Source organism: Equus caballus, chromosome 4 (genome assembly GCF_041296265.1).
Source record: "Equus caballus isolate H_3958 breed thoroughbred chromosome 4, TB-T2T, whole genome shotgun sequence".
Taxonomy (NCBI): Eukaryota; Metazoa; Chordata; class Mammalia; order Perissodactyla; family Equidae; genus Equus; species Equus caballus.
In genome coordinates, this window is record NC_091687.1 from 85,397,571 (window position 1) to 85,541,749 (window position 144,179).

The following is a 144,179-nucleotide window of genomic DNA, read 5'->3' on the forward strand; positions in this document are numbered from 1 at the left end:
CTGGGAGCATTGTAGATAACAATATATACTTACTAACTTGATTGTTTATCCTTACCAATACAGATGAGCATGAAGATTATGTTCTAATCAACAACAATTAAATAATATTAAACATACTCAACTTTCAGTATAATTCTGTTTATTAAATACATTTTTGGTGTTTAGATTTTGGGTAAACTCATCAATTAGTGCTCAACATGTTTTTTTCTACGTTCTTCAACGATAGTGTGAAGAACATAAGAAAAATTTTGTTCTTTTTAAATTAATTACTTTTCCAAACATGATCATCCCTGATCTCTGTTTGTCTATAAAGATTACTAAGAAGTCTTTATGAACTGTTTCCCTAAGAATGAGAGCCACTTTAAATGAAGAAAAAGAAGATACATTGAAAAATATACACTGTTTAAATGTTAGTCCAGATATGATTAAAGGTATGTTGAATGTTAATAATTTACATGGTCTTTCCCACTACATCCACCTGTCCCTGTAGCAAAAGTTCTAAGCAATCATCCAAAGTGACTTATCTGCATCCCTCGCTGACAGAACGGCATATATGAAGGCAGTCACGAGTCAACTAGCCTGGTGTATTCAGAAAATCATAAAGAATTTAATGCTACTACCTCATATAATTTAAGTAAGGAGAATGGCAAGGTGGGAAGAGGAAGGGCAGTAGTTGAGTACTGAAAGAGGCCAGGGCTTGAGTAGTTGAAAAAGATTTTAAGCAGAGGACATACATGGTTGTGCTTACATTTACAGACATCACCTCGGTGGTTAGGTGGAGGAATATATGGGAAAAAGGAAAGACTGAAAACAGAGTACTTAATTAAGTGGTTATCAACAGAGGATATTTAAGAGATAATGAAGACCTGAAATGAGGTAATGGCAATAGGATGGAGAAAGATAAAATATTTGAAAAATAAGAGGAAGAAATTACAAAATGATGGTGACCCACTAAATGGATAACGTGGATTAGAGAAAGGCATGAGTTTAGAATGATGCCCAGAATTCTGGTTTAGAAACTTTCTGGGATGAATGGTTCCACAAACACACCTAGGGAATGCAGGAATAAATTAAATAAATAATAAGTAAGTAAGTAAATAAATAAATAACTAAAATATTTAGAAGTAAAAGGAGTTCAGTTCTGGATAAGGTGATTTTTATTTACCTGTGGAATAATCACATAGCTATGCTTAACCATCTCTCCATTCTGAAGTCTTTTTTTTAACTCTTATTCCCTAAATGGAGCCAAATTCTTCCTCCCTTATACCAGCTGTATTATTCTGGATACTTCTATTTGTATCCATTAACAATTATCACAATATATTTTAATTACATTCATATATCAATATTTCCTTCTATATTAACTATTGGATGTTAGATATTATGTCTAACAGCAGGTAGTTTTATAAATCACTCAGCCAGGGGTTAAAGTAATGATACAAAATAATAGCAAAATAATTCCTTTCTGATTTGTCTCCTACTATGTACCTGGCTCCGACTAGAGTCCTCTATCTTAAAAAAAAAATGGGTTTCTTGAAACATCTTATAAAATGTACCTTTTCTCCATTTCCATATAGCCCAGTACACTCCCAGCATATTTTGCCAGTCACTCTGTTTTCCACCAAGTATCCCATTCATCTTCACAGCTGCTACATAGCTACATTTTCTGGGGTACTCAGAAAAATCCACGAGAAAGACTTGTCTGTTTCTTTCTTCACAGACATCTCTTACATTTTCCCTTCATGCTATCTCATAGGTACAGCTTCTCCCGGGATTAAAACTACTTGAATGCAGACAGCATATCAAACTACAGCACACTCCAGCTTTGGGATATCTTGGTATATGAGTTTGATTTTATTTGTTTGTTCACAAATGAAGTCCTAACCTAGACAAGCTGTGGAATGGGTAAAAGTTGTATTATGCATTCTTATCCCTCAAGCTCAAGTTATGGGAGATTTTTAAAATATAATTTCTCAAGAGAGAGTCATTTCAATTGTTATCTAACTAGGACCATACCTTTAACAGCTGCTTCCCATTTCCTAAGCCTGTGTGGACATAGGCAAAACTAGCAGGACCCACTCTTTACAGAGTAGCAAGGATATAAGAAGGCTTTGACCATGTATCTACAGACTCAGAGAATTTCTCCAGGGTCCATTACTTCTCATAGGCATTGAACACTTTCATGCTTATTATACACCTTAGTTTATAATCCCAGTTGGATTCTCTCTCTCTGCTAATTCCATTTATATTGATGACTTGATCTGCCAGCAATTAGTTTCTATTTCACTGCAAAATGCTGCCTCTCTTTCAAACGACCCATGATTTCACATTTGATAACAGCTCATGGACCAGTCCCATCAGAATGACTACTTCCAGTTGACTTTTAAAAAGGTTATCATCCTATGGACCTTTCCCAATCACTGGTCATTCCTCCTTTTACTTCCTGCCATACTCTGATTTTCCACCTTCAGAGGTTACAGGTGTCTTTCTGGCTTTTATCATCCATCGGTTCCAAAAGAGAATATGCAGGTGTATTTTAAGATTTTTTTTTCATTCATTATTGTCCTCTCAGTACCATTACACGCTTAACACTGACTGAATGCTCAACAAAACCTAAATGAGCAGAGTGGTTCACAATTAAGTCGGCCCAACTCCTGAGCCAATCTGGACTAGACTCCAAAAGTGGGTCCTCTTCCTTGCCATGTGCCTCAAGGGCTCTACCTTTTACCTTTGTTTTAGATGCTTTCTTCACTTTTTCTGTATCTCTGGACACAGATTTTCAAGTTCTAAATCGTCCTCCGCATGGTAGGAAATTGGTGACCTATTGCTGAATTGATCTCCCTTGACTGGATTTCTGCTGTCTAACCCAATGTGAATGTCTGCTTACATTCTCTCCAAGTAAAAATGATCAGAAATCATAGTTCATCAAACTGCTAGAACCAGTTACTTATCAATGAACTTTCCTTTAACATATCAAATCCGGGCACATCTTTCTGCCTATTACATGATGCCAGAATCTGGAGATTATGTCTCACCTGCCATCCAAAGCCTTCTACTGCCAGGTACTTGAACACCTTCTATTCTCCTGTCTCACCACAGAAAAGTTATCCTTGCTTGAACTTTTGTTATCTCTCCCCGGCACATGTCCTGCCTCAATTTATACCAAATCCTACTGTTAACCCTTTAATGCTGAAAATCAGATTTCCAGATAAAAGTCTTATGGCTAAGTAGCAGTAATCCCAGGGAAAAATTACAGACATTTTGGGAGATATTTTTTGTTTTATTTTGCTTTGAATACAATGAGTCAGAGTTCAACCTTTCTTTAACTTTTCTATCTACCCAGCTCCTATAAGGTTAGTTAGCTCATACAGAAACACACATACACACACACACACACACAAACATGCACCCAACATTTGCACACATTTTACTTCAAAGTGGAGACAAGAAATCAGTTTGATTAAGTCAATGGATCCAGACATTGAAAAACCCTTTGTCAAGTTTCATTGTCAAAGAATGATCTAGCTCCTCAGGTAGTAGGTGATTCATAGAAGAAAGATATTATGGTACATGAGCTCTGAAATCTGAACAAAACCCAAACATCATTGGTAAGCCTTATGAAATATTTCTCAGCAAACAATGGAAGGAGGATACAAACACACATGTGCACCGCCCATCGCCCCCCCCCCCCCCAACCATAGCAGGTGGATTTAGAGATTCCAATCCATTCCTTTCCATTTTTTGTTTTATTGCTTTGGTTCTCTGCTTGGATATTATTTTCCATAAACCAAACTTAAACATGTTATCACATAGGCATTCATTTTTTAATAAAGTGTGAATTTGAGTAAATCATGTAACAATGGACTCTTTATTTCTTTGTAAAATTAGGTAGTGATATGTCACTGCTTAACCGTAGGGAAAAGGAAACTCCCAGAGAGACTCTATGAGGGGAAGTTGGGCAAGAAAACTGAGGTTGCTGGAGAAGTGGTCAAGTTTATATCATGTACCTAACAAACAACTCAGTGACCTCCATTCATGTAAGCTATCGGTTACTTCTACGTTTATTCTTATTTTTGTTGGGGTTATAACTTCAGAAACTATAGGGGGAGATTGGATAAGGTTGATGTGTAGTAGGGACCGAGAGCATTGCTGCACTAAAATCATTTCTTGTTTGTTTTATAACTATATCACAAAAACCAGATGGAGTCATGTTGCTGCCAGAAGGGCAAGAGAGGTGGAAGAGAAGCGTGAGCTCTCCTGGCATCCAAGGCTGTTGAGAGCAGCTGCAGAGTAGGCGAAACAAAGCCACATTCTACGGCCTTGAGCCCCACAAAAAGCAAACCATCCCCTAAAACTCTAACACTGTTGGGCGGAGAAAAGTGCCAAAGTGCAAAGGATGTACCGAGGAGCAGCAGAAACCAAGCCAATAAAAGGCTACATCTAAACAAAGTTATGGTCTGGGGAAGGTAAAAGCCGCCACAACCAAAAACCACGCGCTTCTTTCTCAACAACTGGGAAGTCAAAACCACCTGCGTGGCCCCGCCCCGCATGCATCACGTGACTGCCACGTGAGCTACGCTCTCCTAAGAGCAGCGGCTGGGTCTCCCTGTGGTGAGGCTTCAGAGCCCGGGGTGGGCCCCCCACACCAATGCCACGCGTACTGCGCTCCGCTTCACTTTTGGCTTTGAGAGGAGAGATGGCGGCAGGCGTTGGAGGCAGACTGCTGACACGGCCGCTGCAGCTGGAGCTGGAGAGGAGCAAGGTGGGTGCCAGGCCTAGCGCAGGCCAAGTACAACCCTTACCAGCTGACTCTAGGTACCTCTCCTGTGGCCATTCGAGGTAGCCCATATCCCAAGTCTCTGTGGCCTTGCATTAAGCTCTGAGGAAACTTAATTGTTTTCTGGCAAGCGTGGCTTGTCTCAGATTTTGGCGTCCAAATCTTTGGTCATCGTACAGGCCCTGTGTCCCCGCATCCTACCAGTCCTGTTTCACGCATGAGGGTCTTTTGACTGTTACAGTGGATTAAAATTAAGTTTGTTTAATTGGAGCTTGAGGTGAATGGAGATACCTGGGACGTCTGTGAACAGGGATTATGAGCTTTTCGGTTTCAGTGGAATCCTGCTTTAGAGAGTGGTGAGGTTTGAAGGCTCATGAGTCTGGGATCTCTGTCAGCGTTTATTGAGTGGTTGCTCCGTGCCAGGCGCTGCCATGGGCTCCAGAGACTTTTGAACGTTTACAACAATGCCTTTTCCCAGTTGAGTAAAGGGGCCTAGGGAGAAAACAGAAAAGACCTAGGGGTCTTCTCTTTCCATGTAGAGAACATCCAAAATTATTTTAATTTGATAGCATCACGCAATGACTGACTAATGTATGCTCGTGGGAAAAAAGCGTGTTGTTTTGAATTTTAATACTAAGTCTGTTTGTGGAAAGCTTACAAGAAAGAGGATGGTTACATATTTTTAAATGAATTGTAGCTGTGGGGCAAACGGATGCTGTTATGTTTTTAGATGTTAAACTTTCTTTACCGTTGGACCTGTTTATGGCAGTAAAAGAAACCTGTTTTTGGTTTGGAATGTTGTTCTAGATCAAGTTAATACTAAGTGAAAAGGTTTTAGAAATATTACTAAGACATTCAGAGTCAGTTATCTAACATCTAATACTAAACAAGCTGCAACATACAGGACTGTAGCCAGATAAATAAATAAACATCAGTCATGTTAATTTAATCTATTTTTGTTTTTGGCTGTCATATTAGTTAGCAATAGCTATTTAAATATGACAAACCACATGAATCAGCCATGAGGCAGTCTGATCAATACCTTGGTTACTGGTCTCAATTATTATGAAAAGAAATATGTTTTATGTCACAAGGATGCCTTGAGTATGCCAATCAAGCTTTGAGTTAGTAGATAAATGTGTTTTCCAGCAGTGGTTGCTAGATGGATGCATTATCAATTCAAGGACCATTCTAGAATAGAAACTATGGAAAATATTACCATAAGCAATTAAATATTTTACTTCGCAATATATGGCCTGTTACTATGGAAACTGACAAGCAGGCCTGGAAGCAATTAATTTTTTAGAAACACATTCTCCAGTCTTGTGGTTCACTATATTCAACAATCATAGAACTGCCCTAATATTTAGTCACTCATTCAAATTGATTTTTTAAAAAATTGCTATTTCCTAATATACCTGTTTAACCTAGTGTTGATATGCTGAATATATAATGTAATGCAGAACCCAGATGAGCTAGACAGTGGTAAAACAAACTCTTCATTGTCATCATTATGAGTTAACAGAACTTAAGTAAGTTAAGGGAAAATTAAGCCTTATAGCCACAGAGAGATGCCCCTCAGTATTACAGATTACTTCAAGATTGAACTTGGAACAAGACACAGGAAAATTGACCTTTCCCTTCTAGTAAATTATTTGTTAATATTACTAATCAATAACAGCAATTTGAACAGTGGTACAATCATTCAAATAGTATGTCTGTGATTTCATATGAGCTTCCTAACAACCTTGTCAAATAGTTATGAGATATGATGATAAGCTTAATTTTATGAGTAATAAAATATATTAAAATAACTTAAGACATTTACCCCAAAGTGCAACAGTGTTCAACTACTGTAAGTAGTAAAGTCAATATATGTACCATTTCTAAGGCTTATGTTTTGTCTGCTATGAACCCAATGGTAAAAGTGCATATAAAGGGGGCTTGTCTCTTTGGGGAAAAGACATAGAAGCTATGTTGTGTGACACACAATTAAACCCAGAGGATTAGATGAAGCCTAATTAAAAAGTGTCACTGAGATAAATTAAATCTGCTTCCTCCTTCCCCACACCCAATTTAGGTGTATTTATACAAGAGTGAAGGAAACACATTTACTGAACACATTCTATGTATGTCTGGCGTGGTTCTTGATGTTTTTATCTATCTATTTTAATTTGGAAAAAAAGCCTTTAAGGTAGATTTAATTTTAAGTAAATGCAAAATATAAAATATGTACAAGTGGTTTTTACTATTTTCAGATAATTGGTACTAGAAAGGGGTAAACTAAAAACGGGAATGAAATGCCGTAGTAATTAGCAATATTAAGCTTGCATTGGGACTTTAGATTAAACACTGAACAATTTAAAATAGCACATACAATAAAGTGTAGATTATAACTGTAACTTTTATATTTATGAAAATTTATTTATGTATCATAAAATATATGGAATAAAATAGGTTTTATTTCTATATTTAATTTTGGAGATGATCGTTATGAAAAAATATTTCATACTAAGATAAGATGAATTTAATATCATACTTGACTTGCAGAATAAGACCATAAAGAGAACTTATTTGCAAACATATACTTGGGAAAATTTTCAGTTTTCTCAAAGTCTTTCCTTAATCCTATGATTTTTAAGTAATTCTCTTTTGAAGCAGATTATCATCATTTTTGAGATGTTTTCTTTTATAAACTTATCATATCTAATGCTGAAACATCCTTTGTTTAATGCCTTTGGATTTAATTTGAGTAGTTCTCAGCTTTATTTTAATCAAATTTGTGTCCTCTACTTTTGATTCATTAGAAAATTTTCTTTGCAAGTTATTTCAATGGATGTTTTTATTGCAAATCACTCAACAATTAACTGAGTTCTTACTACAAGCCATGTGTCTGGCACTGTTCTAGGTTTAAAGATGAAAAACACAGAGTCCTTTAATTATGTGGAACATATATTTTAGTTGGAGGAAACAAATAAGAATTACATGAGTTAATTAACTGATGTATAAGACAAACTCAAATAATGATAATTACTATGCAATAGTGTTATGGTAATATGACAGAAATTGATTAGGAGTTGATGAGGTTGCTGCTTTACTTGGAGGGTTCAGGAAAGATCTGTTGAGCTTAACACTAAAGTGATGCGAGGGAGTCATGAGGATATTGAGAAGAGCATTCTAAATAGAGAGACTAGCATGTATAAAAGCATTGGATGGGAACACAGGCACTGAGTTTGATGAGAAGGTTAAGGACAGTGTAGGTGTGTTTGATGAGCAGGTTAAGGACAGTGTAAGTACAGAAGGGGAGGATTGAGAGATTAGTGCCTGTTTAGGTAGATATGATTAGCCATACTAATGAGTTTGGGTTGTATGCTGATTGAAATAAAAAAAAGTTTTGGAGGGATTTTATAGGGAAAAGACGAGATCTATTTTTAAAAGGATCACTTTGGCTGATATGTAGGAGAAAAGAATGGTAGCGGGGAACGTAATTAGAAGATTGTATTCGGTGAGGAGTGAGATTATAGCAGAATGGTTAAGTGTTGTAGCAGGACATGCAACCTGATTTTGCTCTATTCAGGACATATTTGGAAAGTAGAGCCAATGAGATATAATAATAGATAGATTATACAGACTGAAAGAGAAGAGTCAGGGAATATTCCTAGGTTTCTGGGAAGAGAAACTCACCACCTGATACATCCATTTACTGAGGTAAGATGATTTGGTTTTGGATTAAGGGCAGGGACTAGTATTTCTTTTTGGCAAAGTTAACTTGGATGCATGTATTAGACCTCCAAGCAGAGAAGGTTTATAGATAGTTGGATATAAATGAAGGCTGGAAGTGTGAATATGAAATCAGTCACCAGCATATATGGCATTTAAAAACATGTAGACAAAGGGAATAAATGATAAGAAGTGATCTTCAGTGGCTCCTAAAATCATTGGGTGAAAGGTTGATAGAAAAGCGTTACAATGAATGGTTAAGATTGGAGCCTGCTGATCAATTTTAACTGCTTAAAGAGACAGACGTAATGTATCTCTTGATTGGAAATGCACAGCAACTGAAAGTAAATGGCACCACCTATGAAATATTCCTGTCTAAAAATTTACTATGAATTGCATCATATCTCTAGGTCTAATTAAGTTTACAGAAAGCATTGAGGTTGAGAACCTGCTGGCATCATGAAGATGCAATTAGCCAAAGAGAGGGTGTTGGAAATTCTGTAAGACTAAGGACTGATAGCCTCAAGAAGTGAACTGGGGTAAAAAGGGAGAGGGATCTGTTCTAGATTAAAAGAAATTTAAAAACCATGTAAAAAAGTTCAATCTCTGGAATTTATTAGGATGATGATTTAAACAAAGCAAATGTAAAAAGACAATTATTGAAATGGGGCAATCAAGGAGATTTTAACACTGATTCAATATAAGGAAAATAGATCATTGTTTTATGGCTATGTTTTTAAAGAAACCCTTTGGATTATGTAAGGGATAAATGATATATGCCTGGTTAAAAATGGTCCAACTTGAGGTGGGTGGCTAATAGGCGTTATAAATGAACCAAGATTCATCCTATATTGGTCACTACGCAGCTGGGTTATAAAAAAATGAGGTTGATGAATCTTTTATGTATGTTTGAAAATTTCCGTGGTAAACATTTTTATACATAAACAAACAAAACAGTAAATACATACAATGTTAAAAACACAAAGTCATGGAAAAAACTAAGGAAAGCACGTACATAGAAGAGAGGGTTGAGAAGAAAACCTTGGAGGAGCTCCAACATTTAAGAGCTGGATAGAAGAGGATGGCCGGCAAAGAAGACTGAGAAGGACTGTTTAGGATTTGGAGGAAAGCCAGATAAATGCCATGCCATGGTATCTGGAGGAATATATATATGTGTGTGTGTGTTTGTGTTTGTGTATATTTTTTGTAACGAGATGAAGGGAATGTGAAATACTGCTGAGAGTTGTGTTAAGATGAGAACTGAAAGCTCACCATTAGATCAAGCAAGATGTTGGTAACGTGTTATTTTTAAGACCAATTTCAGTGTGTTGTAGAAATAAGAACATGAATGTAGTGGTTTGGAAGAGAATGAGAGATGAGAAAGGGGAGGCAATAATATGGGCAACTTTTTAAGAGATTGAACTGAGAAATGGGGGCGTGACACGTGATCAAGAATTTTTGTTTTTTTAAATTTGGATAATATCAGAGCATGTTTGGATACCCACAAAATAATGCAATAGAATAGAAGGAGACTGCTGATACAGTAAAGATCGGGAGGATTACAGGAAAGATTTTCTTTAGGTGGAAAGGATGGGATTCTGCATATAGATAAAGCCATGATCCATAATAGGATAGAAATACTTCTATGTTCACACTGTCAAAAGGAAGACAGCACAGGTAGTTACAGCTTTGGTGATGGAAACAAGAAAATCACTTGCAATTTTTTGTCCATGAAGTATGACTGAGTCATAGACTACCTTTTCAGGAGAAAAGATGGGAAATTGCTATATCGGAAAATGGAAAATCAGTTTATGTGTAACACAGTGCGATTGCCTGTCAGTGTTTAGTGTCTATTTGAGATTGGTGGCTACATATTTGAAGCAAACCACTCAGTATGGTGGTTTGATTTTCTCCAGAAATGCTCAGTTGCTTGGTTATAAACATGGGGCAAGCCTGCAGTTTGGATCAAACAGGTTGCCAGCTAACCCAACAATAGAAGAGAGGCAAGGAAGTTAGGGATGTTTGTAAGGATGTGGTTACCATGTGGTGATGGATTGGCAGGCCGAGAGAGGTTAGACAGCTGTTGGCGTGGGTGTGCTGGAGTAAGTGAACTGGAAGGATAAGAGATGGTGGTCAGGAAACGGGATGTCAAAAAGTGCAGTTTGAGCAACAGTGCTGCTATTGATGAAGATAAACTCAACATCTTAAAGAGGTGAATGGGTGATTGAAATTAGATTGAGGAAAATTTGTTTGAGCTAAGGAAACCAAGAAACTAAAAGACTAGTGTTCTGAATTTATCATTTACATGACTATTAATGTAACCAAAAAGTGACAAAAGTGATGGTTAAAGAGAAGATATGTTGGTTGAAGACAGCAACATGTTTTCAGAGACCTGAGCTTTTTAAAGGAGGATGGAGGTAAAAAGAAAGAAGAAGTCTTAAAGTAGAAAAAATGAGGGAGGAAGAATGTCATATAACATAAAAAACTAGATCCTGGGGTAGTTGGAGAGGAAAAAAGCGCTTTCTCTCAGCCTGCATTTGAGTGGACTGCAGGGAAACATTGTGATGTGCTCAGTGTACAGCCGGTGCTTACTTGGAATAAGAAGATAAAGGGAAAACAAAGTGTAGAGATTTTTGAGGATATGGGGTGGGAGTTTGATGAGGACAGACTTTGAATTCCAGAGGGCTTGTTGAAAGAGATTAGTAAAGTGGGAAGGCTGGGGCCTGGGATCAGATGAAGAGATATATTGAACAATATGGGCATAACCATCCCTGGAAATTTGAGTCACCTGGGATGATTGCACTTCTGATGGCGAATGAACTGAGATCGAAAGAAAGGTATTATGGGATTGGGTCCAGAATTTTCTGAGAGAGAGAAATAGCTAAATATAGTTGACATAGCTTTTGATAAAATAATTTGAAAGAGGAAATGACAAAATAGAAGTTCTTGGGCAGCTGTTCAGTTTTGCAGTTGTTTCTTTTCAGATTGAAAAAGAGAATAAAATTTGATTTCTGTGTTCTTCATGGCGTTAACCTACTGGTCTCAGCAGAGCATTTTGTTTATCTGAAACATGTAATTCCTCATTGTCTATTTGTTGCTTTATTTCTTCCTTTTTTATTCACTTTTCTTTATTGTGTTTCACAACACTGAACCTTGCTTACCTACTGCTTTTCCTCATTCGCCCTATTGTCATTAAGGTTTTATCACAGCAGACACTGTGATAAACACTGATGTCTGTGTTGTTGAAAAAATAGGGTCAAGTAAAGCATCCCTCCAATGCTCACGGGAGCTGTGTGATATTCAGAGTACAGAAGGACAAAAGTGTCAAGATGGTGGACCAGTGTAGGTGGTAGGCGGATGTTTTCCAAGCTTTGATTTGGTACTAATTCCATATGAAGGGGTCCAGATAAATTTGTATTTTAGATATAAAAGATAATAGCTATATATATCTGCACGGTTTCTTATAGACCACACAATTCCAAAAAAAGTCTTTAGATCACTTACAATAGCATTTACTGTATAATAGGATAAAAATGAAATTTGGATCCAAAAGTACATAGTTATTAAATATGGCTAAATATTTAGCTCTAAAGTTTAAAACATACAAAATAACAAGTCAAATGCTTTTATTCATAATAGCGATGCAATAAGTGCTGTAATGAGTTTTTACCCCAATGGATATTTCTCATTCAGAGAGCATAAAATCAAAGCATAATTAAAAGAAAGTAAAAAAAATGAGGTTCAAGTATACACATTCTTGATGGCCTTATATAATTTGTCAGAAAAACCAAGACTATGCAAAGGAAAGATTACCTACATGAACACTGCAATGGAACTTGTTTATATATTACTTATATATGAAAAGTAGGTCTTATAAATCCATTTGTAATATATCTATTTTAACTTTGGATAAAAACTAAACTTGTAAAGATGATTTCAATGACTAAAAGAGACACAATACCAGAATTTTATGTAATTGCTTCCTTACTTTAGAATAAGCCTTTATAGTAAGTAAAACAATTAATTTACTACGTATGAGATCAAATTCATTAAGACGCGCCATTTGTCAAACATGGATTTTTGAGTTGTTTTTCTATCCATATGCTTGTATATGGGATAACTATTTGTGTTATAAAATGGATGGAGGTTAGAGGTTTATTTTACACTTATAAAAAGGATTATGTCTTCTATTCAAAGATAAACTGTTTATATTGGTCAAAACTATAATCCAGACTTCTTGCATCATTTTCCACACAGAGCAGCAGTCAAAATCAGCCAAGTTCAGTATCACATTGGTGAGGAAAAGTTGCCAATATATATTCTGGCTTTGGTAAATATAATATTCATACATCAATCTACCACGTTAAGAATTCAAATAAAATATATTATGGATAAAAACAATTACATCAATCTAAACTAAAAAGTTGATATGATTTTTAGTCTCTATAAAATTGAGAGAAATATGCTTTCTGTGAGCTATATATATCTTTGGTCGTAGAATAATAATAAAAATGATTTCTTCCATTTTTATTGTTTACAGAAGCAATGTAAAATACCAAAATTTATTTAAATATTATCACAATAATCCAATTTCTTTTTTAATAGTCCTTGTAAGATAGCTAATGCCTTTTCCATTTTACTTTAAGTTTACTTAGAAATACTTTAGTAAACCTAACTCAGTTTTAAATGTGGTGCTTCAGTAGATATCTTAAAATAATTCCCTGGTATCTTTTAAACCACACATTGAAATTCTATAGCAAATAATTTTAAATATTTAAAAATACAGTGTGGTATTTTAAAAGTTTAGATTTTCTTACATATTAATATGGCAATGCAGACGTATATCAATTTCAGAGTAAAATCAATCACGTTACGTTTTTGCTTTAAGATTGTAAGCGGCCTATAGAATCTAAGATGCCCTAAAATTTAATTTCCCCAAAATCTTATGAAAGTTATAAAGAATCAAATTATTTAAAGCTTATCTGCTTTTAGTATTTTTATATTTAATCTCTTTTTTGGGAATGTATATTTTTCCTCTATAGACCAAAAAGTGCTTATTTATTCATATTGCAGTTCAAATGCAAAAGCAAGTCACATATTTGACATATTTATTCATAAAACTTCAAATTCTTGACAGCAGAAAATATCAATGAATACATGAAGTCACAGACTGCCTCATTTTTCTACTATTTTATTTAAGTGAATTATTTGGGTCATTTCTTATTTCTTAACAGTTCCCATAGCAACTTATATTCAGAATGTTTGCACAAATACTTCCTGGATGAATTATTTAATTCAGTAAACCAGTTTTGCTGGATTACCTTAAGAAACCCATTTCCAGTTTGGGAGAAGTCATATATAGGTCAGATGGACTCTTAATACTCTAAGGGGAGCTACATACAAATAAAAAAAAATCAATTAAACTATCTAAACACTGCTTGCTCCACCCACTGAATTAAGTAGGAATTAGAAGCATTCTGCTTTTTGACCTAGGGTGTCTGGACAAGGTGTGACCTGTGTCCAACCCACGTGTCCTGGATAGCCTGAAATTTTGACCTTAGAGTGGAACTAAAATTAAAATATTCGAGTTCACAAACTAGCTGGATTTGCAACCATTCTTGTTAGATTATAGAATCTTGAAACCAGCAAAACTGTGGCTGATTTTATTGTCAACTGCCTTACATGAATTTGACCCTTAACATATATCAGTTCTGGGCTTATTCTATTGAAGCTCCATATGCATTTTTCTTAACTTGTCATTACAAAGGAGTTGCACATTAGTGATTGGCACCTTTGCAAAATCTTCTCAAGCAGAAGGGCACATCACTTCTTTCTAACAGTTTCTTTCTGAAATCAAGTCTCTCCCTCTCTCAGTTTTAATAGAAGCAATGGATCTCATTTATCCTGTAATAGAGCTCTTCTTCCCCCCCTTAAAGGCTGACTTTAAATGCATTTTTCTCCTTGAATCCTTCCCTAGTATCTTATTAACACTTTAACCAATTTGTGTTTATGCTTTTTAAATAGATTGATTATATCCTTCTATGTTTATTTCTACTCTGAAGCTAGTGTCCACGTCATAATCACATTTTATTGTGTGCATATTAGGAATTAAAATATTTTCATTAATCTTCTTACTCTCAATCACACTAAACCACATACTTTTAAACTCTTATGTTATTACCCTCCATTTAACCAATAATTCTGGAAAAAAAAATATTTGAGAGTCAGTGATATGGAATTTTAGAAACTTACACAAGTAGTGAGGGAGTTATTTTAGGGTGATGATTGGGGAGACATTTCCGTGCAATAAATTTACATAAGTGGCCTCCTGTGGTTACTCACTCATAAATACAGTGTAGGCACTATCAGCTTATGGCATTAGGCTCTGTCTCAGGGTGTCCTTTAACTTAGCTTTCTTATCAGCTTCCTTAGGGCTTTCTCACAATATTTATCCCCTTTTCACTATTGCCTTTTATTAATATTTTTATAGCATGACATTTAGGCATGAAAGTCATTCATACTTTCAGCACCTTGGTTGCAAAAAGAAATAAGGGGTATCAAAGCATTATTACAAATGAAAATGCATTCTTAGTGACGACTTATAATAAATGTGAAATCAGACTGCCCAACACATGACCATCTTGCTGAAGGCCGTCTTCTAAGCAGAGTGTAACTTAAATCATGTGGTGAGAGAGGCTGCGTGGTGAGCATGAGGCTATGTTAACTAAAACAGGACTCATGTTTCCAGAAATCTGAAGGGACCATCATTACAATTAAACTGAAGGGAGTCAAGGAATCAGTGATAAAAGAGGTAGCAAGAAAAGGGAAGTAAGCATGAGAGAATTAGTTAGCATGACTGTTACACACCTGCATTGTACTGTTCTGGAACCTTTCAGTTCTCTAAATTCTCTCTCCATAACTGTGTAAATCTTAGTGAAGTTGAAGCCCTTGGCTTTTCTAAGTACTAGTTAAATCAAAAGCAAAATCAGAATACACCTTTATGCTATCACGTTCCCCACTTCCTCGATAAGGCTTCTCTGATCACCTAACTCTGAACCATTGTATATATTTGATAAAAAAACATAACCATAAATTTGGAATACCTCAACAAATTCATTAATTTAAAGTCACGGTTTATATTCTACTATAAACTAATATTTAGTGAGAGATATAGGTGCTACTCTTTGGTAAAACCCACCATCTAATTAAAGAAATAATATATCAGAAGTAAACATTTCAAAATTTTACTCAGGCTTTTCAGAAACCCCCAAGAGAAGGTATGTGGGGGTTGTGTGCGGGGTAATGGTTAACAAAACACTTCTTAGAGTTTGCCTTTGACCTCTTTCATAATTCCTTACAGAAAAGGCTTCCTGAAACTACCCTCATCCCAACTCTAAATTTCCAATTGCAGTCTTCCTGAAATCCTGAGTCCTTGACTCACATGCCCTGCCCCCTCGCATTCTGTATTGTGTGTCATCTTCCTTTCCTATCTGAGCAATACCTTCTCCCACTCCAATCCAGTTATCATTGGTGTAGGAATTTGCATTTTTTCACACCATTAACTTGAGTTAAGTTAATAAAATCTCAGCCGTCAAAGGGGCTGATTTCTGTTTGAAAGAGGGCATAGAGAACAGGATATATGCCTGGAAATAATTATGCATTACTTTTTTCTTTTACACACATCAGTGTAGCAGTGTAAATTGCTATTTTGTGTTCAGAGGTCTAACTCACTTTAATTAATAAAAATTTTATACTAAGATCTCCTGAAGATATAAGCTAAATAAACTTTGGTTTAACAGCTGTAAGTGTGACTTAAAAGATAAAAATTACTACATTAAATGTCTAAATAATGTCAATAACTGTCAAAATAATCTGTAGATTATATTTTTCCTCTGTAGATGTTAACCAAATTTTGTCCTTTTTATAACTTTTATAAAATATCTCAAAGCTGTGGGTTTTATTATAAAATTAACTAGAATTTCTCTTTAATTTTTTATCATATTTGAAAACATAAACTTTGAGCTTCCTTCTGGCACCCCAACATACCCCAAGCTCATACTGTCTTTGTCCTGCCCAAGCTCTGGAATTAACCACTTCTCCAGTGAGCCCTGGCTCCATTTACTGGTAAATGGAATATAAAAAATGAATCTGGGTTCTAGATGTGCCATAGGAGTGACACTGTCTATAGGTCCTGTTAGTAGAGAGAACTAGGAAATGTATGTATACTAACCCGTGCATATACACACATTTATATTTATTTCTGTATCTGTCTATCTGTGTATGCATTAACATTCCCCAATAACATACAATATGAATTCATGTTGATGCCTCTGACTCAAGTCTAGAACCAGAAGTCACACTTTAATGTATAATATTTAATTATATATTATATAGATATATCTAGACATATACATGTTTAAGAGTAGTCCCTGAAAGAACATAAATAAAAGCTATAGTTTAAAATGTGAATATGGAAAAAAGTGTGGTGAGAGAGAGTAGGATGTGTAAAACTTTACCAGTTCCAGTGAAGGAGGGAACGAGGAAACTTGAGAAACAAATACATTTAAAAAAAATCCAATTTTACTTATTTTCCATTTTTAATGAAGATTAGATATAATACCTGAGTAAAACAATATCCACTAATGAAATTTAAAACTTTAAATATTTCACCAATTCTGCATTTCCTCACAAAAATGAATATATAAGAAGCTCAGACATCCACGAAAGTGATTTTATTAACAGTTCAAAGAGACGATGGAGCTGCAGAGCTTCAAAATGTACCTTTTGTAAGTGGGAAAAATTGCATATCATTTCATGAGAATATAATTTTGACAACTAAGAACAGAGAATGCAAATTAATTAAATAGATACATAAATTAATCTCACATGGGAAGATTTACCACATCAATCTATGAAAGAAAAAAAAATCATCTTACAAAAATGAATTCCTTACTTTGACTCAATACTCATTCCTTAAAACAAACAAAAGAAGCATTTAGTAAATAAGAAATTAGAACTTGTTCAACCTCATAAAAGGTATCTAAACTAAGTGTACAGATCTGAATGAGAGGACAAAGTCACGTGAGATGAGAGTGGGACAAAGAAAACTTGTTCAAATTAAATGATAGCAGAAAATATAAAACAAAATAAAAGACATTTTACAAATGGCAGATTTATTTCTTTGGAAAAAATATTTTGGAAAAAGAGATGAAATACCTAAATAGAGCTTAATGATAATACCGTTCTCTCAGACATGAGAAATTGATGAAAACCATAGTGATCCTATACATCAGCAATAACCAATCGGAAGATAGAGTCTGAAAAATATTCCACTTGAAAGCAAAACAAATCTATGAGATGCAGAGAAATTAATCTAAGAAAGAATGTGCAATGTTTTTAGGTAGGAAATTACAAAACATTGTTGAATGCCATAAAGGAGGATCTAAATAAATAATGAAATAAGCAAAGTTTATGGATGTGAGGGCTCAGTATCATAAAATATCAATTGTTCATGAATTAATCTATAAATACAAAGAAATTCCAATTATCATGATACCACAATTTTTTGTGTGTGCAATTGAAAAGCTGACTCTAAATTCATATAGTGTATGTTATGTGAAAGAATATCTGAGACACTTGTACAAAAGGAAAACAAATAGCCACATATCAGTATTTCTTACGTAATTCTAACAATTAAAATAATAATGTATTGATATCTTATGTTTGCCCCACCAAATCTACTCTTAACCTCTCTCCAACTTTCTTAAATTTATCAACTGCATCAGTGCCTTCCTTGGCTCATATCTATCTGTTGAATTTAATCAATGGAAGGATCAGCAATAGATAAGAGGGAGGGAAGAGGCTGAGGTAGGGATATTTATTCTAGTTCCTTTCTTGCCAAATTGCTAGAGGTTGGCTGTGTTGTTCTACCAAAAGGTGACCTGCTCCTACAACTACAGTTACTCCTTCCTGAGCCAGAAGGCTAGCATGCAAATGACTTTGTGGAGCAAGCCCCCACTGTTTCTGCCCTCTGCTAATACACATGTAATTTCTGTGTAGATGAGAGATAAACATTTGTGTTATCCCATGAGATTTGGGGCTGTATGTTATAGCAGTTAATCTGTTAAAATTCACTTCTTGTTTAATTGAATTGTCAGAGCAATTGACATTGTTGATCACTCCTTCATCCTTGAAACAGTTTGTTTCTTGGATTCTGGTAGGGATCACTGCTTCTTTTGTTTCCTCTCATCCTCTTTCTGCCCTTGAAATGCCATAATGTCCCAAGGTTGCAGATCAGGTTTTTTTGTCTTTTTTTTTCCTTTGGTAATTTTATCCAGACCCCTGGCTTTAAAAATCTTCTCTGTACTGATAACACATAAATATTTATTTAAAAGTTCATCCTTTCTCTATCTTCTGACTGTTCAGTTGCCTGGCACATGTATGTTTCTCTGAATGTCCAATATGCGTTTCGAACTTAACATATCCAAGTTAAAGCTTTTGATTCCCACATTATCTCCATGAATTTTTTCATCTCCCAGTCTTTTCTATCTAGGTATATGGGACTACCAATCCATGAATTTCTCAGACTCAAAATATTGTAGTCATTTTTGATTATTCTCTCAAATGCTGCATCCAATACATAAGGAAATCTGTTATACTTTATCTTTGAATTATTCACTAAATTTGACATATTGTCTCAAATGTAATCACTAAAATTCTAATCCACACCATTTTTATCTTTCGTTTGAACTAGTTCAGTACTCTGTCAAACTAGTCTCTATGATTCTTCTCTTTGCAACTCCTCTCAATGGCGAGACTATTTCTTTCAGAGATGACTGTCATTCTACTCAAACTCTCTGCAAGGCTGTCCGACCATAATTAGAAGTACCTCCGTAGTACTTAGCAAGGTCCTTGTAAGACTCCAGTTGACCTGGTCCCAGGATAACTCTGAGACCTCATGTCTGACTTTTCATATTCTTGTTCAAATATTCTGGACTTTTTTCCCCAAAAAATGCCTGTCATGTTTTCTTTTGAAGATTTACACCTGATTTCCCCTCAGCTTAGAAAGCTCACACTCAGATATTCATATGGCTCTTCTTTCACCTTACCTAATTCTCTGCTCAAATATCATCTTCTTACAATTCTATCCAAAAAAGTAGCCCTGCCTTCCTGAAACTCTCTCCTTACACCATTAATTTCCTCTGTAGCATTTTTGGCTACTGACAATCATAGTACATTTGGCTTTTTATTTTATTTTTTTGTCTCTTCCACTTGATTATAAGTTCTATAAACTCAGGTGCTTTTGTGTTTCATTCATTATTCAATACTGGGTCTCTAACACTTAATGCCTGGGGACCTTAGACACTAAAAATAAAACAAGTAAAACAAAAAAATCAACTTCTCTTTGACAAAATAATGGAGAAGGAAAGTTTTCTCAGTTTAATATGTGATACAGAATAGTAATTTGGGCTAATCTTAATTGAAGAGCTACACCAAGTATCTGTTTTGTAATTAAATAATGAAATCCTCTTCTACATTCCTTCTGCTTTACTTGGCAGTGCTATATTTTTTAAGTTCCTCCAAGTTGAAAGTTTTACACATTTAGAAACCATCTTAGTTCATGAGGAGATTCAGGTTATTTGTGGTGACAGCCAGCCTCTCTAATTCCATTCCTTCTATTACCAGACCATGAGTTGAGCATACATTGTCTTTCACCAGAATCAATATCTTATCTATTCAGTTCCTTGAAATAAGCTTTCATTACCCAGGTAGTTCTAGATAGATGACTTGCAACTTTTATTACCTTTAGTATTGCCTGCTAGGATATATTGGGAACTTTGTATAGCGGGTATAGGCATACATCAGACTGGGTCACCTTGAGATTAAAAAATCGATGGGGAAGAAAATAACAGTTGAGTACTTCTGAGTTTAGCACTCATTATCAAAGCAACATAGTATATAACTGGTGACAAAAACAAACAGATGGTAAACTCTCTAAAGCACAGTCCTGAGGTGTCAAGCTGTGAACTGCATTGTGAGAACTCTTTTACTGGGTTTAATTCCTTTATGAGACCCTTTATAGTATGTATGCATCCTTAAAGTTTCTATGGAGTCTTGGTGCTCAGTTCTACATTTGGCTGACAAAGTTACAGAGACTTATATGAGCGTTAAAATAATGAGTCTACATTTAGAAAATCTTCACTAACATAAGAAATCCTGAAGATCAAATTATGTGAATAATGATGTTATCCAGAAAAGGCAATCTAGAGAGGTAGAAGGTAGATTAGTGCTTGGCTAGGCCTGGAGATGAGAACGCTGATTAAATAGAAACATCTGTAAGTTAGAAAGAAGTCATTGAGGAGCTGGCCCTGTGGCCAAGTGGTTAAGTTCGCACGCTCCACTGTAGGTGGCCCAGTGTTTCGTTGGTTCGAATCCTGGGTGCGGACATGGTACTGCTCATCAAGCCACATTGAGGCAGCGTCCCACATGCCACAACTACAAGGACCCACAACGAAGAATATACAACTATGTCCCTGGGGGCTTTGGGGAGAAAAAGGAAAAAAATAAAATCTTTAAAAAAAAAAAAAAGAAAGAAGTCATTGAATTTTACACAAAGAGGGTAAATTTTGTTGTACATATATTATACTTCAATACAGCTGTTTAAAAATTAAGTAAATAAATGGTTCAGAAAAAGAATCATGTGTAAATTAAAAGAAATAATAAAATACATTTTATCAAGATTATAAAATACTCTTCAAAAAATGGAACACTAGGATGGAATGGATATACTTAGAATCTGGTTAGTTCCTTCCCTGTTGAGGAAAAGCTGTTACAGAAGGAAGGGCCAAAGCACTGCCCCAGCATCCTCCCACTCACCCTCAGGTCCAAGGTAGCAAATCAGAAGGAATACCACATCCCAGGAAGAGTTGCCGAAGTTAGTGACGTCCTTAAAGTCTTTGAGGAGTCAGAGGGGATTGTTTCCATGATATCTCGATTCAGCCCACCTGTGTGGCCTTTTCAAACCACAGATAAACTATGGTGGGTAATAGAGGATTAATGTAACTCTAAATAGTGATCCCACATTTGAAACTGTTTCACTGGATGTGTTTCTAGAACAGAACAACATAAATTCTGGTACTCAGATGTCCCTATTAATGTGGAATATGCATTCTCTCTGATCTCCATCAATAAAATATCAAAGTAATGCATTTTATTAAAGGAAGGGAACCAATATTCCTTCACAGTTTTGTATCAGGGCTGTGGTAACTCTCTTTCTCTTACTATGTTATAGTCTCCTGAGGCCTTTGGCATCTCTTATCATTTTATGGGGCATCATGGTGGTTCACCATATTGATGATTATTATGCTAATTTTTCTGCTAATAATACGTTACGTTTATTAATAATGATTACGTTATGATTATGTTATGCTAATTGTACCTGGTGTTCAACAAGTATTTTAGATACCCTAGTAAATTACATGTATCCCATAAGTAGTAAATAAACTCCTAGAAGATTACAGGCCTGGAACATCAATGAGGATTTACTTTCTTAAATAAAGGACAATGTATTGTTCGTCACACATCCTACCACTCCAACAGAACGACAGGACTTAGTGGGTCTTTCGTACTTGGAACTACTGTTCTAGTGCAGTGAAAGATGCCCTGCTTCTTGGACCACATTACTCTTAAGTTCAGTGGTGTCAGAAGTATCCAGGCTAAAGACAGTTGTTGCCTGTATCTCAAAGTCATGTCATCTGCAGCAGAGGACTGTTGCTCTCTGAAAACCAGACCCTTATTTGCTACAAATCCCAGTAGAAATTGAATGACTACTTGTGGAACATCTGTTGACTGTGCAATGAGAGCAGGTCTGCACTGATGAGATAAAACATGTACAATAAAATTTAGTGTATATTTGAAATGGTATATTTGGATTTGAGCCTTGGCAGGTCCAGATGGAACAGTAATTTACATGAAGAAGTATAAATTGTTTCACTTACTCCCTGGAAGCAATGCTTCTCCATTAGCCCATAACTATGGCTTCATGAGGGTTTCCCTAAATGAAGAAACTAACTTTATGTATTGCTGCAAATGAAACTGAACTTCTACCTTATCACACCCTAACTCAAAATGGCCCTGAATACAGTGGTAAGAAGAAATTCTCCTAGTGTGACCAACTGAGCAACATGTAGGTAGATGTGATCTTTTTTTTTTTTTTTTTTAGAATTTTTTTTTTTTAGATTTTATTTTTTTCCTTTTTCTCCCCAAAGCCCCCCAGTACGTAGTTTTATATTCTTTGTTGTGGGTCCTTCTAGTTGTAGCATGTGGGACGCTGCCTCATCGTGGTTTGACGAGCAGTGCCATGTCCGTGCCCAGGATTCGAACCAACGAAACACTGGGCCGCCTGCAGCAGAGCGCACAGACTTAACCACTCAGCCACGGGGCCAGCCCCTAGATGTGATCTTTTATACTTTTAGATACACAGACACTTGAGCAGTCACAAATGTCTAGGCTGGTTGGTCAGGGGCCCGCAAAGAGCAAAATTAGGATGCAGTAAAGAAATAATAAGAACTTTACAGAACAGGCACATGGATGGATCATTGATGTGGCAAAAAGCATGGGAATCTGTCTCTCATTACCTACCTTAGAGCATCCAAACTAGAGGAGGCCCTGTTAACACCAGGAGAGACAAGAGGACTCCTCTTAAGGATACTAGCCAGAATTTGCTTTTAGCCACCCCAGTGCTTGAGCAATGAGCCCATGAAGAGAATAGTACAACAGCAGAGTTTCCCTTTCTCTGCATTAGATCTAGCTACTGTCAGAGCTGAGTGCTCAACCTGCCAATATCAGAGATGAACATGGAGAACTCAGTAGAGCAAAGTCAACTAATGGGACCGATCAACCACCTGGTCCTAGATTGATTACATCAATCTTGTCCAAACTGTTTGGGGACAGTAGTCCATCTTTATTGAAATTGGCATCTATTCCAGGTATGGGTTTACCTTTTCTGCTCCAATGCCTTTGCCAGTAGTATCATCATCCAAGGGCTTATATAATATCAAATTTATACCATGGCAAGCCGTATAACATTTCTTTAAACCAACGTACCCATTTTCTGATGGTGAATACATGAGTGTTATTATTTAAACTGTGCATGTACATATCATACTCATTTGTATGTATAATACCATATTTGTGTATGTATAATGTAAACTACATTTAAATATAAAAATAAGATGGATAAAAGTATATATGTGTGTATGAGTATGTGTACATTCATTCACTCATTTTTTTCATTCATTCATTTTACAAACGTGTTAATCACTTATAAAGTAGTCTGTGGTAAGCCTTTGGAAGCACAAAGATGCATAAACATACTGTGTGCATTTGAGGAATCTCCAGTCTAATAGATATGTATTCCAAAATGAAAACATAGCATAACAGTGCTATTGAATGAGTGTTTAGTAGGTATTTGTGGTTATAAAGTAATGAGTAATGATATCAGGGAGAAGTAAGTCAAGGAAAATGTAGTTTTGGTAGGATTGATTCTCCAAGTGGAGACCAGTATTCAAGAAAAATTAATAACATGCAGAGGCAAGAGGTGTTAGGTGTCAGGATAGGTTCAAAGAATGATATGATTTGCTGTTACTAGAACCACCATAAGATTTGTAAGAGATAAAGCATGAAAGATAATTTAGACTCAGATTTCAATAGGCTGTGTCACAAAGTTTGAATTTTGTCCCTTAGACAACATGGTGCCACTGAAAGCTTTTAAGCTGGCAAGTTATAGGATCCAATCTATATTTTAGAAACATCAGTCCGCCAGCAGTGTTGATAATGCCTTAGAGGGATATGAGATTAAGTTTTGGTGATCACTTGAGAGGCTGTTGACATAGACTTGTTGAAGGAAAGGTTACTTTTAAGAGTTTTAGAAGTTAGGTTTTATAAAAATCCGTACAGAAAGCATGAGCAATAAAATTATACTATTTGTTCATATATTTTAACATTTCCCTCAAATGAATGCAGGCCCCTTGAAATTAGAAATTGTGTCTTACTAATGTTTGTGTTCTGTATGTGATAAGGGCATTGGAAATTAAAGGGGAATTTATAGCAAGTTCGATTAAAAAAGTTTACATTGTGCTGCAGGAATGCTTACTCCAGTCGCGAGATGGTCTCATGGAGCATGTTTCTCCTTCTATTCAAGGAGCCGACCTGGTGAAACGAGGAATAGAATGATCCCAGGTAGAGGGAAGTTATAGAGGTGTTCAAGAATATGATAAATTTGAGAAACTTTAATAAATTTAGCATTTTGAAATGTGAGGCACATTTGGTGTTGAGGGAAAGAAAGGGCACATTTTGGGGAGTATTGATGTTACAATAAGGAGTTTGCACTTTATCCTAAGGGCAATAAAGAACTTTTAAAGAGGGAATGATGTCATCCGTTTGATACTTAAAAAAATTATCCTGGCAGAAATGTGACAGTTTATGTTGAGATGGCAATGGAGCGAGGGAGAGGGACATCAGTTGCAATATTATTATGGTAACCTAGAACAAGGCGTGATGAGTTGACATTCACCTATAAGGAAAGTTTCCCTTCTCCCCATTTACTTATTTATTTATTCCCTTAGTATAAACAAGGATTTTTATTTTAATCTATGGGTTATAATCCATTACTAAACTTATTTATTTTGTTGATTAAATTGTTCTAGAATTGGCAAATGGCACCTCATTCGGGAGGGCTTCTGGTTAAAGCCTGCTGATTTTCTTTTTCCTTGGTAGTTGTTGAAATTTTCCTGGTTCTTATTGTGTCAAGAGATTTCACATTCCATTGTAAACGTTTTTGCTGTTATGTTATATGAATTTGGGTTCTGTTAAAACCCTATGGAGATTATTTAATTTTTGTTTGTTTATTTTACTTTCCTTTAGCAGGTAATCAACCTGTTTAGGGTGACACCACAATAACTAACTCACTTCCACACATGTGCAGCTCAGAGACAAGCCTGAGACTTTGTACACAGATTTAGGAGCTCTCTTTTTCCATCTCCCTTCTCTCCTTAGGTTTCCTCAATTCTGTGGCTCCTAGGACTCCTTTTTCCTGGTTCTCTGGCTGAAAGTATGGCATTTTAACCTTCCCGTGTTGTCACACATTTCCTTTAAATGGGTCTGCTTTGGGGTCCAAGCAGATAGAGAGAGAGAGAGCAGAAATTCCTCATATAGCTTCAGACCATGTGGACATCCCAGTTGCTTTGGTGAAATAGGATTTTCTCTCAGAATTTTAGGTACGTTTTTGGCCTCTGCTGATCTCAGAGTGAAGCTCATTGCTGTAACATGCGTGGAACCAGGAGGGTTAAAAAACAGAAAAGAGAATTACTCCCACAGTCTCCCTTCCTGGACCTCTGTCAAGAGAGAGAGAGATTTCTCTTGAAAACTTTCCATCTCTGCTTGCTGCACAGTTCTGGAATAGTAGCCATCATAGAGTCTAAACCTGAATGTATGAAACGACAACAAAGATATCATCACCGTGTCTGCCATTATTTGGGTTTTGATTTCCCTTCTACTCCACCTGTCATTTTTTGTTTTTCAGAGTCTAAACAGATAGCTGTTTCCTTCTTTCCAGGATTTTTAGTTGTAATCCGTGGAAGATTTAGAACTAGAGTAGTGTTTCCTTTTAGCTAGACCCGAAAATTATCCTTCAATTTTAAAAGTTATTTTGCTAGGTTTAGCATTTTAGGTTGACAGTTGTGAATGCATGCGCACATGTGTGCGAGTGTGTTTGTGTGAGTGTGCATGTGTTTTAGAGTTTTAACATTGTAAGTTATCACTTTCTGCCTTCAGGTTTATGTGGTTTCTGGTGAGAAATCTGTACTTCATACCTTTGTTGCTATCTATATAAGCATCATTTTCTCTGGCTATTTCAAGATTTTGTTTATATTTTGTTTTCAGCAATTTGAATGTTGTATGCCACGATGTTGTTGTTTGTTGGTTTAAAAGAACTTTTATTTTAGAACATTTTTAGGTTTACAGGAAATTGTAAGGATAGTATAGTTTCCATATATCATACACTTATTTTTCCATGATCAATAAATTACGTTAATATGGTACTTATGTTACAATTAATGAACAAATATTAATACATTATCATTAACTAAGGTTCGTACTTTATTTAGATTTCCTTAGTTGTTCTCTTAGAGGAAGCCATCCATCAAACCATGCTACACTTACTTGTCCTGTCTCCTTAGGTTCCTCTTGTGTAGACTCTGATGATCTGAATTTCTGATCTGTATTGTTTTTCCTCTGCCTGAAGGACTTCTTTTACCATTTCTTACAGGTCGGGTCGTCTGGTCATAAATTTGTTCTGTTTTTATCTTGGAAAGTCTTTATATCACCTTCATTATTAAAGGATAATTTCACTGGGCATAGACTTCAGAATTATTATTTTTTTCAGTACTTGAACTATTTTGCCTAACCCTCTTCTTGCTTGTATGGATTCTGATGAGAAGTCTGTTGTTAATCTTATCCTTTTTCCTCTATAGTAAGATGTGTTGTTTGTTTCCTCCTCTGGCTTCTTTCATGATTTTCTGTTTGTCTTTGGTTTTCTGCAGTTTCAGTATGATGTGCCTGAGTGTAGATTTTGTTTTTATCCTGCTTGGTATTCTCTGAGCTTTCTAAGTCTGTGGTTTGACGTCTCTGTCATTAGTTTTGGAAAATCTTGGCCACTATTACTTCATATTCTTCTTCCAGTATTCCAATTTCATTTATTTTATGCCTTTTGAAATTGCCCCATATTTCTTGGGTATTGCGTTCTGGTGTGTGTGTGTGGATGTTTAATTTGTTTTTCTCTTGGCATTTCAGTTTGAGGAGTTTTGATTGACTCATCTTCAAGCTCAGAGATTCTTTGCTTAGCCATATCCAGTCTACTGATAAACTTATCAAAAGCTTTCTTCATTTGTCACTATGTTTTTCATTTCTAGCATTTTATTTTGATTCTTTTTTAGAGTTTCTACCTCTCTGCTTATTTTATCAGTTATATATTGTTTAATTTTTCCCATTGTAGCCCGTAATATATTAATTAGTTATTTTAAATTCTCAACATCTGTGTTATATCTGATTCTGATTTTAATGCTGGCTTTGCATATTTAGACTGTATTTTTACTCTCCTTTTGGCATACCTTGTAATTTTTAATGTAGTGTGAGGTAATGTTAATCTGACTATAAGTTGGCTGTGTTTACTCTTTGCTCTAGGTATAGATACCACAGGCTTCAATTCCTCTAGTGTCTTTGTTTTTGTCTCCTCTTAAGTTTGGGCCTCTCTAAGTAGGTGTGTGGGAAGGGAAGCATTCTATCATATGTTATGATTAAATCTCAGCTTTTTAGCAGGCAAGTGACGTGGAGCTGTGACCTTCACAGGCATTTCCCAATGCAATAGCTTCCCCTTTGCACACACACTTTAGGTGAGACACGAATGTTAGAGGGAGCTGGAGTGGGGTGAACGTCCTTCCAGTTGGATAAGACTGATGAAATTTTTTTCCCTGAGAGCAGGCCTTTGTCCAATGTCATTCATCTCCTCCCACTGCCAGAGCCACATGGGGATCTTTCTTGAATTCTCACCTTCAGAACCTACTGGGGATCCCAGAGGTAAAACTCATGAAAGTTTTACCTAAGTTTACTTCTAAGAACATAGCCCCTGGAGTTTTTCACTTTCACGCTACTAGTACTCACAGCCTCCCATAATTCATCAAAGTTAACATTTAAATATTTTTATCAGTTTATGGCTGTGGTGGATTCATCTCCAGGTAGGCAAATCTTGACTGTGACTCTCTGGATTTGCCTGCTTTTCCAGATGTCAGGGTGACAATTGGCCTTGCATCCTTAGTTCTCTGATGTATCCAAGAAAAGTTATTGATTTTCAGTTCTTTGAGCATTTTCTTGCTGTTAGAATAGAAGTGAGAACTTCTAAGCTCTCCAGATGTCAGGGCTAGAACTGCAAGTCTCAAATGTTATTTTATTGGTATTTATTCTTCTTTATGTTCTCTGAGCTTTTTGGATCTGTGTTTGGTGTCTGTTATTAATTTAAAAGATTCTGAGCCACTATTTCTTAAACTATTGCTCCCACCATATTCTTTGTCTCTTCTTCAGGGGTTTCAATTACACATATGTTAGACCATCTGATACTGTTCCAGAAGCTCCGTTCATTTTTGTTAACTCTTTGTCTCTTTATGTTTCAGTTTGGATATTTTATATTAACCTGTATGAATTTGCTGATTCTACCCTCTGATGTATCAAACTTGCTGGTGAGCCTTTCAAAGGCATTCTTCATCCCTGTTATTTTGCTTTCCATTTCTAGTATTTTATTATTTTTCATAGTTTTTCGTATTTCTGCTGTCACTCATCTGATCTTGCATGTTTTTTACCTTTTCCAGGAGAGCCTTTTGCATACTAATCATGGTTATTTTCAGTACCCTATGAGTTAGATTGAACCTCTTTGTCATATCTGAATCTGGTTCTGTTAAGTTTTTTTTAATTTTGGCAGTGTGTTGTTTTCTCTTGCTTTATATATTTCATACTTTTTTTGTTGTTGTTAAAAGTCACACACTTTACGTAGAACATTGTAGAATGGAGTAACTAGAGTTTATGCCTGGAAATAGACCCATCTTTTCTTCTGCTAGGCTTTTAGTGTATGGTTTAAATGAATCTCCTTAAAAGTTGGGCTGGGCTTAGGTTTGTTGTTGCTGTGGTTACCCTAAGTGCACCACAGACCTCAAATTCTTTTCATAGTGCTTTGTTTTGGGGGTCTGGACTCGTTTGATGGGATTTTTATCTGTGTCTGCTCCTCTTTCAGCTTAGGCCTTCCCTTTTTCCTTTTCCTCAGATATGGTGTGTCTCCACACTCATGCAACTCTCCCAGCATTTTTCCACTGTCACCTTGTTACAAGACACTTGTTAGCCTGGTGGTGGCAAACTAGGGGAGCATTCTCCATTGTTCCTGTGAAGGCTCAGTCTTAGGTAGACACTGCCTCTTTATGTCTCAGAGGTGTAATCTTGCTGATCCTGTACCCTGTCACCTTTAGTTCTGCACCCAGAATATATTCCTGCCTTTCCTGAGGGTATTTTTCTTTTCTGTTACCCCATCTGCAGTGGGTTTCCCCCAGTGTCCTCAGGGGGAGGTGTTTCTTGCCCTTTCTCCCACAGATTAAGGCTTTAGTTCTGTAGTGGAGATAATGACAAGAGTTCAGGTAGTTTCCTGTCTCTCCTATACAGACCCGTGTTCCCCTCCCCCAGGCGTGCATCATGAGACAGACTTTTGTCAGGGCTCTCATCAGTTGTCTTTGTTTTTGTCTTCCTGTTTTCCTCCTGCTTGTCCTCCCCCTTCCCTTCTCTCCCTCCTCTTCTTTCCTCTCCTCCCTTTCCTCCTCCCTCTCTTCCTCTCTCTTCTTCTCCTTCCTCATTTTCTTCCTTTTTTGTGGTTATATAGTGAGGCTAGTGGAGAAGAGCCTGCAAGAGGGTGTAAGCTCTCCCTATTTCTGTGACCAGCCCCAGGGGCTCCACACTCTCTTGCTAGTCCACACTCAGCCTCCACTAACTCATTAACTGTTTTAGCTGATTCGGTGTGCCTCAGGTAAGTAAGTGCTTGTGTCCCATCTTCCCCTGCAGGAGTCTGTCTCATTAGATTTCTGGGCAGTTGGTTGCTCTTGACCTCAGCTCTCTGATAAGTTCAAGCGGAGCCATAAACTTGCAGTTTGTCCAAATTTTTGGTATTATTGTAAACCTAGGAGTAATGTTCTTTCCAGTTTTCTATATCCTGAGTAGAATCCAAAAGTTGATTTCTTTGTTTTTGATTACTTAATCTAATTTATTGAGTTTGAATTGTCTTAAGTAAGAGCATACTGATTATTCACTTTAATGGAATTTTTATATTAAAAAAAAACCCCAAAGCCTTTACAGAATCAAATATTTTTTTGTTGTGAAGCTGAGCTAAAAACATTTTAGCAAAAAGCAGGAGCAGAGAAGAATGAAAAGATAAGACATGAAAGTTTTGTGTTCACATGAGATTTAGAAACAGTTGGATGCCAGACGAGACTGAGGGATAGAGAAAGAATTACCTTTAATCAGAGAGTTTCCCTTTCGGTTGTATTCTAAGTCCCATGATGAATGTTATGGCAGTTTCTCTATTACCAAAATCTAGTTTACAGGTTCACATATCACAGTTTGCCTGTTTTCACTAGACAGTACTTAAATAACTCTCATATTTGTTCTCTCTTAGACTTCCACATGGATCATTTTCCTTTGTCTTTCAAGATGCTTTAGCTACTAAAATTACTTCTATCTGAGTTAAAAGCCAAATTCATAACCTCCTTTACTTTCAATACTGATTAAACTGAATGTACTATCTTCACTTTTCAATTATCAGAACTCCTGTTGCCCCATGGCACTTTCTTTTAGAAAATCTAGTTTCTTTGGCTTTGTTGTAGCAAATGTCTTTAATTCAAGCTGATCCAATATCTTTCTTCTGTATTTATTTTAACCTATATTGCGTTTTTATTGAAACCAGTTTTTCACATGCATTTTTATTAAATAAAAATCCAGATAACTTATTGAATGCTTAATCCGTATTGGCTGATTTAGTAACCCAGGATTGGTACTCGACTTTTATCAATTCTCTAGAATACTTTACCCCTTGCTTTACAGCTATCTTTACTTTTGGTTGACTGATAAATCTATATATACAATTATGACTCGATATCTTGACCAAAAAAACCCCAAATCCACTGGTGTGATGATATGCTCAGAACTCAATTTTTGGATGTTTAATTTTGTTTTGGTTTTACACATGTGACCAGCAACTCCCTCTTCCATTATTTTGGGAGAGGAAAGGTGGTTTACCATGAGGGAACTGATAATATTTTGCTCCTTACATTCCAGAAAATACATAGGCTTTGTGTTTTTTGTTTTTTTTTTAACTTATTTTTTTAATTAAGGTTATGAAAGTTAACATCCTGGTGAAATTACAGTTGTACATCATTATTAGTCATGTTGTAGGTACACCACTTCACCCCTAGTGCCCTCCCCCCACCCCCCTTTCCCCTGGCAACCACCAATCAGTTCTCTTTGTCCATATGTTAACTACCACCTATGAGTGGAGTCATACAGAGTTCATCTTTCTCTGTCTGGCTTATTTCACTCAACATAATACCCTCAAGGTCTATCCATGTTGTTGTGAATGAGACGACTTTGTCCTTTTTTATGGCTGAGTAGTATTCCATTGTATATATATACTGCATCTTCTTTATCCAATCATCAGTTGCTGGGCACTTAGGTTGGTTCCATGACTTGGCTATTGTGAATAATGCTGCGATGAACATAGGGGTGCATGGAACTTTTGGAATTGCTGATTTCAGGTTCTTAGGATAGATACCCAGTAGTGGGATGGCTGGGTCATAAGGTATTTCTATTCTTAACTTTTTGAGGAATCTCCATACTGTTTTCCATAGTGGCTGCACCAGTTTGCATTCCCACCAACAGTGTATGAGGGTTCCCTTTTCTCCACAGCCTCTCCAGCATTTGTCACTCTTGGTTTTGGATATTTTTGCCATTCAAACAGGTGTAAGGTGATATCTTAGTGTAGTTTTGATTTGCATTTCCCTGATGATTAGTGATGATGAGCATCTTTTCATGTGTCTATTGGCCATCCGTATATCTTCTTTGGAGAAATGTCTGTTCATGTCCCCTGCCCATTTTGTAATTGGGTTGTTTGATTTTTTTGTTGTTGAGTTGTGTGAGTTCTTTGTATATTATGGAGATTAACCCCTTGTCGGATAAATAACTTGTGAATATTTTTTCCCAATTAGTGGGCTGTTTTTTTGTTTCAGTTCTGGTTTCCGTTGCCTTGAAGAAGCTCTTTAGTCTGATGAAGTCCCATTTGTTTATTCTTTCTATTGTTTCCCTCTTGTGAGGGGTTATGGTGTCCAAAAAGATTCTTTTGAAGCTGATGTCAAAGAGTGTACTGCTGATATTCTCTTCTAGAAGACTTATTGTTTCAGGCCTAATCTTTAGGTCTTTGATCCATTTTGAGTTTATTTTAGAAAATGGTGAAAAAGAATGGTTGATTTTCATTCTTTTACATGTGACTTTCCAGTTTTCCCAGCACCATTTGTTGAAGAGACTTTCTTTCCTCCATTGTAGGCCCTCAGCTCCTTTGTCAAAGATTAGCTGTCCATAGATGTGTGGTTTTATTTCTGGGCTTTCTATTCTGTTCCATTGATCTGTGCATCTGTTTTTGTACCAGTACCATGCTGTTTTGATGACTGTAGCTTTGTAGTATGTTTTGAAGTCAGGGATTGCGATGCCTCCAGCTTTGTTCTTCTTTCTCAGGATTGCTTTAGCAATTCGGGGTCTTTTGTTGCCCCATATGAATTTTTGGATTCTTTGTTCAACTTCTGTAAAGAATGACATTGGAATTCTGATTGGGATAGCATTGAATCTGTAGATTGCTTTAGGTAGTATGGACATTTTAACTACATTTATTCTTCCAATCCATGTGCATGGAATGTCTTTCCATCTCTTTATGTCGTCGTCGATTTCTTTCAAGAAGGTCTTGTAGTTTTTGTTGTATAGATCTTTCACTTCCTTTGTTAAATTTATTCCAAGGTATTTTATTCTTTTTGTTGCGATCGTGAATGGGATTGAGTTCTTGAGATCTTTTTCTGTTAGTTCATTGTTAGCATATAGAAATGCTACTGATTTATGTATGTTGATTTTATACCCTGCAACTTTGCTGTAGTTGTTGATTGTTTTTAACAGTTTTTCTATGGATTCTTTGGGGGGGGGGGGTTTCTATATATAAGATCATGTCGTCTGCAAACAGCGAGAGCTTTACTTCTTCGTTGCCTATTTGGATTCCTTTTATTTCTTTTTCCTGCCGAATTGCTCTGGCCAGCACCTCCAGTACTATGTTGAATAGGAGTGGGGAAAGTGGGCACCCTGTCTTGTTCCGTCCTCAGAGGAGGGCTTTCAGTAGACTTTGTGTTTTTAATTTCAAGGGCTTCCTTAGCACTAGTGAACCCCAGTTCATAGTGAATTAGATAAACTCTAACAGCTCTTTCCTGACCCGTCAAACATTTCTTTTTATATAAACAAGCAAAATAAGCTTCACTTGATTAATGAAAGGAATAGAGGAAAGGGTCATAACTGAGAGAGGAAAAATTGACAAGAAAAAAAGTTACTTTGAGTTAGGGATTTAAATGCTTTAGATTAAACTTGGCAGCTCAAGGCCACTTGGTTTTACATTCTCATGTTTGAAGCTCCTACTTAGGGCAAGGACTACTTTGCGTAGACTTGAAGGCTTATTCCTGCACTGAAGGTCAGCAGAGACCTTCCAGGGAACACCAACCCCTTGTTCTCCAGCCCAGCAACTCCCAAATAACTTTTGAATTTGAGGACCTCTGGACATATACTGTGGTGCAGAGGACCTCAGGTACCTGTATTCCAGGGAACAGATAAGGTGTCTCTGTACACACTGAACCTAATCCAAAGGAAATAATGTCCCTATAACAAAATTATATAAGGAATCTATGAAATGGACTAGTCAGCAGCATATGATATCTTTCTGATGTAGATAGGAATGAGTAAAATAGCACTATATATATGATTATTTGTTATTGAGGGTCTCACTTTTTTAAATCTCAAAAACAAAAATAACCCAGACAATCAAAAACATCATTGATCCAGGCTGAATTCAGCAGCCTTGATTCTTTATCATTTCATCATTTTAATTGCAAAATGTACTAAATTCTGCTCTAGGTTTTTCATATAAAATAAAAACTTATTACAGAATTTTTAAAAAGATTTTAGAATTTTTTAAAATTTAAAGTATTAATCTTTCTCTGATTAATTATAGCTACATTCTCAAAAACTACCCAGTTTGACATATTCCCTGGAAAATCCATACCATCACATTTTTTCTCCTGTGTTTCATTCAGTCTTTCTTTATTTCAGTTTTCTAATATTTTTAGCAGATGTTGTATAATGTAATGCAACATATCTACTCATCTATCTACCTCATTTTTCTTTATGTAGTACATATTCTCAATATTGTGTTTCTTTAGTAAAATTTCAATTCATTTTTTTCTATTCCATATATGTTTATTACTAGAGAGCAAACATAACTCTTGAAAATATGACAGTTATGTTTCAGTGAGGTCATTCTATATTGTATTGCCTATGGTTTTATTTTCTATTCAGAAGTAAGTAAACATTCAAGATATCTTAAGAATTGTAATTTATATCCTTTAATACTAAACTAAAATATCTATTGTATTTAAATATCTATTTGCATTACTCTTTAAAAGACATACTATATACAAAATCAATGTTTCAGTTGATTTCACTGTAATAAATTTTCTTTGAACAAACGCTTAATGTCCGGCCATTGTGGGGTTTAAAAATACGTATTCCATAGGCAATGATCTCAAGTAGTGTAACAATATATAAATTACCATTATCAATCTAAATAAGCTTATTTTAGATATATGATAAAATTATGTAGCTATGTGTGTATATATATTTAAATATACATGTATATACATTTATATAGTGTATGCATTCTTACAAAGACATCAACCAATTAAAAAACAGAATATGTAAATCTTTTCAAAATGTTGAAAGAGTTTTATATTGCTTTTAAAATTATGACTTAAACTTACCCTAAAATTGTGTGTATGCTCCAGTTCTGAAACAATGCCAGTTATAAATAAATGAAAATATTTCAAAACATGCATTATTGGTCTCTAAAATTAGAACTTCATGAAGATCTTTCCTTAATTCTATTTTTTATTGTTGAGGGACACTTGGATTACAATGACCTATGCCTTACAAAATAGTTTAGACTTATTTTGTCAAGCATTCTCTTACAAATTCCATTTATTTTTTACTCAGCTACATTCTTTTTGTACTTGTTTTGTTATGATTACTTAATGATTGCCTTAATTTTAGGAAAAATTTGTGTTGCTGAGGATTTAAATTTGTGGTGCAAAGTATTTGTCCATTTGTTTGAAAGTTATGAAATCCTGAGTCTACCATATTTTTTCAGCTTACACATGCATTGTACTATCTAAACACAATCCTTTCATTAGTCAGGTAAAGTGAATCAAGTAGAGTAGATGACATGCTGAAGTAAGGGATGTATAGATTTAATTTTTGATTCAATAAGTAATTAACTGTACCATTCTGGCTGAACGTGAAGCAGGACATGCTACAGATTTATTTTCTGTACAAAATCTATTTGATACCCTGCTGGTGGCCTATGTTTCAGGAATATTTATAAAATTCTCCAATTCTTGATCAGTAAGTGACCTTCACCAAGAGAGATTTGCCAGTGTTTTGGAGAAGAATATCATATGAATACAAATCTTTGTAAATATGTCTTTAACATTTAACATTTATGTTATAGATTTAACATAAACCAGAAGCCAGAATAAGTAAAACAAACACAGTGTCTTCTGAGAGAAAACAAAAAAGTAGATCAATCTTTGCCCAGGGACTGTAGTAATTATCTGTCTAAAAGAGGTCCTACTGTACCTTCCTTAGGAAAAAAGTAAGTAATTTAGACCAAACAATGACAAAAATTAATTGTTTTTTAAAAGGAAGAGAATTCCTAAGGTAAGTAATGAAACTGCCAATCTCCATTTTTTGCAGCCGAGCAACAGGACACATTGCCTATTAAGAAGTGAGTTATCCTGACTTTCTAAACCCTGATGTTTTGCATTGTAAGCCTGACACTCACATATCAGCACCCACTTAAAAAAAATCCAAATTATCATATTACATGTCAAAGAAAAGCTAGCCAGCATTTGTTTCTAATGGTGGAGGGATGATTTTGGTATTGATCTCACTTTTATGAGTTCGAAGGAATCCGTCAGTAGGGCTTCATGGGGAAAAGTAATAAGACAAGCCACGCTCAGTGTGAGACGTGCTCATATCTTCCACCCTACAATCTAATTCAAATTAGTCTGGTCATGTTATTTCATTATCTCATTCTAATTTCAATGCCACAGATGTTACCTTATAGTACCTTGAATGAATCTTTTCTTATTTGAAAGGAGTTCCCATATAAAGTTGTGAGCCTGTGTGTGTGTTTCTCTGTTCTCTCAAAGAAGTAAAAGAATTCAGTTTTCTCTGTGACAGAATTATGCATAGATTCCTAAAACTGCTGCCAATAAGATATGCTTCACCGGCAGTTTAAGTGATAAGGTAAGAGACCAGAATATGAACTCTCCCTACATTTGCCACTGAGTGAATGTCTTTATGGCTTTTCTTGGTCTTGCTTTATACTCATACTGTGACTGAATGTTTGTGTCCCCTGCAAATTCATGCATTAAAATCTTAGCGCTCAAAGGTGGTGATATTAGGATGTGAGGCTTTTGGAAGGAGCTAAGTCATTAGTGTGGAACCTTTGTGAGTGGAATTAATACGTTATAAGAGAGGCTCCAGGGAGATCCACAGTTCCTCTCATCACGTGAGGATTCAATGAGATTTCTGCCACCGAGAAGAGGGCCCATGCCAACCATGCTGGCACTATGATCTCAGATTTTCAGCCTTCAGAACTCTGAGCAATAAGTTTCTGTTGTTTCTAAGCTACCCACTCTGTGGCGTTTTGTTAAAGCAGCCCAGTTGGACTAAGACAACCCACTTATGAAAATGCATCCTTTAATATTCACAAGATATGTCAAGTAGAATGTGCCAGAGTACTGAGGACATGCTGAATTCGATCTCTAATAGACATGAATTCCACATAATAGAATCTAATAAAATGGAGTTTTCTCTCTGCTGAAAGCCTAAATAACAGATTGTCTGCCAGCTCTCTTTTACTCTTATGAACAAGGAATTCCTTTTGCATCTGGGGATAAAAACTATTTTGCTTTGGAGTGCAACTCGGTTTGAGGACTGAATCTGAGAGGTTTTTGGAGAGTAATTTTAATTCTGTTCAGCTTCTACATTAGTATATAGATTTGAGTAACCAATCACTATGGAGAGACTGAAAACAAATTCTTATATTTAATTGTGCTTTACCATTACATGTCTTTTGGTATTCATTTGACATACTGTTTAATTCCTGATAAAAAAAACACTTGGAATCTCAGGAAGAATGACTGTTTGGCCACAGGTCAATTATCAGTGACTGGATAGGACCTTGACTAGAGAGAAGCTTGGAGGATCAGAATTTGCCACCCCAAAATGTGTCTTTGGCTTGATTATATTTACGAACAAAAGACTCAGACAGAAACTTTGACCTTCCCCTTAACTGCCTGAAAGAATTTAATTTAATTTTGTTTCAGGAAGGAACTATCAGCATAGATAACTATAGTATAACATGAACTAGGTGTGGTAGACAGGGAGGAACCTAGCAAGGCCCATTTGATCAAAGTCCTCAACACGTCCCATTGCCTCTGCAAGGCATGGCAAACATTTATTTACCAAACATTTGCTTTTCCATCTCCATGTAAATTACTTTCCACTCCTTTGAAGTCCCAAACCACTACCCTCAACATCCTCCTTTGTCTTTAGCTGAAGATGGTAATTTAAGGTGGTGGCTTCGTTCATTTTGGTGAGTTACTCAGTTTTCCTAGGTTTATCCTGTGTATACATGTTATTAAATTTGATTTTCTCCTGTTATTCTGTCTCATGTCAATTTAATGTTAATTTAATGTCAACTAGAAAAACCTAGAAGGTAAAAGAATATTTCTTCCTCCCCTATAGAAGTCATACACTTCCACAGTGGAGCTCTTCTGCTACACTGTGCTATTTCCATTGCATGCAGGAGTGAACATAATCCCTTAAGACATTGCTGAAAGAAACCAGATCTATTTTTAATAATCAGGTAACAGGTCCCCTCTGCTAGACTTAAAACTATTTCCAGCGTGTAACATATTTTCAGAATATTTGAATAAGTATACATAAATTTACGCACCATGCTTGACATCTCCGTGGATCTATCCATTCATTCATTTTGGGGTTTTAACATAACTGTCATATATAACATATGATGAGAAGAAAAAAATTCCAAAGAGACTTTACTGATTTTAATAATGAGACCATGACTCAATTTATCGTCTTTAGTTGACATAAAGAAAATATCCCTCGTTTTTACCATATAAAATACTAAACTATCCAGATATCCTGTAATAAATGATATAGGAGTTTTAAGTTTTTAAAATATTTTATGTGTGTATTTTTTACATGAAGTGATCCAATTTGGGGGGAGGTTTCTTTTAATACTGCGTGGATTGAAAAGAATGATTCGTCTTTTTATTTTATTTAATTGTTTCAGAGATACCACATATAGAGTTTGGCATAAAGTGCATCTTTTGTTATTTAATTATTTTAGCGTAGTTCTTTCTGGAGTAAACAAGTGATTTATAGCCTTCTCTCCTCCCAGAGAAGACTTTGGGGTTAAGAAAAAAGTTATCCCCCCAAACAATTTTATCATTGTTATCTACGTTGTAACAGTGTCTTGGAATTGAAAGAAAGATATTGCCTGTTTAGATATTGAATCTCTTTGGATCTCTCTCTTTCTTTCCATGGAGTAAAAGGTGTTGGTCCAAGTTACCATGACAGTGTCTAAAGGCAGAAAAAGGAAACAGTATTAGCAGTAACAAATCCTGCAGGTATACAGAATAATCTCAAACAAGAAAGGACAATGTATAGAAAATTGGCTCTTCTTCAGAAGGGCCCCTTATTTAGAAGCAGAATAATAGGTCCATTATCCTTAGAAAACGAAGGAAGAGGCTGTCTATACAGTGTTACATAAGAAGAATCTGGACACCTCTATGTTCTCAAATGACTTTAAGAATAGGTTTGTAAGCCCAGTGTATTATTGGGATAAGACAATTCCATGAGCCAAATTCCAGAAGTCTCCTGGGAAAGTTAATTAATTCATTCTGCAATATTTTAAAAACTGGCTTTATTATTAAATAATTCAAAGTTATATAAAATTATAGATTTTAATATTTAGATGTATTTGAACATATATTAACATTTATCAGCTAATGATTTGATACATCTTATGTACCAGGCAATTTGTAAGCAACTGAACTTTTAGGGTTTCAAGAGAGACAAACATAGTCTTTGCGTTCAAATGCCTATAATTCTTGTAGTAGAAACTTTTGTACATAGCTCAACATTATAGTAAAAGATTGAAGGTAGACAATGCTATGGGATAAATATGCACACAATGGCCTGGGAAATACAGATATGTAATAACGTGAGAAGAAGGGAAAACGACTTTAGATCCAGATCTACTGAGAAAATTGTATAACACTTCTGAATAGAAGAGAGTTCAGTAGAGGTTACAAAGGAGGGTGTGACTCAGTGTGTACTTCACACATGTCAGGTTTGCCCTTACACATGTCAGGTGTTGTCCAAGTGCTAGGGGAAATACAAGGCGGGGTAAATGAGATGGGAGAAGTTCTAGTCGTAAAGGAGAGGGTGTTACTTAAACAGGGCATTCAGATCAAACCTCTACGGTAAAATTACTTACAAGGGGAAACCTAATGGAAGCAGAAGAGTGAGCTCTGTGAATGGGTATCTGAGTTGGGGGGAAAGTTGTATCTTCCAGGCAAAGAGAAAAGCAGGACAAGAGCTCTGGGTCTGGAGAGTAACCACTGAATTACAGGAATGGGGAGGAGGTGGGTGTGGCTGGAGCAGAGGGAGTAAAATCATGGAGATGCTAAGACATATGAGCTAAGAGGTAGCAGATGAATTGTGCTGAAAATTCAAGAATATTCCGTAGACTTTCCAGAGTACTCCAAATAGTACAACACTGAGCCAGTGTGGCAAAGTGTTTTGATTAATTTTGCTAATAATCCTTCAAATAGTTAAGATTAGAAAGATAGCTGTTTTTACTATGCATTTTATCTCATGATTATTTCCCTTTTCCTTCCCTTAAATGTGCTTCCTATACCCACAGACATTTGGAACATGGATCATTTGATAAATAATAGAAGGCTTTAGTTCTCTAAATGAATTCTAAGACTTGAAAATTTTTCTACCAGAAGGACTGAGGTCTGTATCTTACCATATTCTTATTTAGATGGTATTTCCAGCTAATTGCTATGAGTGGAAATGACAACTGGAAATTCCATTGAGAAACAGATGGTGCTGTTTTCTTCCTTTTTTCTTTTTTTGCCTTTGGACATTATCGCAGTACCCTAGTCCAGTACTTTTCTCTCCATGGAAAGAAAGAGAGAGCTAGAAAGAGTTTCAATATCTGAAGAGGCAATGTCTTTCTTTCAATTCCAAGGCACTGGTACAACATAGATAACATTAACAAAATTTCCTTTGGGGCAGAGCTTTTTTCCTTAACCTCAAAGTCTTCTCAAGGAGAGGGGGAGAAAACTATAAATCTCTTGGTTACTCCAGAAAAAAAAAGCTAAAGAGTGAAATAGATAACAAGAGATTGTTTTATCATAAACTTCAAAGAAAGTGTTTCTTTAATTTCTTTGGACTTGCTGGATATTTAGATGTCTGTAGCTTGCCCAGAGAAAGGTAAAAATAGCAATGGAGATAACTGGAAAACTGTAATGCTACTATTTTATAGTAACACCGGAAAGAGATTATAAGGGCAAATGCAAATTAAAAATAAGAAGCTTAATTCTCCTGGTTGAAAATAAAAGACTTTCTCCACTCACTTTTCTTAGAGCATTTACTTTAGAAAACTTGTAATTTTAAGTTCTTTTTGTCCTTTAAAATGTGTGTAAATTTGTTAAAAAGCAAAACAACTTCTTGCCAGCTTTAAGACCCAGGAATGTCCTTCTCAAGGACTTGGGAGCAAGCCCTGGTATGTAATCATCAAGGAAGATAATGACCCTATTTCTCATTTTTTTGTGGAAGGGTAGGAGCCAAACTTAGGTAAGCGCCTCCCTCCAACTTGCAAAACTACCTCTTGTTATAAAGATATGAGAAGTTTATTTTTCCTTTGGATAAAGCCAGTTAGCAAAATCAGAAGTCCACCATTCCAATTACCAAGTGAATTTAGAAGGAACCATGCATAATGACAAGTGCTGTCAGATCATCATACCTGAGGTCCAGTGATGTTTATCTGCAGAATATATGTGTAATGGGTTGTATCTGCTTGTCTTATAAATGGGTGACATTTCTTTCTGTCTTTGCAGTGTTTAGCAGATTACATGTGGTACACAACAAAATTGTTTTCTTGCTCTTCTGCCTTTGTGAGAAGTTTTCTGGGTTAGGAGAAGATTTTTTTTTTTTAATTATATTTCCCCAGTGCGTGTAACGTATCTATTTAGTATGCCTCCTCTTGTGAGATTCTAAGCTCCATAAGGACAGGGCTTTTTTTAATTCTGTATCCCCAGTATCTAGAATACTGCCTGACATGTAGAGATACTAAATAATTATTATGAATAAATATAGGAATCAATCAACGGACTAGAATTTATCATCTGATTTTATCACTAAATATTTCTTCCATAAAATATCATTCCTACTTCTGGTGGCTCCAAAGTCTTGATACCATGTTGTAAATTAGTGTCTAAGGCATATAAAGACCCAAACTTCTTTAATCTGAACATGCCCAGTAGTGGGAACCCCAATTACTCAGATATCCTTAAGTCTTACTAAGGACAGTAAGGATGTAGGGATAAAACAGAAATTCCCTTAGTTCCCAAGCTTGTTCGGTGCCCTTTTCATGGTATGAGGGAAGAAGTTAGTAAACCCTGATAGCAGAACTTCTTATGTTCTGGTATCCAAATTGCAATACAGAAGGAGGTTTAGCCACAGTGTCCTTTTGCTAGTCATAAAAGACTTTTTCTGTGGCTTATACGACATAATTAGGGACCTCAAATAGGAGTCTTCTTTTCTTAGAATAGTAACATAAGTATTTGTTTCCTTGTGCAAAAAGACATTCCAAGACTTTTGTGAAAGATGCATACATAGCTGGGTTCAGGAGAACTGGAGACTTGAAATACGTGTTCCATCCAGTTTATCTGATGGAAAAAAGCTTTCTAACAGGTGCTATCCACAGGTTTCTGCACTCAGGGATATTGATCTAATAGAAAGGAAAGTTGCAGAATTTAAATTAGGTATAAAAGATAGATTTTGGAGGATATTATAGTGAGCAGTCCAGCATTAGTAAGATAATATATATGAATCCTTAATAGTTTGCCCTGCAGAATGATTTTTGCATATTTCATACCCAGGAAAACAGTGCCTAGATGTTCTAAAAATAAGCTCCCGACAGATTTCTCCATAAGCTCCATGCTTCTAAGAATTATTTATTATTGCTTCTCTGGTGCAGATTAAGAATGTGGGGAAGAAAAGTAGAAGAATGTGGCTGTTTTAATATACTGATGAGAGCTTTAGTCTCAGGATATCCTTCTGGAAATGAAAATACTTAGCCTTCATTGAGCCTCCAGGCGATTCAGCAGCTCTTTTCTCCTGCTGCTTCACAAACCATTTATACTATAAACCCTATTGGACTTCCTGACATCCCCCTTCCAGGAGTCCACATTCAAATTTGATTGTACCTCTGAGGCGATGGATGCCTCAGGCTTAAATTGCACTTGGGAAAGTGTTCAAAAGCCCCACTGAAGCCATGCAATGTCATTCGTATAGTTATATCTTACAACCCAAACTTCGGATTCCAGAAGTAAAAGGAAGAATTAATGCTAGAGAAAGGACTCCAAATATTACAAAAAGTTCACTCTGCTCTTTTTGTTTTCATGAATTATTATGCCAACATATTAAACATATAATTCCTTTCGGTAAGTAAATGGGCATCTTTGCAAAAAGTTAAAAGAATTATAAGCTTAAATACAAGAAAGAAAAGTTATCCTATTGGAATTGTTTTGTATGGTGAAATTATGCTTAGATTTCTCAGATAATTTTGGTGATGGCACTTCTAGCAGCTAGAGTGCAATTTCATTTAGTATGAAATTTTTTTGCATAATGTTTATAACAGAGGGAGATTTGCTTAACAATCCACAGATTTACGGGAAGACTTTAGAAGAAAAGATCCATTTGCTGGAGGAAAAAATCTGTTGTTGATACTGACTGCCAGCAAGAGACTAATATTGCTGCTAATGTAAAGAGCTTTATTATCACAACTAAACAGACGTGCTATTAACATAAAAAATTCACTCTCTCTTATTTTATGCTATTCGTGTTGTTATGGACTGAAATGTATCCCCCTCCAAATTAATATGGTAAAGCCCTAATCTGCAACAAGACTGTATTTGGAGATAAGGCCTTTAAGAAGTCCTTTAAGGTTAAATGAGGTCATAAGGGTGGGGCCCTGATCCAGTAGGCCCCAGGGCCTTATAAGAAGAGGAAGAGACACCAGAAGTATATGCACATAGAGGAAAGGCCATAGGAGGACACAGTGGGAAGGTGGTTGTCTGTAAGCCAGGAAGAGAGGGCTCACCAGAAACCAACCCTGATGGCAGTTTGCTCTGGGATATCCAGCCTCCAGAACTGTGAGAAACTAAATTTCTGTTGTTTATGCCACCTAGTCAGTGATATTCTGCTGTGACAGCCCCAGCTGACTAATACACATGCTAATGCCAATTCCTTTTAAATATGGAATTCCGGAGAAGGACGAAGTTACTTAACTAAGGCTACTATTGTGCCTTACTATTCTTGAGGTGATAAATATGATGATTTATTATGAGTTCGGGCTATATCCAAACCAGGCTCTAACTATAGGAACAGACTGGGTTGGGCTTAATAAAATAGTTGAATGTTACTAGTAAGTCTTGCTGTTGATCATAGGGCATTTAATTCAATAATTGTCAACTGCAATAATGGACTGAATGATTGCAGATACTTATGGATTAATGTGCCATTGTGGGCTCTGAACCAATAATAAATCTCTGTCAGACAAAATTTTGGAAGCAGACTTAACAATTTTTCATACTCTGAGTTTATAACTGGCCAGTTTTGACAGGGCAGGCTGCAGAAATGGCCAATTTGTTCATATGAATCTCCTTGAGTGCAGCTCAAAACACTTTACATTGATTCCTAGAGAAATAATAGAGTGACTTGATGGGTCTTTGCTCATCTGATTCTTTCAGCTCACTTATTTTGTATTTTTCTCCTGCAAGTTTCCATTAACTTCCTATTGTTCCTCCCCAGCTAATTCACTCTTCCCCAAAGTTAGCAGTTACCCATCTAATCACCTTCTACTTCTATACTTAATTCTCTTTTACTCTTTTAGGTAACTGCTCCTTTTCTGTTCAGCATTTATGTTGCTTTTCTCTCAGTTGGTTCTACTCTTAAATAATCTCATCTCCCCAGTATATCACTTCCCCAATTGTCTCACTGGAACTTACTGTGAATTTCAACTTCTGACTAGTTTCTCTTCTTCTTTTGTATTTCAATTTATTGGTTATATAGAATTTATTTACCTTTTATATTTGTTTATTTTCTAACCTCTCTACTTAGTATATGCTATTAAAACACCTTATCAAAGAAAGTCATACATTCTCCTAAGTATTTTCGGGAATATTATTCTCTCTTAATTTGAAATTAGAAGCATTTTTTTGTAATTGCTAGTTTTGGTATTCCAATTGGTTTCAAATATTGGCCTCCACTTATTAATTTATTATTCACATAAATAGGTAGGTAATAGCAAATGTCAGTTCTGGTCAAAATCATAGTTACGTAGGAGATATACTGGCAACACAAAGAATACATTACATAGAGTAGAGATGAGATGGGAGGGATATTTTTGCTGAAGGCATGAAAGTGGATTGATGGAGACAGGGTCATATTTAATATCATTCCTTTCTTAGAAGAAATTCCTGTATTAACTAAGTGATAAGATTGCACAATAGCAGAATATGTATTTTATTTTTTTGGCATGGTCAGCATGATGTTTAATTTTATGTCTTGACTTGGCTAGACTGTATGTAGTACCCAGTTATTTAATCAAACACTAATCTAGGTGTTGCTGTGAAGGTATCTTGTAAATGTAATTAACATGAACAGTCAGTTGATTTTATGTGTGTATCTTTGGAATTGGGTAATGAGTAGAAGCTGGAAGAAGTTTGTTACACATCATAGAAAAAGTCTAAATTTCCCTGAATAAAAATATGAGTATTAGAAGTAATTCTTTTGAAGACTCAGAAGGAAGTGAAGAAGATAGTCGAGAAAGCTTCTGTTGTATTAGAGAACACATTATATTATCAAGAACAGAATGTTGGTGGAAATATGAAATTAAAGGAAATAAGAAGTAGCAATTGTATATCATGTTTTTGGACACTGGAGGGAAGATGATCCTTGTTATGAAGTGGCAAAAATCCTGGCTGAATTGTATTTTGTTGTGTGTAAAGTAGAACTTGTAAGCATTGCATTTGGGTATTTAGCTCAGGAGATTTCAAGCAAAGTGTGGAAGCTGCAGCCTGATTTCTTCTTGATGCTTATAGTAAAATGTGAGAGGAAATAGATAAATGGAGGAAGGAACAGTTAAGCATAAAAGAACCAGCATTTGATGATTTGAGAAATTCTCAGTCTTTCCAGAGAGTGTACTCTGGAAACAAGGCCAAGGGTGTGGCTGGACAATCTTGTGCTAAACAGATTAGTCCTGCTTCCTGGATCCAATCAGCCGTCTCAGGAGAAGCCAGGAATAGAGATGGGGTTATCCAGGGAGGATCTGTGGAGAACTCTGTTGTGTATTGACATCCATCCCCTTGACATCTACAGAAGACCAACAGGAGTTTTGAGAATGTTGTATCAGCAGACACACTTCCAGCTGGGACTGAAGGGGACAGACACAGGGCAAAATGAAGCGAAGCTGTCAGACATCTGGGATTCTGTAGGTAGGAAATGGACTAAGAACTATTCAGTTACAAACATGCACTACTTTTCAAGAAAAAGAAAGAATGACGTTTGTGTCACAGCTCAGATGCAGACTCAGAGGACAGAGTCAGGGCCCAAGACAGCCCAGAGGTAGGGCCCGCAGGACTTCCACGGGCCCAGAGGGCAGGTCAAGCCACAGAGAATTATACTCAGGCCTTAAAACTTAGTGGAAATTGCCATGCTGGACTGTGAACTTGATTTAGATCAGGGACTCCTTTATTACTTCCCAGAGCCTTCAGAGGGAGCTGGGCCTTGCCAGCGTCTCCATTTCGGACTTCTGGCCTCCAGAACCATGAGAGAATGTATTTCTCTTGTTTTAACCCACCCAGTTTGTGGTAATTTGTTATGACATCCCTAGGAGACTGATCTAGCTGAATGGAACAGTTAACAACTGGGTGTGTATTTAATCGGATTATTCGTAATTTAAACTGCCTCTAATGCTAAGCAAATACTGCTTTTGTGTCTAGGTGTATGTGGACTTCACATATTGACTTGTTCGGTATACTAGGCTCTAAAGTAAGTGAGTTATGCCTAAAAGTCATAACCTGGTTCAAAGTAAAAGTAATAAATGCAACGTTTATATTGAGAAAAGAATTATAATTTTTAATTATATTGTTAAAAAGCAAGTAGTACCTCTGTTATGAATTGAGCATGTATTATTGGTCACGGCAATTTCTTGTCCGTTCGTCTCCCTCCTCCCCCTCCTCCTCCTCCCTTTTCTTCTCTTTCAGTTTCTCTCAATTTGATACCTCTAATATATCAATAAATTATCAAGAATTTCCTTGAAAGTAGTTGAAATGTAGTTAAAGTTTCTTTAAGATATGAGACGAAAAAAAATTAATTATAGTTTTGGACCAAAGAGAACCTTGATTTTAGTTGTCTAGTGCTTACCATTCCATATTGTTCTTAAAACTACATATATTTGGGGGGAAATTTAGAATATGTGCATATAGAATAGAAAATTTTCAGTCTTATTAGGTTTTTTTTTTTTTTTTTGTGAGAAAGATTAGCCCTGAGCTAACATCTACTGCCACTCCTCCTCTTTTTGCTGAGGAAGATTGGCCCTGAGCTAACATCTGTGCCCATCTTCCTCTATTTTTTATGTGGGGTTGCTGCCACAGCATGGCTTGATAAGCAGTATGTATGTCTGCATCTGGGATCTGAACCGGTGAACCCTGGGCCGCTGAAGCAGAGTGCACAGACTTAACTGCTACACCACCAGGCCGGCCCACTCATTAGGATTTTTAACAGCCCATTGGTAAAAATAATTATAGTCATTTGAAGTAAATTCACGATTTATTTAGGAGGTCCTAATAGCTTTAACGATACGTTTACATACCATTTGACAATGTATTATAATGTCAGTCAACCAGAAGAATTGTCTTCATCTGTAAGTTACAAACATATTCACTGTTTAAATGAAGAAAAAATCACCAATTAATTACTTACTATGCACTTTTTAATCCTTATGAAAAATTCATAGGATCAAAGCTCCACTGCAAGTAATTAGAGCACATTATGTGCAATCACTTGCCAAATTCCATGTTTTAAATCAATCATTTTTTGTGTTCATATGTTTGAAGTAATTTCAGAAGTAAATAATCACAGAACCCAGCAAATGAGATAAAATGGTAAAACAAATATAGCAAAGTATATTAAGAAAGCAATGGGATGAAGCAGAATCTCTTCTGTGAGCAACCAGGCATCTTTACGCTAGCTGGAGGTGTTGGGAAAACAGCGTTTTAACAACCACATTTTCAGTTGAGGATTCTGGAAAATTTTCTTTTTTTAAAAAAAATATCAGCTTATATTCATTATCTTCTTTTAAAACAAGTTTGATCTCTTGTTTCACTAAATAGTTGTCCCTAATTCATTGCATCCCACTTTGATTATACCTTCACTTTTTTCCTGCCGTATTTTCATAGGCTATTAGATACGTTTGTTTTCACTATGCATCTTTTGATATGTGACTTTGTAGTATTGCTTTAGACGTGAAGAGTGCATAACACTAAATAGATTGTAAGCTACAGGACAGTCAGCATCTGTGTTTCATTTCAATTCACCTGACATATTCTACACATAGTCAGAATTCAATAAACATTTATTTTTAATGTAAATGCAAGGAGAACATTGATCACAAGTCAATCAGAGAACACAGAGACGTTCTTTTTAAAGGTTAATTGAAGTATAAAATATAGCAATAAGAACTTGTTCAACACAAATGCTAAATCACCCTTTGCGAGAATAATAATCACTGGGAATTGGGATATCAGCTTCACACCTAAGCAGGTTTGAGCTGTAAAGAAACACTTTCCCATACGTGGGACACCCAAGGGTGCTGTGCTCTCACTGAGAGGATTTATGTGGGAAAATTTGCCTTCCTGCAAAGGTCTCCTCCCTTCCTGCAAAGGTCTCCATGAGGAATCTGTTTCTTCACCTGCTCATCGGAAACAATAATAGTATCCTGTGAGAATTTGTAATTAGTGGATTGTTCTTGCTGATTTTGCTTGTTCATTCTCTTGAAAGAAAAAAAATGCAGGCCGAAAACTTAATGTGTTTCAAGGTTGGTATTGCCCTTTGGTGCCTTGGAAGAAGCAAATAAAAAATTTGCTTGGATTTATCATTCTAGATCCATATCCCTTAGAATTCCCAGAGATTTAATTTAGCCAAATACAGGCCAGCTCCCAGATCATGTAAAACATACAGAAGTAGGGCAGGTCAATATAATGACCAATATGTGTTTTATACAGTGCAATAAAAGAAGACAAAAATTAGGAGTTAACAGGATTAGAAAAAACGTTACAATACCATCTTTTTTCATAGGAGAAATGCTCAAATACATAGAAAAGCACAATAATTTTAGGTAATTTAGGAATTTGACTAGATATAGAATCAATATACAAAATCCAATTTGTAGGACAGCATTAACTTAACATAATTATTTAGTATTATACACCATTTATAATAGCAGTAAAAAGTATTTTATAATTCTATCAGTTATTTATTACTACAGAATAAATTGTTTCTGCGTAAAAACACAATTCATATAACAGCAAATAAAATTCAAAAATATAAAAAAGTTATAATAAAATGGGATTTATTCTGAGTATGCAAGACTAGATTCAGTTTTGAAAATCAATTAGTAAAATTCACCATATAAACAGAATAAACAGGAAAAATGACGTAATCCTATTAAAATGACGGAGACAAAGCATTGGACAATATCCAACACCCATTAAATGATAAAAACTCTCAGAAACCAGGAATAGAAGAAACTTCCTTAACTTGATTAAAAAAACATCTGGGAAAAACCTACAGGTCTCATGCTTAATGGTGAGAAACTGGATGATTTCCCACTAAGGATGAAAATAAGCAAGGATGTCCTCTATCACCTCTCCTACTCGACATCATACTGGAAGTCTTAGCTAGTGCAATAAGACAATAAAAAGAAATAAAAGAGGTAAAGATGAAGAAGAAATAAAACTGTCTGTTTGCAGATGACAGTACCCCCAAAATAAACATATTTATGGGTACAGTAAACATAGACATGTAATTATATATATACATACTTATTTGATGTTTTTATTTATCATACATATATGATCCACACATATGATCTTGAGAAACCTATAAACAGGAGGAGTGATCATTTTTTTTTTCAATTTGAAACATCCCATTCCTTCCCGTGATAATTTTAAATTTCTGATATTATTTGGGATTTCTGTTTTTAGCTTCTGGTCCCCATTTTTTTCTAATTCTATAAACATCATATTTAGAGGCGATATCTTTATATTTTGCCAAGCCAAAGGCTTTATCCAACCCACAGAGATTTTATTAGTCATTCATCAGAGAAAAAACTATTACGTCAGCAATTCTGTTTTTTGTTTTTTTAAAATTTTTTTTTTTGAGGAAGATCAGCCCTGAGTTAACTACTGCCAATCTTCCTCTTTTTGCTAAGGAAGACTGGCCCTGAGCTAACATCCATGCCCATCTTCCCCTACTTTATATGTGGGACGCCTACCACAGCATGGCTTGCCAAGCAGTGCCATGTCTGCACCCGGGATCTGAACCAGCAAACCCCGGGCCACCAAAGCTGAATATGTGAACTTAACCGCTGCGCCACCCAGCTGGCCCCTGTTTTTTGTTTTTAAACGCTTTTATTTGTGGGAATAATCCCTTATATGTTCCAATGGCCTGTCATGTGCCAAACACAGTATGTGTATTATCTCTGATATGAATAACAATATTAAACCCTGGAGAAAAGACAATAATTCCCCCTTGTACAGATTCTTTCAATTATCTATTCATTTAAAAAAATATTCTGCGCATATTGTGTGACAAGCACTGATCTTTATCCTTTGCTCCATCAGTGATCATAACACAAGGTTCACAGCCCTGGTGGAGCTTAAATTCCAGTGAGGAGAGAAGAGACAGACAGTGAAGAACATGCGTGACACATATGTTAATTGTATTGCATGTTAGGAGATAGTCATTGTCATGCACTAGAAAAAGGAGAGCAGGCAAAGGGAGTTTGAGAGTGTCAGTGAGGATGGAGATGGGTGCAATAATTTTAGGAAATATACCATTAAAAGAAAAATTCAAAATCAGAACAAACAGATGTTCAAATGCAAAGAGAGTTGAGGATTGTCTTAAAACTTCAATGTAGAGAGTCAGCATCTCACTGACTCTTCCTCTATCCAGGAAAGCTTTCTTTTATCTGACAGATCTATATTTATTGGTTCTAAATTCAGTAGATGATGCAATTAGCTACCTGTGAATTAGAATTTGTGAAAAAGATACACTTTTAGTTTAATATAAAGAGTAAATTATTGAGCCTTTCCATGTATTCTGCTATTCCTAAGAGTGTGCATGCAGAATAAAAAAAAAAAGGAAAGATTTATGTTATTATGAAGATGTTTTACCATTTTAATATGACTTAGGTTCTGATGATGGCGGGACACAGTGCAGTGCCTCCCGAATAGAGGAAAGACAGAACTCTTCATCCCTTACAGCTTCCAACAAGAGAAGACTGCAGAGCAGAGCCACCTGAGGAGTTGCACCTGGGCAAAGGGTACCAACTAGCTGGAAGTGTAGGCAGCTGCTTCTGTATGGCAAGTGGGGTACGGTTAGCTGGATTTGGAGGGCTTCTTGTGGATTGGGTATTTTGAATGAGTACACAGGCCCAAGGAAGAATAGGCTGTCTCTAGTTGTTTGTGGTCGAGCTCTGAAAGTTGTGTATGTATGTTGTAACCCAGAAGTGTTAGAGCCCGATAAGGTAGACGGTTGGGATGTGCATTTAGCAAACTTCCTGTAAAGAGGAATTGAGAGTTTTTTAAATATGGTCTCAAAACTGAGATAAGAGAGCACTTTTGAAATATTTTATTACAATTGTTATATGCAAGGAAAATATATTGTAGTTAGGGAGACATGCATGAAAAAAGAGGGTCACATAAAATACTTCTTGAATCGATAATTTATCTTTCCCCAGTTATTGTTTTATAATCTATGTTATTGACAGATTCTTGAATATTTTCACTGTTTCCTATTATTCTGTCTCACAATCAATTAACAGTAGCAAACACAGAGAATTCCTTCTACTGCACGTATCTGATCGCTTCAGTTCCCTGCCTTCAACCATTTTCTCATTGTTTGAGTCTAGGTCAGAAACCTGGCTAATCACTATCTGGGAAGCTCTGATAAAATACACATTCCTGCGATTAGGCATATCTGGAGTGAGGCATGGGAATCTATATTTTAAAAAACTTGTAGGTAGATATAAGAACACATGCCCCAAAGGATAATGTATAAATTATTCAACTTGACATTTAAGGTCTTACACACTCTGTACCTTACCCACATTTCTATATCATTTCCTGTCAGTTACAGCCGTGCTTGCTAAGTGTTAGTTTGACTAGATTTTTCACCATTCCCTGGACACAACGTTTTCTTAATGAATTTTAGTCCTTCCTGCCATGGAAACACCTTTTTCTCCTGACTGGAAAGACACAACTTACTGGTTAGAGTTCAGACGAACACAAACATATTTTGCGACTAGTTTATAAGGAAATGGATTTATTTCAGGTTATTAAATGGCTTACAGAATTATTTGAAAACTTTTGTAAACCTAAAGGAATTTTCCAGAACAATTCTCAGAGCTATACCTCAAAAATGGCCGCCAGGGAGTTGTTTCCTCTTTTAAAATTAGGAAGTCATCTTCTATAATGGGAAGCTTTTATAACTTCTGGCTCTGCACTGCCATTGTTGCAGTACCTAGGAAGCCACCGCACTCGGCGAGTTGCCACATCAAAACTTGACCTTACTGTTACAAATTCCCAAACCTTGCCATGTCAGCTCTGATCACATAAATGATCACATTAACACAATGGATTCCCTCGAGGCTAGCGCCCACACACTCTCACTAGCCAAATTGGTCCAGGTCAAGTGTTACTTCTTTTTAGAAATTTCCCTAGTTTTCAGAAGAATTAGTCCCGTTCAGTATCTCCACTGAATTCTCTATATAATGCTGTATTGGCATGCATTATAGTTGCCTGCGATTATTTGTTTGTGCATCTGTTTCCATTGCTAATTTCTGATTTCCTTTGAACTGTAGTCCCCAGTCTTTTTGGTCTAAAGCTTGGGTTCCAGTCTTAAAATTATCAAGTACTTCAAAGAGTTTTTTTTTAATGTAGCCATATCCATTTAATTGATTATATATATATATATATCCATAGCCATCCAAATAATTGCTATTTAGCATATTAGAAATTGAAACTGAAAAAAAATTAAGGTATGAAAATTCACAAGCACTCATTACATTAGTCTTCAAAGCAATAATGTCATTGAATGTGATACAGCCTCTAGAGACACGCATGAGAGAGGGTAAAAAGCGCATAAATGTCTTAGTAGTAGGAAAATATCTTTGACCACATTAACCCTATAAAAGATCCCCAGAACTCCCAAGGGTCCCAGAATCATTCTGAGAACCAGTGTCTTAGGACAGTAGTAGTTTAGAGGAATTTGAAGTCTCCCTGCGCTGTCGCAAGCTCAGACCGTGAAATATTATGTAAATGAGATTCATAGTCGTTAGCATTTGGGGAACCAAGTTTGGGGATTAACGTGGAAGCTATGAATTTAAGACTTATTTTCAGGAGAAAATAAACTATTTACATAATTATATTTGTATCTATTCATATATAAGATGGAATTATATGAAATTATCACTTTTAGATCTGAAACATTGAACATTAGGAATATGGTCCAAAGTTTATACTTTCATTAAATGGAAAGGTGAATTTGTAATATAGATACATTTTGAATTATAGTACACTTTGCTTTTACCCAAATTGGATACACCGTGGGTCACATGTTGCATTCAAATCCATTTCTACCATGATAAAAATCTATATATTGTGTTTATTTCTAAATAGAAATTTGTCTTATTTCTGCACCAATATTATAAATAAATTTATGTTTGTTTTGGAGTTTACAGAACAATTATCTCTAGTCACATGTGGCAGAAGTTCTGCCAACATTCAGTCTTGGAAATCATGGTCAGTGAGTTCTAATCCCGATTTTGCCAGTGACTCATTCTGTGGCATTGAACATGTCATTTTACTTTTGTGTCTCAGTTCTGTCATCTGTGAAGTAGAGATAATATTGTTCAGTTGAACACATTGTTCTAGCCTGTATCCTCTGGATGACTTCACAAAAGAAATTCTGCATGTGAATTTGAATATATACCAACAAAATTAGAACAAGTTATCTACCTCAAAAGCATGCAAGAAAGAGCCAGTGAAAATAATTTGAAAATGCACGGTATGCATTTTAAAATTGGAACAAATACTATTCTCCGCATTTGTAAAATTCATCTCCGTGTGGAAATCCATTTCTACATTTGTGAAAGTTGAAGAGAGAATTTTTTTTTACTCTTGTTATAGAAAAAAGTCAAACATCAAAGTACAGCTTGCTTCTTTTCCTTTGGCAAGGTAAATATCACAATAATTTAACTATATCTATTAATCAGCATTGGCACTAGCTGATACTGGACAAATGTGCTCAAACAATGACAGAAAATAGAGAAGAATATATACTTTTTGCTCTTTGTTCAGTTATGAAGTAGCTGACTCTTTGAGCCCCCAAAAATTTCTATGTTGCTAGTTTAAAAAGCAAACTTCCTGAATTCTCCAGAGATAACAGTATCTATTTTACTTGAAAGTAGTAGTCAAGACAGAGAAAAGGAATGAGGAAAAAAAGAGAAAACTTATATAAGGTCTTTACTTTTACTTATAAGAAATTAAACTACTTTCAGTTTGCTTTTGGTCATCCCTGACACTTACATCGCTGGTAAGATTAGTCGTGTTTGCTGCTGTTCCAAGGGTCACGAACAGTGTCTTCCAGGTACAGTTTAGTTAGAGGAAAGTATAACGTAATGATTATGCTCACAGGATCTGGAATCAAAGAGCTTTGGGTTTGATTTCATTTTTTTTCCATTTATAAGCTATATAGTTTTTATTTTAATTTCACAAGTCACTTATTGCAATGAATATATGGTTGTTCTGAACATTAAACAATATGCTTTGTTATAGGTCAGTAAACATTTGCTTTAGAAAATTAGAAGACAATCTATTGTGTGAGAAACATAATAGCATTAACTCTGATTTATATTATAAATGTCAGAGTTGTATTATCTTACAGATACATAAATTCAATTCAATCATATTTTAAAGAAGTTTGGAGGAAAACAGGCAGAAAATTAATAGTGGCATTTACTTCTGGGTGATAGAACTGAATATTTTAAGTATTATTTCTTTAGACTATTCTGCATTTTCTAAATGTTCTATAATTAGTATATCTAACTTCTGCAATGTTTTTTCTTTACCTTGTTGTCAAGTTTTGTTACATTCTTGGGTTTTGGTTTCTTTATCATTAAAAAAAAATGATACTACCTTATTAGATGCTTATAGAAATAATGAAATATAAACATGAGTTGATGAAAAAATATATCACTTTTTTGGATCCATTGAGACCCAAGCCCGCTCCTCTGCAGCTTATTGCATTTCAGATTTGTATCTTTAATTCTTAACTATGAGAACAGAATCAAGTAACTTTAAGACTAGTCTAGCTATTTTAGTGATACTGACATGGTTGATTAGCTAACTTGGTTAGAACATAGTGTAGAGAAGGGTTATGGGTTCACTTCCCACTGTTGTCGGTTCCCATTGTTTCAGATAGGAAGTCATTTATCTTTATTCCTCTGTTTGTAATGAAATTTTCTTATCTGGCTGCTTTAAAGATTTTTTCTTTGTTATGGTTTTCAGCAATTTGATTATGCAGTCATGTGCAACAGAACGATGTTTTGGCCAACAACAGACTGCATATATGAAGGTGGTCCCATAAGATCAGTACCATATAGCCTGGGTGTGTAGTAGGCTATAACATCTCGGTTTATGTATGATGTTATGTTCATTATGTTCACACAAGGATGAAATCGCCTAATGATGCATTTCTCAGGATGTGATGCATGACTGTAATGTGCCTTGGTATGCTTGTTTTTCTCCTTGGGGCTCATTGAGCTTCTTGAATATTTCGTTTCATCATATAGTGATTTTGTGATTCATCTCACAAGAATATGGGTACAAAATTCAGACTGCTCTCTTTCAAAAATACATCAGTTACCCACCCCTTTCCTTCTCAGTTAAGGCTCTCTATTTTATTTTGAAAACATGTTTTTTTTTCTTTTCTGGCATGGATTGAGTAATTAGGTACCGTAAGAGCGTACTACAAGGCTTACATCGTCAGGGTGACACAAATGACTGCTTGAAAGAACGGTCACTCTGGCACAGTTATCTACTTTTCATCCAAAAGATCAGGTTTTCACAGTATGGCTGAATTTATGCTTAATAAAAATGGATCTTAAGTGACCCGCTTCCTTAAAGGCAGTGAATATACTTAAAATGAACCAGTGGGATTTATTGTATGGAGTGCATTCTTTTCTGAAAATTTATCATCAGGAGCACGAAGATGAAGTTGGGGCTCATTCTGTGTGGGGAACACACGTGGTTGCAGTTTGGGGTAGAGGAATCGAGTGAGCGCCAGCCTGAAAAGAGGGGCAGCAGGAAGCTTGAGACTGAGTTTGTTTTCATCTCCCAAGCTGTGTAGCTTTGAGCAAATAATTTAACACCTTGAAATCTCAGTTACTTCACATATAAAATGGGGACAATGATACCTCTGAGGATTGTGATAGGAATTAAATCAGAACAGATTACTCATGTGTAACATAGTACACGATGCACGCAAAAAGTTCAAGGAATTGTCGTTATTATAGCTTTGCTCCATCCTAGGATCAGAATCTCACAGGCCCCTAAATAATATGACAAAGTAGTGAGATAATTTTCTCAGCTAGGAAATTTGAATTTTTCAAAAATGTATACTTACATTCTAACTTTCATAATATGGCAGGTTATATTAAGAAACACCAGAAAACACTGAACTATGGATTAGCTGTCCATTAGGTCTAATTAAGAAACTTTATTTTTTGAATTCTATGTTATTTGCACCCTATTATTTAGACAATAAAGAGTAAAATTATACGGTAAAGACGTTTTGTATGACTTTCAACTGTATGAATTTCTCCTTTCTATGAGGGCTTGTATAATTTAATGCCTTCACATATGCAAGTTAATTATGGTTATTTAGGATCATGGAACTGAATAAAAACAGCAATCAAAAAAATAGAGTAAGGAAAGCTTTGCATATGGAAAATTTTAGGGTATGTAAAGGTTTTTCTGGTCATATGGGACAAACTCTGTTATTTTGATGAAAGAAAATCAGATCTTATTATATTCAAAGTAAAATGAGATTATTAACGCAGTCTAAAACTGTTGTTTTTATTTGATGATCGTGCAGTCTCTAGAGTTTTTAGGAAGATCAAATTTAGTTGAATTTGATGTTCAAGATCTTGTTTAAAGAAGGGCGACTCTTTTGACATATTACCTCAGTGTGCAGCATTTGGACAGCTTACCCTTGTTAGTGCAAAATGCTTCTCTCTGCTGTATACCCAAATTCGTCTTGTTTTACCTCTCTCCATCAGAAATTCTTTCTTCGTGGTTTGGCCAAAATAGTCCCAAACATACTGCAGTGCTTTTATCTTTTCTACTTTTTCTTTTAACCACAACCCACAATGAGAGTATTTATCAAAATTCAATAAAGATTATGTATAATAAATAAATACATATATTTGCTCATGTGCAAACATATGCACGTACCATATACTTTATATGTGAATGTAATTCAGTCTATTCTATTTCTGTTCTATTCCATTTTGCTTTATTTCACTCTATTTCATTTAAAAGAAAGTTTCAGAGAATTCTGTTTGTGAAGGAAAAATGAATATTCCCTAAATCCACGTCTTTTCACACATTTTCCGAAAAGTATACAGATCAACAAATTGAACAAATAAAACCACACATAATTCATCCTAGGAGAGCTAATATTAACACACACCAACACTTTAATTTACATGTAAGTAGACAAATAAATATCCTGAACTAAAAAAGCTAACTTCTGGGTGCAAAATGTTGTTGGGACAGAGATAAATATACCATCAGAAAGAGCAAATCCTATGCTAAGTAGGGACTATTGAAAATAGATCTGAGCCCTGAAATCAAAAAAGAACCTTGGATGCGAGGACAGACTTAGAAATTCATCACTTATGGGGCAAAAGGGAGGGAACTTTGGAGGAATTCCTCTGATGATTAATGTCAATGCAAGGGAAGGAAGCAAGAGGAGAAAAAGTTTTGTAGAGAAAAAGGAGGAGGAGAAGAAAAATCAAAGAAGTAGAAGATATGATGATGTCCCCCCGCAAAATAAAGCTGCCATTATAGAAACTGCACTTCTCTGTAACGACGAGAGAGGGCAAACTTGAACTAAACAATTTAATAAGCAACCCAAACTTGTCATCCCTACTTGGTATTGGTGCTGATTCTGTAAAATATGAGACATCTCCCAATGTATAGAAAGCTGCTTGCAAAACACATAAACCACAACAAGGAGAAAATGGGAAACGAGAATTACAAGATTTTAGTTAATGACTTCCTCTTCTAAAAAGACAAAACCAAGCCAAACCACCAGGAGACATATCAATCTGTGTTAAACATCCATAAACAATCATTTATGTATACCTTAAAAGAAACTGCTTCAAAGAAGACATTCAAAAACTCAGATCATAAATGAATAATAAAGTAAAGTAAGAAATAGAGGATGTGGAGAAGGGAGACCCTCAAAAACTGCTGGTGGGAATGCAGAATGGTGCAGCTACTATGAGAAACAGTATGGAGACTTCTCAAACAATTAAAAATAGGAATATCATATCCAGCTATTCCACTATCCAAAGAACATGAAATCAATAATTCAAAATGGTATATGTACCCCTATGTTCATCAAACCATTATTCATAATAGCCACGATGTGGAAGCAACCCAAGTGCTCATCAGCAGATGAAAGGATAAAGAAGATGTGGTATACATATACAATGGGATACTACTCAGTAATAAAAATGAGAAAATTATGTCCTTTGTGACAGCATGGATGGACCTTGAGGGTATTATGCTAAGTGAAATAAGTCAGAGAAAGACAAATACTGTATGATTTCATTCATATGTGAACAATAGACAAACACATATATAAGGAGAACAGATTGTGGTTACCAGAGAAGGGGGTGGAGGAAAGGGAGAAAGGGGTAAAGGGGTACATATGTATGGCGATGGATAAAAACTGGACTGTTGGTAAACACAACACAGTCTATACAGAAACTGAAATTTAATGATGTACACCTGACATTTACACAATGACGTCAATAAAATAATTTAAAGAAACAAAAAATAAACTAAAAAATGAGTTGTCAGACTCATGAAAGACATTGGAAAAAATACAAAGTCATTTCACAACTGAATTCTAAATTACAGAACACATACACACATATGCAAATAGCCTAGATTCAACTGAAAGCATAGGAAAGGTCATTCAGTAAAGGCAGGAGCACAAACAAGAAATAGAAAATAAAGACTTGTAGGAAAGCACAATTTGGCACAAAACATGTCTCTTTGGCTTGATTATTTTTAAGAACAAAAGATTCAGGAAGAAACTTTGACCTTCCCCCAACTGCCTAAAAGAATTTAAGATAGAAGCCCTGTTTCAGGAAGGAACTATCACCATAGATAACTGTAGTATAATCCAAACTAGGTGTGGTAGACAGGGTGGAAACTAGCAAGGCCTATTTGATCAAAGTCCTTTCCATGCCCCATTATCTCTGGAAGGCATGACAAACATTTGTTTACCAAACATTTGTTTTCCCATCTCCATGTGAATTGATTTCATCCCTTTTGAAGTCCCAAACCACTACCCCCAAATCCTCCTTTGTCTTTAACTGAAGGTGGTATTTAAAGTGGTGGCTTTGGCCATTTTGGCGAGTTACTCAGTTTTCCTGGGTTTATTCTGTGTATGAATGTTATTAAACTTTGACTTTCTCCTATTATTCTGTCTTATGTCCATTTAATTCCAGCCAGAATAACCTAGAAGGGTAGAGGAAATACGGAAGATAGGCAAGGAAAGTCCATATATGTAAATTGAGTCCCTATAAAGAAAAAAAACAAAATAATGAAACAAATTTAATATTGCAAACCATACTCCAAGAGGCCATTCCAGAATTAAAAGACCTACGTTTTCATATTGAAAAGGCCTGCTATATAACTTAGTATATTGGCCTACAGTGGCCACCTTGGAGATTTGCCATGATAAAATTAGTAGATTTTAAAGATAAAGAAAAAAAATACCTGTATCTCCAGGGGAAAAAATGTTACTAAGAATTAAAAAACAAAATTCATAAATATTTCCTGCCTTTTACTCAATCATTAAGGTACCAACTCCTTCAGCTTCACAATTTCTTTTATAAGATAAGCTCTTTAAGTATAAGAACACAAGAAAATTGAAAGCAATAGATGAAAACGTATATACCTGCCAATGGTAACCAGAGATAGCAATGATAGCTATATTAATATCAGACAAAGTAAATTGAAGGTATAAAGTATAAGGAAAGATAAGCAGATATTTCGTAATAACAAAATGGTAAATTAAAGAAGATGATATATTGAGTAAAACCGCTAAATGTACATGAAATGACTTGGTTTGTGAAATTGATCAAGATCTTGAAAAATACATGAAAAGCTGAAAAGAGAATAAAGAGAAAAGCACTAAATGTCCTGTCTCTATAAAATAAGTTAAATCTGTAATAAAATTTCTCACAAAGAAAACTCCAGTCCTAAATAGCTTCACTGTTCAAATTTTGCATATATTTAACAAAAAAATACAAATCATATACAAATACTCTATAGGATAGAAAAAAAATAGAACAGTTCCAAACTCATTTTATATGTCCAGCATAATTTTAATATCAATACTTGAAAAGGGCAGTACCAGAAAAACAAATGAACAACCAACCCGAAAGCAGCCAATATCTCTCACAAATACAGATGCGAAAATAAATTGGATCCATTGGTATATAAAAACAATTATACATTATGATAAAAGAAGGTCTGTTTTTGGGACGCCTCATTTGTTTAACATTAGAAAGCCAGTAGATTTTATCCACAACTTCAAGAGAACAAAGAAGAAAAACATAATCTTTTCAATAGATGAGGAAAAATTTTTTGACTAAATTCAACACATTTTTAAAAACCACATAAACTAAAAAATTTTTCAAAAAACTATAAACAAACTGGAAACAGGACAAAATTTGTTTTCAGTCTCATAAAGTACATCTAGGAAAAACCTGCAATCAATAACGTGGTGAAAAATTGAGTCTTTCCCACTGAATCTAGGAAAATGTAAAAGTTTTCTACTGTTACTTATGTTCAATATTGTATTGGAAATCCTACCCAATGGATTAAGGCAAATTAAAAAGGATAATATATGTAAATATTAGAGAAAAAATTAAAGCTATCATTATACACAAGAATTGCAGAACAATCAAGAGATAAACTGTTAAAAATCATTAAAGAATAGCATGGTTGTGGGGTTGATATAAAAATAAAGCATATGTTTTGTATACTAGCAAAAAAGAATTAAAAATTAAATAGCAATTGTATTTATTTTTTATAACAGCAATAAAATGTATACAATACCTAGATACAAATGTAGCAAAATGTGTGCAGTTTATTCTTTACAGCTTTATTGTGGTATAACCATGAAACAAATTTCATATGTGGTATGCAAATTGATTAGTTTTGACATACTTATATACCATGAAACCCTCATGGAAATAAAAAACTGTTTCCCTATTAAAAATACATTCAAAACATTTTTAGGTAAAATAATATGATTTCTGAAAAATTGCTTTGAAGTTCTTAGAAAAAACAGCATAGCATAGCGATATAAATAAAAGAAGACTGGCAGAATCTTGATAATTACTGATATACTTGATAGATACATGGGTATTCATTATGTCATTTGCTCTCTTCCTGTGTATCATTGAACATTGATAAACAAAGTAAGAGTTTTCTTTTTTTTTGAAAGGAGGAAAGGCAGAGGGAGGAGGTTGACAATGATAGTTCAAACCAAATGATCAAAAAGGCATTCAAAATAAATAATGCATAAGTGAGATTTTTAAGAGTAAATGCCTAGATAGAAATTGACAGCTTTCAAAATTTGTATTCCCTCCATTAGCTATTAAAACTCTCACACATTTCAACTCACAAATTTGAGAAAATCATTTTTTTAAATTGACCATCAAACCTCACCTTGGAGTTAGAATTCCTTCTCCAGCATATCCAGGTTCTGAAACTGCAGGCATCTTTGTCATCAGAAGGTCTTCAAATGATCTAACTAGTCCGTGATATTCCACTGATTGCCATGGGCTTTCTTTGCACAGCTTAACTTTTCTATGTACTATATGTGTCTATGTTATCATGCCAGCTATCTTCTGAATATCATGAAAGAAAACCTGCCAAGATGAAGCTAAAGTTATATTTCCTCTCTTTTCTAGCTGTATTCTTTCCCTCTTCTTGTGTTGTCTTACACATATTTCTATACGTAAGAAGCACAAAGCTATGCAACTGTTTTCCAGTTGAAACAATTTTTTTTCTTTAAAAAGCTACGCATATTTCCTATCGTATATATTGCTAGATGCTAGATCTCTGTTACTGAAATGTGAATGCAGTGACTACTATAGCAATTATCTAAAAAAGTGTCTATTTAAAAATTGCCTCTAATAATAGTCTTTTTGAAATGCTGTATATTTCTTCTATAAAATATTAAATCATGAATATATTAAAATGAAATTTAATGTTTAAATTAATCTAACACTTGGTAACCAGTTAATACATGTATATTAACAAAAGAATGAACTTAATGAGTTTACCTGGTAAATGCTCAAATATAGAGAATTTGTTAATGAATATGTAAATAAAATTAATATTTATGTAGAAAATGTGATAATATGAAAGTGATAAAACTATAAAATGTTAATGAAATATATTTTTATTGAATGTATTTCTTGACAACAATTTTGCAAAATATATACAATTAATAAGGAAAAAATGAACAGAAGAAAACTGAAAAATGGCAAAGAAGATAGAAGTAAAGGAAAAATAAAAAAGACAGGTCAAAGGTAGGATAAATAGCGCATGTGATCTGATCCTGTTGTCCACACTTTGACGCTTCATTTTCTGGTAGACATCTCAGTAAGAAAAATTTGATCAGTTGTAAAGAACCCGTAAGATAAAAAACAGAGGAGGTGTTAAAAAATAGAGCATAATGGCCAACAATGAAAACAGTTACTTTGTACGGGGATGTTTATATACAGCTTTAACAGATAGCTATGAGAGGATTTCTTTTTCTAGAAACAAAAGAAAAATATCATAGTTGGATAAGAGACATTAAGGCAGTGAAGACTTACAGGCCAAGATCAAGTGGAAAACTGAAAGGAAAGACCAACATTCAGCATTTCTGTTTCCTTAGAATCACCTACTACATCCAGAAGAGGAAGCTGAGAGGTTAAGATTTTTCTTTGATTCTTAATTCCCCTAAGAATTAGGAGTACATGAAATGGACTGCAGAAGAAATGGTTGCCTTCATAAAACCCCAGGATTTGGTTTGGATTCCTGACAGTTTACATCAAAGAGAAAGGAGACAGTGAATTAAACCAACTCTCATAGAGATTGAATGAAGCCCAACTTTAAAATAACTCACTGCACAAGGCTGGCCTGGTGGTATAGTGGTTAAGTTCATGCACTGTGCTTCAGTGGCCTGGGGTTTGTGGGTTCAGATCCCAGGCATAGACCTACACACCACTCATCGAGCCATGCTGTGGCAGCATCTCACAAACAAAATATGGGAAGATTGGCATGGATGTTAGCTCAGGACCAATCTTCCTCACCTAAAAAAGAAAGAAAGAAAAAATAACTCAGTTCACAAAAGTGTGTTGAGGTGATATACATTGTCAGAGCATATTCATGGTGCAATCAAATGTAAATCCTCCCTAGAACAGGGGTTCTTTACGTGGGGTCAGTGAATTTGGGTGGCGGTGTGGGTTGAATTGTATCCCCTCAATATCCATATGCTGAAGTTCTAACTGCAGTACTTGAGAATGTGACCTTATTTGGCAATAGGGTCATTGCAGACGTAATTAGTTAAGGTGAAGTGAGGTATGCCCACACTGGAGGAGGTATGCGCCTAATCCGGTATGATTGTTGTCCTCATAAAAAGGTTAAATTTGGACATCCATCTCCAAGCCAAGGAATGCCTGAGGCTACCAGAAGCTAGGAGGGAAGCTTGGAACAGACCCTTCCCTAGCACCTGTAGACGGAGCGTGGCTCTGCTGACATCTTAGGATTTCTGGCTTCCAAAACCATGAGACAATAAATTTATGTTGTTCTAAACCATGTAGTCTGTGGTATTTCATTATGGCAGCTCTACCTAGGAAACTAATAGAGATGGGAAAAAATTGCATATTTGTTTTCACTAATCTCTACCTCAAATGTCAAAGTTTCTTCCATTAAAAATATAGGTGGGGGGCCGGCCCCATGGCCGAGTGGTTAAGTTCGTGTGCTCTGCTTCAGTGGCCCGGGATTTCACCAGTTCGGATCCTGGGCGTGGACATGGCACCACTCATCAAGCCATGCTGATGCAGCATCCCACATGCCACAACTAGGAGGACCCACAACTAAAATTTACAACTATGTGTTGGGGGGTATTTGGGGAGAAAAAGCAGAAAAGAAAAAAAAATGATTGGCAACAGTTGTTAGTTCAGGTGCCAATCTTAAAAAAAGAAAATTGGTATACTCAACAATATTATTAGCCTGAGATTTGCCACCAATAGAAAACACAGATATGTTCATATTATTATTGTTGTTGAAGATATCTCTTGACAATATTGATGCTCATAATTAGTTTATTTAGAGTAGTTTTTAGATATTAGTAGTAATTATTAATATATCGTGCTTTTGTTAATATGTTGATAACTTTCAATGTAAATAATTTGCTTTATAACTCTGTGTAACTTACAATGCAAGATTTTAAAAGATTAATCAGAGAAGGGGTTTAGAGATTCATAAGACTGTCAAGGGTGTCCCTGTCACAAAAAGTATTAAGAATCTTGTTACAAAGGAAATAAGAATATTCAAAGTGATAATAGCTGGGATTTTCTGGATCCAGTAAATGACATCAAACCACAAGATTTTAGGATCACAAGAACACAGGAATCTGATCTGCAAAAGAACACCCTACGCATTTTGATTAAACTTCTGATTAAAAGAAGAAGGGCTATCTTAAAAGCAGCCAGAACAAAGGTATATTATCTTCAAAAGAACAACCAACTTCTCAGTGTATTAGTGGAAGTCTAAAACCAAGCGACCGTTAGAAAGAATAGGAAAAATACATGGTGTTCTCAAGAGGAATAGAGAGAGTTCCCATTTCCGCCAGCCAGAATGGAAATTCTCATGTTCGAAGCATCAGATGGAGCGCTCAGAAAAGTTTGCCCTAAGTAGACCTAGATTTAATGATGCTTTCCTCTACAAAGCAAAGGTTAAAAGAAACAAACCTAAAGAAATAAAACTGTTCATGACTAAACTGTTTCTCAGAACAGATCTCAAAAATATGTATAAGAATTCAAAAATAACCCACACCAAACTAAGTCAAGCCTTAATGTGTAGCATTCCTTCAATAATTGTCATGCATGCAAAGATGCAAGACAGTTTGAACCATAAAAAGAAGAAGAATTAATCAGTAAAAACCACACTAGAAATGACACAAGTTTAGAATTGGTAGAAGGGGATGTTGAAATGGTTGTCAAGACTGTATTCCATATGTTCAAGGATCAAACGCAGAGATCAGCAGATCTTTTCTGTGAAGAACCAGATTTAAAATAATTAAACCTTTGTGGGCCAGTCTCTATCACAGCTATTCCGATTTCTTGTTGGAGCATGAAAGCAACTATAGACAATATGTAAACAAATAAATATGGCTGTGTTCCAACAAAACTTTCTTTAAAAAAGAGGCTGCAGGCTGTGTTCAGTCTATGGACTAGTTTCTTGAACTCTGATGTAGAAAAAAGATTATTTTCAGGAGATTAATGGAAGATGTAAAAAAGACAAACTCTAGAGATGAGAACTATAATGCTTAAGGTATAAAATATGCTGTATGAAATTAATACCAGAGTAAACATTGCAGAAGAAAATATTAGTGAACTTGAAAACACAGCTAGCACAACTATTCAAAATGAATCACACAAAGAAAAAAATACTGGAAAAAAATCACAGTAAGCTGTGTGACAGTTGTAAGCAGTTTAATATATGTGTAATTGAAGTCACCAAAACTTTTTGAGGGGGCAGATAAACATTATTTGATGGACTAATCATTACAAATTCTCCAAATTTGATGAAAACTATAAAGATACAGGTCCAAGAACCTCAAAGAACCCCAAGCAAAAGAAACGTAAACTGGATAAAAGATAAAACTTCAAAGATCTTGAAAGAAAAGATAGGAGAGTGTATTTATGATGGAGGAGTAGAAGAGATGTGTAGATCGAAGGAAAATAGTTAAAATAAATTCCTGGACTTCATAAAACTTATAAATTTCTGTTCATCAAAAGATGCTGTTAAAAAAATGAGAAGTCAAGTCACAGACTGGGAGAAAGAGTTTACAATATATTTGGAAACGTAATCAAATTGAGACAAAAATATTGCTACAAATCAATAATAAAAATAAAAATAGTTCAGTTAAAATGAGAAAAGTACTTGAACGTGGAATTTCTACAAGGACATATGGATGTGAAACAATATAAGATGATGTTTAATATTGTTAGTCATCAGAAAAAGCGAATTAAAACCTCAATGAAATACCACTACACATACCCTACCTTGGTTAAAATTGAAAAGTCAAATAGCAGTAAATATTACAGACGATGCTAAATAAATATATCTGTCATACATTGCAGTTGGTAGTATAAAATACTACTATCGTGTTGACACATAGATAAACAATTTCTTTTAAACAAAGGTAGGTGTTCTTCCTTAAGATAAAAAATTCCACTGACAATTGCTGACCTATGGCTCAATTAAAATAGATTTTCATGAAAGATTTGTATAGTAACGTCCATTCATATTTTATTCATAATGCGATAGGTAGGTAGCTAAACAACCAACCCTACAGGATAATGGATAAACAAATTCTGTTAGATTCATGCAATGGGATGCCGTTCAGCAATAAAAGAATGAACAATTAATGTGTGCAAACATGCAACTCTATTAAGACAATCACCTGAGTGAAACAAGGCAGATATAAAAGAAGATATGTTATTATTACACTTATATAAAAATAAAGAACTTAGAAAACTGATCAATGGTATAAAAATCAAAATAGTGATTACTTCTGGGTGGAGTGGGGAGCATTGTCATAAAAGATTAGTAAGGAAACTTTCTGTGTCTTGGTTGGTGTTTAGAGTACCCAGGTATATACGTTTGTCAAAACTCATCAGACTATTCAATTAAGAACTCTCCACTTTACTGAATATATTTATCTCAATGAAAATTAATATAAAATACCAAGAACAGGCCAATCTCATTCATATGTTTAGAGTTAAAAAAAAAAAACTTAAATGATTTCTTGGTAAATTTTGCCTATCTGTATATAAGGTAAATAATTACTATCAAGTTGACAGTATTCAAGAAATAGAAGGCTTATTTAATATTTGAAAATAAATCTATTTAATTGACTATATTAAATGATAAAAAGGATGACCATTTTAACGTCAAGAAAACTAATCAAATTCAGTACTGTTTGGGGTAAAAGTCTTTAGCAAATCTGGAGTAGAAAGTAAATTTGTTAATCTGGTAAAAGATTCAATTACAAGAAATCATAGTTAATTTTGAAATATTGAAAGCTGAGATAAGGAACAAGATACATGCTATCTACTGTCACCACCTACACTTAACACTGTACCATTCCTAGCTGGTACAATAAGCAACAAAAATATATAATGACAACTAACGAATAGGAAGAGTAGACCTGCCATCATCTCTAGGTGATATGGCTGTGAACTTAACAACTAGAAAAGATTCTTCAGATCAACTAAGTTGGTTAAACAGGTTGCCATATTAAGTTGTATTTGTATATACAAAAAACAATCTCAGATTTTAATTATAAAACATCAGAATTAATAATTATAAAAATAGTTTTAAAAAATTATAATTAAAATAACTATAAAAATAAATCTAATGAAAGATATAAAATGTTTCTGTAAACAAAAGTGTATAATTTGAGAGAAATCAAAGATGAGTAAAGGAGCGAATTATCATGTTCATGAATTAAAAGATTCAAATTTGTAAACATTTCAGTTCTCTCCAATTTGATCAATATTTACAAAGAGTTCTTAATTAAAATTAAAAAGTTTTTAGAAATTTGAACATTAGCAATCAGATTGAAAATGCATATGAAAATGTGAAAGTCCAAATACATCTAAAACAAGTCTGGAGGAATCACCCCACCAGCTGTCAGGACTGTGCCCATTATCAGTTTACTGTCCCTCAGCTCCAGATCCACCCATCCCTGATTTGTGGTACTGGGGTTGGAGTCTGTAAATGTTGCTCCTTTGCCAGCTGGCTTGATGTTAACCTTTGATGATGGTAGGTGCTGAAGAGACACTGCAAGCCCAGAACAGGAGAATGCGCTTCCCTGCCAGGTGGTGGTGGTAGTGGTTTTGTCTTTTTCCTTTTTTCCCACTTGGCAGTGCATGAATGGAGTCCAGGAGGCTCGGCAGCACTCACTGCAGCAGCTCTTGAGGACCAGCGGGGGTCGGTGGTCAACTCACAGCCTACCATTATCTTCCACTGGCTTCTTTTTTTCACACTCATTTAACCTACAAGTTGTAAGTACTTTCTGAATTTTGATATTTCTGGACCACGTGGAATCTTTTTAGCCCCTTTGTTAACAGTTTTTCATAATAAATTTGTCCTGTTTCCTGAAAGCATCTGTATAAAAACAAATCATAAATATACAGTAAATAAGAGTCTTACTGGCTCAAATATAAGCAAATAAATCCATTAAAGAGCATAGAGAATCCCAAGCTAGATACCTGCATATAAGACACCAGTTTAAAGCAGAGGTGACATTTCTGAGCAGTGGAAAATATGGTCTTTTAAATAATTCATGCTGGGGCTATTTGGAAACAAGCATTACATTTGACCTCTACCTTAAAGCTGCTCTCAAAAATCAACTGAAAAAAAAATCAACTTCAAGAGGACTGCTGATCAAAATGTGAAAGCAAATCAATATGACTTCTGGAAGATAACACAGGACAGTATCCCTGAGAGCTCAGTAAATGACTTCTTAAACAGGCCCCAAAATGCACACTCTAAAATCAAGTGTGAAAAAGAACAAATGAAACTAACTGTAAATCAAATTGCAAACAGCGAAACAAAACGAATTTTTCGAGTAAACACAGTACCCTGACTATACATACTTATACAGTTTTTCTAGAACATAGACATGAGTATAAGTTGTCATTAATAATTTAAGCAGAACACAGAAAAATCAACAGTTTTAACCTTGTTCTAATGTTACTTCTAAATCATAACTAGAAATTTTCTTCTAGAAGAATACACACTACTACTCCAGGAGTTTGTAGTATTTTAGTTCAGTCAGTCATCTATTCAACAAATACTTGGCAAGTGCAAACTAGATATGAAGATTATAGCTACTCAGGTAATAAATGGAAATCATGGAAAGACAGTGTATCAATTATCCATTGCCACAATAATGTCCCAATGCAAACTATAAAATTTCAATCACATTCATTCATTTAGTTTATGAGTTTGTGGATTAGCAGGGATCAGACAGACATGGCTAGATGGCTCTGCTTCAAAGCATGGATCTGGATGGGGTTTCTCTGAAGTTGGCTCTCAGATGTCCTCTCTCATATATTCTGCATGTGCTCATTCTGTGGTCCTGGTTGAGGAGCAGAAGCTATCTGGAGAAGGTCTTCTTATGAAGATGTCAAGAGTTGCAAGGGGTACGCCCCGTTGCAAACACATTTTTGCTACCTGATAGCATTCCATTAGCCACAGCAAGTCACAGGGTTGAACTCAAAGTCAAGGTGTGGAGAAGCATACTCCATCCACTTAGTGGGAGGGACATCAAAGTCACAGGCGAAAGGATCTAGGTAAAGGGATGATTAAAGAATTGGAGCTATCTAGGTAGTCTATTACCGGCAGTTTGACCACATAATACTACATATGTACGATTGCATAATTCTAACAGTAACCACAGTATGGCAGCATGACTCCAGTTTCTGTAGAGGCAAACATGTATTGAAGTGTTTATAGGAGTAAAGATTTATTAGTCAATGAGTTAGGGCACTTGTACTTTTTATTTTAAAGATTATAACATAGTTTGACTAAATTCTGTTTATCCTATTAGAACCCATGGATAAATTGTACTGTGTACTAGTTTTCACAGTTATGTTTGAAACTAACTGGTGTTTGGCCTTGGCAACTCACATCCTCCAGTTTCCTTTCTAGCTGTCTCTGATGAAGCACAGTATCTTTCTTAAACTGTCGCATGATTTTACTTCAAAACCATGATTTTACTTCAAAATCTAATTGTCTTCACAATTGTGCTAATTAGCTCTTTTTTATGTATAATTTATCCTTCTCATCCTACCTATTTTGATCATACTGACTAAAGCCAATACAAATAATGAATATTTACTAACATCATAAAATAATCAACCAACCAAATTGCCATATGGCATTTAAAGGAATGCCAAACATCTCCATAGTCTTTCCCTGAGGCTTTTGAAACAGATTAAATATCCCACAGATCTTGGGCTGCTTTTTTTTTTTTTTTTTTTTTTAATATAATCCTTTCTTAAGGCTGGAGAATGGATTAGATGAGGTCCATGGCCAGAGTGATTCATGATAATACCATGATGGATGAGAACTGACAGTTTACAACTTTTTTTTTTTCAGTTGTCTTAAAAAAAATAACTGGAAGTCAGTGTCTAGCATGGCTGCCAACCCAGTAAAAGCAGCAGGCAAAACATTAACAAAAACAGATGACAAATTCCCTGTGGAAATGCACTTGCTTGGCAGCGACTATAGGTAATGTCAATGAACAGGCAAAGCGGGGGTAGGAGCCTGCAGGAGGTGACGCATCTAAGTGGATTCCCACACTTACTGTAGTCTGATGTGTTTCTCTTCAGCCATAATATAGACAGCTTCATCATCAATTATATCATATCATAAATCAATCATAAAATAATAGTAAGCTACTGTGATTTAGATAAAACTTGTTTCAAAATAAAATATTTAGCTGTTTATTTATTTTTACTTAGAAGCATGTTTAAATAATTCATTTCCCTCCCCTTTCCCCTAGGCTATGTCAGTTTCATCTTTTATCACGTTCTGTTAAATGTCATTTGCTGACAATAAAGAACATGGTATATTTTGTCAAATTGAAAACAACTTTGTCATTGGAAATAAAAGAGATTGTTAAAATAGACAATTATTTCATAGGTTAAATACTTCTAAACCCATTACTTTAAAAAATGAGAATTTTAAATTAACAGCTCTTAAATTTGGTTAAGAGTTAGATATGTTAATAGTCTTTCAGAAGTAATGTAAGTGGCCTGTGAACATACTTGTGACAAATTTTCGTCTAGGTAGCAAAGACATTCAAAATATAAATGAATTAGACTTTAGGCAAGTTACTGTGCTTCAGTTCTCTCTCTTTTATTTTTTTTTTTATTAATGTTATAATAGATTACAACCTTGTGAGATTTCAGTTGTACATTTTTGTTAGTCATGTTGTGGGTACACCACTTCCCCCTCTGTGCCCTCCCCCCACCCCCCCTTTTCCCTGGTAACCACCGATCAGATCTCCTTATCAATATACTACATTCCACCTATGAGTGGAGTCATATAGAGTTCGTCTTTCTCTGACTGGCTTATTTTGCTTAACATAATACCCTCGAGGTCCATCCACGTTGTTGTGAATGGGCCAATTTTGTCTTTTTTTATGGCTGAGTAGTATTCCATTGTGTATATATACCACATCTTCTTTATCCAATCATCAGTTTCTGGGCATGTAGGCTGGTTCCACGTCTTGGCTATTGTAAATAATGCTGCGATGAACATAGGGGTGCAACGGACTCGAGATTTCTGATATCAGGTTCTTAGGATAGATACCCAGTAATGGGATGGCTGGGTCATAGGGTATTTCTATTTTTAACTTTTTGAGAAATCTCCATACTGTTTTCCATAGTGGCTGTACCAGTTTGCATTCCCACCCACAGTGTATGAGGGTTCCTTTTTCTCCACAACCTCTCCAACATTTGTCACTCTTGGTTTTGGATGTTTTTGCCAATCTAACGGGTGTAAGATGATATCTTAGTGTAGTTTTGATTTGCATTTCCCTGATGATTAGCGATGATGAACATCTTTTCATGTGTCTATTGGCCATATTCATATCTTCTTTTGAGAAATGTCTGTTCATGTCCTCTGCCCATTTTTTGATCGGGTTGTTTGTTTTTTTGTTGTTAAGCAGTGTGAGTTCTTTGTATATTATGGAGATTAACCCTTTGTCAGCTAAGTGGCTTGTGAATATTTTTTCCCAATTAGTGAGCTGTTTTTTTGTTTCAATCCTGTTTTCCCTTGCCTTGAAGAAGCTCTTTAGTCTGATGAAGTCCCATTTGTTTATTCTTTCTATTGTTTCCCTCAACTGAGGAGCTACAGTGTCCGAAAAGATTCTTTTGAAACTGATGTCCAAGAGTGTACTGCCTATATTCTCTTCCAAAAGACTTATTGTCTCAGGCCTAATCTTTAGGTCTTTGATCCATTTTGAGTTTATTTTGGTGTGTGGTGAAAAAGACTGGTCAATTTTCAATCTTTTGCATGTGGCTGTCCAGTTTTCCCAGCACCATTTGTTGAAGAGACTTTCTTTTCTCCATTGTAGGCCCTCTGCTCCTTTGTCGAAGATAAGCTGTCCATAGATGTGTGGTTTTATCTCTGGGCTTTCAATTCTGTTCCATTGATCTGTGGACCTGTTTTTGTACCAGTACCATGCTGTTTTGATCACTGTAGCTTTGTAGTATGTTTTGAAATCGGGGATTGTGATTCCGCCGGCTTTGTTTTTCTTGCTCAGGATTGCTTTAGCAATTCACGGTCTTTTGTTGCCCCATATGAATTTTAGGATTGTTTGTTCAATATCTGTGAAGAATGTTTTTGGGATTCTGATTGGGATAGCATTGAATCTGTATATTGCTTTAGGTAGTATGGACATTTTAACTATGTTTATTCTTCCAATCCATGTGCAAGGAATGTCTTTCCATCTCTTTATGTCATCGTCAATTTCTTTCAAGAAAGTCTTGTAGTTTTCATTGTATAGATCCTTCACTTCCTTGGTTAAGTTTATCCCAAGGTATTTTATTCTTTTCATTGTGATTGTGAATGGGATTGAGTTCTTGAGTTCTTTTTCTGTTAGTTCATTGTTAGTGTATAGAAATGCTACTGATTTATGCACGTTAATTTTATACCCTGCTACTTTGCTGTAGTTGTTGATTATTTCTAATAGTTTTTCTGTGGATTCTTTGGGGTTTTCTATATATAAGATCATGTCGTCTGCAAACAACGAGAGTTTTACTTCTTCGTTACCTATTTGGATTCCTTTTATTTCTTTTCGTGCCGAATTGCTCTGGCCAGCACCTCCAGTACTATGTTGAATAGGAGTGGTGAAAGTGGGCACCCTTGTCTTGTTCCTGTCCTCAGAGGGATGGCTTTCAGTTTTTGTCCATTGAGTATGATGTTGGCTCTGGGTCTATCATATATGGCCTTTATTATGTTGAGGTACTTTCCTTCTATACCCATTTTACTGAGGGTTTTTATCATAAATGGGTGTTAGATCTTGTCGAATGCTTTCTCTGCATCTATTGAGATGATCATGTGGTTTTTGTTTTTCATTTTGTTGATGTAGTGTATCATGTTGATTGACTTGCGGATGTTGAACCATCCCTGTGTCCCTGGTATAAATCCCACTTGATCATGGTGTATAATCTTTTTGATGTATTGCTGTAATCAGTTTGCCAAAATTTTGTTGAGGATTTTTGCATCTATGTTCATCAGTGATATCGGCCTGTAGTTCTCCTTCTTTGTGTTGTCCTTGTCAGGTTTGAGGATCAGGGTGATGTTGGCTTCATAGAATGTGTTAGGGAGTTCTCCATCTTTCTCAATTTTCTGGAACAGTTTGAGGAGAATAGGTATTAAGTCTTCTTTGAATGTTTGGTAGAATTCTCCAGAGAAGCCGTCTGGTCCTGGACTCTTATTTTTGGGGAGGTTTTTGATTACCGTTTCTATTTCCTTGCTTGTGATTGGCCTATTCAGATTCTCCATTTCTTCCTGATTCAGTTTGGGGAGATTGTAGGAGTCTAGGAATTTGTCCATTTCTTCCAGGTTGTTCAATTTGTTGGCATATAGTTTTTCATAGTATTCTCTTATGATCTCTTGTATTTCATTGGTATCTGTTGTGATTTCTCCTCTGTCATTCCTAATTTTATTAATTTGTGATTTCTCTCTTCTTTTCTTGGTGAGTCTGGCTAGGGGTTTGTCAATTTTGTTAATTCTTTCGAAGAACCAACTCTTTGTTTCATTGATCCTTTCTATTGTCTTTTTTGTTTCAATATCGTTTATTTCTGCTCTTATTTTTATTATTTCCCTCCTTCTACTGACTCTGGGCTTTGTTTGTTCTTCTTTTTCTAGTTCTGTTAGGTGTCGTTTGAGGTTGCTTATGTGAGGTTTTTCTTGTTTAGTGAGGTGGGCCTGTATTGCGATGAATTTCCCTCTTAGGACTGCTTTTGCTGCATCCCAAATGTTTTGGTATGTCGTGTTCTCATTTTCATTAGTCTCCAGATAAAATTTGATTTCTTCTTTAATTTCTTCAATGATCCATTGTTTGTTGAGAAGCGTGTTGTTTAGTCTCCACATTTTTGCACCTTTCTCTGCTTTTTTCTTGTAGTTGATTTCTAGTTTAATAGCATTATGATCAGAAAAGATGCTTGATATTATTTCAACTCTCTTGTATTTATTGATGTTTGCTTTGGTTCCCAAAATATGGTCAATCCTTGAGAATGTTCCATGTGCACTTGAGAAGAATGTGTAACCTGCTGTTTTTGGATGAAGTGTTCTATATATATCTATTAAGTCCATCTGGTCTAATTTTTCATCTAATTCTATTATTTCCTTGTTGATTTTCTGTCTGGATGTTCTGTCCATTGGTGTTAATGGTGTGTTGAGGTCCCCTACTATTATTGTATTGTTGTTGATGTCTTCTTTTAGTTCTATTAAGAGTTGCTTTACAAATTTTGGTGCTCCTGTGTTGGGTGCGTATATATTTATAAGTGTTATGTCTTCTTGGTGGAGAGTCCCTTTTATCATTATATACTGTCCCTCTTTATCTTTCTTTATCTGTTTTGCTTTGAAATCTACCTTGTCTGATATTAGTATAGCGACACCTGCTTTCTTTTGTTCATTATTAGCTTGGAGTATTGTTCTCCATCCCTTCACTCTGAGTCTGTGTTTGTCTTTGGGGCTGAGGTGTGTTTCCTGGAGGCAGCATATTGTTGGATCTTGTTCTTTGATCCATCCTGCCACTCTGTGTCTTTTGATTGGGGAGTTCAATCCATTTGCATTTAGAGTGATTGTTGAGATGTGGGGGCCTACCACTACCATTTTGTGTCTTGTTTTCCGCTTTTCTTCAGTTTCCTTTGTTTCTCGTCCCATGGTTTAATCTGTTCTGATGTAGAGCTGCTACTCTCTGTTGTTGTCCTTCTACTTATCTCCTCTGCTCTTGGTTTTGTAGCCCCTTTCCTTTTTTGGATTTTTCAGGAGTGAGGGTTTTCCTGAGGATTTCCTGAAGAGGAGGTTTTGTGACAATGAACTCCCTTAATTTTTGTCTATCTGCGAAAGTTTGTATTTCTCCATCGTATTTGAAGGATATTTTCGCTGGGTAGAGAATTCTCGGCTGTAGATTTTTGTCCTTCAGATTTTTGAATATATCATTCCACTCTCTTCTAGCCTGTAAAGTTTCTGCTGAGAAATCTGCTGATAGCCTGATGGGGGTTCCTTTGTAGGTTAGTTTCTTTTGCCTGGCTGTCCTTAGTATTTTCTCCTTGTCGTTGACTTTTGCTAGCTTCACTACTATATGGCGTGGAGTTGGTCTTCTTGCATTGATAAAGTTTGGAGATCTATTGGCTTCTGTCACCTGAAGATCCATCTCCCTCACCAGATTTGGGAAGTTCTCAGCCATTATTTCTTTGAATAGGCTTTCTGCCCCTTTCTCCTTCTCTTCTCCCTCTGGTATACCTATAATCCTTACTCTGCATCTCCTAATTGTATCTGATAATTCTCGGAGAGTTTCTTCATTTCTTTTTAGTCTTGCTTCTCTCTCCTCCTCTGCCTGCAGCAATTCTATATTGCCATCTTCCAAATTGCTAATTCTTTCCTCCATATTATCGGCCCTACTGTTCAGAGCATCTAGATTTTTCTTAATCTCCTCTATTGTGTTCTTCATTTCCAATATTTCTGTTTGGTTCTTCTTTATCGTATCAAACTCTTTTGTGACGTAGCTCCTGAACTCGTTGAGTTGACGGTCAGAACTCTCTCTTAACTCATTGAGAATTTTAATGATGGCTGTTTTGAAGTCATCATCATTTAGGTTATATATCTCATTTTCTTTGGGATTGTTTTCTGTGTATTTGTTACTTTCTTTCTGTTCTGGAGATTTAATGTATTTTTTCATATTGCTTGATGTTGTTGATTTGTGCCTCCGCATGGAGATAGAGTTTAGTTGCTCCTTTCACTTGTTTCAGCTGCTGCGGTGGGGGAGCAGCTGTTTATACTGCACCAACCAGGAACCCTGTCCGCAGTTGCTAACTGGGCCTGGGCCCCTCCTCGTAGCCACAGTGGCCCTTTGGATTCCCTCCTCTGCTGTGGGGGCCGTCACAGGGGGGCTTCAGGCTGCTGGTGCCTACTGTTGCAGCCCACCTAGATGTGCTCTCTCCTTGGGGTCTGCAACGGTGTTATGGGCTTTTCCAGTGGCCAGGGGTGGGATCACTTATATTTGTCGCTCCGTTGCTGTCGGCACCCACAAAATCTCACTTGTCCTCTATGGGTCGCAGGAGAGCTATTGGCATCTTCTACAGTCTGTGGTTAGTTCACCTAGCTATGCTGCTTTTGCCCTGGGGTCTTCCAGCCTTGTGGCTGGTGGCTGGGTGCCTTCTACTGGTGCTGTGCAGAGGCTTTCCCTAAGGCTGCTGTGAGCCTGTAGGGTTTCCCCCTAGGCTACGAAGCTGGGTCTCTGGAACTCCCCCCAGCCCCAGTCCTCTCTGAGATCTCCGGCTATCCCTAGTCCCACGGGGCGGGCAATGGCAGCTGGGGTTCGCCCCGCCCTCTGGGATTCTCTCCGGGCCTCTCCCGGAGCCGCGAATGCTCGGCGTGGCCCCTCTGCTAATGGCAGACAGAGAGCTTTGTCTGCTGCCCAGGCGGAACTCCGGCGCTTCCCGTCCGGGTCGCAGAGCCGGCCTTTGAAACTTCCCCCAGCCCCGGTCCTCTCCGAGATCTCCGGCAATCCCTAGTCCCACGGGGCGGGCAACGGCAGCTTGGAGACCTCCGTACCCTCCGCGACTCTCTCTGGGACCCTCCGGGTGCCGCGAACACCAGTTGGGGTCTCCCCGCCAATGGCGGGGAGAGACTCTCCCCGTGGGCTCAGGTGTGCAACTCCAAAGTTTCCCTCTGCGTTTAGGAGTAATTGCGGGGGGTTTAGGTAGGGTTCTGGTCACCTGTTTCCACCGTCGCTCCTCTGTTGTGTGCTCGCTTCTGCCCTAGATGTGTGTAGATCCTCTGGGGGCGTCCGTTGGAAGAAAGCCGCTTGCAGGTACTAGGCTGCTCGTCGGGTCAGAGAGTTTTCACCTATTTCCACATCCTCCCAGAGGAAAGTCCATCCACCTTCCGATGTATAGTCGCGTGGGTCTCTCAGACGTCCTGAGATGCTGTCTGGATATCCTTTGTCAAGCGATAAGTGTCCAAATAATTGTAGACGGGAAGGGGGAGAGACAAAGAGGACTCTCAGTTCTCTCTTTTATAAAAGTCACTAATAGTGCCTGTCTTAGACAATTATGCTGAGAATTAAATAAGATAATATATGAAAATCACTGGCATGGAGTATATACTCAGTATTTATTTTAAAATGCTATTATTAGTACAATTATTATTGCATATATTATTAGATACTGTAATAAATATCAAGTCCCTCTTTTAGATTCAGAATTTTATCATAGTAATCAAATTTAACAATTGGATAGTACCTGCTTCTATACAGCATATCAAAATCAGAAAATATGACTAATGATTATGCCTTTTAAGGAAGTGTTGGTGCATGTGCCACCTGCCCCTTTAATCAAAGCTATGGAACACACACAGACACACACACACACACATGCACACACTTTTGCTAGTTTATATGTTTTTACAATTTATTGTTAGTTTTTATCTTGTTAGCAATCTTCAGCATTCTTCTGGCTTTTCTCAACTCTCCACCACCTATAAGTAAATAAAAGAAATCGTAGAGTTGGAGGAGCTTCATAATCACTGAAAAATAGGATTGTTTGAGATGTCAGTGATTGAGGAGATAGGGAAGTGGGAAGATATTAAATGTATGGCAAATAACACGTCTGACTACAATAAGGAAAAGGGAAAATGGAGGTGAGAAAGCAATCAGAAAGAATGTGTTCAGTGCTCATATATGTCTGTATTACTTTCCTATTGCTGCTGTGACACGTTACCACAAACTTGTGGTGTAAAGGAATGCAAATTTATTATCGTACAGTTCTGGAGGTCAGAAGTTTAAAATGGATCCTCAGATCTGTATTCCTTCTGGAAGCTGTAGGGAAGAATCTTTTTCCTGTCTTTCCCAGCTTTTAGAAGCCTCCTATATTCCCTGGCTCATGACCTTTTCCTCCATCTTCAAAGCCAGCACCATAGCATCTTCTCTCCTCTCTGACATTTGCTTCCTTCCTTACATCTTGTTTTTCTGATTCTGATTCTCCTGCCTCCCTCTTAGAAGGACCTTTGTGATTACGTTGGACCCATTCAGATAATCAAGGATAATCTTTCCATCTCAAGACCCTTAATTTAACCTCATCTGCAAAGTCTCTTCTACATGCAAAGCAATACATTCGTAGGTCCTAGGGTTTAGGATGTGGACATCTTTGGGAGGGTATTATTTGTGTTATCACAGTGTTACATGCTTTATGAACCACTATGGAAAGCAAAAACGTAAACACATTTAAAGTGCTCTGTTTAATCAAACTCTTGACTCAGTGAGGATTGAAAACTAAACGTAGTGTGAGGTTGGAGATGTGGCAAATGGGAGCAAGAGTAGAGAGGTGTCCTTTGCCAAAGGAAAAGCATCTTGAAGACAATCTGGAGAATAAATTCTGAACAAAGCCCATTTTCTTTTAAGAAAGAAAGAAGAGGGAAAGAAGAGAAGGAGGAAAATAAAGAAACATTAAAAATCTCTGCCATGCAGACATAGTAGCAAGACAAATTGAGAAAAACTGTAATACATAGGGAATTTTTGAGAACTTGAGCAATTTTTCAGAAAGTGCTATAGATATTTAGTTTAGAGAATATAGGCAATATTAGAGAATTTGCTATGTTATGTCTACTTGTATCATTAACCATTTCATTTTTCCTTGCATGATATGTACCTACAAATATGACAATACAAAAGCTTAGTACCTTTCCTTTTAGAATGTTTGCCACTCTCTAAATGAGCAATTGGCAGACCTAGAATGGATTAGTTAATGCTTTAGCTCCCTTGTGTCATACCGTCATCCTGTGTAGTATGTCAAGGTAGAATGCCAAAATGATGTACTGGGAGTGTGTATACACACACGTACACATGCACACACACACACACATGGCTAGCCACAACTCTTCATGTGCAAAGGGAAATGTAGATAGCGAAAATGCAACTTTATTAAGAAGCCATTATTTGTTTAACATAGCATTTTATATTGCTAATCCAAAAATAAATGTCCAGTGTAAATATGGCAGTACAATTCTGTTTTCTGAAATTGATGTTTTCAAGTGAATGGTATTCACTATGAGGTTTTAAATGGTGAGGTCACCCCAGTTGCCATATGCAGGTAAGAAGGGAGCCAAATGTGAGTCTCACTATTGTTCTCTGATAGGATTTTATGATGAAATAAATGACCTTGTTAATGAGATAAATTATTTTATTTTCCAGGAAAATACCTGAAATCCAGTGTCAGTTGTGTTTGCCAGACCCTATTAGAACAAATTAAACATCAGGAAATCCTAAATATGTGAAAGTAAAACATTGTACCCCCAAATTTAGAGATGCTCAATGTATTTTAGAAATAGTGATCACATTTAGTGATAATTAGTAAATCCTATAGTGATTTGCTTGTGTTTATTCTTTTCAAGCTGAATTTTAAGCTATTGAGCATATTCATGAAAAAAGTAAACTTTTTTCTATGTTTATATCATTATATTACTATGTCCATAACCTACAAAAAAAAGATACGAACTAATGTGGTTCAGTAATTATTGAATATCCTTAGGACTGTGGATTTTATGAAAAGGTTAGAACACCTAGACTTTCCCTACATCTAATTTGTCATCTAAAACTTAGTTTGATTTTGTGAATCAGAGAAGACACATTATGAAATAAGTAATTCGCTAGACCGCTCTGAAAGGTCACTATATAAAAACCCAGTATATGTAATGTTTCTCTTTCTACAGCATACACATCATAACATACCAAATAATTGATAAATATAGTGCAATAAAATAAAACAGGATACAAAATCTTACTAAAATAATGACTCAGAATCAATATATTTAAAACAAAATTTTTATTGTATAATTGACATTATATTAGTTTCAGACATACAGCATAATGATTCAATATTTGTATAGCAAAAAATGATCACCACAATAAGTTCAGTCAACATCCATCACAATACATAGTTACAAAGGTTTTCTTTTCTGGTGATGAGAACTTTCAAGAGCCACTCTCTTAGATACTTTCAGATATCCAATACAGTGTTATTAGCTATAGTCATCAAACTTTACATTATAGCCCCGTGATTTATTCATTTTATAAGTAGAAATTTGTACCTTTTGACCCCCTTCAATCCATTTTGCTCTCCCCCATTGCCCACCTCAGGCAACCACCAAGCTGCTCTCTATATCCATGTCCAAATGATTATTTAATGGCACATCAGGTGCTTCGTGTATACAGATGAATTCACCATCAAAGATGTTGCTTTTTTCTGATCAACACAAGCAAACCTCAATCACGTAGTTTCCCAGAGGTTCATGGAAGAGAAAGTGTTTTGTAACACTCAGTGTTCTTGTTATGTTCTAGGCATTTCTTAATGTCCTCAGGTATATTAACTCATGTAATCCTCATAACAAACCTATAAGGTAAGTAAATCACTATTCCTATTTGCAATTGAGAAGAATAAAGTCAATAGAGGATAAGTAACTTGCTCAAAGTCATTTAAGTAGTAGTTGAACTCAGGCAGTCTGCTTCCAGGAGCCATGCAGTTAACTGTCTTTCTACATAGCCTGTCCGGTGTAGTAACATCTACATGGATGAAAAACAGTGGAAAAATTTTATTGTTTACTTATGTCGTTATTTTAATTTAATAGCAGTTATTTTGGGATCAAATTGAAAAATACATGGAGAAATAAATATTACCTACTGTCAGCACTGGCTTTACCAATGCTAGCTGAATAGGGAGGCTATAGAGAATTTTCTAGTCAGACATTCAGCATATTGCTTTATATATCATACATTTCTCTTTTCCATTTCCGCATTTCCAATCTTGGATTCTGTCAGGTCAGTTGTGGCATTTAAGCAATTTCAAGGTGTAGTGAACCATGAACTAAATTTCCATAAGTATTCTAGATGGAAGACAGTTAAAATAAAGACGTCTACAAAAGTGAGTGCATGTAAACACATTGATTTTAAAGCCTCTCTCTGTAACTATGCTACCTTTTGGATATAAATCGTATCGAGTTATCAGGCAGTCATAGCATAGTATTTTCGTCAATGGTTGCTTAACAGTATACAGCTTAATAATAGGCACTGTGGTAGGAATAAAACTGGTACTTCTGAGGGGTGCCTAGATGTGGGCTCCTAATTTGTTTTTCATCATAAACAATGTTCTCTTTTCCCCCATTCTCTTCAGTGGCAAAAGGAAATGCAATTCCCTGTTCGAATACTCTCAGCAGAAGCCTCCGTCTCTGCAGACATCTGCGATGTGTGTACTGAAGTGGTTGAACATCCTTGGATTACCCATGATGAGAAAGTGCTTTCTATGAAACAAAAGTTAGTTTCTCACTCTGGCTTTATTCACACTCTGGATTGGAAAGGGTTGTTTTAAGATGTGACACACATGCTTTACCATCAGTTTACATTTGGAAAAAATAACCCGCGCAGTATTTATGGCATATTGGCAGATACCAGTAAGGGGGGCATCACTTTTAAAGGTTGAAATTACTTCTTTAAATATCCAGCATACATTTATACTTGAATGATACCTCAGCTAATATATAAGCTTTTGCGTAACCATTGCAGTAAATGTAAAATATTTTTCACTTTCCCCCAAACCTTGAATTTATTTACAAAGCTCTATCACATCCTGTTGACTTGAGGAAGTGAATTAAAATGTTTACTAATGTCATTAATGAAAATGAGGCCGTGACAAATGGAGATGCTTGTGACATGGATCATTGTGCTAATGATCAATATCCGTAGGTTCGTCGAAGTTACAGCTCTTACAAAAGAAAATTAGCTAATGCCGATTACAATTTATCAAGGTGCCATTGCTAGTAGTGTGCTGTAAATGCATTAATAATAGCTTACAACAGGTTTGAATGTAAAAAGGTCCAAATAGCCAATTTTGCAAATGGGATGCTAAATTGGAATTTAAAGTAGTATGCAAATAACTGAGACACATGAGATAGCAGTTTGAAATGAATAGTTTATATTTTTTTCTTTCCATTAGTTAACTGACACCAGTTTTGTTCAGAATGATTTGGTCAGAGAAAGTCAAATTTGGTAAATTTGGAAGTTTATTCAAAGCTTAATATATGCTGATAATTAGGATTGGATATCTATAAAGAAGAAACATGATGTTAAAGTAAATATATTTTCCTATGGGATTACTTAGAAATCAAGCTTTTTTAAGTCATTGCTTTATGAGACAAGGCATAAAATCTATAAAATCTTGAAATATTATCATGAAGTCCACTTTAAAAATTGTTCTAATAAGCCTGCATAATATTCCTACAAATGGATAAAAAATTTAAGTTCAATGATAGTTCATATAATTGGATTTATTGACAGATATCCTCATATGTCCCCTGCTTGGCTTCTCAGTGTTTTTATAATACAACCAATTCCCTAGATTAAAATGGGTCTCTTAATCCTCAAGTGGTTTCTGTTTTCCAATTAGACCCTGACAGATACTCATGCTAAGGTTCTTGTATTGGGATACTAACAATGTATAGTCATTCAGTGCATAATGACATTTCGTCAATGACAGACTGCATATACGACAGTGATCCCATAAGATTAGTACCATACAGCCTAGGTATATAGTAGGCTATGCCATCTGGGTTTGTGTAATTACACTCTAGGATGTATGCACAACCTAGAGGAGTTGTCATTAGGAAATTACCTAATGACGCATTTCTCAGAAGCTATCCTCCTTGTTAAGTGGCCTATGACTGTATAGAGAACACAATAATGGCCTCCTTGTAAGTGGAAAAAAGCATGAGCACGTGTCTCAATCTACCATAATACTTATTGCTACTGTATTTCTAACCATCCTTCAATCTACTCTGTTATCATGAGGTGTTTCCTATGACAGCTTGTCATAGAAAGATAGGTCAAATCTGGTTTACCATGGGTGTGCCTGATACGTTAGCATCAGACAGAAGAGAAATACTTCTGCAGTTCAGATCCATTCAGAATGTGGCTCTGAAGGAAAGAATTCTTCTAATGGGCAGGACTTCAGGCCAGACACCTAATACTGGAGGAGAGATAGCTAGTGGTATAGACCTACACTGATTAGTTAGCAGAGGTTTGGTATGTTCGTTAGAACTTGAGCAAAACGAGGCTGATAGATAACAGGTAAGAGGGCCTGGCTTCAGCATCACTAAAATGTTCCCTGTTGGCTTTTCTTCGTAATCCTGGGCTGAGGAGAAACTAGGCTCAGTGAAAGTAATGGGAATCATAGAACTTGGAACCTATAGAGGCCATGAGTCAATGCTTAATTGACTGAAGCTCATGGACAGAATTATTGTAAATAAGGAAAGAGTCAGAGTGCCAGCCAAGGGACCTGGGCCAAAGAAACTTGGGAAGATGGTTGATGGAACATAATAGTCAAGGGGAAAAAGTGATGGCCAGCCAAGAGGAGTACACCTAAGCTTGTACTATGGGAAGATAGCAATGATGAACTACTGGGAACCTAAGGGTAGTCACCCCTATAAAGTGTCACCACCCCTTTCCTAGTTTCCTTTCCTGAGATAGTTTTCACACTTGGAACCCACTGAATAAAGAGGAAGCCTCATCTCCAGGAAAAAGGAACCTGCCATACCACAGTAATTATAAATGATGATGATTCCTTCAGCCCTTCCCCAAAGGTATCTGTGGCCATTAACTTGGGTAACTACACACTGGGGAAAGAGAGATACTCAAACATTTCAAGGATGATTAGACACAGGGTCCAAGGTGATACCCAGAGAACCAAAGTGTTGTCATGGCCACCTGTTAGAATGGGAACATGTGAGGTCCAGCCACTAGATGGAATCTTGGCTTACATTAGGTTTGTAGAGTGTCCACTAGGTCTGTACGCCCACATGGTGATGTTTACCCAGTCCAAGAGTGTATAATTGGGATTGATTCACTTGGTACCTGGAGTAACCCTAAGTTGTTGTGGAATATGGGCTATCATGATTGGGAAGGCCAAGTGGAAACCTCTGAAATTATCCCCTTTCCCTGGCCAACATAATAAATCAATGATATTGTTAGGAAGAGCATTGATAAGATTAGTGCCATCCTTGAGGATCTAAAGGATGCAGGGATGGTAGTCCCCATCATACCTTCAATTATATCTCCATTTAATACATCATTCTAGCCCCTGCAGAAATCAGATGGACCTTGGAGGATGAGGGTAGATTACTCTGTACTGTATCAAATAGTCTCAATTGCAGTTCCCATGCCAGGTGTAATATCTTTGTTAGAACAGATTAACATGTTCTCTGATGAATAATGTGTAATTACTGGTTGGGGATTACTTCTTTTGTAATCTGATTGGAAAAAAGTGTCAGAAAGAGTTCATATTCAGGAAACCAATACAGGTTTACTGTTTTGCATCAGGACTATATTGACATTCTTGCCCTCTATGATAGTATATTTGAAAGAGATCTAGATCGAGTCAGCAAAATATGGCCTGCCACCTCTCTTTGTAGCGTATGTATATGAAGAATAGTCTTTACATTTTTAAATATATAATGTACAATTTAAAAAACACTGTCAACTTTTGAGTGAGTAAATCTGCTCAGTTTTCCCTCTTAGCCTGCAAAATCTAAAATATTTACTCTCTGATCCTTACAGAAAATATTTGCTAATTCCTGATTTAGACTAACTTGTCTTCCTTCATAGATCAACTACATTAATGATATCATGCTAATTGAGTCAGATGAATAAGACATGTTATACGTTTTACAAATGTAACTTTAAAAAATATGTGAAAAATAACCATGGTAAAACTATGAGGGGCAAAGTTAACGAGGTAATATTTTTCATCTTGGTTTGAGATTTTTCTTATGGAAGAAATAGACCCTGACTCATAATAATGTTAGGTTTGGTTACTCAAAAAGTCTATAAAAACTTGTTTCTTTGGAAGCTTCCAAAGGTAATTGTGGCCGAACATATTTTAGAAAAATGATGTATTGCCCTGTTTGGAAGACTTTATAGAATTTGTTTTTTTGTTTTTATCCTAGTTTTAAGATTTTAACCCACTTTTGTCTTTTCGCTGTCCCCCAAACATTCACATTTTAGTTTCCATTTCTCTTGTGAAAACTTGATTCTCCAATTGTATTATTTTGGTTAGTTTAGGGGCGTTGTAATTGATACAACCAACTCTTACTTTTCATTTTAGCCTAAGCATTTGTAAACCATCTTATCTTCTCAAGTACCTTTCACTGTTATTTTCCCATTTTGGGGAATTTTCCCTGATGTTATTGTTGTTTTTGCAAGTTTAAATATATAGGAAGATTTGGCAATATATTAAAAAAAAATGTTTGTAGTCTTTTTTTGACGTCTTGCTAATACGTACATATATATATACACACAACACTTGTGTACATACATATATATAATGTTTTCTTAGTTTTCTCTTTAATTTTTTCTTTGATAAGCCTTGTAATACATGTTTACTATATATACACAGATACAAATGTAAATATGTATATACATATATAATGTTAGTTTTCTTAGTTCAGCTTGCATCTCGAAGAAAAGAGCATGCCCTGTTGTAATTCGTGTGCCTCAGGAGACTTCAAGATGTATTCACCTTGCCAGATTGCTTTGCTTCCCAATTACATGTCCCTTTTCTTAGTCTCAGATGATTTTTAATTGCCCTAAATAATCTTTGTTGAATTCAAAGATGCTAATAATTATTTCATTTGTATAAATTGCCATTGGAGGCAAGTTAATAAATTTAAAAGAAGTAATAAATTTGCAGTTTGAAAGAAAATGGATTAAAGAAGGCACACGGGGTAAAAGTTGTGACTCAATAAAAAAAGATGACTTTAAATGAGGGATGAGTATAATGAAAATCACATTTTATTTTCAAAAACAACTTACAAACTAAAAGCTTTCAGAGAAATGTAATCTAGCCAAGAATCAGTACAAGAGAGCTGTAAGGTGGATTTCACAGGTATGCATTCTCAGGGCAAAATGAAAACCTCAAATTGGAACACATAATTAAAAAACACTAAGTTACTAGGACTTTATCAGAAAACAAACAAAGATGAGAATAAGTATTTGCCATGAGTTTGTGTTTTTCTTTTATTTTTACTTTATCCATGCTACCAATAAATAAGTTGGAATAAAGAAAAGTTGCTATTGCAACAACTGTCTTCTCTGTATAACTTAGAAAAACGATTTTTTCATTGAGACAGTGTGGATGCAGTTATAAAGACATCAACATTTTCTTCCCACAGTTTGAGTTCTCACTACTTTATATTGACCACTTTTTAGTAAGCATCATTTGTAAAAAACAGCAAGAATTTTGAGAAAGTGAGAATTTATATGACTTGCTTTAGTGGGAAACCTGATAAAAATATGTTTTAGCCTATCCACCATATTTTTTTTCCAGTACTACTATAAAAAAACTAGGGAGGGGTGAGGGAGACCTCAATATATAGTAATATTAAAAAAGTTGGCAGGTGCCAGCCCAGTGACATAGTGGTTAAGTTTGTGTGCTCTGTTTCAGCAGCCTGGGGTTCATGCGTTCATCAAGCCATGCTGTGGCACTGTTCCACATACTAACTAGAAAAGACTGGCACAGATGTTAGCTCAACGATAATCTTCCTCAAGCAAAAAGTGGAAGATTGGCAACAAATGTTGGCTTAGGGCCAATCTTCCTAACCAAAAATATAATAAAATGAAAGTTGGCAAATTCTCTCCTGAAAATTAAAAAAGTATAAAATTAGGCAAAATGGTTGAAAATCATACTATATTCTCTGGAAATAATCAAACAAACAAATTGAGAGGCATGCATTTATAAAAACTGCTAGCAATTTTGGAAGAGTGGTAAAGTCTGTGGCATTCTTTCCGGGTACCACTCTAATCAACACCACCCAACTCAGGCAGCAAGAAGGTAGTGTTACCAGGGTAGATCTGGCCATCGAAATCAGCAGTCATGTTGCCAGAAGGAATGTATTCTATTTGGGGCAATAAGTGGAAAGTTATACACTAGTGACGTTATCAGTAAAATTTGCTAATTATAGGAAACAGAGGGGAAACTCACATATCTGTTAGCCAGAAGTTGCAGTCAGAACTGGGGCAAGTGGCATACTTGACAGTTTCATGAGGAGAGCTTAGAAATAAGAGGTACACACATAACCATCTGAACCTGCCTGACTGATAGAAAAGTCCACACATATGCAGGGAGAACTGAGAGCGCCTGGTATACAGTTAAAGCCAAGGCAGATTGGAAAACTGGCTGAAGTTTAAATGAGCTCCCCAAGAAACACATAGGGCCTGAGGCTTTTGAGTACAATATATGCCCAATCATTAGCTGACTGCTAAAATATAAAATAGAATGAGTAATGTAAAATAAATGGCTGATACTAAGAAAAAATAAAAGGCAGTAGAAACTGACCTCAAGTAAGCCAAATATTGGACTGAACAGACAAGCATATCAAAGCAATTGTTATAAATATGCTTAAAGTATTGAGTGACACCATGTTTGAAAAATTAAAGAAAAAAATGTTTATAATGGTTTAGCAAATAGGGAAACTCAAAGGAGAAATAGAAATAAAACAGTGGGAATTCTAGAATTGAAAAATAGAATTCTGGAGTTGAAATGAAAATTTGCTCAATGTGTTCAATGGTAGGTTTGAAATATCAGGAAAAAAATAATGAATTAGTAGAAAGATAGATCAGTAGAAATTCTTCAATCTGAAGAACAAGGAGTAAAACAATTGAAGAAAAATAGGCGGAAGTGGGTAGAAACACTAGCTATTTCATCTTTAGATTAGAATAAATCTGAGGGCTGTTCTACACGTTCTGCCAGAGTTCCCGAGAGGCATTGAGCTCCCTGATAACATTGTTTTTATTGGCTCCCTTCCGCTCCCTAACTTGCTTCCCCAATAATCTGGTGTTGCTGGGTTCATCCCCCAGTTAAACTAATCGTCCTCAACTACTTGTAAGCTTTTAGAAGATCCCAAACCTACATAATAGTATATAAAACAACCTATAATTATACTTAAATTATTTGCCTACTTATTTATTGTCTGTGTTTTTCCATCAGAGTATAAACAGCATGAGGGAAGAGATCTTGTTACTCTAAATTCTTTGCTTTCATCTAAACAATTAGAAAAATCCTTGCCATCATAGTAAATGCTTTGCTAAACTCTTGTTTAACCAGTGAGTGAGCACATAGTAAATATCCACTTGTATTTTTATTGGGCTTCCTCTTATTCTATTTCCTCTAGTCTTTCCTTTCTGTTCTTTAAAATGAAGAAAGGTAAAATTCATTCTAAACTGGTAGATGGCCTCTGTTAAAGCATGAATGGCTCATTGGCCTTTGTTTCCTTTAGCTTTTAAAGGTTCCTTTCAGCTCCCCAAAATCTTCTATTCCAGAGTTAGAGGATTCTTTTATCTTAAGGAATAATCCCCGGTAAAGCTTTTTCAACCCAACCTGAAAATCACAGCTTGGTGGAGCTACAAAGGAAAATTTTTCCTCCAAAGACAACTCAGCACTTGTGAGAAATGCTGCTTTATCTTATTAAAGACTGATCATCTCTACATGATAAAAGCTGTGTAATTAAAATTCATGGTCTTGTCTGTAAAAGGCAGAACCATAGGGATAGAGAACAGAACTGTGTTTGCTGGGATAAGAGTAGGCGGGAGGGTTGGCTACAAAGCAACAACATGAGGGAATTTTTTGCATCTTGACTGGAGCGTAGATAACAAGACTTCAGGGGCTTGTCAAAATTCATACAACTATACATCAAAATAAGTGAATTTTACTCAATTTACATTAAAGAAATCATAGTCTGTAATATTTTTGACACTGTCAATGTTGGCAAAGTCTCCTAATCAGTTTGAAAAAAGAAGTGTGTAGAAATTACTATCTAAGGTCAACTCGATGAAATTTACCAGGTTTAGAAAATAGCCAAAAATCATGTTCCATAGTAAAAGGCATTTGGAATATCTTCTCTATTCAGTACTATCATTTTGAATATTTTAAGCTGGACTGAATATATTCTCCCTTAACTTATTTTGATCCTCTGTCTCTCACCTTACCTATAATGTTAGTGAGGTTTATAGGATTGGAAAAGCTAAAAAGCAGCAGATAACTCCCTCAGTTTTAAGAGCTGTAGAGTGTACAGCTTTATCTCACCTCCATTTTTCTTTTAGGAATGACTGTTTTTTCTAATTATATTCCAGGACATTAGAAGATTAGAGACATTCTGAAACCAGCCTTGATTTATCTCTCTCTCTCTCTTACTATTTCTCTCTCTCTTTCTCTTTCTCTCTCTCTCATCTCTCTAGGCTTAATAAAGACCAAACAATCACAAAATTAAAAAGAAAGAAAGAAACCACTGTTAAACTAAGATCTGCTTATAAGCACCTTACAGTTTTTAAATGGAATTAGATCCCAAAGGGACACATTTGGCTGTGAAGGCCAATAAGGACTGCAGTTTTGGTGACCGTCACACAAACAGTGACTTCTAACAGGCATCATGAAAGCACAAATCTTTAGATTTGAAGCAGTTTTTTTAACCAAACTTTATAGTCCTACGATAATCATTTTTTATTGTGTAGTTATAAGATTTCCATAAGTTAGGGTTCTCTAACCAGAGATGTAAAATACTTCAGACAACTATTGCTGAAAAATATTTCGGAAAACGATGCTATATATTTGACTTTACTTATATCCTTTCCTGAGAAAAGGTTCTCAATTATTTATAAATTAACTTATCAGTAGTGATCCAGTTATCTATTGCTGCATAAAAACTCTCCCAATTTAGTGGTTCATACCAACAATACTATTATTTCTCATGATTTCATGGCTTGGGTGGTTTCACGTGACTACATTCAGCTAAAGGATGGCTAGGCTGAAAGGTCCCTCACAGTTGTGGCACCTGGTGCTGGATGTCCCCTGGGACACTCTCAGTTCCCCTCATATTCTAGTCGGTCAGATTGTCATTCTTAAATGGCAGTCTCAGGTTAGCATTCCAAGAAGGTAGAGGCAGAAGCCATAGTACCCCTTGAGGCCTAAGCTTTGGAACCTGTACAAGGTTATTTCTGTCACAATCTGTTGTTCAAAGCAGGTCTTAAGGCCACTGTAATTGAAGAGGTGCGCCAATAGAGTCCCCTCTTGAAAGAAGTTGCTGCAAAATATTGTGGCCATGCTTTTCAATCAGGTCACTCCTCAGCGTCCCTCGTCACTCTGAAGCCAGAGTCCCAGGGTGTCACCTATTTGAGCTGTATGAAGGGTAGTCTTTTATATCTTCCAAATCACTGTTCTTGGCCATCTGCTTAAACATTTGTCAGAATTTTTTTTGATCAAAATAACCTGGTTCTGTCTCTTGATTTAATCTTTTTGATTAAATCAACAAATAAACTACTACTTTTAAATATATGATTGTAATACTCTCTCTGTACTGAGACTACTGGTACTTTTTACTAATCTACTTAAATGTTATTTTGTGTCAGACACTTGGCATGGAAAACGAACTAATGGCCCTGATAGAGAAGTACTATTATCCCTATTTCACAGTTGAAGATACTGAGGATTTGAGGTGTTAAGGAACATCTCTAGACTGGCATACACGGAGGTCTTCCTATCCTCCAAGTCCATGTTTTACAAAATAATACTGCCACACATAAGTAAGAATACTGTCTTCACAAGTTGATCTATCATCACTTTCCAATTTTGTAGTCAAGATCACTGTAAACACGAGCCTTATCTTAATGTTGATGTTTCTGTTTATTTTAATCGTGCATGCTACTTGTTACCACAGAAAAATAAGTCCCATTACATAAATGGATGCTGGTACCAGAAAGGCTAATTCCATGTGAGCATGAGTTTTTTCAGTGGAGTAGGTAAGAGGAGCCTTCTTGTGAGGGATCCCTCAAAACCAGGCACAGCATTGGTAGAGGCAGAGTCAAAAACTGAGACCTAGAAGCCACAGAGTAGGTAGGAGGGCAGGGTTGAAACGAGAAAAACAAAAGGAAAGCCAAGTCAAGAGCCAAACCCTGGGAAGACTGGAACAAAGGAAAAAAATTTTTAAAGAAGATCTAGATGCTCACATAGTTTGTGGAAGCCCTAAAAAGCAGATATTGAAGCAAGAGATTGAGTCATGGCATGAAGCAAGATGAGCTAGTGGCTTCTAGGGAGGTTGAAATCTCTTTAGCAATGAAGCACCCTCCGCTGTTGTCATTCCTAAATAAGACAATTAGTCCATAGGGAAAGGTAGGGGCGTTATGTGTTCTACAACTAACAGCTTAATTTCAGACTTTTTTTTGTTTGTATGTTTTGTGGTAAGAATCATCCATTGCTTCAAGAATCGGTACCGATGAGGAAAAATGAAGGAATTCTAAAATAACTGAATGACTATATGGTTGACAGGGCCCTAAAAGCTCCTAAGGGAAGCTTGGATAGTCCTAAACCCTGTGATAGTTTTCAGGAAAGGACTGCAATGGTTCCTTCTTGTGGGTGTTTCAAAGCTTTTTGCAGTAAACACTGGTTTCTATGGACCGTGGGTCTAACCCAGTAATGGTGTTCCTTTACCCTGTTGACGATCTGCTGGCCAACTAGTGTCTGAGCTCTCAATGGAAAATAAATGACCCAGAAAAGATATTCCTGCCACTGAAAAATCAAATAAAAGGCGTATGCTGACAATAGATGGGTACATAAGACCTGAAAGGAGTGATGCTCTCAGTAGACACTGGTTACTATGATTTGGTCATAGAAGTCTTGTGCAGGTGGCCCAGGATATGTCTCATACTCTACTAACAAGGCAGGTGGGACTGATCTGAGATTTTACTTTCCTACATTTTACGTATTGGGAAAGGAAGGAAAGTGTAGGAGTCAGGATTATTCATATCCCTTTTTTTGAGAGGGGTTGTTTTTGTTTTTATTTTCCTTAGACAGTATATTTAAGCTTTTTTAAACCATCCTTCAATATATATGTGGAAAATGTATCAGAAAATTGTTATCATTTATCATGTGTTAAATTCTCAAACTTGGTTGAAAGGGCAATACTTAGAGTGCACATATTGTGGTGCCCACTTCTTTGGAAAGTGAAGAAAGTACAAAACTATTTTCTCATCTTTAGTCAAATGTTTGTGATTTCAGAAGCATAGTACTGAAGCATTTATAACCTGAGATTGTGACCTCCGTATATACATTTCACAAAATATGAGGTGGCTAATTGACACACCTTGAGTGCTAACTTCTACAACTATAACGGACACTGGCATCGTGAGGCATACAGGTTCAGAAAATCACCTACTAACCCCAAGGCGAGTCACTGCTAGCATCTCTCTCTTTCTCTCTGATCGTCATTCTTCTTGTTTCCTCTCTTAAGAAGGCCTTATGATGAGGTTATTTCTTTATAGACAGTGATGAGTACAATAATTTTGTATATGTTGAAATATATATTTTTTATTCAAGGATCCAAACCAAAGCCCAAAGGTGACTTCAGGAAAAAATCTTGAATACTATGGGAAAACTAATTTCTGCTGTTTTCCCATGATCCCGTCCTCAGCAGTATTTCTTTGGAACTGGAGATCACAGTCCCTGACAGGATCTTTGGCAGCATCAAGTAAGAATTGACTGCATCCTGGCTCTCAGGAAGGCGTTCAGGGCTCCTACTTCACTGAGCAAAGGTTAGCCTGTTTCTGTATGCCCTGAGTGGTTTCAAAATGGAACTGCAGGGCACCACGTTCTCAGGTGCTCTGAATTCACCTCCTACAACCTGGGCTGGTAATTCCTCCTCAGGAGACAGAGCCTCCTGGGCTGGCCAAAAACAAGCCGTGAAGTGTGCCAAAACAGAGTGACGCTGTTCTTCCCACCACCCTGCCCTCTTTCTCCTTCATCAGATCAGACCAGCACTTCTTTCTTTTATATTTGAGTAAAAATGTCTTTAACGCATGGGAGTATTTAAGCACTAGGTATGTATGTAAGCTGCCAGGTGTAAAATCTTAGGGAGTGGTAAATCCTGTTGCAAACTGGAGAGTGCATGCAACAAATAAAACTCTTAAATAATGTGTTCTTGAGTTATTCTACTTTTGTTGTTTTTGTTCTTGTTCTCTTATTAGGAGATGAAAAAAATTAACCTACAACAGGCTATTATTGAACATGGGTCAAAAATTACAAACCCATCTCTGATTGTAACAGTTTGTGAGATGGAAACTGCATATGACTTAAAGACAGAAGAGAGTTATAATAGGTCACGAATAAAATCTATCCAGATGAATAATTCATTCATGAAAATAGCAACAAGTGATATTCTGAGGGAGACTGTAGTATCCACAATTCTAAACTAAATTTTTAGGGATAAATCTTGAAACAGTTCTTCATCCATAAATATATTGTTTCATCTGATTTCTGCATTTTTCCATGAGAGGAGGGTAAAGGACAATAATGATTCCTTGTATTTATCTTTTGCTGTGAAATAACCCTTTTATTTCTATTCAAATTTCTGGTTATGAGGGATTTTTAGATATTTTACTTTAATCCACATTGTATTCTTTCATTTCTCTCATCACACCCACACTCTCTTCACAGTGTTTACACAGTGTTTTTAGCTTCAAGTCTTCTCCGTGGAACAGGAAGAAACATTTCACTCTGTCATTTTAGAAAGCGTTGTGCCTCTACTTCCTGCTGTAGAAAGGAAATAATAATAGCATTTACCTCGCAGGATTAAATTAAATTTAAAAAAAGATAACCTGCATAACATACTTAGGAAAGTGTCAGACACATAGTTTGCGTCAAAATTATTAGTTGTCATCATTATCATTATCTCATAGTCTATTCACACACACACAAAATAATATCTGGACAGTTTGGCAGGTGCTGTCTTTTCCCACTTTGAAATACTGGCAGCCTGGCTGTTAATTCTGTAAGAACTTTGCTAACTTTTGCGAGTCCTACTAGTGTACATTTATCAACACCCTGAGTCAGAAACTCTGAGAGAGGGCCATTAGTTACACCTCTGCCAATAGTGTGTGATGACTCCCATTTCTCTAGTACATCCAAGGGATCTAAAAGGCAGCACCATCCCTAATGGAATCTAAACTGAGAAAATGTATCCACACAGTCAAACTAATAAAGGACATAAACACAAACTGTTTAATTTATCTAAAGCAAGCCAATGAAAGTGCCTGGTCGTTTTAGAATTAAGTAAGTATTTTAAAATTAAACAGCCATTTAATATTAACCCCGTGAAGGGAGTGTGTGTGTGTAGTGTGAGGCGAGGTGGGGATGGATAGAGCTCAAAGGTAAGCCGGAGCCCTTAGGCCTCTTACTGATTTCACACCTCTCTGGCAGAGATGGTCCATCTTGCCATGGGCCCGCCATGCTTCCTTTTATGCTTAAAGCATGACGTAATGGGCAGCTAGTGATTTTCTTGCTATGTTCTGTTCCTAGGAACCATTCAGTCTCTGGGGATAAATTCACTCATATGCTTTCTATTTTTGTTAAAATCTGTTAAGATTTTTTTTTCTTGAAAAAAAATTTGCCTGCAGCAGAGCTGTATTTCACAGCTGGCATATTGATTTTATTCTGAAGTTCCTAAGCATACTTACTCTGAAAATGGTTATTGTGTTCTATTATAAAATAGTGCCACCGGCTGCAGACATCTCTCTCTTCCTACTTCTCTCATTCTTCCTTGCTGAGTTCTCGCTAATGTTTTTCATCTCCTACCTGATTCTCTTAGCTCAGTCAATGAGAGAAGGGTTGGATAATACCATCTCCAAACCCCCAATGTCAGAGGTGAAGGGTACAACAGCATGGGTGGGACAGATCAAGCAAAACTGCAAGACTCAGATGCTTCTAGGTGGGCTGGGAAGGGAAACCCATTAGAGAATGAGGAGATTTTATCAGTACAGGCATAAGAAGAATTTTTAATTTATGTTCATTAATTTTTCCTTTCATCATTCCTCTAGCTACATTTGCAGTCTCATTCAACCTTAAGCAAGGGCGATGAAAGCCAGTTTATTCGCCCACCACATCCAGGACTAGAAACAGTCTTAAAACCAGTATCATTGGAATGCAATTAAGTAGCATAATTCTTCTGTTGAATATTATTTTTTCTCTTGTCTTCAGGTTATATATACTTCCTCAAGACAACAGTTCCTACTTCTACTTAGTTTACTGTACGTCATGTTTGATATCATAAGTCTTAAAATTAACTGTTTCTGTAGGTGTTACCAATCTGTTGTCAAAGGATAAGTTATTTTTTTTTAACTAGTGGATATTACCTTCTCCTGGAAGTGTGGAGCATATCAAACAGTGTTTGTAAAATGTGGCTGAGCAATTGTGTTTATTTATCATCAATAAGATTGATGTATTTTCCAAAAAACAAAACAAAACAAAAATGTGTGTGTGTGTGTGTGTGTGTGTGTGTGTGTGTATATATATATATATATATATATATATACATGTATATATTTAACTTTTTGATAGTTTAATGAGAAAGTGAGAGTATTGGCTTCACTTTCCATTGAAAACAGTGCCTAGACATTGTAGGAGATTAAAGAGAGAGGGAGAGAAAAGGAACATATCACCTGAGCACCTCTTACCTTGTATGTGATAGACACATGTTAGATATCTTACATTCAGTGTTTACATTTTAATATTTATGAGCTTGTCTTCAATATATCATTCTCCTTATCTTACAGATAAATGAACTGTGACACTGAAAGGCTAAAGGCAGCCCAAAAACCTCAGTGCTGATCAGATATGCAATACAATGGCATTTGTGAGCAGATCAAGCAAGACTATGGGGTCCAGGACTTAATTGAGAGCCATGTAATAAGTAAATAATGAATCTACAGCTAGATCGCCAGCCTTTTGTCCCTTAGTGTAGTTATTTCTCCATGCTAGTATATGCTATTCTAGTCTACAGCTAACAGAAGACTTACAATCAACTTGAATATTCAGATATAGATGTAGGAAATAATATGAGTAAAATATGCAGTATAATTAAGTGCTATATGTGTAGCAGAGATAAAGCATTAGACTGTTAAAAGTTTCAGTATGAATATAAAGGCATTTGGTATAGTTTTATCAGTGGGAGGAATAGTTTAAATATGTATGAGCGAATGGCTAGTCATGATTTGGCATTTTCTGTAAGAAATATATGTTGGATATTAGACGATTGAGTTCACACCCAGACATACAGGGTCGTACGTCACGTCAACGTTGTGAGATGATGTGTCACGTCCGTATTTTATGGACACACACTGAGTAAGTGGATGAAGTGTGGTATAACAGCAGTGGCATAAGAAGCTGCAGAATTGTCTCACAAGATTGTATAAGGGATTAAATGACATACTAAGTGAGAGACTATACGTGAAGGCATTTTGTAAATTATGATATGTGACACAAGTGACAGGTAATATCTCATATCTTCTATAGACCTTATACCTTAAATGACTTTTTATATAATTCTGTCTTCTTATATTAAGAGATACATGTTCACTATTTTATTCTTATTATGAATACTTTTTTATGGATGAGGAAACAGAGATTCAAAGAGGTAAAGTGAGTTTTCAGTAATCACATAGTTATTAAGTAGAGAAGCCAGGGCACAGGTATATAGGTAGATATAGATACAGATATAGATATAGATATATAGATATAGATATCTGTCTGATTCTAAGCTGTGCTCAGTTTAATTGAGATAACACATTTTAAAACTGTAGGTATAGGCTTCCAGGAACCTTTCTAAGGATCAGATTGAGAGGTTTTAGAATAGGTGGTTGGACTACGTAATTTCTAGAGTAACTTTTAGCCACTATGTTAGATAATTCAGAGTTTTCTTTTAGACAAAATATAATATAAGCCTGTTATTTGCAGTGTCTGCCTTTTTTTCTTATTTTTTTAATTGAGGTGTGATTGACATATTATATGCTTTTTACGTAGAAATTAGACACTGAATCTCCATCATTAATATTGTAAACAAATATGATAAATGGATTCTATAAACTAAAGATATTCAGATTCAGTTTCCATGAACATTAATTAAGCATTTACTATGTACTTATCAGTAGGGTTTTTTTCTGTTGATTTGGGACTTTTTCTGTTTTTCTTTATTTTGTTTTTCTTAACCTTGAAGTCTAAGGCCCAGAGTATGTAGAAAATTGCTAACAATTGTGTGCAGATTCCTTATCTCAAACTTTCTAAGACACAGAAGAATCAGCGATAGCAATATCTGTAATCATGCGTGTTCCAGTGTTCTCCCTCAGTCTGTATAAGCAAAAGAAGGGAGGAGGAGAAGGAAGGGATTTATGGGTGTCTGGCTGTGGGGAGAGTTGCAGTCCTCGTGTTGAGTGGTCACTCCTTTTTTCTTTTCCTTTGTAAAAGAAAGGAAAGGAGTTTTCCACTCCCTTTTCTCCTTGGCCTAGTGAACAGGGGAGTTAAGTGTTTTAGAAATTGTAAGTTTCTTCAAGAAAGGGAGTCTAAGATTCCAAGTGAGATTCCAAGTGAGCTGGTTCGGTTCAACATTTGAGAGAAATAAACAGAGAGGAGGCCGAGTCATCGCTTGGCTTGTGCTCCTCTGTTTGCAGTGACGAGGGGCTGTAAATTTTCTGAGGATCAAGTGCACAAAGGGAAGAGTCGATGAATCTGAGTTCTCCTGCTGTTTTTCCCACTTTAGAGGGCTGAGTGAGAAGACCTCAGCAGTCAGAAGTTGCAAAGTTCCAGGGTGAGCAGCCAAGCGAGGTGTGGAAAAGGTGGAGTAAGAGCAGGTTTCTCAGATCAAGAAAAAATACTTAGTGGAGAGGCCCCATTGAGGTTTCAGAAAATGTACACGTGCTCAGGGCCACTGGTAGTCCATAGGAGCTCTTCGTAAAAAGTAGAAAAAGACACCTTTCTGAGCAAGTACAGCCCAGTGCCAGGGCACAGGCTGGATCAATCTCCTTTCACCTTCATTTCTGGATGTATCCTGTGCAGATCACAGCCTGCACAGCTTCATGCATCTCCTTGTGGGGGAACCCCTAAAAATGTTGGCATCAATGACCTGAAATTGTTGGCCATAACAAAGAAACACCCAACAGAGAAAAGTCAACATTCATGATCGTTTAAATAGTCACATGACCTTGTCCTCTCCCTTAGACCCTGCACATCACACTGGAGAAGGTATTCCTGGGGGAGGGGGATAGAGGGTATCTTAAAGGCAGTGTATGGACTCTGCATTCCAAACAATTGAGGTCCTAGTAAATGTGGACTAAATGAGATGAGGATGAAAAGAAAAAGGATGTAAATGGAGGCTAACTAACTGACAAATAAAAATGGCAAGCAATAGGATATATTGGAGTATATGAGGAAGCCATTTGATATAAACCTAATTCGGCCTGACTTTGTTTTTTCCAAAATGGCCTGACTGTGGCTATTGAGCACACACTGTATATCTGCTTAGACATTTCCTATGGCCAGAACAAAGGCCCTTGAGATAAAGGTGCAACTTCCCCCCACATTAGCATTTCCTTAGGGATAAGCATTTTTCCTTAGGCTAGGAACTGATTGCTGAACTCACCTTTGACCACCCAGCTCACCTGTGACCACTCAGCTGGAGACAACAGACTGCCACCCTGCTGTGTTCACTGAGACAGAAGACCTACCTGCTGTTTCCATCAATCGCTGTGCCCACAGAGCAGTCTCGCGACTATTGTAAAAGGGACATTTCAATCCTATGTGAAACATCCTCTCTGGGGGTATATAACCACTCTGTGCACCCCACTTCTTTGGTGCCCTTTCTTTCTTTGGGAAGAAAGGCCCCGGGTTATAATCCTCAGATTTAAGCTCAGAATAAACTCACCCAAATTTTCATTTATAGATTGGTTATGGATTATTTTCATCGACATAACTAAAGTTATGGAATCCACCTGAGATTTTGAGAGCAAAGGGAGATTAAGAAAATGCATCTATACCACACTATACTTATATAGTTTCCTTTTGAGAATTTTCAATAAACTCAGTTCTCCATCATCATCATCATCGTCATTTTCATATTCTTAGTACAAATGTTTAAAGTAGGTATTATTACCCTACTTTGCATATGAAGAGGCAGAGTTCCAGAGAGTTACATATTCAGATGGACTGGCCAGAATCTAAATGTAGGTCTGTCTCAAAGTCATTTATAAAAATAATCCTTCTAATGGTCCCTCCATCCTCTACCAGAGTTTCACAATGGAAACCAAGCCCTGTCAGAAAGTCTTGATAAGTCCCACATACTTTTTACTGTTCTTTAGATATTAATCTGAAGGTTTTATGGAAACATGTGCTTGAAATTCCTTTTTCATTTTTGCGTTTGACTGAGGAGTTTTTACATTGTAATGAACTTCCATCTGCCACACTAGTAAGATTTAGACCCTCACAATTGTTAACTAATGTAATCCTACGTTATGGAGTGCTGACTCATAATTAAAGAATGTCAAGTAAGCTATACCCTGTGAGCATTAATTAATGCTTATGTATTGCACCAGAAACCCTTTGAACAAATAGAAGTAATTGTTGGTGCATAGAGAAAATATTTTATAGCCTTTGCTTCTAGAAAATCATTACTAATATCTGAAGTAATTTTCTTTTTTCATTTGGCACACCAACATCTGAAACTCCTTCCCATATTAGAGGAATCCTTCATTTTCTATGACTCTTCACCATGGAAGCTGAAATCTCTGCCTCCTATCTTTCACCGTTTCCCCGGAAGCTACAGCCTGAGCATCAGATGTATGCTCCACTAGTCAGATGGACCTGCTCTGGATGGTGAATCTGGATCTAAAAACATAGGGAAGGCTGATTACGCAGAACGTATTTACTGATGGGTCATAGTAGCTCTGCCAGTTTCCAGAACCAGTGGCAGCATCTCTCATAGAGGCAGAATACAATGTCCGGTGTTAGGGTGCAGGTTTCAGTGTTTGGTTTCTATGGCTCAAGGCTCTGGTGTTTTCACTGGGTTAGTTTTTTGCATGATATTGGGCATTGCCTCCAATATGGATTTTCTGGTCCTTTTGGATAGACTATGAGCTAACCACACCCCTGATGCAAATTCTTAAATCACCAAATCAGAAGCCTAACTGAGAATTCAATTATGGAATGGATAGGAAATATGGATTATTCAGTATCCATCATGCAAAATGGTATATATTTCATGCTTTTTGTGTACCCCAGTTTCTTCATGGATATAGCATTGGGATGAAGAAAACATCTTTCTAAAACTGATTGCCAAAATGAATTTGATATTTAGCAAGAATTTATATTTTATGTAAATATATTTTATATATTTTGTTATATTTAGAGAGAAATAATGCACTTTCAAGTGAAATATATCATACGCTCCACAATCATCTGAAATATTTTTATGTGAATACTTGAATGTGCAAACAAATATTTAAGAATTAAAGTCACTTATGGATTTGAAGTGTATTTGCACACAAACTATTTTAGGTGTTTGATCTTAACTCTCAGTTAAATTAAAAATTTCAGGGTGCCTGAGGAGATCTACATAAAATTGCAGGTATAATATTGTGAAGATTATTCTTGCGCTTAAGGTGATAAGCTAGCAAACACTTAGTGAGAGATGATTCATCATAGGTGTTTTTTAGCTATGAGCTTACATAATTTACTGTCGGACTGTGCTAAATTGCCCGAGGCTCTCTGCAAATTCCAACCAATATCAAGAAGTCAGAAAAACAGTAAAACACAAATGATAGTAATGGCACGTGGACACAATAGCCAAAGCACTGATCTCCCGCTTGGAATCCTAAAGTAGGGGATTATAGCCTTTTCCATGCCCTCCTCAATATGGATATGGTTGACAGCGTCTGCGATGGAAACAAAACAAAGCAAAGCAAAGCGAAGCAAAATAAAAGCAAACCAAAAAAGGTCTCCTCTTAAAAAAAGGGCTCTAAGGCCAGGGCCTGGCTGTTGTCCAACACCTGTTTTCCAAGCATTGCTTGTCTTTTGGTGGAAGTATTGAGGGATAGGGTCCTGAATCACTCCAGTCTTGGAAGAAGCTCAGCTGTGCGCACTGACTGTCCCACTTCATGTTGTGCCCTTGCCCATCAGAACAAGGCTACACTTTCTTGGTTCCTCTCCACTAGGGCTATTCCATCAGGAGTGAGGTCCCTATTATTTACTGTATTAAAATACGAAAACAAAATTTGTCAATAAAATAAACCAAAATATATTTTAGCCTGGTTGGTCTGACTAATACAATATTGTATCTGATCAGTTATACATATATAAAATATTTTTATGATGTAATCTTTGAATGTGAACTGTACTTTTCTTTCTCAAGATGTGGTATAAAATTGTGCCTTGTAAAATGTCTAAATATGTAAACTGACACCCATTTTCTCGTAGCAAAGATGATTATTTATGTTATACAATCACAAATGTTTAAAAATACTCTAATCAATCTTATTCTCTCCTACAGTTAACATACAATTTTAACTTTTTAAAAATAAACAATTTTCAAATTAGAATATAGCGTAATTAATGCAAATTGTATTTGATATAACAAAATTTTAATAATGATACTTGACTGTGCTTTGGAGCCAAAAGTTTAAATGTATATAATTGCATTTATGTAACTACAAATTAAATGTTTACTTCTTATGAATAGATTTTATATTAATCACGAAAAACATTATATGTGTTTATTGCAAGTTGAGTAAGGATGTAGAATTAAATGGTTAATAGATACTGAAGTAACTGATTAATTGTCTTAAAGTTTAGAAAAGTTATTCTGTTTCTTTAGTCATTACAGATTACTTTAGTCATTACAAATAATCACTCTGATTTAACTTCTAGCACAATCATTCTGATAAAAGAAAATATGTATGTAGTGTTTAACTTAATAAATATTTTTCAGTTTCAGTCACACCCGGCCTCTCAATAGCCTTTGATATTGTTAACTCCCTTGATTGTCTATCTTTATTGATATGTAATTTGCCTAATATATAACTCACCATTTAATCCCCATGGTAATCAAGATTATAGGATATTTCTGTAACTCCAAAAAGTTGCCTTCTAACCCTTTTCAGTCAATCTTCCCTCCTCTCTCCCCTCTCATTCTGAGCTCCAGAGAAGCATTAATGTTCTTTATTTCATTATTATATTCTCTTTTGCTAGAATTTCATATTTTGTCACTACCTTCTTTTTTTCCTTTTGAGCAAGATTAGCCCTGATCTAACATCGGCTGCCAATCCTCCTCTTTTTGCTGAGGAAGACTGGCCCTAAGCTAACATCCATGCCCATCTTCCTCCACTTTATGTGTGGGACGCCAGCCACAGCATGGCTTGCCAGGCGGTGCCATGTCCACACTGGGGATCTGAACCAGCCAACCCTGGGCCGCCGAAGCAGAACGTGTGAACTTAACCACTGCGCCACCAGGCCGGCCCTGTCATTACCTTCTTTCATTTAGCACTGTACTTTTAATCTTTATCCATATTGTTGCATATGTCATTAGTTTGTTGCTCGTTATTGCTGAATATTAATCCATAATGTGTTTAACCATTCAGTAGTTGATGGGTATTTGGGTGGTTTCCAGTTTTTGGCTATGATCCTGCTGTGAACATTTGTATGCAAGTTTTTGTTTAGATACATTCTTTCATTTCTCTTGGCCATCCAGTCTCTTTTGAAATACTCTTTCTTTGCCTTTTATGGCATCATTCTCTGATTTTATTTCCATCTATCAGTTTACTTGTTGCTTTCCTTTCTAATTTCATTGTTCTCTCCTCAGATGTTATGTGCTAAAGATCATCACATCCCAACCTTAAGTCTCCTCTCACACTTAAGCAATTTCCTCTACATCTTGGCTTTAATGATCTCCTATATGCAGTTAACTCAGATTTATATCTCCAGCCTAGAATTTCTAGGCACAGACCTGTGAGTCTAACTGCCTATTTGACGTCACCAACTGGCCTTCTCTGAGGCATCTTAAAATCAGCATGTCCTAAAGTTTCATGATTGTTTACCCCATTAAACCTGCTCCTTTCCCATTTCCCCCCAAGCTTTACAATTTAGGTAACAAAAAGTGATCTTTAACACCATCTTTGTGTGTTTGTGTTAAAGACCATCTTTTCTTAGTAGCATCTGAAATAATCTCCCCATATCCAACTACTGTTTCTTTCTAATCTTTTTTTCACAGTTAAGTGATCTCCTTTCAAGACTCAAATCTGATCACATCGGTTCCTTATTTTACCATTTTATATTTAAAATAAATCATTGGCTTTAAATACCTTATATGCTAAGAACTAGATTCCTGAATATATCTTACAAGGTTTGACATAGACAAGTCCCTACAGAACTTATTCAGACTCATTTTGAAAGTTTCCAGTCTCACTTTTCACACAGCCTTCTGTTAGTATCTCAAACCTAACACACCCCTCTGACCACTGAGTCTTTGCACATGTTACTCCTTCTGCTAAAATGCTCCAAACCTCCCTTCATCCACACATTGCCTGTTCTTCCTCCCTATTTGAGCACAAGGCACCATCTCTTAAGTGAAGTTTTATTATATGCACTAGGAGCACTGAGGACCTCTCCTCCATATGTCTGTGGTGTAACTGCAGTTGCTGTTGAGATTATTTGATTAATGTCTGTCTGTCTCTCTCAAACCAGTTCATAAGATCCATGGTTTCAGGGATCATGCAGATTGAGCCTGTGCTTCCAACTTACCATACATCAAAGCATGTGTCAAGTACTTAGTAAGAGTTGTCTGAATAAGTAAATACAGTAGATTTAATAGGATTTGATGAATGTGTGAACAAGAGAAGGTGATCTTAAGGATTGTTTCAAGTTTTCTGCTTTAGGATATGGGGAAGAATAAGGAATCACCATTGGAGACAAGTAATAGACGAGCGATAGGAGGTTTAGAGAATTAGAAAATGAGTGTTGTCTCATCTCATATCTTAAATGGCACAACATTCTTTGAAATAATATTTTCCGTAAAATAATGAAAATTGTGCCTTAAATGAAGAAATTTTCTTGTATAGCAAATGTTTGGAGTATGCTTCTCAGAAGTAGTTTAAAACTGTTCTTAAATATATATATATATTTATTTTCATCCCTCCCTCCTATCTCTACTAAGTATTTTCATGGTATCAAAAAATATACATCAAGCACATGTGACTTCTCAGAAGAAGGTCACCTTTAAATAAAGAAATAATTAATACACGATGTAAATAACTGACAAGTAAGGCGCCAGAGGTAAGTGAAACGTCAAAGATAAGACAGTATTTAAAGACTTGTTGAAAAGTCAGTAAACAGTATCAATCATATTGCTGTCACTGTAGGTGAAAAATAAAACGGAGTTGATCAGCAGAGACCAATTTTGCAGGAATACTGGAGAGCTGATGTTGAAAAGTGTAAGTGTCCTATGTATGCTTTGAAACATTTAAGGCAGTAGTTCCCAGCGGAGGTTTCCCCTGCTCAGGTGCAATGATAGTTTGAAGAGTTTCTGCTGCTTGTTGAAGCTTCACAAATGGCACGCTTTGACAGCTGGGGTACCTGTTGAATAATGTCTCTGTCAAACATTCAAAACAAAGTGGCACAGATGTTAAGGTGCCTGCCTATGTGCAAAAATATCCTATTGAAGAGTAACAAAAAGCTCTTCCCATTCAAAAGTTTGAGGGATGGGACTGGTCTGGTGGTGCTGTGGTTAAGTTCATGCGCTTCGCTTCGGCGGCCTGGGGTTCACGGGTTCAGATCCTAGGTGCGGACCTACGCACTGCTCATCAAGCCATTCTGTGGTGGCATCCCAAGTATAAAATAGAGGAAGATGGGCACAGATGGTGGCTCAGGGCCAATCTCCCTCTTTTTGCTGAGGAAGATTGGCAACATGTTAGCTCAGGGCTAATTTTCCTCACCAAAAAAAAAGTTTGAAGGATAGAATGCTTTCTTCTGAAATGTAACAGCTGTTATATTTAAAAATCATGTGTTTACCCACAGTCATGTTAACCCTTTTATAGTAAATATCTGTTAAAATTGAAAGACCTGATGGCATTAAATAACAAAATAAAAAGTAGAAGCGTTGCTGTATTTCTATTTCCAATTAAAATTCAGCAAAAAATATATTCAACAAAATATATATCCAACAAAAATATATTATGTAAAATGTTCTATAAGTAGGGAGGATGGTGAATCACACACAGTCCCTTCGTTTAAGCATCTTTCAAAGTGTGGTCTATGAGAAAGAGATAAAGAGGAAATTTCAATTCAGGGTTATAATTACCATAATAGGGATAAAGAGTTCTCACTTGGTAGCACACAGAAGGAACACTCGTCACAGCCTTGAGGGATCAGGGAAGGGTTGATTCATAGATGAACTAATATTTAAACTAAACTCTGAGAGCCCAGCCCCGTGGCCAAGTAGTTAAATTTCTGCATGCTCTGCTTTGGTGGCCTAGGTTTGTGGGTTCAGATCTTGGGCATGGACCTAGTCCACTTACTAGCCATGCTGTTGTGGTGTTCCACATACTAAAAAATGGAGGAAGATTGGCACAGATGTTAGCCCAGGGCCAGTCTTCCTCAAGCAAAACAAAAAAAGGAAGATTGGCAGTGGACGTTAGCTCAGGATGAATCTTCCTCAGCAAAAAAAAATAAAATAAACTCTGAAGAAGAATTAGGAGTTAAAAGATAATATTGAATAAAATGGTACAATCACTTTGGAAAACAGTTTGGCAGCTCCTGAAAAATGTTAAAACATAGAGTTACCATATGACCGAGCAATTCTACTTGTAGGTATATACCCAAGAGAATTGAAAACTTATGTCTAAACAAAGACTTGTATGTGAGTGTTCAGAGCAGTATTGTTCACAATAGCCAAAAAGTGGGAACAACTCAAATGTCCATCAACTGATATTGTCCGTCCATACAGTGGAATATTATTTGGCTATGAAACGGAATGAAATACTGATATATGCTACAACATGGATGAACCTCAAAAACATTATGCCAAATGAAAGAAGCCAGTCATGAGACCACATATTGTATGATTCCATTTATATGAAAAATGAAGAATAAGAAAACTGTAGAGGGCCAGCCTGGTGGTGCAGTGGTTAGGTTTGAACATTCTGCTTCAGTGGCCTGGGGTTTGCGGGTTTGGATCCCAGGTGTGGACCTACTCACCACTTGTCAAGCCATGCTGTGGCAGGCATCCTACATATAAAGTAGAGGAAGATGGGCACAGATGTTAGCTCAGGGCCAGTCTTCCTCAGCAAAAAGAGGAGGATTGGCAGATGTTAGCTCAGGGCTAATCTTCCTCAAAAAAAAAAAAAAAATCTATAGAGACAAAAAGTAGATTAATGTTTGACCAGAGTTTGTAGAGGAGGGAGGGAAGAGGATGAGAAATGACTGCTGTTGGGCACAGTATGTCTTTTTGGGATATGAAAATGTTTTAAATTTGACTGTGGTAACAATTGCATAATTCTCTAAACATTCTAAATGCCATTGAATTGTATTCTCAAACACGCTTAAACAGGTGAACTTTATGGTATAAATTATATCCCAATAAAGCTGTTAAAAAAAATAACATTGAAGAAAAGTTAAGAGGAAGGGCCAAGATAATATCCTGTAAAGGCCCAAATATTGAAAAAACACAAAACACTAGAAGACCTTTAAGTAGTTAAGTATTGTTGGATTTAAAAATATATGGAGGAGGCTGGAGAACAAATCATTTTCCAGATTAAAAAGTATTGTCTGTGCCACACTAAGATGTTTGGATTCTAGTCTTATGGTAATTAGAAGCCTTTTAGAGGTTCTAATAAGAAGAATGACATGATGAGATTATTTTGGCTTATAATATGGTAAATAGAATTGAATGGATGTAGTGATTAGTATTTAGTGCTAATTTATATGTATATGAAACAGAGATCAGACCACCATAGTGGCCTAGATTCAAGAAGGTGTTCTATTGCATGAAAAAGATATATATAGATATCTATATCTATATCTATCTCTCTATATATATATCAGAGATTGTTTTATTTTAAAATGTTTTATTGCAGAGTTTTTATGGGATCTTTTTTAAAACAGCGGAGACCCAGTTTTTTACAGCTCTCTGGTCTGGCACGCTACACTATGGTTTTTGATGTCCTAATCCAAGAGGCTACCAGAATTCTTACCAAGATATTCTCATTCCAAGCATCAAGGAATAAGAAGAAGAATGAACTGGAAGTCTTACACATTTTCTGATCTCATATTGGCCAGAAATTTGTCACATGACATCTCAAGCTGACAGGGAGAATGGGCAAATTACCATCCTTAGGAAAAGTGAGGTTCTGGAATGGGGAAAAAAAAATGTCCATGGGGAGTGGACTCTGGGTAAACGCCTAGACTCTTTTCTTACAGGGGACAATCCTGGAAGACAAACGAGTAGTTAAAAGGCTTTTTGTATGTGTGTGTGTGGGCTAGAGAACATAGTAGAGAGTCAATTAGAAGGAAATTGAAAGATATTTATGAGATCTGATTATGATAGTCTAGTGAGTACTTGAACATGGGGAAGGAGTGAGTAGGAAAGAGGATGACAGTAAGATTCCCGGGTGTCAATTTTGATTATTTGAGTTAGGGTGTTTCTAGTTTGAATTAAAATGATTAATTCAGTTTAAATGAGATTATGTTTGAGGTACTTTGGAACCAACTGTATGTTTAGCGAATAATTACAAACACAGGTCTGGAGAGATAAGTAGGAGGTGAGGAAGTGATATTATGAGTGTAGATGCCAGTTTGAAGAAGTTTGAATGCTATTGGCAAGAACAATATAGAAAATATCTAGAGGGGAACAAAAGATTGAAATAATTTACTTATTTATTTATTTTTTTTAAAGATTGGCACCTGGGCTAACAACTGTTGCCAATCTTTTTTTTTTCTGCTTTATCTCCCCAAACCCCCCCCCCCCAACCCCGTACACAATTGTATATCTTAGTTGCACGTCCTTCTAGTTGTGGGATGTGGGATGCCACCTCAGTGTGGCCTGACGAATGGTGCCATGTCCATACCCAGAATCCAAACCCTGGGCAGCTGCAGTGGAGCACGTGAACTTAACCACTTGGCCACGGAGCTGGCCCCTACTTATTCTTATTTATGAAATACGGGAGAAGGAACAATTGAAGATTTTTAAATGGTAAGAGGTCAGCAGCGGAAAGGGAGACACTGAAATAGAATGAATAACCAGGAGAGTCAGTCTTGAAAAAAGGAAAGGTATGAATTTCACAGCACAGGAATTAGACTATATGAGGGAAACCTCTCTCACTGTAATAGGAAGTGGGAGGGAAGACAGTAAAAAACATGTTGTGTTTGTATTCATGGAACATAAAGTACATGGTTCCTTATTGTTGGCTTCTATTTTCTTGGTCAAGTAGAACATGTGATCACTTGGTGATAATGATACATGGATCAGGGAGAGTTTTAGAATAGAAGATGTTCTAAAAAAGTTTTGACATCCTAAATGATATAAAATTCAATGCTTTACCCCTAATGTCAGAAACAAGGCAAAGAGAGTCATTCTTATCACCTCTGTTCATTATCATATTGGAGGTCCTAGCCGTTGCAATAAGGCAAGAAAAATAAACGGCATAACGATCAGAAAAGAAGAAATAAAAGTGTTTCTACTTAGAGAATGCATAATTGTTTAATAGAAAATATTAAGTGCTGTGGACTGAATTATGTCCCAGTAAAATTCATACATTAAAGAATTAACCCCCAATGTGATGATATTTGATGATTGACTGGGTCTTTGGGAAGTAATTCGGTTTAGATGAAGTTAAGAGGGTGGGACCCTCATGATGGGATTAGTGTCCTTATAAGAAGAGAAACCAGAGAACTTGCTTCCCATCTCTCTGTCTTCACCAAATGAGGACAAAGCAAGAAGGCAGCCATCTGCAAGCTAGGAACAGGGCCCTTGCCCTCACTGGGGAACCAAATTAGCTGACTTCTTGATCTAGGACTTCACAGCCTCAAAAACTGCAAGAAATAAATTCCCATTGTTTAAGCCACCCAGTCTATGGTGTTTTGTTATGGCATCCAAGCATATTAATACACTAAGCTATCTGAATATCAACATCTAGGACTACTCAGGTTGGAAAATAAAAAAATTACTTCTATTTTTAAATTATAGCAGCAATTAATTAAAAACAAAATTTAAATAAATATAAATAAAACAGTAAAAACAACAACGTAGCATCAAAGAAAACCCACTCAGGAATAAATTTTAAAGAACTCATGCAAGAACTCTACCCAGAAATCTATAAAACCTTGCTCAGAAAACTTAAAGATCTATAATCTAGAAAGCTTTATCATGTTTATGAATTGGGAGATGTGATATTTCTAAGATTTAGTTGCCCATAAATTGTTCTATGGATTCTTAATGCAAATTACAGTCACAGAAGCTGCTTTTTTGGTAGAAATTCACAAGAAAATTTTGAAATTTATATGGAAATACAAAGGACAAAGAAGTGCCTAAATAAATATGAAAAAGAAGACCAAACTTGGAAGATTTACGTTACTTGATTTAAAGAATTCTTATAAATGAGCAATAACAAAAACATTGTATTATTGGCATAAGAATAAAAAATATATTGGTGCAACAGAAAAGACATCCCAGAAATAGTATTGCACTTATACAGTCATTTGATTTTTGAAAAGTGCTCTAAAGCGGGGAAGGGATAGTCCTTTCTGGATTCTGGAAAAGCTAATATCCATATTGAAAAAGGGAAATTTTACCTGTCCCTCACAAGAAGCAGAAATGTTCATTCCAGATAGATCATACATCTAAAAATTAAACTAAAACCATCAAGTTCTAAGAAGTAAACATAGAAGACATCTTTAAGATTTAGTTGTAAGCAAAGAAAGATTTCTCAGAACAGAGCAATAACCATAAATGAAAAATTGGACTTGAACCAATTTAAACACATACTCACTGGAAGACACTATATTGGTCAGGATTCCCCAGAGAAACAGAACCAATAGGAGATATATATATATATATATATATATAATATTAGTTTATGTGATTATGAAGGCTGGTGAGTCTAGAATCTGCAGATCTGATGTTCCAGTTCGAGTCAGAAGGCCAGCAGGCTAATGTAGAACCTGGAAATGCCAAATTCCCTGTTAAAGTTTGAAGGCCAGAAGGTGCTGTAGAAAGAGCAAGAGCCTGTGTTTCAGTTCACAGGCTCTTAGGCAGGAGAACTCTCTCTTACTTGAGGGAAGTTCAGCCTTTGTTCTGTTCATACCTTCAACTGATACGATGTGATCTACCTTCATTATGAAGAGCAATCTTCTTTACTCAGTTTATGTATTTAATTGTTAATCTCATGCAAAAACAGCCTCACAGAAACACCTAGAGTGTTTGACCAAATATTTGAGTACAGTCAAGTTGACACATAAAATGACAAGTCTCCCCCTTGTCAATTTGGCATCTATATGCATCTCTTTAAATTATACTTAAACTGCAAATAAATAAAATAACAAGGTCATAATTCTACCTATCATGATACAGCTATCCTGAGTCCAACTGACAACACACTAACTCCTTCTCCAGAAGACACGGTAAAGTCCTTGAATGATGTTTACTCTGAAATATTGTAGCTTAGATATTATGATATACAGTTAAGAACACTTAAATACTAAGATATATTTATATTAATATATGGGGGAGAAAACAAACATGTTTATGTACATTCCCTTTGCCCTCAGAGAGCACCTCAGCGTGTCATTATTTTTTACCTGATGAGTAAACCTTCATTCCTCAAGGGTCTGGATCCTTAATAGTGCTGCCAGATTGGATAGTTGTAGTTTTTCCATTGACTTTAATCACAGGGCATGGTAATACTAAAAGACACCCTAAGGAATTTCCTGTTTTCCAGACATATGGAGTAGCAGTCTAATTTCTCCTTAGTAGTCAAAATCAGTTACCCCAGACAGCTTAGTAACTCCTTTCTTTGCTTGTTGATTTAGAGGCACAAGATCCTAAAATGGCTAGGATGTAGTCGTACATTCCAGTTCAATGGAATCCTTGTGTCTCTGGGTGGAAATTTTCCTCCCTTTGTAGCTAAGATCTCTAGGACAGAAAAGTGTAAAATCACAGGACCAGGAAGGAAAACTTTTGCTAGTGGGTCACTAGAGGTAATTGTGAGTGGTGCCACTCCTATATTCACCCCTTACTTCCTGAATCCATGAATCCTGACTATGAGAGAGACAGCACCACATATTGGATGGTGATTCAGAGCATATACACCCTTCTGGAAAAGCTGGCCGCAGCCCTGCAAGGTATTGCCATCTAGCTGGCACTGTAATGAGTCTTTAAAAAGCCATTCCACCGTTCTATTAACCAGCTGCTTCAGGATAGTGGGGTGCATGGTAAGACTGGTGAATTAAAGAGCATGGGCCAATTGCCACACTTCTTTTGCTGTGATGTGTGTTTCTTAACCAGAAGTAATGCTGTGTGGAAAACCATGATGGTAGATGAGACATTCTCTAAGTCCATGGATGGTAGTTTTGGCAGAAGCATTGTATTCAGGGAAGGAAAATCCATATCCAGAGTAAATAAATATTCCAGTAAGAATAGAACTCTACTCCTTCCGTGATGGAAATTGTCCAACGTAATCAACCTGCCACCAGGTAACTTGCTGATCACACTGGCGAATGGTGCCATAGGGGGAACTCTTTTGGTCTTACTCTTCACCACTCTCTTTCAGGGATGTACCAGAAAGAGATTGTAGTGCAACAGCTGTCTACTTTTGGGTGGTGCCTGAATATCGGGCATAACCATCTGTGAACCAAGCCCAAGTCTTCTCTTCCTCTGTCAACTGATCACAGGGAACTCTTTTTGAGGACATAGGTTCAAGTTGGGAGAGAGAAGATAGTGTAGCAGGAGTAGGGGCCGTGAACTTTTGGACCACTTCTCTGTGTAATTTACGTATGCCTTCAGGGACTCCTTAAGCCCTGTGGGGTAAATGCCACTTTCATTTGGTGATGGAGTACTGCTGTGCATACCTAACTTCATGACTTGGTGGGCCAGATAACAGCAAGTTCATGATGGTTAGCTTAGATTTCATGATAGCTTGGTGGCTCATGTTTAAGCTTTCAGTTCTTACTAAGCCCAGTAGGAGACCAAGAGTTGTTTCTTAAAAGGATAATAGTTATCTGCAGAGGACGACAGGGCTTTACTTCAGAATCCTAAGGGCCCATGCCGCAATTCACCTTTAGGGGCTGCCAAAGGCTCCAAACAGCATCCCTATCTGCCGGTGACACTTCAGGCACCTTTGGATCTGCTGGATTGTATGGCCTAAGTGGCAGAGCGGCTTGCACAGCAGCCTGGACCTGTTTCAGAGCTGTCTCTTGTTCTAGGCCCCACTCAAAACTAGCATCTTTTTGGCTTCCTTGGTAAATGAGCTGGAGTAGTTCACCAAATAGGGAATATATTGCCTCCCAAATCCAAAGAGGCCCACTAAGCTTTGTGACTCTTTTTGGGTTGTAGGAAGGGCCAGGTGTAACACCTCGTTTTCCACCTTAGAAGGGATTTCCCTATATTCCCCACACCACTGGGCCCATAGAAATTTCACTGAGGTAAAAGCCTTCTGAATTGTTATTGGATGTATTTCCCACCCTCTGACACAACAGATGTCTTACCAATGAGTCAAGAGTAGTTCATCCTTCTTGCTCACTAGGTCCAATCAGAATAATATCGGGGCCAGCTCCGTGGCCAGTGGTTAAGTTCGCGCACTCCGCTTCTGCACCCCAGGGTTCGATTCCTGGGCATGGACATGGCACTGCTCATCAGGCCACGCTGAGGCGGCATCCCACATACCGCAACTAGAAGGACCCAGGACTAAAAATACACAACTATGTACCAGGGGGCTTTGGGAGAAAAAGGAAAAATAAAGTTAAAAATAAATAAATAAAAGGGGGCTGGCCCCGTGACCGAGTGGTTAAGTTCACGAGCTCCGCTGCAGGCGGCCCAGTGTTTCGTTGATTCGAATCCTGGATGTGGACATGGTACTGCTCATCAAACCACACTGAGGCAGCATCCCACATGCCACAGTGAGAAGGACCCACAATGAAGAATATACAACTATGTACCGAGGGGCTTTGGGGAGAAAAAGGAAAAAAATAAAATTCTTAAAAAAAAAAAATAATGTCATCAGCGTAATGAACCGGGGTGATATCTAATGGAAGGGAAAAGTGGTCAAGATCTTCGCAAACTGAATTATGACTTAGGGCTGGAGAGCTGATATACCTCTGAGATAGGACAGTGAAGGTGTATTGTTGGCTTTGTTAGCTGAAAAGAAACTGCTTCTGGTAGACCTTGTTGACAAGGATGGAGAAAAAGTCACTTGCTGGCTCAATAGCTACATACCAGATACCAGGGAAGGTGTGGATTTGCTTAATGAAATCAGATCTGGTACAGCAGCTGCAATTCGAATTACTAGAAGTGTAAGCTTATGATAATCCACTATCATTCTCCAAGGTCCATCTGTCTTCTGCACAGGCCAAATAGGAGATTTGAATGGAGATGTGGTAGGATCACAATTCCTGCATATTTCAAGTTTTTAATGATGTCACTATTCTCTACAGTCCTTTCTAGGAATGTGGTATTGCTTTTGGTTCATATTTTCTTAGGTAGAGGCAGTTCTAGTGGCTTCCAGTTAACCTTTCCCACCATAGTAGCCCTCGCTCCACAGGTCAGGAAAGCAATATGGTGAGTCTGCCAGCTGCTATGTCTATTCCAATTATGCATTTGGGAGCTAGGGAAATAACCACAGTATAGGTTCAGGGAACCAATGGACCCAAGGTGAGGTGGGCCTCCTGAGCTATAACTCCGTTGATCACTTGACCTGTATAAACACCTGCTCTGCCTGGTAGACCACGGTGACATTTTGGGTCTCGGAATTATTGTCAGTTTAGAGTCAGTGTCCAGGAGTTCCCAAAAAGTCTGATTATTTCCTTCTTCCAAATGCATGGCTGGCCTGCATGGTAAAGTCTATAGATCCCTTTGGGGAGGGAAAAAAGAAAGATTAACAGTGTAAATTGTTGGCAGTGTACTGGAGTCGTTCTTCAAGGGGATCTGGGTTTGTAAACTGGTCAAGTCTGGGAATTGATTGAGGGCCGATGACTCCCAGTTTTTGTGATTCAGGTTAGACTCTTGTTCACTTGACCTTGAACTTCTCTGCTTACCTAGATCAAATAAGAATTTAGTAGGCTTCCTGTCTATTGACTTCTGGGAATGCTTTGCTCAACTAGCCAACTCCATCATTTGTGCATGTTAGACCGTAACGAGTGCTGCTTTGACTCAGCTGTACATTAGAGTAGTTAATCCTAGAGCTCCTGCCAATCTAGGATCCAATTAGTCGCATTGCATTCAGATTTACCAATTCAGTGACCTCTGGCCCCACTATAAAGTCTGGTCTACATAGAAGAGCGATCACAGAGTTCTTCATGGATGCTGGAGCTCCCTTCACAAATTTAGTTTTCACAGTTGTCATGAAAGTTATGTCTTCTGGAACTTCCCAGGTGGGTGCAGCATTAAATGCAGAATCCCTGCTTAGTAGGCCCATGTCAATAAATTTGGCCTTTTCCAACTTTATGCTGCTTCCATAATTATCTCACATCCTTAATATTCATTCCTACAGATATTCCCCAGATTTCTGAAGAGGTAGTGCATCTCTTCATGGGTCACACTTTATACCTTACCTGCAGGAGTCTGTTAGAACTTGAGTCTAGTTATCAGTCTATAAGCAAAGAGAGGCAGAAGGGTTGGTCCTCAGGAGAACTGGCATTGTCTTGCAAGGCCACTCCCTCAGGGAAGGCCATTACAATCTCCTCAGGCAATGCAGGATTAATCCTCTCAGAAGAGGGAGGTGAGAAGGCCACTTCTAGGAGTAGGAAGGCTGCTTCTACTGGTTAAGAAGACTTATCAGCATTTAGCTGCTCATGTCCTCAGCTCCATCAGGATCATACTGCAGATCACCATTCTAACTTTCAGGATTTCATTCTTTTCCAATTAATGCCCTAACTTTAATGATAGACACCCTGTGAGGCTGGGAACTCAGTTTGTGTTGCAGTTCAGCCACTCACAGGATGATATTCTGAGTTTCAATTTCAGCCATCTCAACTCTGTGGCTACAGGAGATAAGGGTCTCTTTTAAGGTGGATATAGAAGCTCTCAGGTCATTTATGCAGTGCTTGTGCTGGGAATTTGAATTCTTGAGCTCATCCTTTTAGTTTCCTACTTTGTTCAGAGACATTAGGAGCAACCAGCCAACCTCATTATATTCATTAGTTTGGCAAAAATAGTCAAAAGTATAGTGTACATGGTCACTCAGACACTTGCTTCTAAGTGATTAGGAATATCCAGTGGAGATATTTTGTGTGTTTCTCTTGCCAGATCATGCCTCGGACTCTCAGTGCTCTTCTGGAAATAAAGGCATTTGTGTCTTTACATGTCATCAGAATAGAGAGCCAAATAAACATAGACCTACTTTTTGACAGAGCCATTCCACTTCTACATATTTCCCCCAGAAAAATGAGTGCTATAGATGAAAATAATCCGTAACCAATCTATAAATGAAAATTTGGGTGAGTTTATTCTGAGCTTAAATCTTAGGATTATAACCCGGGAGAGTCTTTCCACAAAGGAAGAGAGCACTCCAAAGAAGTGGGGTTACACAGGGTGGTTATATACCCTTAAAAAGGGTGTTTCACATATGATTGGAATGTCCCTCCCACAATAGTCACAAGATTGCCCTGTTGGCACAGCACTTGATGGACACAGCAGGTAGTGGGTCTGCTATCTTGATGGCCGTAGCAAGAGGCAAGTCTATTGTCTCAAGCTGGGCAGTCACAGGTGAGCGCAGCAATCAGTTTCTAGCCTAAGGAAAGATACTTAATCCTTAGGAGGGGGAGGGAAGTTGCACCTTTATCTCAAAGGCCTTTGCTCTTGCCATGGGGAGTCTCTAAAGCAGATATACAATGCATGCTCAACAGCCTTGGTCAGGCCCTTTTGGAAAGACAAGTTCAGGCCGAATTAGGTTTACACAAAATGGCTTCCTCATACACTCCAATATATCCTATTACTTGCCATTTTTATTTGTTAGTGCACATGTCCACCAACAGACTTGTACAAGAATGCTCATAGAAGCTTTATTCATATTAGCTGTATCTTAGAAACAACTCAAATGCCCTCAACAGATGAATAGATAAACAAATTGTAGGATATTTATTAATGAAATAATATCCATACCAAAAGGAGATGAACATATGTGCAACAATAAGGATGAATTTCGCAAACATAATGCCGATTGAAATAAGCTAGTCTTTCATTAGAAAATCAATGAACCTAATGTAATATATGCAAAACTAATCTATCGTGAGAAAAAATCAGAACACTAGTTACCTCTGTATAAAGGAGGGACTTGAGAGAACTTTCTGTTGTGAAAGAAGTGTTTTATATCTTGATTGCATGGTAGGGATTACATGGATATCCATTTATCAAAATTGAACTGTTAAGATTTCTGCCTCTCACTGTATGCAAATATCACTTAAAGAAATGAGAATTAGGAAGCTACTGAGTCCGCAGAGTTTAAATGAAACAAAAATGGCAGATGGTTGATGTTTGTTAAGGGGTGAAGATAGGTATATTGGGGTTTGTTATGGTATTTGATTTACTTTGTATATATTTGGAATTCTCCATGATATGAAATTAAAATAATTTTTAGGCAAATGGGAAAGTGAAATGCCAATGGGCCTTGGAGGTACCATTGGGGCCTAGAGAGGCTGGCTGCCAGGGTTGTAGAGTGTCTCTAATCTGCTTAAAATAGAGGCTTAGGGGCCAGCCCCGTGGCTGAGTGGTTAAATTTGAGCACTCTGCTTTGGCGGCCCAGGGTTTCGACGGTTCGGATCCTGGGCGCAGACATGGCACCGCTCATCAGACCGTGTTGAAGTGGTGTCCCACATGCCACAACTAGAAGGACCCACAACTAAAATATACAACTATGTACTGAGGAGATTTGAGGAGAAAAGAAAAAAAAGAAGAAGATTGGCAACAGTTGTTAGCTCAGGTGCCAATCTTTAAAAAAAAAAAAATAGAGGCTTGGTGAAAGATGACAATAGAATTCAACCAAGGCTCCAGTTTTTGCCCAGTGATCGACTGAAGGACAATGGATTATGGAGTATAGGATGGGAGAGGAAGAAAATTAGCCTCCATGGGTCTGATAGATGGAAAAAAAACACTGAATGTATCGTGAGACCAAACAACCCATTTATGGGGAGAAGCTGAGTGAGAGAACTGGAATTAAATGATACTGTCTGGTTAGAAAGTGAGATAACTGATGTTATTATTTCAGATAAAGAGGTTAATGGTGGGTGATAAAGTAAGGTATATATTTGCCTGTAAATACAAAATTGTGTTCCAAATTCACATATGCAAATTTAAAAAATTATCCTACCTGTTGTTTTGACCACTCCACCCTTCAACTATAAATATAAACAGGGAGTCATTAAATAGCTTTATGAAGAAAATCTGGGAAGAAGTTCATGTCTGATAACTACCAGTGGAAATTCTTAGGAGATATAGTTGTAAAGAAACACTTTTATGGATGATAGGGTATTGGCAGATCATAAATCATGTACAAATGCTGCTGTCAGTTCGTGGAAAGTTTAACTTATTCTGCTTTTCTGAGCTAAGCTTCAGTGCATATCAGTTGGCAGAATCTGGCCTCCAGTACTATTCGGTCTTTTTCTGTGTGGTCAGTAATTCAGATTGTCACAAAGAAAATGCCCTTGGCAGAGGTGGCAATCACATGGGTATGGAAAAAAGAAATGAGGCACAGGAATTCTATTTGATTTGCATTTTTTTGCCTACCACAGGAGATGAGATGGCAGTGGTTTAACTAGCACTAATGAATTCCAACATGCAGATTACTGATCCTTATGAAGTGGTTGTATATAGAAGAAATACCGTATAGATTATCTTATTTAACCCTTAAAATAGCTGTGTGAGTTTATCTTTATCATCCTTACTTTTTAAATTTTTATTTATTTTTAATTTTTATTATTTATTTATTTATTTATTTCTGAGGGAGATTAGCCCTGAGCTAACATCTGCTGCCAATCCTCCTCTTTTTGCTGAGGAAGATTGGCCCTGAGGTAACAGCCATGCCTATCTTCCCCTACTTTATATGTGGGACGCCTGCCACAGCATGGCTTGATGAACAATGAGTAGGCCTGAACCTGGGATCCAAACCAGCGAACCCTGGCCACCCAAGCAGAACGTGTGAACTTAACTGCTATGACACCAGGCCAGCCCCTATCATCCTTATTTTGGTGAAAGCATTTAATGACTCGGAAACTTTAAATGATTTTATAAAGTAAAATTTTAGTGGCAGAGCTGGGATATAAATCCAAGTTTTTCAGATTGCTTTGGGAGACAATTAAAATGGAGATCCAAAACGTTATTGGTAAGAGCAGACCTGGGTACTAAGCTGAGTACTGCATATTAAGATGAGAAACATTCTTGTGGGAATTTAAAACTTGACTCGACTTTCATACATTTTACCTTTGTTCTTCTGGACATACAATTTTAGCTCCATGTATTTCTTTAATTTCATAGGAAAAATTTCAATAGTTCTTTTGCATTCGAATGCTGTTCACAGGTCTCTTCTGGATTGTGGCTGTGATTAGGAAGTAAAAACTGAGATGATTTATCCTTCCCCAGTTTGCTTCGCAGGATGACAAGCAAGTGACAGAACATGATTTGGGCATATTTTTTATTATAATTGATTTAGCAAACAACTTGCAAGAGTCAGAAAGCGTAGGCTAGAACCGTGAGGGACAAGTTCCGCAGCTGCTGGAAGCATGTGGTGACTGCTGCTTTCAGCATCCTACAGAAATGTGAACTTGGCTCGGAGTGTAGCTGAGACATCACAGTTTGGGCTAGAGAGGGATCTCACTCTCTGCCATTCTTCATATGTATGGGTTTTCTATAAAAGAGGTCTTGCAAAGTAGGGGGGAAGTTGGTGTAATAATGTTGCTTAGTACGGTTGCATTCCAATTCTTGGTATGTCAGCTGCAACTATATAGGTGACTTTAGAAAGCTGGGGCCATAGCAGCCCTTCCACCTGTGGTGAGAGGTATTTGACTCTGACTTGTTCATTGCCAGCCAACCAGAGAGCTACTCGCAATTCTATTTGTCTCTCCAAAAATGCATTCATGTAATGTTGGTGTTTGATTTAATATATGATGCTTGGATATTGGGTGTTGGCAGGAATATCTATGAATGTAAACAATATCACTCGTGTCAAAAATTGGAGAGCACTTCAATCCATCTGCAAATTTTCAAAATTAATGCATGAATGCCATTTTCTCTAGAAGAATAAAAGAGCAACGGATGATACAAAAAGAGAAACATCAAAATACTTGTCTTTCACCCTTTCATTATAAAGAATTACATTGCTTATAACAGAATATTACTGAAAAGTAGATAAACTAGAATTTGATAGGGAAATATGTTCCCATATAGAGTGGCTTTGCTTAGCTTAATATTTTATAAATGATTACTTCTTTAAGTCAGCTTAAAGTGTTTTTAGTGTTTTGTATTACATCTCCCATGATGCTGGCTGAAATGTATCATGAGGTTAAGTTTCTTATATAGTCCGTTCTCTGTATATCTTTATAAAGTAAGTTCAGGGAGCAGAAGAGTTATACCGAGGAGCAATCAACACTGGTTAGCATCTTTATAGCTAAATTTTAGTTATCAGCCAGTCTGGTAATATTTTTGTTTGGGAGACAAGCTGGAATATCCATGCAGTCCAGCTATAAATAAGGGTAGTTCTATCAAGCCGCTTCGAACTATATTTTTGCTGATTGATTATACAATTGTTTGTATACTTTATGCTTACAGTCTGAAATCTAAGTGCTAACATGGTATTTGACCATGGATGTCAAAATTACACAACAAAAATAAAGGATTACTAGTGATAGTGATGATAATTTGGGACACTGTGAAATAAGTGAGGTTGGGACAGGAGCATTACACTAAAAAGAAATGAACCAAAGAATGAGAAGGGGAGAGAAATGGAGCTTATTTATGATATGTTTTAATTTAATGACACAGATTTCCTTACTCGTGTTACTTTACTTGCAACTCACAGATCACTTTGTAAGGCAAATGAAAAGGTACAGGAAAAAAACGTTTTATTAGTCACTTGCTCTCCCTACATTGAGTGAATAACAAAGTGAGCACCAAAATCCATTTAATCAATATACTGCTGATGCCTTCTCTTTGGGCTAACTTGACACATTCTGTGGTTCTGAGTGACTGTTTTCACTTTCTATACCAATGGAATTAGAATAAGAAACTGTTGTCTCTTTGTAGTGAAACTGTCTGAAACAACAGTATATTGAGAACATAGAAACTATGGTTTTAATTGTATCATTAATTTATAAAGGATAGATTTTGATTACTTCATTGAAAAACAAGGAAAGCTTTGTAGTCCTAAACAATGTGAAGATCAGTTTTATATTGTCAAATTTTTCCATCTATAATACTGCTTAAGAGAACTAATTAGAGATAGATAATGGCTCTAAAAATAGTGATAGCGCATGCACACACACATCATATCTATAAATATACTGCCTAGTAGTGTATTGCATTGACGTGATAAAGGTTATACCTTTTCACTAAAAAGGAAAAATAAGAAAATGAATTTAAAATCACAATATTTTTTAATTTATTGCTTATAGAGCCTTAAATATTCATTGTTCTTAAAGTATAAAATCCTTGTAGCTCAGAATAACTTATTGCATCTATATTGCGAAACGGTGGTAAGAATATAATAGAGAGTAGATGTGATTGATAACCATGTAAACATTTGAGGTTTTAGACTCAAAAAAATAATTTAAGATACACCCTTAATCCAGTCAGCCAGAGTAAATATAGTCAAAGACAGTTTTGACAGCACAGGAGAACACTACCATGAGTTTATTATATATCTTTAAAGTCCGTTATGTTTATATTTTTACCTACATTAACATATATGAGTTCATGTTCATAATGAACATTATTTCTGTGTTTTAAAATTTCATAATTAGTTTAATTCTTCATATGTTTTGGTAAATGCTTTACCCAATGTTATATTTCTATATGTTTAAATAGATATACATGTATCTAATACAGTAATTTTAACCGTGATATAGTTTCTCACCCTCTATTTGGTAATTTATCATTCCACTAGATAAGTGTTTTATTTTTTCCCAAAGAGGACTATAACAAGAATTTTTGTAAAAGTCTCCTTTTTAACATGTAGAAGATTCTTAAGCATGCACACGCATTGCAGAATTGCTTAGCCTGGTATTTGGGTATGGAGATAAATTTTACTAGCTATTAATGTACAGTTGCTCTAACAACTTATGCTACCAACTGTAGTATATGAGAGTTCTCATTTCTCCAAGCTCTTGTCAACACTTGATATTGCAAGCCTATAGTTTTCCTGCAAATTTGATATTTATGAAATAAAATTTCATTTTTAGTTTATATGTACATCTTTGATTACTAGTAAAGTTACCATTTATTTCATATGTTTGTAATACTTATGAAAAAATTGGAATCCAATATAGTGCATTGGTAAAGCCGTTTCATTCTTTCTTCTCAAATGTTCATAAAACACCCAAACCTCAGTTCTATTTTCCCAATCCCTGGGTAAAAATCTAGGACAAGTCCCATGATCTTATAGGTTACTCTCATATAATAAATATATCTTTCTCTCTTCTAGTTTCAAAACACTCTCACATCAGTCACTAAGCTTCATAGTAGAGGAAGGAAAATAAGAAATAGACATGGTTTATTCAAATAAAGCTTCATGGACTTGGTGGTTCTTTAAATCTGACTCTCTCGTGAGGTGCCTTCTGGTTCCGTGAAAAGTTTGTTGCTGCTGCCGAGGATCTCTCATCTTCAGTTATATTGATAATGTTTCCTCTGATTGGCAGCTTATGACTTGACACTCAGCTCTTGACTTTGGGTGACACATCCAGGATAGTCTCTTTGTTGGGGTGCAATGTGCCTCTCAATGGCCATCTCAGTTCCAACCCTTCAGTTTCATATTTTCACCCTGAAAAAACTTGGAAGTTCAGGCTCTCCCCCAAGAAATTCCCTTTTCTGCAACTGATGTCAGAGCAGCTAGCCAGCTACAGTCTTTCCCTTTCCTAGGCACTGGTCTAATGCCAGCCAGGCTTGGTGCTCCTCAACTATGAAAGTGCTCTGTAATCTTAAATCACATGGCACCACTTTCAGCAAACCAGGGCTCTCTCTAATTTCCATTTCTCTTTATGACCTTCTTGTGAGTGATGGGCTAAAGGTCACAAATGCAGGTATTCGTTCATGCTATTTTCAAAACCTGCTTTAGAATATCATTTTGGCACCTTGAACGTTGGCTAAAACTATGGGTGGGGAAAAATGTTCATTAAAAAAACTCTGTTAGAGGATTTGGGTTCTTCTCCTTGAACTGTCTGTTTATTGGGTGGTTTATATTTTTCTAATGGATTTGTAAGCATCATCATTTACTTTGAAAACAATTTTTCTTTTATGTTTATAGCAAATAGGTTGTCAATTTAGATAGGTTGTCATATAACAGCTTATATGTTGTCCTTGGTATTACAAAGTTGTTTTATTTACGTATAGTCAAATCTATCAAAGTTTTCTTTTATGAGTTTTCCCAAGATATCAAATTCTTTCTTATTTTATTATGTGAAAGAAGCACTTATTTTGGAGGCAATCGAGACATTTCAGTTTATTTTTACCGTACTAACAAGACCAGTATGAGAAAAATATTTGCACCTACTTATTATCTGAGTTTCTGCCAAAAGGTTAATTTTAAAGACAGAGATATGCCTATCAGGAAATAAGGATTGGGGCCAGCCTGGTGGCGCAGAGGTTAAGTTCACACGTTCTGCTTCTGCAGCCTGGGATTTGCCGGTTTGGATCCTGGATGTGGACCTACACACTGCTTGTCAAGCTGTGCTGTGGCAGGTGTCCCACATATAAAGTGGAGGAGGATGGGCACAGATGTTAGCTCAGGGCCCATAGTCCTCAGCAAAAAGAGGAGTACTGGTGGCAGATGTTAGCTCAGGGCTAACCTTCCTCAAAAAAAAAAAAAAGGAAATAAGGACTGATTGTAAGAAATTAAGCATTCATTAAACACAGGGACTGATCAGATTGAGATTTTTGTAACTGGAAACTGTGTTAAAAAAATTGTTAAACTTTTTCTCAACAAATCGTAAACACTGTGAGCCAGTCTCAAGGGTACAAAAGGTTTAAAATATATATGGAGTGGTTCATTTTTTAATTGCTCTTATAAAGTTTATTGAGAAATTCCAACCATAACTTTAAGTTCAACTATGAACTTTAAAAAGTTCAATCACTGTTTAAATACTGACTTCAGGGAAATATTAGGATATAATGTCTTAAAGATTATCTTGACTAATTATTAGGCTTTCTATTCAGTTTTTTCTTTCAACTTTTTCTTCAGTTCATCACTGTCCTCTCAACTCTTCAATGCGCCTATGTCTGTTTCTTAAAGGTGGCGTGTTAGAGTGAAGGCTGTGCTCTAGTGGAAGGACAAACTGAAGAAAGAGGCTATTCTATTTATTTTTCTAAGATTTTTGGTTTCGTTTGCAACTCAGTCTTCTCAGTATTTTGGTTGTTAGTCTTAACTGAATTGATAATAATCTACAAGGCTTTATTCAAAGGTCAATCTCTGCTCAGTTGCTGGAACTTTTTCTTTGTTGATTGTATAAAAATCTTTAACTTTTGTATGTGTGTGGGATGGGATATTTGTGTAATATCCATTTGAAGTAAGAGAGGCAGTTTTCAAAATAAGAATGTATTTCCTGAAAATAATGACAAAGATTGGTACCCTTTCCGAGTATTAGAGCATTTAGTGTCATGGCTCCTGTTATTTTCCCCGTCAACACCACCTCTGTCCATGCTGCTGTGGCCTTGTGGGTTCTAAACCGCAGTGTAGGCATGATCAGCTGTCACCACTCGGCACTCCTCAGCTGCATAGGAAGATCCCGGGGACTATATGGTCTCCCTGCTGAAACACATGTTTCTACTTTAAAAAGATGAAACGATAATAACCTATGACAGAAATGGCTGTGGTCTTAAATGTAAAAGATCTGTGTGGAACGTTGAAACAGGAATAAGGAATGAGAATAAAAAAGTAGATGTTGACCAACAACTTTTTAAGTATAGAATTTTGTGTACCGAGGACTGAATATTTTGAAACACCCTTTGTCAGAATCACCTACGTCCACTATTTTAAAACAAGGGTTTATTTTGACTAAATTTAAATGCTGTTAAAATAAAATCATTCTCCAAGCATACCTGAAATTCAGGGTAAAGTATGAAAATAGAAGTGGAGATGGGTGAAAACTTCTGTTGGGGTGAAAAAGAAGACAAAATTGAAACAGAGGAAAAGGGGAACTCACTCTGATATCTCTTCTACTTGTAGTATCAAGGAAGTATTCCCATCTCTTCAGGTGACCATTACTTAAAATTTCAGAATCTACTCCTTTTCTATGAATTGTATAATATATTCTGTGTATTAATCTTTATTAATTACATATATTTAAGTATAATGAATAAATAAATGATTGTAGAAATATTTTCTTTCTGGGTGTGAAATTACATAGAAGAAAAGATCCAGAGAAATTAAGAGATCAGAGTGTTAGGTAGTAAGAGCAAAGGTGTACACAAGAGGGACAGCAAAGGAGTACACAAGGTAGGAAAGAAGATTATAAAAGGACCACAGACACATTTACCTTTTTGGTATATTTGCCTAAGGTAAAGTTATATTCCAAGATAGTGAGGCTAATACCGGAGAACTCTCTCTCTCTCTCTCTCCATTCCCCCTAACCCCCTCCACCCCTCCCCTCCCTCCTTCCCTCTTTCTCTCTCTCCCCTGTTCATCTGAAATATTATATTATTCAAGTGAAAATTGGCTAAGATAAAATATCCTTCTGAGGAGATCCCAAAGAGGTTTAGAGAAAATGCGAGAGAAACAGTGAAGCTCATTCTTGTTCCTTTTTTGACTAGTGACAAATAATGAACAAGACAGTGAAGTCATGGTGACATACTTTCATCAGATGGTTCCTTGGGGAGAATAACACTATAGGCAGAATAACTCCAGCTTTTGAAGACCGATGTATATTGCATAAAATAAATGCCCATTTGACAAACAGTGTTTTGTGTGGATTTATTTTTTGTGAATCAGCCGTGATTATTTGTTTAATTTCATGTTTTTCCTTTTGTCATTAGAAAAAATATACAAGTAAATGATTTCTTTCTTTTTTATTCAAGTGTTTGTGCTTGTATTCTTAATTGATCCAGGACGTGTGTGTAGAATTTAAACTCAGTTAGCTGAGTGCTCTGTGCTGTAATTGCCAGAATTCTGCTAGTGTTAATTAAAACACTACAGCTGACGTATCATACATCAAAGTTAGATTAGATTCCGTGGTGTATAATTCTGCAAAGAATAAACATAAGATGTTTCTTAAAGATTTGAGATTATATTTGTTGGTGATTCTGCTTGAGGGGAAAGCTATATGTATATATCATAAATATAAAATTATTTGCTGACTGAGTGTTGAACTCTGGGAAATCTGGTTGCTGAGGAAATGCTTCCAACCTCGGGTGCATTTAGGTTTACAACCGTCAGAATTGTACGTGAAAAAAATATTCAGGGCTTCATATACTCAGTAATTAGTTTTCATGTGCAAACACAGCACTTTAAATTCACAAAACTAATTAGCCACTTTATGATTCAATAATATTGTGAGTGTTTATTAAGCCCATAGGATTCTTTTTTATTAGAAATAAATAGCGATTAAAATATTGCCTGCTCAATGGCTCCCATTTTTCAGAATATATTCTATATACAGATTCAATTTTATTGCACGTATTAAATTTTGAACTGAAGTTAATATATCCAAGATCATTTTTTTGCATGAAAAGCCAAATACTTTTTATAGCCCCATTATCTAAAATTTCTGGAAGTTACAGTACAAAAACAATTATTAAATATCTAATGAGCAGGTTAGCTTGGTAGTCAATGTGTTAAATCAAGTGTGCACTCAGTTGAGTCAGTTGTGCTCAATCTCTGTCTTCCTCTGGACGAGGTGACGGCAGAATTGCATGAAGACTGAATGAGTGTGCATGTGTGCATGCACGTGCATGGTTAATGTTTATGGGATGGTGTATGATAGAGAGGGAAGCGGGGAGGGAGAGGCAGAGACAGAAAGGAAGAGGGAGGGAGGAAGGAGAGACGGAGACAGAGAGGAAGATGGAGGAGGAAGAGAAGGGGGAAAGAAAAGAAGAGGAGAAGAGAGGAGGGGTGGAAAGAGGAGAGGAGAGAAAAGAAAGAGAGAGAAGAGCTAGGTGGTTTGGAACAAGTTCCTTAATATTTTTATCTTTCCTTATGTAGACTGGGCTAGTTAATCTCTAAGGTCCCTAAATAAGTTAGGATACTTTCAGCTACAACTAACAGAAGACCCAACTAAAAATGGTTAAATTAATAAGTAATTTATTTTTTCTCATGACTAGAAGCACAGAGAAAGGATTATTCCATGGCTAGTTAATTTGATGGCTCAATGATATTACCACGGACCCAAATTCTTCCATCTGTCTTATCTGCATCTTGAAGGGATTTTTTTTTTTAAGATAGATTTCTTCCTGATTCAGTATAATGCCACTTTTCCTGGTAGCACCTCCTCACATAGTCCCTTTCAAAGTTAGAAAAGGGAAATTCTCCTCATATCGCTGTCTGAAAAGCTAAGAAACTCTTCCTTAGAAGCTCTTCAGTAATCATCCCCTTATTAACCAAAATTACATCACACACGTACCCAAACTAATAACAGGTATGGAGAACAGGATTTCCAGGATGGCTTACACTGTTCAGTATCCGCTCACTTGGTAAGTGAACAGATTGCCAAATGGTCAGAGAGCAACTTAAAAAAAAAGGGAAACTCTTCTAGCCACCAAGAAGGGAGAGTGGCTTTTGGGTTTTGGTGTCAGTCCCTTTAAATTTTTAAGAATCTATGATTCAAAATTTATATTGAAATAATTAACACTCACTTTCTTTAGACAAACCCCACATCTGTGCGGTTTTTTCCTTCTTGGTCCCTTTTAGATTTACTCATTTCAGTGAGTCAGTTATGAGCACCTTTGATAAGACTGAGCAAAGATTGAACAAACGCTGGATGTGTGTGTGTGCATATGTGTTCGAGAGGGAGAGCAGGGAGGGGAGAGAGAGAGACAAAAGCATATTGCCTATTACATGCTGAGAGACAAAGTTACTATTAGTAGTTTGCTGGTATCTCTTTTGTACTTCCCTAATGCTATATGGGAGAATGCTCTATACAGACTTTGAACCTGTAATTTCTATACGTCTGTCTGTAAGAGAAAACCTTGGCAAAAACAACTGTCCCAAGTACTCAGGCAAAACCATAGTAAGTGTGTGTACAAGTAGCAACAAAGAGAAAAAGTCTTAGTAATTAATTTGGATGGGGAGTGATGGAAAATTCTGATAGGGCATATGTTTGGGATATGAAATCCAATGTTCTCTTTAGGTTTGTTAAGTTTAACATGCTTATTATACAATTGAGATTTCAAATAGACATTGGATCTATGACATCCCTTTCAGTAAGTGGCGTGCCTATGTTCCATACCCTTATATCTGGGAAACTGGGCGCTTTATTTGTAACCAAAAGAATACAGGGAAAGTTATGTTTCATGGCTTCCGCTTCTAGGATATAAAAGATAATGCAGCTTTAGTCTTCCACTTGGATTACTTGTGCTTAGAGCCCTGAACCCCCATATAAGAAGTTCAGCTCCTCTGAGACTGCTGTGTTGTGAGGAAGCTCAGGCCACGTGGAGTGGTCACTTATAGGTGCTCTATCTAGTAAACAGCATCAACTGAAGTTCCAAGTGAGCTCCAGAATCAACTGCAAGCCATGTGAATAAGCCAAATGGCATTATCTGGGAATCAGCTGGTGCCGCAAACTAGAGCGCTTACATGTGGTGTGTGCTTCCTCATAGCATGTGGCCTCAGGATAGCAGAATTTCTTACGCAAAGGACTGTTCCAGCAAACAAGGGTAGAACATTCAGATAATTACAGTCCCAGCTACCAGCTGACTACAGCCACAGAGAGACCCCGAGCAAGAGCTTCCATCTGAGCCTTTCCATAATTAATTCCTAACTCACAAACTCTGTAGCCCAATAAAATGGTCTTTATCCCAGTACGTTTTGTGGTGGTTTGTTATTCAGCAATAGCAAGTGGAATAATCTCACATTCATTATCTTGTTTCATTATAAAAGTAAATTTGATAAACACCTAGGTATTTTTTATTTCATTTTATAGATGATAAAGTGAAAGTCAGACAATGCAAGCAATTTTCCATAGGTCACATATCAAGGATGTGCACATGGACTAGCAGCCGGATCTTCTGACTCATCTATGTATTCATATTATGTTGTATTTTATTGTTTCTCTGTGAAACAGATTCACAAGTGTTTCAAAGCAGCATTCTTTTATTCAGAAAATATGCCAAGCACTGTGATAGGAAAATGAAAGGAACTGATTTCTCCCCCAAGGTAGTTATAGTCTAGAAGGAAGACAGAAATTTAATCCAACAAATACAACACAGTCTAATAATGTCTACTTGCATGAGATATGAAATAATTTGGGGACCAGCATAGAGACTGGATTAAAAGCAAAATGTGTCAGGCTGTGTGGTAACTAGAGGCACAAAAGAGTAAAGAAATAATAGCCATGGTGAGTATGAATAGATAATTGGGTGGTGGTACATGATGTAAGTTTCTACATAAGAAAAAGAACAACTGAAGTAAAGAATAATCACCTAAAAGTAGAAATATTGAATTAAGTTTACAAGAAAAATAGAAAAAAGGAACTGGAATGTGCATTTCTTAAGCATCAATCACATGATAGATCCTGGCCTGTGCACTTCAGAAAAGTTATCGTTCAATTCTTATCACAACCCTCAACAGTTATTTTAGTTGTCCTTTATTTTAAGATAGTTTAGCTAACGTTCAAAAAATTGAGTTTTCAATTCTAAAATATGAAGGCAGAGAGGAAGTGGAAGGATGTTTCATGTGGGAGCTGAAGCCAGAGAAAAGACGTGGAGGAGGGAATAGTGAGTGGGGAGAACAGTAGGGCTAGGATGTTGAGTTAAGTATGGCCCAATGTCTTAGTCCGTTCAGGCTGCTGTAAGAGAATACCACAGACTCTGTGGCTTATAAATGACAAAAATTTATTCTCACAGTTATGGCGGCTGAGAATTCCAAGATCAAGACACCAGCGGATTTGGTGTCTGATGAGAGCTTGCTTCCCAGTTCATAGATGGCTGTCTTCACACTTCTTCAAGTGGCAGAAGGAGTAAGGGAGTTCTCTGGGGTCCCTTTCTTAAGGGCACTGATGCTCTTCATGAGGGCTCTATGAATGATCCAAGCTTTTGGAAGAAAAAGGCCAGAGATTTGTCTTGTGGGTGCTTTCTTCTTTGGGCCCCTATCATAACAAAATCATCCCTGAACCTAGGGAGTTTTACAGCTCTCTGCCATATTTCTGAAGTTAAAGAGGAGAAACTACATGTACAAAAGCATAAAGAACTTAGTACCTCAATTAAGGAAGATGATTGAGGAAATTTCCTTTGATATTGTGAAATATACTTTGAAATAAATATATAAGCCAGTTACTTGTTGGAATTACGTATTTTCCATTGGAAATAAAGATACTTCAGAACCATGTGTGCTCGAATGTTCTTCACGTATAATAGGGACAGATTCTCTTTAAAATGACCTAATCATGGTTTCTAACAACATCCTCCTTGTTTTCATAGGTATAGGTATTTGGGAAGATGATGTGAACGTTATTTTTCCCCTAAGCATTTAGTACTCCTCTCTGTGCAAGCCTTGTACTTCCTATTTCACTGACATGCTTCTTGGCTGTGTGACTTCCCTTGGCCAATGGATATGAGCAGACATGACATATCCCACTTTTGAAGAGAAGCTTTAAGAACAATTTTGTGATTCCATTTGTTCTTTCCTTCTATTGCAGCCCAATATTGTCTCAGATATGATCTACTTCTTCAGACTCCATTCTAGAGTGAAGAGGGACAGGGTTCCTGACTGAACCCGGGTTGAACAGGGTTGTAGCCAAACCATAGCTGACATTTAACATGGGTGAGAGGTAAACCATGTGTTATCAGCCACTGATATTCTGTGTTTGTTTTGTCACACAGCATAATTTAGTTTTATCTGGTTGGTACAGAATTCCTGTAGTTAAGAAATGAAAGGAATCTAATGGAAGTTTATTCTTGTGTTTGGAATCATTAACAGTATACACTAACACACAGGCAACACAAAAATCTGACTCATAAAAATAACATTATTTTAATATTAAACAAATATTTCTTTATTGGTGTTTGGAGATGGTATAATAGAAGCCTCAACACCTTCTTCTCATTTCACGCCTTCCTAGTGAGACTTGATGCTTCTTCGGAGGGGTGATAACTAAATGTCTTGGTTGCAAGACTTTCAAACATACTGTGCTGGAGTCATTCTATAGAAGTATGTCAGGCAACCAGAGAACTGAGGGAATATATGTTTTCAAGTGGTGTCTTTACTTTGATGTCGCAAGCTTTGCCAAAGAGACAGCTCTTCCCTGGGGTGAGACAGTGGGGGATGGAGCCTGGAAGGGAAGGATGATCAAGTGCCATGGGAAACATACAGTGGCTACTATCTGTGACCCTGTTCTGCTGCTTTTCATTCCTCATGAAGAACAGTCAGTCAAGACACCATAAAGATCACCTGGAAGATAAAAATCACTAGAACAAACATTCTCTAAACTGTCAGGTTGGGTGGAACAATGCTTAGTCAGTTACACTTTCTCCTTCATTTTTTATTTTTCTTTTACATTTAGGATTGGTGAAATTGGGAAGGGAGCTAACAGCTATTGACTTTATGCTAGCACAGGCTAGAAGTTAAAGTTATGGGCTATGGAGAGAAGCTATTTACATTTAAATCCAAACTCCACCGCTAAATAGTTAAGCAACACTTGGATATTTATTTACCACTGTACACTGCGGTATCTTCATCTGTCAAGTACAGATGATACTGTCCTTCAGAGGATTATATTAAAGGTTAGTATTAAATGAGTCACTGTATGGAAAGTGCTTAGAATAGTCCCTGACATATTGTCAGCACTTAGTGTTATATATTCACTTTCTATTAAAATCCACATGAACTAGGTATTGTTATCAAGTTTTACAACTGAGAAAACCGAAGCACAGAATGGTTAACCAATTTTCTCAGGGTCATTCAATTAGCAAATTGTTAATTCCGGAATATAAACATGTCTATCTTATAGCACATTTATGTCCATCTTATAACACATTTATGTCTATCTTAAATGGGATGGGCACTGAGTGGCTTACCTAAATGAGAGGGAGAGTGGAGCATTGACTAGAGGTGGAATGAATGGTGCTAAAATGAATTATGGGGAAGCAAATATTTAAGATGATGATTCAAATAAAAAAATAAAGATAATGGGGAAATAGATCAGAGATCCAGGCAAGTGAACAACTCTCTTCCATTTAGTCCCCAGTAGTTTTTTTTTTTTTTTAACCAAAAGTGACAGGTGCGTAAGAAGTTATCCAGAAGTTCGTTACATTGTGCTCCCAGTCTGGAGCCTCCCACTAACTTTATTGGAGTTACTACCTTTTAGAAGCCACCAGTTTTCAAGTCAGGTCCAGCATGTCTGGCTTCTTTTTGCACTAGTCCATGAGGCTCATGGGAACTCTGTTTACTTTTGAATTTCTTGCATATTAATTGTAAGGCGATTCAACAAGTGCAATGACTATCCCCTGAGCCTCTGTAAGTGACCAGGCACCTCCAGGGATAATCCAGACTGGGGCTGTGCAACTTACCCAAACTGTACATCTAGGCAATAAAGAAAAATATCAGAACAACTCTAATGCTTTGAAAATGAGATGATGATTATCATAATAGGAGTACTGAGTCAGAATCGGTTAGGGTGTACAGCTGAAATGAATGAAGGGACGATTGTTTAGATAAACATGCCATGTTTTACCCTAGCTCATTGTCTTATACTTGTGGGGAAACCATGTTTTTGGGGTTTAATTGTAAAAACCCACATCTGGTACTTCCTACATGCCAGCTGGCAGTCTGTTTACGGAGATTCAAAAAGGACTTGAGGAGACAGTGTTTCTTCTTCTTGTTCACATTCATTATTTTAAATGTTGGATTTGTGTTAAACCCCCAATGTTGTGACCAGAATTCTTCCTAGCACAGTCTTCTACACAATTAAGTACTCAGTAGGTGGAATTTCATTAATGGGAGTAACTTGAAGGACAGATTGTATTTGTTGCATCTCAACGTCCTCTCACTCTGGAACTGCGCCCAGCACTTATTCTGACAGCTATCTTAACAATTTTCACACTTGGGCTCTTGACAATGTTAAGAATTTTATTCATGTTCATACTGAGGGATGGCTTCCATCCCAGCATTTTGTAATTATTTTACTTTACCTCCTGCGTCCTGGGATCATGTGTGCTGTGTTCTCCCAGGCTGCTCAGGAATATTGCAAATCCAGTGTACTTCGTGCTGTTGACCCTCAGCATCTAAGCAGTTGAGTGATAACTGAAATCCCAGCTGCCAGTAGCTGAGGCCAAATAAGAGACTGGGCAAGTTAGAAGAGTCTGGAGAGCAGAGGCGGAGTTTTTCTCTTCTGCTGGTCTGTGGAATGACAGGTCGCTAGGCAAAATGGCACAATGTTGCAGTTTCTTCCTCTACAACAAAGGTTAACAAATGTGCCTTCTCTCTTTCTGAAAAAAGAGTGGTAGTGATTAATTGGATAATGATTATAAAACTCTTTAGTGGCCTGGAGAAATTCTTGATGCCAGTGAAAGGCTATCAGGAGGTTGTTTTCTAACTGAAAAACCAAGACGTTTTCTGTGCTTTTCATAGATTTAATCGTTTAAACTGTGGATCTAATGACAGGTATTGTGAAATACTGAATGTAATAGTATTTCTGCATGCCTGATATTATGGAAATATCTTTACATTTAGAATATTTAATGTTCATGAAATTTATGGATGGGGAATTCCTCCCTGAGGTGCTGGAATGCATATTACATAAGATGTAAAACTTCTGGGTGACTAAAAGGAAATCCATTAAAATAAAGACAAATAGCAAACTTGGAGGGAGTAAAATACAAAATGATATAAAGGGTTAATATCTTTAATTTATAAAAATCTCCTTACAGATCAGCAAGAAAATCCCCAAATGTTAGGGAAAAATCAGCTTAGAATGTGAATTTGCAAAATTTGAAAAAGGAATAGGTGCCAAACGTGATATGGAAAATATACTCACACATACTAATAATGAAAGAATTTCAAAGAAAAACAATAATCTGATGTATTTTTTTCCATCTTTCCACTTGTCAAAGTTTAAAATGGCTAAGAGCAAATATTTTTGTGCCTGTGTATATATAATACACTGCAAACTTTGTCATTAGGTACCAAAAACTTAAAAAATTAAGTCTTTGATCCAGAATTCTATATTTGAAATTTATTCTAAGCGAGAATAAGATAAATTCACAAAAATACATGCAACAGCATGTATATTACAACTTTTGTTAAATAGGTAGCCTTTAATATGGATTTACTTAGGTAAATTATGCTGTCCTACAAAAGAGTAGCAGACAGCCACTAAATAGAGATAGACAGAGAGGTATAGGACATTCTGGGTTCGTAGATGGGTAGATAAAGAGGTATAGGACATTCATGTTAAACTGCGTTATACACATATACATGCACGCAAACACATATACTAATTTATCTGTAAACAAAATATAGTCCATGTTGAATCAAAAGAGGAAAAAAAGTTACGGCAGTTAATAAATAAGTTTAAGCAAACATTAAAATCAAAATCATGAGCAATACAAGGTATACATTAGTAGTTATGATTTTAAGAGTTGTAGCAAAGACTCAGAAGATCTGTCTTCTTGCCCTCCCTTGGATCAAAGGTATCATCAAGTTACATAACTTCTAAAATGAACAAAAGCTGTGAGAGAATGGCCTACAAGGTAATCAATAGCTGCTCTTACCAAATGGATGAGGGAAGATGTCGATGACTGTTCGCTACACGCCTGTTTCTATGTGAGGGCAGTACTGACCTGGGCCGAATTGCGAAGTAGTTTCCCCTGGCTTTCCAGTGACAAACCTTTCTTCTTACTTCAGTTATATTTTGTGACTTTGAAAAACTGCTCTCAAGAAAAGCTCTAAAACCCATTAGCAGGAAAATATAAATTGTAACCTGACCCAAGAATATTTGTACTTCACCTTTAGAATTATCTACAGCAACATTTTCAGATTTAGGGAGCCTGCGGAGAGGTATTAAGAAATCTCCCTCTCAGCCAAAACACACTGGGTTGGTGCTTCCTCCTCCAGCTCTGCTCCCTGCAGGGCGCTGCCAGGGGAGATATCTAGGGCAGTGGCCAGACTGCTTACAGGCCTTGAGCAAAGAGTCAGTTTCAAATTATCCTCTCAGGCTGGGGACAATGGGAGAGAATTCAGCTTGCCTTCCAAGTCCAGTCTGACTGAGAAAACTTGTGAGGGAGGGTTCTTTGGTAAAACTGAATTCACCTGTCTTTCTGACCTTCCAATTTGCTAGGCTCTTCAGGGATTTTAGATGTGGCTAAAATGCCCCATACTTGGTTCAAGGTTTGGGCAAGACAATAATGCCACCTAAGGGCTATGAAGATCTTATGTTCCCTCCACTCTGCTAAATTCTTTGCATATGTTAATTCATAAATCCTCACAACAATCTTAAGAGGCTGGCACCATTACTTTCATCCTTATTTTAGAGGTGAAAAAACTAAGGAAAAGAGAAGACAATGTTCCTGTGGCTTTTTCAGTCCAAGCAATTTAATCCGAGTCTGCACTCTCAAACAAATCTTATACTTTCGCATATTATAGTAATATCAACAAATAGTATACCACCTGCCTTTTAGACTCGCAGCTGCTGAGATTACCAACATCCATCTTGGATAACCTAGCTTTATTTGCTTTGTATGTGTAATGTATATTCCTTTTGAATTGATCTTTATTAGAAAATATAAAAAGGAATAAAATATTCAGAAGGCATAAAGAGAAATAAAAACTGCCACTCTTGGACCCCCCACCCTACTCCTCTGATGTAAACATTGATAAATGTCTGCTTACATTTCCTTATTCAAGTTCACACTCACATTGATTCCTTCATTTAAAAATATTTTGAATTATCTAAAGACATAATTATGTTTTTGTTTTAAAAAAAATGGGACCACACTATATGTATTACTCTACCACTTATATTTTCCACTAAGATACACACACGTGTATATATATATATATATATATGTATGTATATATAGTGGATATCTCCACTGCCAGGGAATGTGTCCTACCATTCTTTTTTTATTGTATCATAAGCTAATGATTTTCTCCCTCTAGATCTTCTTTCTTCATGTTTAGACTCTTCAATTTTTACGTTTTCTCTACTCTTTTTCATTCTTAATCTCTAACTCTTTATCTGTTGATTATGTGTTCATTAGCAAACATTTCCTAAGCCCTTTCCCTGTGCTGGGTTCTGTTTTAGGTGCTTAAAGTAGAGAAAGGTACGAAGGTGTATGAGAAAGGTATGCAGGTGTGTACCTGCATTCTTGGAACTTACATTCTTGTTATTTTGGATATTTCCACTTCATCATTCAGAACATTAATTTAGATTTTATCAATGGCATTCTATTTTTTGGTTTTTTATTTAATATGCTCATTTAAAAGTCATATTTTCATTTTCTTTTCTTTTTAATTCTGGAAGGCTTTTGCACTGTAATTTTATGTCACTGGGAGTTTTTATTATATTTTTCCTAAAAAGCTTTTCTGTATTTTCCATTGGTTATAATTCAATAGGAGCCACTGATACGGTATTTTCAGCTATATCTTCCTTCTTCAGGTTACTGACCCTCCTTCAACAAGTTGATCTAGTATTATTTTTCTTTAATTATGCTGCATTTTGTGTTCTTTCATGATCTGTACAAGGCAGGCTCGTGAGAGTGCTTGGGTGATGGCAAACCCGTATTAGTGGATGCTGTGGCAATAACTGCCTGAGTTAAAACTAGCTGGTAAAGTGTTACGCAGTATACTTGGGGCCTCAGAGTAGGATATACAGCCTACTCTTCTGAAACCATTTCCCCAGCTATTGCCTAATGCTCAGAGGACCAATCTCTTCACTTGCACCCACCTCTGGAGATCTTGGTTGAAACCATGGCTATGAGGTTTACTGCAGGCTCTGTGAGTATGCTGCACTTGTTCTTTTAAACCAGAGAAACAGGGTGCAAGGATAGTATTTCAGAGACACGAGTTCACTATCTTCCCATAATTCCATCTGTTGCATCTTTCTTTCTCCCCATCTGCATCCTGCTCTTTCTTCTCTGTACAAAATAAACATTAAGGCAAAGTGATCTGAGCTAGCAAAATAATCGGATATATTTTAAACCACAGTGCTCTGAAATATATTATTTGATTGGCATTAATAATTTTCATCTAATATATACACTGATTATAGTTTAGTATCTTTCCCTCATTTTCTATATATTTAAGAATTTTACTTTAAAAATGTATAAAAAAGCATTACAGAACAAAGTCAGGCTTACCAGCTGATGCCCAGGAGCCACATCGTCAGTAAGGCAATTTGTGAAAGCGTACCTGTGCATATTTGTGAGAGCACCCTTGCATGCATACGGCTTACAGGGAGATGCCCACCAATACTTCCATGTATTCTTTTCGCATTAGCACAGATCACAGCTGGCAGAAATGTATTGGCTTTTTAGATTTATTTTTTAGGTCCTCGCACCAGTTAGATAATAAAATGGGCAGATATTAAAGAACCAGGTTGGGTTATAGAAACTGAAAGCAAAATGTCATTTCATGATGAATGAGAAAATTTGGCTGAAACTTCCTGCCTTTAGGGATTTGTTCTAGTAAGAACAGAGCACAACTAAATGGATGGTGTTTGTTGCTCGAAGGAATATTTTCATATACAGTAGACAGCATCTTTCTCCCTCCTTACGTTGCTTGTATTTTTCAGTAACCATTATACTTTACGTTACCTAAATATTAAAACAAAATATACTGAAATTTGCTCTCAACCTGAGAGACCAAAATTCCCTATTTCCTGTCTTTCTTTTTTCGTGTGTGCGATGTAGTCTATATGCCTTTTACTCCAAGGGGACTTCTACTATACATAGAATAGAAGTTTTACAATTTTTTACTTAATTCATGACATCGATTTTGAATAAACCCAACAATTTTATACATGCATATCTTGGTATGAGTTTGTTCTATCTTCAAATCCTAGTCTATAAATTTATGGTTTTAAAGTCTAGAAAGAAACAATAGGACTTTTAAAAATTAAATGTGTAAACTAAGCAATGTAATCTAGATAATGAAATCTCACACCAAAGATAGTTAATATTTTGTTTCAAACCTGAGTGCCTATGCAAACCAGGAGAGGGAGTACGGAGAAATGTCCCAAACGTTTGGTGCATTGACCTTGTGTGCACCTGGAGGAACTTGTTTTACATGTAGGCATTTACCTGATATTCGCAGTCGGTGGTAATTACAGGCTTGCTATAGTTCTTTGCAATGTCCCTTCCCTATCTGTTATAGCGCAAACAATTAGTTATAACTGCTGGGTTTTTTAATTTGCTATGGAACAAAATTAATACATTATTACAAATGGTTATTAATTTTCTGTTAATATTTATATATTTTGTATTGTTTTATATATTCATATTTTATTTTCGATTGGAGATGTGAATGGATGCAAAAATCAGCCACTTCACCCTTGGAGAATCTAATGAATTTCACATTCACACACACACAAATCACAGCAAAATAAACTCAAACTATTAAAAGTAATATTGTAATCTAAATCTCACTCTGCTTCCTATTATTTATCTCCGCGCAGTTTTGACTGAGCTTTTTGCTTCATCTACCAAATGGAAAATTATTTACTTCCTATACATGCTGTAAAAAATACAAACTATTTCACGCACCATAAAATACATTTGCAACAAATGTTTTTCCCACCCTCCTGAGAGGCTACCTGTCTTTAAACATAGTAATTGAATTATACTCAACTGGACTAATTTTATTGGGGCTGATAAGAATGACCAGACTGGCCTAAAGCGACAAATGAACCACAAATCGTTCCTAACATTTTAACTTTTGATTTAAAAACTGTGCTCCATCAGTTCTATTAGTTTTCCTTCATTTTAGAAACCACATAATCATTTGAGTTTATGACTGCAAGTGTTCCCAGCTGTGTTGTAGGAATGCATTAAATGAGAATGTGAAATATAAAAACAAATCTCGTCTCATTCAGTGCTATCAAATAAACCAATACTAAAATGAAACCATATCGCTGTCAAAGGTGTGGAAAACAAAGACTTTGAATGTGAAGAGATTCGATCCAAATCTTGAACTAGCATCATTTCAATTATTTCACCTAAAAGATGATACATTATAGTAAACAATACATTACCTATTTTTTTTTTTAAGATTTGTAAATTTTTTTTTTCTTTTTCTCCCCAAAGCCCCCCAGTACACAGTTGTATATTTTTTAGTTGTGGGTCCTTCTAGTTGTGGCATGTGGGACGCTGCCTCAGCATGGCTTGATGAGCAGTGCCATGTCCACGCCCAGGATCCGAACCAGCGAAACCCTGGGCTGCCGAAGCGGAGCCCGTGAACTTAACCACTGAGCCAGGGGGCCGGCCTCTACATTACCTATTCTTGTTAAGGACACCCAAACTTTGCCTCCCTGGTTAATAGGTATGCAGTGAGAGATTTTATAGATATCTGTAACGTAACATGATATGATATACAACATAATATGATATGCTATAATATTGTATAAATGACTAAAACCAATGGAGAAAATAATGAAGTATGAGTTTTTGAGATAACATAGAAAAGACGTATATCTTAAATGCTTTAATGTTTGAGGGATCAACTAAGGATAGCATAACTCTCTTAATGATTTAAATGAATAGAAAAAAACATTCCGGGGTCTAGATAAATAGGTAAAACATTGACTTGACATAAAGGTTTACATTTAAAATTATGTACAGTAGAAAACCTACATTTGATATAATACTTCTATGTTCAACTTAATTTGACATGCTTAAATTGTAAATCCCATATTTCCATCCATTATATTACATGAAAGATGTGGTTCTATTACAAGTCAGTTTGACAAAAGTAATAAGAAAGCAATGTGTGGCTGGCCCCGTGTCCGAGTGAGTGGCTAAGTTCGTGCGCTCCAGTTTGGTGGCCTAGGGTTTAGCCCATTTGGATCCCGGGTGAGGGCATGAGACCACTCCTCAGGGCACGGTGAGGCCAAGTCCCACATAGCACAGCTAGGGGCACTCACAATTAGAATGTACCACTATGTCCTGGGGGGCTTTGGGGAGAAGAAGAAGGGGGAAAAAAATAAGATTGGCAACAGATGTTAGCTCAGGTGCCAATCTTTAAAAAAAACAAAACTTGTTTCTTTTAAAAAAAGAAAAAAGAAAGCAATGCTTTGCTAATATACATCTTTCATATATGTAACGCAATTTTAAAGTCTGATTTTAAGTGTGATAAGTTAAAATTTCTCTCATCTATCTAGTCATGGAGAGTAATGTGATCATCAATGTAAAAATATACCTGAGATAGCTCTTGAGTATATGTGTGTTCAGAAAAAAGGAAGGAGAGAATTAGCACTAGTTGATTTCCTACTATTTGCCAGATGCTGAAGTTATAAACAAAATGTGTTTCTAAAAGATGGTACCTCGAATTCTTATAACAAACATAAAATGGCTATTATTTTGTTCCCTTAAAATTGTTGAAGAAATTGAAAGTCGTTTATCCATTGAGTCAGTCAGTCAACATTGATTGACATCTGCTATACACCAAGTAGTATACTTGGGACTAATAATACGATTGTGAAAATGGCAGGTAAAGTCTCTATTTTTGTGGAGCGTGTATTTACATAAGTGGAGGAAAAAAGACAAATTAAAACAAGGTGAACTGATAGCACTTCATGGTAGTAAAAAAGAAACTCTTCAGTGAAGTGCATAGAAACTGTCTACATTTCAAGACACAGTTTTCATATATTTTATTTTCTGCATTAGATCTTGATATGCCCATAGGTACTGAAACTGCACAGACCATAATCAATCAGTGCTCGTTTAATGTCCTTATGTAGTTTTAGTGATAATGTATATGATGAGCTGTGCCTTCTCAAGCTAGTAAAACCTTTACTCCCTTTGTCTTCCTCATATATTTCTAGAAATATGAGGTGGTCTGTGTGATAATTTGTAAGGTCATAAGTGTATCTCTGATATAAATAACTTGCCATGTGTCTGAACTTTGATTCCATTCCTTTATTTCTTTTGATAACATCACTGTTAAATTTGTGTGATGGCTGTAGTACAAACATTTAAGTTGTACATTGACCTGTTTGCTTAACTTTTGCATTCACATAACCGTACTTATGTATGCACATCTATGTCAATAGTCTAAATTAATGTTCTTTGTTTCCTCTGTTGGCAAGCTGTCCTCTTATTGAGATTCCCTTTACATGTTTTGGCTTTAAATCTGACTGGCACCGTTACAGAACGTGCTGACCGTTGGCTTTGAAACCCAGATGCAAGAACCAATCAAAGCATTTTTACTAATGGCATTTTCCTTTATTTTAACAAATCCACGATAAAAGCATATGTTATACAAATCAGCAACTAAAATTTTCTATTAATATTCACAGATCTAGCTAAATAGCATACCTAATTGAAGACCCATTTGTTACTCTTGTTTAATTTAATGATGTGTAAAATACTAATAAAATTGGTTGTTAATGTTCTAACCAAGGAACTTTAACATTTCCTTGCTTAGAAATGAAACCAATGCCTATGTTGTTCTTCACCTGAGCTTTATCTTCAAAACAGCTGCCCCCAAGCATTCTACTTGATATACTTCACTATCAGTTCAAACAGCACATGTTGAAAACAACTCTCATCTGGGGCCAGCCCCGTGATGCCGTGGTTAAGTTCACACCTTCCATTTCAGCGGTCCGGGGTTCGCCGGTTTGGATCTAGGGTGCAGACCTATGCACCACTTGGCAAGCCGTGCTGTGGTAGGCGTCCCACATATAAAGTAGAGGAAGATGGGCACAGATGTTAGCTGAGGGCCAATCTTCCTAAGCAAAAAGAGTAGGATTAATGGCAGGTATTAGCTCAGCGCTAATCTTCCTCAAAAAAAAAAAAAAAAGACCACTTTCATCATGTAACCGTCCTTTTTCTTTATTAACGTCTTTGGGTGTAGGTTATCACCAATCTACCTCATTCTCAAGCTTGGAAATGTGGAATCACAGAAACCATCTTGACTAGTACATCCATTACACAGATTTGCACATAGTGGCTCCAAGAGCGTTTGCCCAAATCCATTTAGATATTGAGAGGAACAAATCCTTATGGCCTAGATCTTTAGCTCAGGGTCTTTCTTCTTGATTCATTTGCCTCCTTCACCCACCACATGCATTTGCTAAATGCTAAAGGTTTTCCTTATGGTTTTTTGCTCTGTGTTCATCCTGCATAATACTGCTTTTCTCATTGAAGCTGAGTGTTACATGTTAAATATTCAGCCTGTGTCACATTTCATATAGTTCCTTTAAAATCCACACCATAATGAACATTTTCCATTTTTTTGCTCCCCTCTGTCTAAATACTCTTCCTAGTTTGGGGTGATTTTCCACAATATGCATGATTGTGGAATGCAAAATCCACATCTGCATCCAGAACCCAAACTTACTAACTTACTAACCTACATTTTACTAACATCTCTGGATATTGGGACAGAGATAAATGAGCTAGCTTCAGCCAAAGACTTTGAAGTGAGGGCTAGTGGTCAGACTTTTATTTCCAGCAATATTGTGGGTTAACTATCCTAAAATTCTCCCACCTGACTCTAGAATAGGTACTTTTTGTCAGGCTGTATCACCTCTTTTTTGTGGTAGTTGAAAAATTTGTGCTCATCCACCCACAATACTTATCATGTTCAAGCTTAAAACTGACAGCATGGGGTTGGGCTGGTGGTGTAGTCGTTACATTCATGTACTCCGCTTCAGTAGTCCAGCATTTGCAGATTCAGATCCCAGGCACAGACCTACACACCGCTCATCAGGCCATGCTGTGATGGTGTCCCACATACAAAACAGAGGAAGATTGGCACAGATGTTAGCTCAGGGACAATCTTCTTCAAGCAAAAAGAGGAAGATTGGCAACAGATATTAGCTTAGGCCAATCTTCCTCACCAAAAAAAAAGAAGAAAAGAAAACTAACAGCATGTGTACAAAAAATTTGGCCAATGGTCTATATCATGGAGCAGAGGAAGTCTGATAAACACAGATGAGATAAAAGCCAAACTCTTTATGGGCAACTGAGCTAACAAAACAGTAAAAATACTTAATTTTTATAATAAATCCTTGATTCCAAGCATGGCTAAAAATGCTCTAAATACTCTGTCAGTAACTCCAGGGCCTCATCCCATATCTCCCTGTTTAATTTCAGAGCAGTGTCCTTCTCATTTAAAATCCTGCAGCCTCACACAGTGAGCTTCTTAGCTTTTTCTAGAACATATCAAGCTTGTTCCAATTTCATGTATTTGTTAATACACAAGTATTAATGTATATACTTTTTACTGGCAATCTGCAAACTGTACTACGTGGTTATAATATAATTTTAATCTGTGCCTATTGAAATGGTATTCCTTTGCTTGCATCCATGAATAGCATTTTGGTAGGCTACAGGATAAATGTTGCAATGACAAATCTGATGCAATTTATAATTTATCATTTTTATTTATACATAGCCAGTTCTTTCTATCTTGATATTTGCATAATGTTTTCTTTATTCTAAAGGTTAGAATATTTAAGGAGGAAACATTTGGGGGCTACACCTTTATTTTGTTAAATTTGCTCATCATACAGAGACTTCTTTTGGGGAAAACATACAATTGTGGCTTCCTTTGATTCAGT

General features: G+C 36.4%; 1 long non-coding RNA gene across 1 annotated transcript; it reads left to right on the top strand.

Moving 5' to 3' along the window:
* The first annotated feature begins 4,585 nt into the window (after positions 1–4,585).
* Positions 4,586–97,971, top strand: LOC138923965 (uncharacterized). The gene is made up of 3 exons (XR_011438345.1): positions 4,586–4,762; positions 82,182–82,321; positions 96,650–97,971. It is a non-coding gene; the product is annotated as an uncharacterized lncRNA (long non-coding RNA).
* Positions 97,972–144,179: the final 46,208 nt, after the last annotated feature.